Consider the following 115854-nt stretch of genomic DNA (forward strand, 5'->3'; position numbering starts at 1 on the left):
CCATAAAGCTGGAGATTAATAGGAGGGCACCCAGAAAAGCAAGGGCCACCAATTGGAGAATAAACAATGATCTCCTGCGACATGAATGGGTTAAGTTCCAGATCAGAGAGGATATCAGGAAATTTCTAGAAACTAATGAGAACGAGCATACAACATATCAAAACTTATGGGACACTGCAAAGGCAGTTATCAGAGGTAGCTTGATATCACTGAATGCATACATGAAAAAAGAAGAAAGGCGTATGACAGATATGTTAACACAAAACCTCCAACAACTAGAACAGAGTCAACAGAACTACCCCTCCAATAGCAAGAGAAAAGAAATAATAAAAATCAGGGCGGAGTTAAACCAGTGGGAAGACAAAAGAACAATGCAAAGGATTAACGCAACTAGAAGCTGGTTTTATGAACGAATTAATAAAATTGACACTCCCCTGGCAAAGCTTACCAGAGATAGAAAGGAGCAATCATCAATAGCCAGGATGAGGGATGAATCGGGGGCAATAACAACAGACCCCAATGAGATAAAAAGGAGAATCACAAAGTACTATGAAGGTTTGTATTCTAATGAATTCAGAAACCTGGAAGACATGGATAAATATTTAGAAAAACAATCTATCCCTAGATTATCTGAGACAGAGATCAAGAACCTCAACAAACCCATAGCGAAGGAAGAAATAGAGAGTGTCATCAAAAACCTACCAAGGAAAAAGGCCCCAGGGCCAGATGGCTACACAGCAGAATTTTACCAAACATTCAGGGAAGAGCTGACACCGATCCTCCACAAAGTATTCCATAACATAGAAAAGAACGGCAAGCTCCCAAACTCATTTTACGAAGCCAGCATTACTTTGATACCCAAACAGGGAAAAGACCCCACAGGTGTAGAGAATTATAGACCAATATCTCTAATGAACATAGATGCAAAAATCCTTAACAAAATATTGGCCAATAGAATACAAAGGAACATCAAACATATCATTCACCACGACCAAGTAGGATTCATCCCAGCGATGCAGGGATGGTTTAACATCCGAAAATCCATCAATATCATACACCACATCAAGAAGAAAAAGGATAAAAACCATATGATAATATCCATAGATGCAGAAAAAGCATTTGACAACATCCAGCATCCATTCCTAATCAAAACACTCATGAAGATAGGATTGGAAGGTAAGTTCCTCAAGCTCATACAAGCTATCTATGAAAGACCAACAGCCAACATCATAGTCAATGGAGAAAAGACAAGAACAATACCACTGAAAAAGGGTACAAGACAAGGATGCCCCCTGTCCCCTCTTCTATTCAATATCGTTTTGGAGGTTCTGGCTAACAACATAAGACAGCGGAAGGACATCAAAGGGATCCAGTTGGGAGAGGAGGAGGTGAAACTATCGTTATTTGCAGATGACATGATCCTATACATTGAAGACCCCCAAAACTCCACAGTTGGAATACTTACAGCAATAGAGGAATACGGAAGAGTAGCAGGATACAAGATCAATAAACAGAAGTCGGTAGGGTTTCTATACACATCGGACAGGGCCATGGAAGAGGCGATTAAGAGGGAAGTACCCTTCACAGTAGCCAAGAACAAACTGAAATACCTAGGAATATATTTAACAAAAAATACTAAAGACCTTTATAAGCATAATTATAAAACCCTATTACAGGAAACCAAAAGTGACCTTCACAAATGGATGAAGCTCCCCTGCTCATGGTTAGGTAGGCTGAACATAGTAAAGATGACAGTTCTTCCTAAAGCACTCTACAAGTTCAATGCTATACCAATCCAATTACCATCAACCTTCTTCAAAGAATTGGAAAAACTGACCACCAACTTCATATGGAGAGGGAAGAAACCCAGAATTAGCAGAGAACTCCTCAAGAAGAAGGACACAATTGGAGGACTCGCCCTACCTGATTTTAATGCCTACTACACAGCTACAGTGGTCAAAACAGCATGGTACTGGCACAATGATAGACACTCAGACCAGTGGAAAAGAATAGAAAGCCCAGGAGTAAAATCATCAGCATATAGACAACTGATCTTCGACAAGGGTCCCAAAAACGTCAAGTGGGAAGCAGATGCCCTCTTTAATAAGTGGTGCTGGAAACAATGGATATCCACATGTAGAAAGTTGAAACAAGACGTCTACCTCACCCCATGCACAAGAATACACTCAAGGTGGATCACAGATCTAGAAGTCAAACCCCAAACCATCAGGACCATTAAGGAGGGAATCGGGACTAATCTCAGAGCACTGGCCCAGGGAGCACATAGGCTCACTGCAACAGGGAAGGGGACACACACAGGTGATCTGGAAATCGACAAATGGGATCTAATAAGAATAAAACACCTGTGCACCTCGAAAGACTTTGCCAAGAGGGTGACAAGGCAACCCACAGACTGGGAGAAGATTTTTAGTAATGACACGTCAGACAAAGGGCTCATTACTAAAATCTACAACACCATCATGACCTGCAAAAAGAGGAAAACAGTTAACCCCCTAAGGAAGTGGGCAAAAGAAATGAGAAGAACTTTCACTAGAGAGGAGATCAATATGGCCAATAAATATATGAGAAAGTGCTCGAAGTCCCTTGCCATAAGAGAAATGCAAATCAAAAAAACCATGAGATACCACCTAACACCCCTCAGGCTAGCCCAGATCAGTAAATCAGAGAGCAACAAGTGTTGGAGGGGCTGTGGTGAAGTAGGAACCCTCCTCCACTGCTGGCGGTCATGCAGATTTGTACAGACACTGTGGAAAGCAATCTGGCGATACCTAAAGAAAATGGAAATTGATCTACCTTACGACCCAGCCATCCCTCTACTGGGCATATACCCGGTTGAAGCAGCAAATAAAACACGACCAGTCATATGCGCTCCAATGTTTATTGCGGCACAATTCACAATAGCAAAGACTTGGAAACAGCCTAAGTTTCCATCGATAGACGAGTGGATTAGCAAACTTTGGCACATACACACAATGGAGTATTATGCAGCACTGAAAAGCACCGATGAGCACATGAAACACGTTATTTCATGGGAAGAGCTGGAAGGAATTATGTTAAGCGAGGTAAGCCAGACCCAAAGGGACAGGTACAACATGAGTCCCTTGAGGTAAGTACAATTAGCATGACAGAAATGGGGCATTAATCCACCCAAGGGGAAGGTATGGTTTATATCTCCACAGGGAAAGTGGGACCAGACTTCAACCCAGTGTCGCAAGGTGTGAATGCAATATCCCGGCGTGGAGGAGGGAACCGGTGGAGAGGTCTGGGAGGCTGGCCCCAGCACCATAAATTAAGTGGATTCCTGCCCCTCCCCTGAAAAGAATTTGTTCCAAAGGACGACATTGACTCTGCAGCTATGGAAGATGGACATATTTGATCAGAGCACACGGGAGCAGATGAAGGGGCAGGAGGAGAGAGTGGAGCCCAGCCTGGCCCACCAGGCCGTGATGATGATGTTCCTGAGTAGAGCAGCCAGTCCACAGAGAGAACAACATGGCTGGCCCTACTATGAGACATGATGCCCCTCAGTGACTAAGGGTGATACAGGGGACAGCACCGGAGACACAGTGTGGGAATTGCACCGGACCTGATCCCACCACACCGAGGCAAATCACTGGGGGAGTGCAGCGGAACAGCAAGGGAATGGAGTGGCAAGGTCCCCAGGGAATGCTGAAAGTGGACTTTGGGGCCAGGGCGTGGTGCCCCAACAGACTGGACTGGAAAACGCTCCTAAGGGCCAGCAAACGATCCCTGAACTAACTACAAGTTTTCTCTCGTGAACTGTTTTGTTCTGTTCTTTTTCAGTGGTTTGTTTTGGTTGTTTTGTTGTCTGGTTGTATACTGTTGCTTTGTGTTCCTCTGTCTAGTTTTCGTGCATGTTAGTGACTCCACAGGTCTGTCTGAATAGGACAGGCTGGATGAACTATCTGGATGAAAAACAACGGGACCGACAGTTCCGGGGGGACTTGGGGTGGGGGGGTAGGGGAGATAAGGAAGTGGTGTTAACAAACCCAGGGACAAGGGAAAAACATGGGACCCCAAATGGTAGAGAAGGGGGAGTGGCAGGCCTGGTGGGAAATGATCAAGGGTAAGGTTGCTTAGAGAAGAGGTATACTCTAGCCCAGGTGGCAATGAAGCATGGTAGTAGGGCAGGAGGAAGGTCAAGGGAGATGGAGGAAAGAGCTAGGAGTCAAAGGGCATTCATGGAGGTCTAGACAAAGACATGCACATGCAAATATATATAGGAGGATGGGGAAATAGATCTATGTGTCTATATTTATAGGTCAAGTATTAAGGTGGCGGAAGGACCTTGGGCCTCTACTCAAACACTCCCTCAATGCATGAATACCTTCTTTTATTAAATTGGAACTCTATGATGCTCACTCTCCCGACACAACGGCTGGAGCCAAAGTGGGTGAACAAGTAAATGTGGTGAAGAAAGCTGATGGTGCCCGGCTATCAAAAGAGATAGTGACTGGGGTCTTAAAGGCTTGAAGATAAACAAGCGGCCATCTAGCTCAGAAGCAACAAAGTCCACATGGAAGAACACACCAGCCTGTGTGATCGAGTGGTCCCAAAGGGATCAGTTACCAGGCATCAAAGAACAAAAAATCATATCATTGACTGCACACCTCCATGATAGGATCGCTGAAGACAAATGGGTGCATAAGCAAATGTGGTGAAGAAAGCTGATGGTGCCCGGCTATCAAAAGAGATAGTGTCTGGGGTCTTAAAGGCTTGAAGGTGAACAAGCGGCCATCTAGCTCAGAAGCAAATAAGCCCACATGGAAGAAGCACACCGGCCAGTGCGATCACGAGGTGCCCAAGGGACCAGATATAAGGCATCATGCAAAAAAAAAAGATATGTGTGTGTCTGTATGTGTATATATGTGTATATGTATATATGTATGTGTATATATGTATATATATCATATTAAATAAAGGGGGAAGTGCAGAGTGGAGACCCAAGGCCCAAGTGTCGGCCAATGGAGATCCCCTCATAGAGGGGTTTAGGAGAGGAGATGGGTTAATTAAGTTGTGAGGTAGTATCGATGAAGAATACAGCTTTCCCCCAGATCCTGGATGCTTCCTCCCCCCAACTACCATGATCCGAATTCTACCTTGCAGGGTTGGATAGGACAGAGGCTGTACACTGGTACATATGAGGGTTGGAGGTACAGGGAATCCAGGGTGGATGATACCTTCAGGACCAAGGGTGTGAGGGACGATGCTGGGAGAGTGGAGGGTGAGTGGGTTGGAAAGGGGGAACTGATTACAAGGATCCACATGTGACCTCTTCCCTGGGAGAGGGACAGCAGAGAAGGGGGGAAGGGAGACTCCGGATAGGGCAAGATATGACAAAATAACGAGGTATAAATTACCAAGGGCATATGAGGGAGGGGGGAATGGGGAGGGAGGGGGGGGGGAAAGAGGACCTGATGCAAGGGGCTTAAGTGGAGAGCAAATGCCTTGAGAATGATTGGGGCAGGGAATGTATGGATGTGCTTTATACAATTGATGTATGTATATGTATGGATTGTGGTAAGAGTTGTTTGAGTCCCTAATAAAATGTAAAAGAAGAAAAGAGAAAAAAATGATTAGGGCAAAGACTGTATAGATGTGCTTTATACAATTGATGTATGTATATGTATGAACTGTGAAAAGAATTGTATCAGCCCCAATAAATTGTTAAAATAAAAAAATTAAAAAAAAAATTTAAGACCTTGAACAAAAAAAAAAAAAAAAGATTTGGGAACGTCATTTGTGAATGGGCATAAAATGGAAAGGAAAACCAAAAAGGAAAAACATGCTCAACATATCTGAAAATGAAAAACCGCTGCACGTGTTCATTATTAATCAGAACATGGACTGTATGAAGTATATATACGAATCTAGCAAAATAGGAAGCTGCCAAAAATGAAATGGAAACGGAAAAGATGAACTCATAGCGACTCTCTGTGCAAAAGAAGGAAACCCTGCCCAGTTCTGTGCCATCTCACAGTTGTCCTTGTGTTTGAGCCTACTGCTGCGGTCACTGTGCTCATCCCTCTTGTTGAGGGCCTTCGCCACCCTGCCATTTTACTCAACAACTGCAATCTTGGAGTTGAAATATTGAAGGATTCTATGGGCAAAATATTGAATGACGTAGGATGCATCAAAAGAAGATGGAAGGAATACATGATGTCTCTGTACCAAAGAGACCTAATAAAAACAGCAATGGTAATTCTGTTAGACTTTCTTGTTTCTTTTTGCAGTTTTATTGTCCCCTAAGTCACACGTCATATAATTCAATAGTTGAATCACATAAAGAACAGTGGTACAATCATAACCATACTCAGTTTCAGAACATTTTCTTCATTTTCATTATTATTAGCTCCCATGCCGCCCCCCCGCCCCACCTCCATCTCCCCTGCTCTACTTGCCAGAAAACCTTTAATTTAGTTACTGTCTCTATAGATTCACCTCCCCTGGATTTCATATACAGAAAACATTAAAAAATAAAACAAAAATAAGTAACAACAGTAAGCAGAACAGATAAAAACCCCAATAGGAAAGAAAGCAGAAAATGTTGAAAAATTAGAACAAATTCCAAATGGATCCATGTTTGACTTTCTGAGGAACCACCATACTGTATTTCACAGTGGCTGGAGATAGACTTTTTATGAAAATAAATATATAATTCAGTATTCATGCATTGATTTTGACCAATGGTTTTTTTTTTTTAGCTTGCAGCATAAACACAAGGGAAAATTAAAAATAAAACAAAAAACTTTAGGTTATTACTTGGCTAAATTTTTGGGGGGGCAAATTGATTTTTTGTTCAATTCTTACACATTCTGTTTCATGACATTGATTGCAATTCTCACAATGTACCAGCACTCTTTCCCATCTCATCCCTATATTTGTTGAGTCTACATGTCCTTTTTTTCCTAGCTCCTTCTGCTTTCTGATCTTTATCCATGAGAAAATACAAACTCTACACTTTTGGTCTCGTAGAGTTGTTTATGCTGAGTGTGTACCTACCTGGTGTTTTGTTCACCTTATAGACACATGTATCCTTTGGCTGAAGAAGTTGAGCCACAGGGGTTAATTCAATTCTAAGCTTGAAGATTACTAAGGGCCAAGTCTTAGGCATTTTGCCTATCTCTATCAGATATCTCTATACGTCAAGGCTGCCTGTTTTAGTTTTGTAATTTTTTTGCTTTTGTTTTAAGATTTTGAGTTTTGTTACACATCTATTCCACATTTGTTTCTAGAGAAAGAAAACCAGGACACTTTTGATTTCATATATGTTAAACAGCTAATTAGTCCACATAGCAGTACAGAGGGCTCAGTTCAACTCATTTCTGTGGAACAATTAATACTCTGGAAGTCCTTCAACTCACAAGGGCTGCCATGTCCAAGAGCAATGTGGTAGTTACATAATCTGTTGTCAATTTGAGACCATTAAGAGTGAAGGGGTGGAGTTTAGCCTGTCAATCAGGTTGCAGCTTGCTAGCCTCACTTGGAGGCGTTAAGGAGATAAATGGATTGCTTGAGGTGGGACACAGGCTCACTCACTGGGAGACATTCCTGCTGACAAGACACATGGAATGTGCTGGAGGAGCCATGTGGAGACCCACACCAGTGCTAAGATGCTTATACCACCACTTGATCCCCAAGACTTTTCACTCACTGACTTGAGATCTTCCTGCATTTGGCGTCATCGCATATGTTTTGTGAGTCTGAAGAGGGATTTATAGATTGGTATTGGATATATGGACTAATATCAGACTTAAGGACTTGAGCTGCACTGGGCTGGGATGTTTTCCCAATATTTATTGCTCTTGTATATAAAGCTCTTTTCTTATATACATATGAGTGTCTATGAACTTGTTTTTTTAGTCTACCTATACTAACACAGTCAAGGAAGCAGACAGCTGAGTCTTCCCTCGGGAAATGCAGGCACAGCAGGGTAGGTCACCAACTCAGGAGCTTAGTGAAGCTGGCTCAGATGAGATATTGTACTCAAGCAATGCAAGAAGATAGGATGCACCAGCCTCAAGCTCAAGCGGGGTACACACTAGCAGTGTGGCAAAGCAGGTCTTGAAGGAACCTCAAGCTCTAGTGACACAATCCATGGGCTGGCTTATCTCAGAGGTAGTGTAGCTCACAAGTTGAGGCAGAGAACTAGCTAAAGAAGCTGCATGCTGGTCCTGTCACCAGAGAGCAAGAGAGAGAGAGGTGGACCTTGCCGAGCCATTTATCTCTTTGCCCTCCAAACTGTGTTACTATTAACCAGGTTGGCACAATAAACCTATCACAGTCACCTTTGCCAACTTGGCACCTGTACACAATTCTTTAGCCATGCATAATTTCCAGACGTTAATGAAATCACACATCTAACATCATACATATAAATGAAAACACACTGAGTTTAATTGTATCTGGTACATCTTACATCAACAAATGAAAGATATTCAATAAGCATATATAAAGAAGATAAACTGACCATCACAAACCTCACTTTTGCAATTGATCACGTGACCGTAACTGATAGATAGAACGCCCTTCTGCTACTACCCATTCTATTTTACCTTTCCCTTTGACCAGCACCTCAGCTGGCCGTGGTTCTTTACCTGTGGGGTGACCCAGACCTTTATTCCTGAGGGGTTTGGGTCATTAGACATCCTGTTAGGATTTGGTTGCTGTAGTTTACCATTTACTTTAATCACTGGACATGGTAATACTAAGAGGCGAGCTACAGGGTGTCCTGGATTCCAGACATATTCTTCTTTACCTCCATTATATAGCACCAGTCCAATTTCTTTTTGGTAATCAGGATGAATCACACCACTCAGTACAGTGACACACTACCAGTTCAGTGGAATCCATGCTGTGTTTCCAGGTGGGAGAGTTCCTTCCTTCAGGACTAGGACCTCCAGGCTTGAAGTGTATAGGGTTGGTGGGACAGGAAGCAAAAATGCTGCAAATGCATCACTAGGAGTAATAGTGAGTGGTGCCACTCCAGCTTCCACCCCTTGGTTCCTGGACCCATGAATCCTGGCTATTGGAGACAGCACCATATATTGGCCGCTGGTTTCGTGTGTGTATAGTCTCCTGGAGAACTTTGCCCCAGCCTCACAAGTTGTTGTCACCTAGCTGGCCGTAATTGTGTCTTTAGGAGGCCATTCCATTGTTCTCTCAAGCCAGCTGCTTCAGGATGATGATGAACATGATATGACCAGTGAATTTCATGGGCATGGGCCCGTTGCCACATTCATTTGCTGTGAAGTGAGTTCCTTCATCTAAAGCAATGCTATGTGGGCTGTCATGCCAGTGGATACGGTATTCTGTAAAGAGCAGTGCATGCAAGGAAGGCAAATCCATATCCAGAGTAGGTGTCTATTCCATTAAGAACAAAACGCTGCCCCCTTCATGATGGAAGTGGTCCTACGGAATCAACCTGCTACCAAGTTGCTGGTTGATCTCCCCGAGGAATGGTCCCATATCTTGGACTCAATGGTGGCTTCTGCTGCTGGCAAATGGGACACTCAGCAGTGGCAGTGGCCAACTCAGCCTTGCTGAGTGGAAGTCCATGTTGCTGCACCCATGTATAACCTCCATCCCTGCCACCATGTCCACTTTGTTCATGTGCCCATTGGGCAATAACAGGAGTGGCAGAGGAAAGAGGAGGACCAGTCTCCACAGCGCGTGTCATCTTATCCACTTGATTATTAAAGTTCTCCTCTTTGAGGTAACCCTTTGGTGAGCGTTCACGTGAAATACAATTACCTTTAATTTCTTGGCCCATTCAGAGAGGTCTATCCTCATACCTCTTGTCACCAATTTTCCAATCACGGGCCTTCCAATTCCCTAACCATCCAGCCAAGCCATTAGCCACAGCCCATGAATCAGTATACAGTCTCACATCTGGCCATTTCTCCCTATATGCAAATTGATTGGCCAGGTGCTCTACTCGAAGTTCTGCCCATTGGGAAGATTTCCCTTCACCACTGTCCTTAAGGAAGATCTCAGAAAGGGGCTGCAGTGCTGCTGCTGTCCACTTACAAGTGGCACCTGCATATCATGCAGAGCCATCCGTAAACCAAGCATGACATTTTTGGTCTTCAGTTAAAGCATGGTAAGGAACTCCCCAGGAGGTCATAGGTGCAGACTGGGAGAAAGAAGGTAATGTGACAGGAGTGGAGACTGTGGGCATTTGGGCCAGTTCTTCATGCAGCTTACTTGTTCCTTCAGGTCCTGCTTTGGCCCGATCTCGTATATACCACTTCCATTTAACAATGGAGTGTTGCTGCGCACGTCCAACTTTATCATTCCGTGGGTCAGACAATACCCAGTTCATGATAGGTAGTTCAGGCCTCATGGTGACTTGGTGGCCCATGGTGAGGCGTTCAGTCTCCACCAAGGCCCAGTAACAGGCCAACAGCTGTTTTTCAAAGGGGGAGTAGTTGTCTGTAGAGGATGGCAAGACTTTACTCCAAAATCCGAAGGGTCTGTGCCATGATTCGTCGTTAATAGGGACTTGCCAAAGACCCCACAGTGCATCTCTATCTATGACTGGCACCTCTAGCACCATTGGTCAGCTGGGTCATAGGGTCCCAGTGGCAAAGCAACTTGCACGGCAGCTGAACTTGTTACACAGCCCTTTCCTGTTCTGGACCCCACTCAGAATGGGAGGCTTTTGGTGTCACTTAACAAATAGGTTGAAGTAGAACACCCACATGAGGTATATGTTGCCCACTAGGTGTTGTTCCTCCTGTTTAGTTGTTTGGGTGGGGTGGGGGTGGGCAGATGCAGTAGCTTATTCTTCACTTAAGTAAGAATGTCCCTACATGCCCCACACCACTAGACACCTAGACATTTTACTGAGGTGAAGGGTGCCTGAGTATCTGTTGGGTTGATTTCCCCAAATTTTGCTGGCAGATGTACCAATGAATCTAGAGCAGTGATTCTCAACTTGCTAATGTCCTGACCCTTTCATACAGTTCCTCATGTTGTGATGACACCCAACCATAAACTTATCTTCATTGCTACTTCATAACTGTAATTTTGCTACTGTTATGAATTGGGTAACCCCTGTAACAGGGTCATTCGACCCCCAAAGGGGTCACGATCCATAGGTTGAGAACCACTGTTCTAGAGTCTTTGCTATTTCCTCCTTAGTGGGTTCGATCAGCATAATGTTGTCAATATAATGAACTAATGTGACATTTTGTGGAAGAGATCAAGGTCCCTTCAAACTAAATTATGGCAAAGGGCATAAGAGTTGATGTACCTCTGGGAGAGAGTTGTGAAAATGTATTGTCCCTGCCAGCTGAAGGCAAACTGCTCTTGGTGGTCTTTCAAGACTGGTATTGAGAAGAGCGCATTGGCCAGACCAATAGTTGCAGACCAGGTACCAGAAGGAGTATTAATTTTCTCAAGCAATGAAATCACATCTGGAATGGCAGCTGCAATTGGAGTCACCACCTCGTTAAGTTTACGATAATCCACTGTCATTCTCTAGGATCCTTTTTTGTTTTTTGTACAGGCCAATAGGTGAGTTAAATGGGGATGTAGTAGGAATTACCACCCCTGTGTCCTTCAAGTCTTTGATGGTGGCACTAAACTCTGCAATCTCGCCAGGAATGCGGTATTGTTTTTGGTTTACTATTTTCCTTGGCAATGGCAGTTCTAATGGTGACCACTTGACCTTTCCTACCTCAATAGACCTTATTCCTCATAGGGCTATGTGGATCCACATTTCAGGGATCCAGTATGGGGGTTCTGCCTGTTACTAAGTATGTCTACTATTCCCATGATGCATTCTCCAACTGGGGAAATAAGGACAGGAGGGTTTCATGGGCTCACTGGACCCACGGTGAGGCACACCCTGAGCTAAAACTCCATCAATAACTTGACCCCACCTCTGACTGGTGGGCCTTTGAAACATTTTGGGTCACCTGGAATTAGTGTCAGTTCATAGCCAGTGTCTAGTAATCCCTGAAAAGTTTATTTTCTTTCTCCCAATGAACAGTCATTCATGTGAAAGGCTGTAAGTCCCTTTTGGGGAAGACTAGAAGAAAGACTAACAGTATAAACCTTTGGTGATGTAGCAGAGTCCTTCTTCAAAGGGACCTGGTCTTCCCCTCATTCAAGGGGTTGTGGGTCTTTAAACTGGCTCAGGTTTTGGAATTGATTGAGCTGGCAGGGGCATCAATGACTCTCCATTCTGCTGTTCACTTGATCTATCAATCTTCTGCCTGTATAGATCACAGAAATATGTAGTAGGTTTCCCATGTAGCCAATGCCATAAGCTCACAGGAGATAGGTTGTTTTGATTACTACAGAAACCTTGCTGTCCATTATGATAATAACCATGTCCACCCTGTCTTTGTTGATTCAGTGCTAACACCTGCCCCCTACCACCGCAGGGCCCAATCAGCCCCATTGTAGGCAAACGTGGGAGTTAACTTAGGACAGTTCACTTAGGGCAGTTAATCCTGGTGCACGTAAAATAGCAATCACAGGAGTCTTCAGAGATGCTGAGTCCCACTTCACAAGTTGTTCCTTACGATTGTGGTGAAAGGTATGTCCTCAGGGCACTCCTTTTTTTGCATCTGTGGGATTATTCTGATAGATCCATTTCAACATGCCAATTTCCCTACGCTCTTGGATGCCTTCTTCAACAGTGTACAGACTGATCTAATGTTACATAACAAGCACCAGTATCCCACACCCTTAGTAACCATTTCCAGGAATATTCCCCAGGCTTCTGCTTGTACATGTTTTAAAACTTGAGCAGATCTTTATGAGTATAGCACACTTCTTCCTGAGTCATTATCTGAACCTCATTTAGGAACTTTCTGAGACTTAATTTTAGTTACAGGTCTAGAGGAAATAATGGGTGGTAGGGGTATATCCTTGGGGCTCTCAGCAATATCTTGTAAGACATCTCCCCCAGGCAATGTTACAGATACAACCCCACCTGGAATTTCATTTTGAACATTGTGGTTAATCTGCTCAAGTGTGATTTGTTTTACTGATAGTGGATGAGTCCCCTTAGGTGCGAAGGGTGGATCTGTTGACTGGGGTGGCTCAATCATTTCCAGGGGCTCAATATCCTCCTCTTCTGGATCATCAGTCCGTATGTTCCCATCCCATGTGTCAGGTTCCCAATTCTTTCTGATTAAAGCCCTTACTTCAATATCAGACACTGTTCTAGACCTGCAATTTGACTGACGCTGTGATTCCGTTAGGTACTCGTATCATGAGACTCAATTTGTTTTTCAGCAATGTTAGCTCTATTACTAGAGGAGAAAAGGCTCTCCTTTGTAGCACATGCAGAAGCTTCTAGGTCTGTTATTCGGCACTTGAGACGTGCCTCCGAGGTTCTGAGATTAGAACCAGCTTCCCTATACTTCTCATCCTCACAAAAACTGCTGGAAAATATCAAACAAACAGTTACCTAGAGCCTCTCCTCTCACCAGCACTTCATCTATTGGTGGTGATACTGTGGACAATAGCTTCGCTGCTTCACACCATGGATTAACATCACCCTCTCTAGTAAGAGTGGTGGACTTATCCATGTCTTTAGGGGTAGAGACCACGTTATCAGTCCTGTTAAGCCTAATCAAGCTGGAGAACCAATTTGAGAAGCCCATATTTATGATCTTGTTACTCTAGACCCACTCCCAGTACCAATTGTGTTAGGCAGAACTCTCTAGAGAAACAAAACCAGTTCACTTATGATTATGTATATAATCATGTCCATATATATGGATAGATATATACAGCACGAAGGAATATAACAGCTAATTAGTCCACACAGCAGTACAGAGGGCTCAGTTCAACTAACTTCCATGGAACAGTTAATACACGGGAAGTCCTTCAACTCACTAGGGCTACAGGGTCCCAGGTCAAGGAAGCAGACAGCTGAGTTTTCCCTCGGGCAGTGCAGGCAGAGTCCACCCACAGGCAACAAACAGCAGGGCAGGTCACCAACCCAGGAGCTTAGCAAGCAGGTCCACATAGGTTATTGAACGCAAGCAATGTAAGAAGACAGGATCCAGCCTCAAGCTCAAGTGAATGTACACCCCAGCAGCGTGGCGAAGCAGGTTTCGAAGGAATCTCAAGTTCTAGTGACAGGATCCATGGGTTGGCTTGTCCCACAGGTAGTGTAGCTCATAAGTTGAGGCAGAGAACTAGCTAAAGTAGCTGCAAGCTGGTCCTATCACCAGAGAGCGCGAGAGAGAAAGAGAGAGGGGCGATGGGTGGGGAGACAAGCCTTGCCATGCCATTTATCCCTTTGCTCTTCAATCAAACTGTGACCTGATTAATCCCACATGTTCCTATTGGCCAGGTTGGCACAATGAACCTACCTATCACAACATCTTTGTCCAATACAAGACCTTCAGTTGTGGCACCTTTTAGAGGTTTGGTAGATGGAGCCGGACACCATCCAGCTCTTTGGGTCTCAGAGCCCAAAAGGCTGATATTATTTATCGTGATCCATGGAACTAATTTTATACATGCATCTTTAATTTTCATCACTTTCTTTCCTTCAGAAAGGGAAAGGCCTTAGATGGCTACTGGTGTGCATACAAGACCCCAGTCTATACTCACCAAGGTAGAATGTAGAACATTGCTTTGGACTATGTTATGATGGTTGACCTTGTCCCCTGACACTATGATCCTCAGGCTCATGGACTCATTCTGTCAGTGTTTGGTTAGATCTGAGAAGTTTTTGTATTTCATAACTTTGCCTTCTGGATACTCCACCATATTTATGGATATATTTGCAACAAAGGTAAATACCCATGCACAAACATATCTGTTAAACCTATGTATACATTTATAAGTATGTATGTATATGTGTGTATACATACACACACACACTCTCTCGGGTGTACCTTTACTCTCCCTCTTCTAACCATTCAGCCTTTGAGTTTATCCATGTGTCTATTTACAGAGCATATTTACTGCAGGATTGTGTCTGTTACATTGTTTGCCTCTGCTTCCTTTAACGCCTCTCAGTGACTTCGGGGTCTATCATTTATTTACTGACCTCCCCTTTAGTATACATTGCCTTCCTCTTTACCCAAATTAACAGGTGTCTACTCAGAAACTTCACTTCTCTTACTCTTCCACATTTGGAAACCATCAGAGAATGTTACTTTTGGCAACACAATCCTTTGGTGATTGACATTTTACTCAGCAGGATGCCCTCCAGGTTCATCCCTGTAATGAGGCATTTTGATGATGCATTCCTGATCTTCAATTATGCATACTATTCCACTGTGCGTATGTACCGTCGTTTTTTGTTCATTCTCTCTGGACGGACATTTAAGTTGTTCCCATCTCTTCTGCTATTGTGAATAGTGCTCTGATAAAGCCGGGCATGCACATATTCACTCATATCCTGGTTCTTCTTTCTGTAGGCTAGATACCAATGAGCAGGATTGCTGGGTCATGTGGCATTGCTTTTTCCAATTTTGGGAGGAAGTGTCATACTGTGTTTTTTCACAGTGATTTCACCATTTTACAGTTGCATCAAAGTATGAGGACTCCTGTCCCTCTACACCATTTCCAGCACTGTTTTTTTGTACTTTGCTTTTAATGCTGGAGTGAGATGATAGCTCATTGTTTGGATTTGCATCTCTCAAATGGCCAGTAATCATGAATATTGCTGCATACGTTTTCTTTATAAGTTAAGTATCTTCTTTGGTGAAGGGTCTGTTCACATCCTCTAGCCATTTAAAAATTAGTTGTCTTTTTCTTGTAGCAGTGTTAAGGTTTCCTTTTTAAAATCTAATTATAAATATTAGTTCCTTGTCTGATATGTTATTGTCAATCTCCTCCCCCCCCCCCCGCCGCCACCCCTGCCGCCACCCCTGCCACCAGCTAGTGGGTCCTCCTTTTACCTTCTTGGTCCACATAAGTGTTTTATTGTTAGAAGGCCTTAGTCATCTTGTTTTTCCTTTGCTGCTGATGTTTCCAGTTTTCTCTTGGTTCTAGGTTTTCCATTTAGGTCTTTGATCCATCTTGAGTTTGTTTTTTTCTTCCCCAGTGGTAATGTTTTTTTAATCCAACAGTCAAAAGGGTTAGAAATTAGTTAAACTAAACATGTAAAATATATAATTCTTACTATTTATCTTATTTCTAATGTTAAAGAATTCATTTGAATTAGGGGGAGGCCGGGTCGCTTGTAAGGAGGACCCTGCTACATCACTAAAGGTTTATACTGTTAGTCTTTCTTCTAGCCTTCCCCAAAGGGACCTGCGGCCTCTCACAAGAGTTCATTGGGGGAAAGGAAATCATCCAACTTTTCGGGAATTCCTAAACACTGGCTCTGAACTGACACTAACTCCAGGAGACCCAAAGTTTTTCAAAGGCCCACCTGTCAGAGTGGGGGCTTATGGAGGTCAAGTTATCAATGGAGTTTTAGCTCAGGTACGCCTCACTGTGGGTCCCGTGGGCCCCCGGACCCATCCTGTGGTTATTTCCCCAGTTCCAGAATGCATCATTGGAATAGACATACTTAGTAACTGGCAGAACACCCACATTGGATCCCTGAAATGTGGAATAAGGACTATCATGATCGGAAAGGCTAAGTGGACACCATTAGAACTGCTATTACCTAGGAAAATAGTAAGCCAAAAGCAGTACGGCATTCCTGGAGGGATTGCAGAGATTAGTGCCACCATCCAAGACTTGAAAGATGGTGGTGATTCCTACCACATCCCCATTTAACTCACCTATTTGACCTGTAAAGAAGACAGATAGATGCTGGAGAATGACAGTGGATTATCTTAAACTTAACCAGGTGGTGACTCCAATTGCTGCTGCCGTTCCAGATGTGATTACATTGCTTGAGAAAATACTTCTCCTGGTACTTGGCTAATTCCTTCATCTCAATACCAGTCTCAAAGGACCACCAGAAGCAGTTTGCCTTCACCTGGCAGGGGCAACAATATACTTTCACAACTCTCCCCCAGGGGTACATCAGCTCTTCTTCCCTGTGCCATAATTTAGTCCGAAGGGACCTTGACCATCTGTCTATTCCACAAAATGTCACACTAGTCCATTATATTGATGACATTATGGTGATTGGACCCACTAAGGAGGATGTATCAAAGACTCTAGATTCATTGGTGCAATATCTGCGTACAAGGGATTGGGAAATTAACCCAGCGAAGATTGAGGTACCCTCCACATCAGTAAAATTTCTAGGGATCAATGGTGTGGGGCATGTCAGGATATTCCTACTAAAGTGAAGGATAAGCTATTGCATTTAGCGCCCCCAATGACTAAAAAAGAGGCACAACGCCTAGTGGGCCTCTTCGGATTTTGGAGGCAACATATTCCTCACTTGGGTGTTCTACTTTGACCTATTTATCAAGTGACACGAAGAGCCTCCAATTTTGCGTGGGGCCCCGAACAAGAAAAGGCTCTTCAACAAGTTCAGGCTGCCGTGCAAGCTGCTTTGCCACTGGGACCATATGATCCAGCTGACCTGATGGTGCTAGAGGTGTCAGTTGTAGATAAAGATGCAGTGTGGAGTCTTTGGCAGACCACTATTGGTGAATCACAGCATAGACCATTGGAATTTTGGAGTAAAGTCTTGCCATCCTCTGCAGACAACTACTCCCCCTTTGAAAAACAGCTGTTGGCCTGTTACTGGGCCTTGGTGGAGACTGAACGCCTCACCATGGGCCACCAAGTCACCATGAGGCCTGAACTACCTATCATGAACTGGGTATTGTCTGACCCACGGAATGATAAAGTTGGACATGCGCAGCAACACTCCATTGTTAAATGGAAGTGGTATATACGAGATCGGGCCAAAGCAGGACCTGAAGGAACAAGTAAGCTGCATGAAGAACTGGCCCAAATGCCCACAGTCTCCACTCCTGTCACATTACCTTCTTTCTCCCAGTCTGCACCTATGACCTCCTGGGGAGTTCCTTACCATGCTTTAACTGAAGACCAAAAATGTCATGCTTGGTTTACGGATGGCTCTGCATGATATGCAGGTGCCACTTGTAAGTGGACAGCAGCAGCACTGCAGCCCCTTTCTGAGATCTTCCTTAAGGACAGTGGTGAAGGGAAATCTTCCCAATGGGCAGAACTTCGAGTAGAGCACCTGGCCAATCAATTTGCATATAGGGAGAAATGGCCAGATGTGAGACTGTATACTGATTCATGGGCTGTGGCTAATGGCTTGGCTGGATGGTTAGGGAATTGGAAGGCCCGTGATTGGATAATTGGTGACAAGAGGTATGAGGATAGACCTCTCTGAATGGGCCAAGAAATTAAAGGTAATTGTATTTCACGTGAACGCTCACCAAAGGGTTACCTCAAAGAGGAGAACTTTAATAATCAAGTGGATAAGATGACATGCGCTGTGGAGACTGGTCCTCCTCTTTCCTCTGCCACTCCTGTTATTGCCCAATGGGCACATGAACAAAGTGGACATGGTGGCAGGGATGGAGGTTATACATGGGTGCAGCAACATGGACTTCCACTCAGCAAGGCTGAGTTGGCCACTGCCACTGCTGAGTGTCCCATTTGCCAGCAGCAGAAGCCACCATTGAGTCCAAGATATGGGACCATTCCTCGGGGAGATCAACCAGCAACTTGGTAGCAGGTTGATTCCGTAGGACCACTTCCATCATGAAGGGGGCAGCGTTTTGTTCTTAATGGAATAGACACCTACTCTGGATATGGATTTGCCTTTCCTGCACGTGATACTTCTGCCAAAATTACCATTCGTGGACTTACAGAATGCCTCATCCACCGGCGTGGCATCGCGCATAGCATTGCTTCAGATCAAGGAACTCACTGTACAGCAAATACAGTGTGGCAATGGGCCCATTCCCATGGAATCCAGTGGGCATACCATGTTCATCATCACCCTGAAGCTGCCGGCTTGATAGAACGATGGAATGGGCTCCTAGAGACACAATTACAACACCAACTAGGTGGCAACAACTTGCGGGACTGGGGCAATGTTCTCCAGGAAGCTGTATATGCTCTAAACCAGCGGCTAATATATGGTGCTATGTCTCCAATAGCCAGAATTCATGGGTCCAGGAACCAAGGGGTGGGAGCTGGAGTGGCACCTCTCACTATTACTTCTAGTGATCCACTTGCAGCATTTTTGCTTCCTGTCCCAGCAACCCTGTGTTCCTCAGCCCTGGAGGTCCTGGTCCCAAAGGAAGGAACTCTCCCACCTGGAAACACAACATGGATTCTACTGAACTGGCAGCTGAGAATGCCCCCTGGGCAGTTTGGACTTCTCATGCTTTTGGATCAACAGGTTAGAAAGAGTGTCACTGTACTAAGTGGTGTGATTGATCCCGATTACCGAGGAGAAATTGGACTGGTACTACATAATGGAGGTAAAGAAGAATATGTCTGGAATCCAGGAGATCCCATAGGCCGACTCTTAGTGTTACCATGCCCTGTTATTAAAGTAAATGGTAAATTACAGAAACCCAATCCTGACAGGACTTATAATGACCCAGACCCCTCAGGAATGAAGATCTGGGTCACCCCACCAGGCAAAACCCACAGCCAGCTGAGGTGCTTGCTGAGGGCAAAGGTAATACAGAATGGGTAGTAGAAGAAGGTAGTTCTACTTATCAGTTACAACCATGTGATCAATTGCAAAAGCGAGGTTTGTAATTGTCAATGTATTTTATTTTTATGTGTTTATTGCATATCTTTCTTTTGTTCTGGTATGATATATCAGATACAATTGGACTCAGTGTTTTCATTTATATATATGATAGATGATTGATGATAAGTATGTGTGATTTAACAATGTCCAGAAATTATATAAGTATATATGGCTAAAGAATTGTGTACATTTGCCAGGTTGACAAGGGCTGGATTGTGATAGTTTATTGTGCCAGCCTGACCGTTAAACACAAGTGGGATTAATTGAAGTGCAGAGAGATAAGTGGCTCAGTGAGTCTCGCCTTTCTTGTCGCTCCCTCTTTAATCATTGGACTTGTGTGCAGCTGCCTTGCTTGTTCTGTACCTCAATTTAAAGGGCACGCTACCTGTGGGATGCTGTATTAGACAGGGTTCTCTAGAGAGACAAAACCAGATTGCTAGCAATTATATATTTATAAAGATATATAACCCAAGAAATGAACCATTAAATTATATACAGATAGATAATACAAGAAATTAACAGTTAAATTATAAATTACAAAGCAGTGAGACACTAGCAGTCCTTTAAGACTTGAGAGCCGCCAGTCCCTTTTCTGTAGAGCGATCTGGGCTATATATACCCAGGCAGCATACAGCTGCCACCAACTGTGGGTCCCCAGCTCCAGAGATGAACATTCCAATCATGTGGGCTTAAAGGGACCTTAACTTACAGCGACACAGTGCACAGGCTAGCCGTCCCACAGGTAGTGTACCCTTTAAATTGAGGCACAGAACTAGCAAGGCGAGGCTCACCAAGTCATTTATCTCTCCGCCCTTCAATTAATCCAACGTGTGTTTATTGGCCAGGCTGGCACAATAAACTATCGCAGACGTCTAGCCTGTGGACTGTGTCGCTGTAAGTTGAGGTCCCTGTAAGACCACAGGATTGAAATTTACAACTCTTGAGCTGACGACTGACATTTGGTGACCTGGCTGAAGGTTGGTGACCTGCGTTGCTGTTTGCTGCCTGTTCTGGGATAGCCTAGCTCTCTCTCTACAGAGGACTACCTGGCGGCCCTCAAGACTTAAAGGACTGCTAGTGTCTCACAACTCTCATGGGAGTGAGTCGCACTGAGCCATTTGTACTGCTTTATAACAACTGTTCATTTCTTGTATTATATATATATATCTGTTTATAGTTCGACTGTTCATTTCTTGTGATATATATATAAAATTATCAGCAACCCTGGTTTTATCTCTCTAGAGAACCCTGTCTAACACACTATATAATTAGGATAAATCTGATTTCCTCGTGTATCCAATATTACAGTAGAAGTAGTTAACCACTAGAAAGTCATTCAACTCTTGTACACCTGTACAGGACACTAGTTTTGCTTCCCACCTCCAACTTTTGCCACAAAATAAATCAACACAAAGTTAGACTTTTTATGATTTGATAAACAGTGGTTCTTTCATCGTGGTTCTTCAATATTGCTTAGCTTCCAGCGGTTGTGGTTCTTACTTGCTATCTAGTCAATTTGGACTGAAGGCAGCACCATGAGCACAGGGTAGAACTGCTCCAGAGAGTTTTCAAAGCTGTAACTTTCACAAGCACATTGCCAGGCCTCTGCTCCAAGGCAGTTCTGGGTGGTCTTGGCCACTACATTTTAGGCTACTAGTGGAGCATTTTAACTGTTATTGAACTTGTTTTTTAGATGGTACAAAATATGGATCCTACTTCTTTCTTCTGCAAATGTACATTCACTTTTGCCAGCATCATTTAAGAAGACTCTCCTTCTCGTTTAATGAATTTCAGTCCTTTGTCAAAGACCAACTGTCCATAAGTGGATGGATTTACTTCTGCTTTCTCAATTCTTATTTTTTTGGTCTATGTGTCTGTTACTATATCAGTAGCAGGTTGCTTTGACTGCTGTGGCTGTGTAAGAGGTTTTGAAACCGGAAAACGGGAGCCTCCTGCTTTGTCTTTCTTCTTTAGAAGTGTTTTCCTTATCTAGAATCTGTTTCCTTTTCTTTGGCGATTTGTTCTTCTATCACTTTAAAGAGTGATGCAGGAATCTGGATTAGGATTGTATTATATCTGTGGACCACTTTGAGTATGACTGACATTTTCACAATCTTAACTCTCTCTATCCATGAGCATAGTGTATGCCTCCATTTATGTTAGACTTTTTTGGTTTCTTATGGTAGTGTTTTGTAAATTTTTATAGGTCTTTTGTTTCTCTGGTTAGATCTTTTTCTAAGTTTTTCATTTTTGAGGTGATTGTTGAAAATAGTATTTTCTTGACTTGATTTTCAGCACTTTCATTGTTAGTGTAAAAAAATTCAGGCTGACTTTTGTATGATGATCTTGTACCCCAGCTACTTTGCTGATTCTTTTAAATACTTCCATTAGTTTTCGTGCTGAGTGTTTGGGACTTTTTAATGTATAGGATCATATAATCTCCAAAGAGAGTTTTACTTCTTCTTCTTTGCCCATTTGGATGCCTTTAATTTCTCCTTGTTGATGATAGTTCTGGCTGAAACTTCCCGCACGTTACTACATAGGATGATGACAGAGGGCAACCGTCTAACACATTTCTTCATTTACCCATAAAGCATGTCTTGGATATGAAGCTCAAGACCCCACCCATGGTATCATTATTTGCTGTGGAACATTTTTCCTTTATGAGCAGTAATTAAAGATGCTGTTTTGTAAAATTGCTGTAAAGAAAATTCACTCCACATATGAGTAGTAGCTGTTTGTGCAAGCTTTTAAAGACAGCCTGTCCCTTTTCTCTTTTACATTCCAAGTCAACCCAAGAAGGTCGTCATTAAATAAACCGCAATTATAAAAGACATACTAAAGCTTCGTGTGCTTGGCAGTCTCCACTCTGTAGCTGGCAGTCATAAAATAATGAATCCCAGCAGGATTCTACTCCAAATCTTATTCTGCTATTATTGTTTTGGCTCTTTTCTGTGATTATTCCAAACAAAGCCACACTGAACTTACAAACCCCAAGATGTCTGTTTGTTTCTACCACACTGAGAAAGCAATGCAGAAACTTTTGAGAACTGTTGTTGTTTTATTTCTTTAAAAAAATCATTTTATTAGGGGCTCGTACAACTCTTATCACAATCCATACATCAATTGTGTAAAGCACATTTGTACATTCTTACCCTCATCATTCTCAAAACATTTGCCCTCCACTTAAGCCGCTGGCATCAGCTTGTTGTTTTCTTATGACACACTTATGTCTTAAAGCTACATTACCTAATCCTTGTTGCATGTTGTAATTTCCACTTGCTTCTTTCAATGCCTTACTTAATGGATGTTAAGTCAACACAATTTTTGGTCAATTAAAATTTTTCACATTTACCCCCTCATACTTACTCATATTGTTTCACTATTTCACAGAAAACAAAGCAGTTCTTGGCAATTAATTCTAGGCCACTTCTTCAGAGGGGCTCTGTGACTGTTTAAGGATCAATTACTAAGTACTTGGTAAAATCCATAATCATCTTTCTGTTGTTCTGTTTGGACTGAATAAGTGTTTTTTGTTTTCCCACTTAGTCTGGGTGGTCAATTATATTTGTTACCCAGTGATAAAAATGAAATTCTTTTAAGTTCCTTCTGCTACTTGGGGAGATTGTTGTGTGAGCGCACAACCCACTCTGAATTTTTCAAGCAGAGATGTATTCTTCTCTATTTTTATTATGAACACTGGGACTGTGGATTGGGTGAATATTTGTAGAGAAGATTGATTTTGCATTCAACAATGTGTATACATTTTGCTTTTGTCCCATAGAAACAAGGTCCAGAAACAGTCATATAAGAGAAAAATGTTAAGGGCCTTTGATCATTAACCGATTAAAATATACTAGTTTTCTAGATTTTGTGAGGTTTTTAATGTTAGTTAACTTTTTGTTGGATGGCTTATTAATTTATTTTCTTATTCAAAATAACATTGTGTTTATAAAACTTTATTCTCTAAAGTTGTTCCCCAAATTGTATTAACATCAATCCTTATAAAATTTGGATCTGCTGATGCTTAAGGAAAGGTGAGAGGTTTGCTTCCAGAAGAAACTAGCTTTTGAAAATGAGTGTAAAAGGGTACTTAATGGTACTTAAGATACCCAAATCAAGAAATGATCACTGAAGTCTTAAACCTTTGAATTTTCTTTGCATTAAATTCCACCTGTACTGGTTTAATACATTTTTTAATTGGCAATGAAGCTATTTAAAGGCCGGATCTTTGTGTGAAATGTTTTTCTCTGATTGTCCTCTTAGTGATCAGGAAAGTGACTTGTATATAAATATATATTGATTTATTAATGATTTTCCCCAGTCCTATAATTCCCAGATAATCATACATTCTCTTTATTTGAGCATATGTGAAAGTACATGAATGAATCCAAGTTCCATGTCATCCATCTTCCCCAAATGTGCGTGGTTGCTTGCTACACCTGCTGCTTTATTTCACAAAAGGATTGACTTAAGATACCGCATAAAATAATGCGGTATCATTAACATAACAGAGTCATTTCTCTATGGGATTATAGTCATAGGTATAGGCAGTTAGGTTTAACACATTTACTGAGGGGACACAATTCAATCACAGCACGATTGCCACTGAAAAAGTAAATTAAATTTAAAAGAAAGATGGGTGTTCTCATCAGAGAAAAATTTAAATCAGTACGGAGAGATCCAAGAGAGAATGTGGATCAATGGAAAGGCATCCTCACCATGTTAGCTTTCCTTCTTGAAATTCAATCTTGGTAGAGTACTATCAAGAATATTTTAGACTGGGGCAGGGATGTATGGATGTGCTTTATACAATTGATGTATGTATATGTATGAACTGTGAAAAGAATTGTATCAGCCCCAATAAATTGTTAAAATAAATAAATTAAAAAAAAGAATATTTTAGACTAATTCAGATGATTCTCAAATTAATATGAAAAAACAAATGGATGAAAACCAGGGAAATTATAAGGGAAAGTAGAGAAACCAACCTGGGTATGAAACCATTTCATAAAACCAAAGTCCTGAAACAAACCCTCAAACTTGTTTATGACATTGTATATGATGCTTATGATTACCTAGAGAGGTTTATATCCAGGAACTGATTATCACTGTTAAAAAGGTGGGCAGGTTCAAGGCTCCTGGCTTCAGCGTTGAAGGAACCCAAGGTTGGCAGGCAAAACGGCAGGTTGCTGATGACACCCAGGATCAGCAGACAATAGAGCAGGCCACAGGCTCAAATCCAAAGAACTGGTGGCCAGATGACTAGCCAGACGCAGATCCGGTTCTAGCAAAGAGCAAGCAAGTCGTTTCACTTTGTTCAATTGAATTGGAAGCAGGCTATCCCTCTAAGGGGATTTCGTTATGGGGGAATTACTAAGTCTTACTGCCAAACCACTAAAAACCTAGCCTAGTCAAGCAGACCTAAACCTTAATGATCACAATTTTGATAAAGGTGCATTTCAAACTCATAAAATGAAAAAATGGATTACTCAATAAATAAAGCCAGCTAAAATGAGGCGATTGTCTAAAAGCAAAGTTGGATCCATATTTTATTTCTCATACAAAAGAAATTTCAGATGGGTCAAAGACACAAGAGAGCATCAAAAATGTTGTGGAAAATGGAATTTTTCCATGAACTTTTGGAAGGTCCCTCCTGTAAGTAGTGACAAAATAGAAGAAGGCTTGGAACATGCTTGATCTTGAAGTGGGAAAGGGACTTTAAAATATAGCATGAAACCCCAAAGCTTTAAAAGTGTGATAAATTGAACATATATAAAATTAATAAATTTCAGTGTGAAAAGGCTCACCCTGAGAAATTGTTTTTGCATATCTATCTAGGTAAGATAGGTGGGATAAACAATCCGGAGGAGAAAATAATTGTTCAGGGGTGGGAGTGGGAGGGCACAGGAAAGGGGGAGGCGGGGGAAAGGAAGTGGGGAGCCAACAAACTGAGGGCCAAGGGAACAACAAGGAATCTAAAATTGATGGTGAGGAGGGCATAGGATGCCTGGTGGGGTTTGATCAAGGGCAATGTATGTACCTTAGAGAAATTACTGAAACCTGAATGAAGGTTGAACATGATAGTGGGACAAGAGGAAAATAAAAGGAAATAAAGGAAAAATCTAGGAGGCAAAGGTCATTTATAGAGGTCTAAATACAGGCATGTACAGATGTAAATATATTTATATATAACAATAGGGGAATAGATCTATGTACATATATTTATATGTTAAGTATTAAGGTAGCAGACAGACATTGGACCTCCACTCAAGTACTCCCTCAATGCAAGAGCACTTTGTTCTATAACCCAGCATTCTGTGATGCTCAATTTCCCAACACAATCGCAAAAGACAAATGGGTGCCTAAGCAAATGTGGTGAAGCAAGCTGATGGTGTCCAGCTATCAAAAGATATAGCATTTGACGTCTTAAAGGCTTGAAGATAAACAAGAGGCCATCTAGCTGAGAAACAACAAAGCACACTAGCCTGTGTGATCATGCAGTGTCGATGGGATCAGGTATCAGGCATCAAAGACCCAGAACAAAAAATCATATCAAAATGAATGAGGGGGAGGGTGGAGTGGAGACCCAAAGCCCATCTGTAGACAACTGGATATCTCTTTACAGAAGGGTCACAAGGAAGAGATGAGCCAGTCAGTGTGCAGTGTAGTACCAATGGAACATACAACTTTCTTCTAGTTCTTTAATGTTCCCCCTCCCCATCATGATGACCTTAATTCTACTTTACAAATCCAGCTAGACCACAGCATGTGCACTAGGGCTCAGAACACAGGGAATCCAGGGCAGATAAACCCCTCAGGACCAACAATGGGAGTAGTGATGCCAGGAGGGTATGGCGAAGGTGTGGGAAGAAAGGAGAACTGATCACAATGATCAACATATAACACACACACCATGCCCTGCAGGGGATGAACAACCGAAAAGTGGGTGAAGGGAAACAGCGGTTGGTATGACATAAAAATACTAATAATTTATAAATTATCAAGGGTTCATGAGGGTGGGAGGGTAGAGGAGGTGAGGGAAAAAAAATGAGGAGCTGATACCAAGGGCTCAAATAGAAAAAAAAATGTTTTGAAAATGATGATGGCAACATATATACAAATGTGCTGGACACAATAGATGGATGTATGGATCATGATGAGCTGTATGATCCCCCAATGAAGTGATTAAAAAACAAATGACAAAACAAACTGAGGGGAAAGTATACAATTCTTATCACAGTCAAAAGTGTGATTTTCTTGATCTAGAAAGAGCTCCTACAAAGAGAAACAGCCGAGAGAAAAATGAGTGACATAAACTGTAGAAGAAAAATGCAAAAGGTTCTTCAAATACATGAAAAGACGCCCAACCTCACACCTAATTGTAATTAATACCAAAACCCAAACCAAACTCATTGCTATTGAGTCAATTCAGACTCAATATGAAAACTCATTGTCCTTTAGCCAGTTAGGGTTCCTGGCAACCCCTTGTGGTAGCATTTTACAGAGCCACATGGTTAATCTCAGAAAGTTTGCTAATGTACAGTGTGGGTGACAATGGGGAAGAAAGGCTATCATACATACTAAGTGGAGCACAAATTGGCAGAATAAGTATGACAAGTGATTTGGCAAAGTATCTCAAAAGGAGTGGGCTTTCATTCTAGGAATTCAGCCAGTGAACAGCTCACATATGTACAAATGACATATGTGTAAAGTTATTCTTTGAGGCATCATTTGTGATCACAAGAGACTGGAAACAATCTTTCAGCAATGGAAGTTTGGTGAGATGAGTTATTGTACCTCAATCCAATGGGAAAAAAATTGTGAGTCAATAAAAAAAGAAATGAGGCAGTTCTTCATGTACTGGCTTGAACTAATCTCCAAGCTAGAATTATAGAACGTTGCAGAACTATTTGTGTGGATAAGGGGTAAAACTATAAACATTTTTGTTCAACTTTTACAAAAATCATTGTGATAAAGTATGTCTCTCAACCACTAAAAAGCCATCGTAATCGTTTTCAAATGTACAATTCAATGACACTCATGACAGCCACTGTGTTATACATCCATTACCATTATTTAATTCCAAGATTGTTTCATCCCAAACAGAAGCTCAGCACCCCATTCCCCCTCTCCACCCTGACTGTCCTGTGTCGGAGATTGCCTTGCCAGATGAGCTGTGCCCTGTCTGTAGAGGAGCAATCAGACCTCTAGATTTCTCAGCAGTCCTGCACAGAGTTGCCTCTGGTACGTAGCACTGCGGAAGGGGAGCAGTTTGGGTAGCTTGAGCCTAGAACCTGGTAAGCCTGTGTTTACTGGTATGGAAACAAACAAACAAAAAAACCACACCCCCGAAAACAAAAAAAACCCCTCACTGTCATCAAGTCAATTCTGATTCCTAGGGACCCTACAGGACAGAGTAGACCCGCCCTTTGGGGTTTTGAGGCTGCGTACCTTTGTGAGAGTAAATATTCTCATCTTTCTCGCTCTGAGTAGCTGGTGGATTCAACCTACTGACCTTGGGGTTGGCAATCCAAGGCATACTTCACTACACTGCAAGGCCTCCTTTCTTGATCTGAGTTGGATTCCATTGGGTATGGAGTGGCCACTTTTAAGTTCTGTTGTTATTGATATGGCTGACAGTGGTGAGCAGAGCTTAGAAAAGCTATAAACATTTGGTTTTGCTTGTTTGTGCATTAAACATTTCTGAAAGGATAACCAGGTAGTTGACAATAGTCATTGCCTCTGAACCTGGACAGTCAAAATGGAAGCTGCGGAAAAAAGATTAGACAGGATATTGTTCACTGTTTGTCTTTTTGTACCTTTAAAACTTTGACCTATGTAAAAACACACACATGTATCAAAATACTGGAGATTGGGGAAGAACTCTTATAAAGATGAAGTGAGTTACTGGAGTTCATGGAATGCCCTGGTACTCTCACTGCCATCAAGTCAATTCCAACTCATAGCCCACCTATAGGACAGGACAGAATGGTCCCTGTGGGTATTCAAGGCTATAACTCTTTTTAAAAAATCAGTTTATTGGGCCTCATACGACTCTTATCACAATCCATACATACATCAATTGTGTAAAGCACACTTATACATTCATTGCCCTCATTATTCTCAACATTCGCTTTCTGCTTGGGTTCCTGGAATCAGTTCATTTTCCTTTTCCCCTCCCCCTTCCTTCTCGCTCCCCCTCCCTCATGAACCTTTAATAATTTATAAATTATTATTTTATCTTACACTGTCCAGGGTCTCCCTTCACCCACTTTTCTGTTGCCTATCCCCCAGAGAGGAGGTTAAATGTAGATCCTTGTGATCGGTTCCCCCTCTTTATCCCCCCTTCCCTCCCAGTATCGCCACTCTCCCCACTGGTCCTGAGGGGTTCATCTGTTCTGGATTCCCTGTGTTTCCAGTTATCATCTGTACCGCTGTTCATCCTCTGGTCTAACCAGGTTTGCAAGGTAGAATTGGGATCATGATAGTTGGGGTGAGGAAGCGTTTAAGAACAAGAACTAGAGGAAGGTTGTGAGTTTCATTATTGCTACACTGAACCCCAAGTGACTCATCTCCTCCCCACTACCCCTCTGCAAGGGATGTCCAGTTGTCTACAGATGGGCATTGGGTCCCCATCATGCTCTCCTCTCATTCATGATGATATGATTTCCCCCCCCCACACCCCCACCTTTGGTGCTTGAAACCTGGTCCCCTCGGCCCTTCAAGATCACACATGTTGGTGTGCTGCTTCCATGTAGGCTTTGTTGCTTCTGTGCTAATTGGCCGCTTGTTTGCTTTCAAGCCTTTAAGACCCCAGACGCTATATCTCTAGATAGCCGGGCACCATCAGCCTTCTCCACCACACTTACCTATGCACACATTTGTCTTCAGCATTTATGTGGGGATGGTGGTCACACAATGATGGTTTTTGTTCTTTGGTGTCTGCTACCTGATCCCTTAAAACACCTCGTGTTCACACAGGCTTGTGTGCTTGTTCTCTGTGTGCTTTGTTGCTTCTGAGCTAGATGGCCGCTTGTTTTGTCTTCAAGCAAGGCTATAACTCTTTACGGCCATAGAAAACCTCACTTTCTCCCTCATAGAGGCTAGTGATTTTGAAGTCCTGACCTTGCGGTTAGCAGTCCAGCATGTAGCCACTGGGCCACCAGGGCTCCTCAGGGTAAGAACTAGTCTCCAGATTTTCTCACATGTTTGTAGGTTCTTTTAACTTACCACAATCACCTTCTCATATTTTTGAAGATGTTTGTTCCTTTGTGACTTTGGTGGGTGAGCCTCCCAATTTTTGTAATTGAACATGGTAAATTCTCTGGATTTGGGGGAATAGGAAACTTGAAAGAGACCACCGAGGCTTTCTCAATTTTGATGTAGTCCTTTCCCAATCATCCACGTAAGGTATGGGACATACATAGGTAACTATTTATGTGCTGTGAATTGGGAAGGAATTGTAAATGAACCCTGCCCCAAAGGACCTTTTTACTAGTCTGCTCAAGGACCTGAAAGAAAATCCATTACTGTGGATATTTATTTTTAAAATGCAAATATCTCCAGGAGAGTACTCTCACTCTCTTAAAAACCATTATTTCTGGGAAAACATGAATTGGTCAGATTACTGGTTTCAGGTCAACTCCCATGAGCCGGCGCCTGTAAGAATGGAAGTGGGGACAGTAAACTGACATCAAATCAAAAGTGTTTGAAGGCCTAGATTTCACTAACTGTAAAATGAGTGAGTGGAACTAGTGTTTCCTCAAATTTCCTTCCTTGGGGGCTAACGGGTCTTCCAAATACCTTATTTCATATGCATCCCAAGATAAATTTGGGATGGAAGGTAGGGCTTTAGTTGTCAGATGAGGGCCCTGAGGCACCAAAAGTGGAGTAACTTGTCCAAGATCACCCAAGTCAAGGAGCCTGTTCATTTGGTTATCTAACTCCAAGTAAAGGGACATTTCACTCCATCCCACTCATTCTATTGAGTATCCACTGCTGGGTATATATAGTCTTAGGTGCTAGATGAGTCTTGGGGGTTGAGAGCGATTGGAGAAGATAAGTACTTGGCGAACCATACAGAGAGTTCCCTGCATAAGAGAGTCTTGGGTAGTGGGGATCAGGGCAATGGTCCCAGAAGTGAACCTGGGAAGGATGAGGAGTTTGGTACTAAGGAAGGGTGGGCCAGAATTCTCAGGAGCAATGACTTCATGCTTAAAGCAGGACACTAACAATGCTGTCTCAGTTGTCTGCAAAAGACTGCCAGAGAGAGAGAGAGTTTGTCCACAGTCTTTCTCTTGTCATAGGCCATTGAGTTGGTTCTGATTCACAGCAAATCAGCAGATCAAAACACTGCCCAGACCTGTGCCAGCCGCACATGCTTGTAGCCACGGTGTCAGTCCATCTCCTGGAGGCTCTCCTCTTTTTCACTGACCCTCCACTTTACCAAGCACGATGTCCTTTTCCAGGGACTGCTCTCTCTCCTGATACATACCCAAAGTCATGAGGTGAAGTCTCTCCTTCTCACTGCTAAGGGGCATTCTGTCTGTATTTCTGCCAAGATAGATTTGTTTGTTCTTCTGACAATCCATGGTACTGCCAATGTTCTGCCCCAAGACTACAATTCAAATGCCGGATCTTTGTAGATAATGTCATTTGTCACTGATCTTGTCTATCAGGCTGTAGGGATCCTTCACGGTTGTTTGTTGCTGAGGAGTTGGCTCCAACTAATGGCAGCCTTAGGTACTACACATTAACTGGTCCTGCAAGGTCTTGGTGATCCTTGCTGTGGTTGAGCCCGTGGCCCAGGAGATTGTGGTGTGAGTGAGCCCCGTCTCACTGAGTGTGCCCCCTGGTTTTCACTGATCCTCTACCAAACAGGATGCCCTTCTTTAGCAACTCGGCTTTCCCAATCACATGCCCCAAGTCAGCAAAACAAAGCCTCACCATCCCCATGTCCTGCGAGCAGTTCAGTTGCCTTTCTCCTAAGACTTGGGGTTCTCAGCACCTCCTAGCTTGCTTCCCTGCTGTACTCGGTGCGATCTTCATTCAAGAAGTTAAATTATGAAATAAGATAGGGAGCAGGCCCAAAGACCAAAATGTCTTTTTTAAAAATCGTTTTATTGGGGCTTGTACAATTCTTATCACGATCCATCCATCCATCCATCCATCCATCCATCCATCCATCCATCCATCCATCCATCCATCCATTATGTCAAGCACATTTGTACACTTGTTGCCATCATCATTCTCAAGACATTTGCCTTCTACTTGAGCCCTTAATATCGGCTCCTCATTTTTCCCTTTCCCTCCCCCCTCCCCCTCCCTCATGAACGCTTCATAATTCATAAATTATTATTATTTTGTCATATATTACACTGTCTGACGTCTCCCGCCGCCCACCTCCCTGCCGTCCATCCCCCAGGGAAGAGGCCATACGCAGACTCCTGCAATCGGGTCCCCTCCATCCCACACTCCCTCCACCCTCCAGGCACCACCACTCCCACCACTGGTCCCGAAGGGGTCTTCTGTCCTGGAGTCCGTGTGTTTCTAGTTGCTGTCATAACCAAAATGTCTTTGATTGTTGTATACTTGGTTTTACGTCTCAGATGATGGAGTGGGAGATGAATCTTTAGGTTGCCATCAGGCAGAAACATACTCCAGTTACACAGGTGATGTTACTGTGGTTGATTTTAACTGCTAGAAACCCCACATGGCAGAGTAGAAACTGTCCAGTCAGATTTTTGAAACAGTTGTATTGACATATGATTTTCATGGGATGTACTTCAATAGGTCATATCACAGTGAGTTGTAGAGTCATCACCACAGTCTATTCCAGAACATTTCCTTCCTTCCTGTATGCATTGCTACTAGCTCCCCATTTCCCTCCAACCTCCCCTCTTATACCCCAATAAGCCATTAATCTGTAGATTGACCTCCCATCAGATTCTATAGGCTGGGTTTTCACAGGAGCAGACCACCTGTTCTTTCCTCCCGGGAAGAGCCTCTAGGTGAGTCTGAATTGCCAACCTTTCAGCTAGTAGTAGAACACTGAACTGTTGGGCCCTAGTCCTTCTGTGCAGAGGTGAGAGGGCACTCTTCAGCCTGGGCAAGCTGGAGCTGTAGGGGAGGTCTCCCTGAACTAGAAACAGGTTGCTTCCAGATGGGTCTGGTGTGCCTCATTTTGCAGCTCCCCTCCTTGCCTCCCAGCCCCAGAAGAAACGCATGTGGAACCAGAATTGGGAAAATCTCTCTCTTCCCTTTCTCAGGCTCCTCAGGTTTTGACTACTTGAGTCAGTATCACTGTGACATGACAGTTTCTCATGTCAGCTGTTCTCCTTCAGCACCTCACAGACCCACATATACAAATAGAAACACAGACATCTCCCACCTCTATGGATGCCCGCCATCTCCATCTTCTCTGCTGCTGCACTTGTTACTGCTGTAGGCCTCCCTGCGTGGTACAGAGGGTTGGGACATTTGACTGCCAGCCATGAGGATGGAGGTCAGTGTTCTCCCAGAGTCCTTTGGGAGAAAGACCCGGCTCTCTGTGAAAAATCAGTCACTTACAGCCCGATGGAACACCCATGGGGCTGTCACCTGTCAGGGCCAACTCCATGGAAACTGGTTTTTAAATCAGTGTTTCTGGTTTTAAATTTTTTTGTGTTGCACTTTTAACATGTACATTTTGTAATGCTCAAGATTCTGAGCAAAAGTTCTGCCCAGTTCACAAGATGGTCCACAGCAATGGTCCCCACTCTTCGCTGGCCTTCTACAACCCATCTCACCTTTTGTGTTCTTTCATGGCCAGAGCGAACACATTCACGGCTGACTCCTTCGTGCACTGCATTTGCTTGGGAACCCAGACTCTTCTTGAAAAACCTTTTATTTTGAATTGGATGAAGGCTTACACATCATATCATCTTTTTGCAAACAACTTTTTTTAAACAACGTATCAAATCTCTCAGTAGCTTGCCCTGTTCCCACCTCTCCCCTGCCCCTCACTTCCCTCTTGTAGGATGTTAGCTTCTTCTTCATCCAAGGAACACCTGCCTACCCTCTAGCCTATTACATAGTTCTCCTACCCCTACCTTCCCCTGAGATATAATGCTTTTTTGTGATGTACTGGAAACCCCATTCTCTATGCCTGTGGTTATAATCCCATTTTGGAGGGAGTTTGCTGTAATGACAATGTACAGGAGTAAGGTGCGTTGTATTCTGAGGCTCTATTTTACTAGTGGGTGTGAACCAAGTCACTACACTTTGTTTCCTTTGGGATATGGTCTGCTGAAAGACAAAAACACCCCATCCCCCATTGAGGCCATTCTTCTGTGTATAGGAGAGCCATTTCAGAAACAGAAAGAGAATTCCTGGGGCCATTGGGAAGGAAAGCCACCGGTGGAGCACGTTCAAGATCCCTTCCTGCTTCAAGTGGGAGAGGCAGTAGAGGCTACAGCACAGGGAGACCAGAGGTTGAGGCAAGGGCACCATGGGACAGAGCAGAGAAGCAGTGCTGACCAGTGAGATGGTGAGGCAGAGCAGCGGGGCGCTTCCTGGCCGGTGGAGAGGAGAAGTCAAGAGACCACCTGGCTGAGAGGCTGAAGACAGTGAGAGAGAGAGAGAGAGAGAGAGAGAGAGAGAGAGAGAGAGAGAGAGAGAGAGAGAGAGAGAGAGAGAGAGAGAGAGAGAGAGAGTTTGCTCCTGGTCGAGGAGAGGCACTGCTGTGTCCCAATGACTGTATCCTTATTGTTTAGTGATCCGAACTGATAGTCACCTGCTCCCTTCCCTCATCAATCCCCATGCTTGTGAGTCTTGTTTTTGAGTTCTGTGTGGCCATGGGAATGGATGATGACACCATCAGAAGAAGAAGTGTGTTACAAAAGGAATGGTTAGTGTCAGAGTAGGTCCAGAAAACGGAGGGTGGAGGCAGGTCTGACTCCACTACCTTATGGCACTCGGCCTTCGACGGATGTTGAGATGGATTCTGCTCTTTTGTGAAGACAAAGGAGGTCAAATAGGGGCTCGGCTCTGCACTGGCTTGAACCCTCTGCCTCATTGTAATTATCAACTGTGTTTGTTTGTTTATTTGTTTGAGATGAACTTGTTTGTCACTCAAGACTCCAAGTTCCTTTTAGTTTCCCTTTGATTTTTCAGCCACTCGGAACACTAGTTTGATTTGAGGGATAAGGACTCTGGAGAGGTTTTTATTTTTTAAAGTAACTGCATGTATTTACACAGCCCATCTCAAAAAGTGAAATCAACAATATCCCGTGAGCCCCTTCATCTATGTGGTTCTCCTTTCCCTCCCGCATGCTTTCTCCCTCCTTCCTCTATGTTCTACTCTCCCCCATATCTGTTTCTTTTGGCATGAAAACTTTCGTCCTGATTTTTAAAATAACAATGGTTTCCTACACGGTTTGTCCTTTTGTGATTGACTGACTTCACTCAGCATAACGGCCTCCAGACCCATCGTGTGGTGCTTCACTGTTCATCCTTATTCTATAGTGATGTGTGTATGCACCAAGGTTTGCTTATCCATTCTTCTGCTGATGGGCATTTAGGTGGCCTCTCCTTTTTGCTCGTGTGAATAGCACAGTGATGAACGTGGGTGTGCCTCTCCCTGCTAGTGCTGTGCTCTTTGTTTTTTAGGGTGTGGACCAAGTAGAGCGGGATTACGGAGCCACAGGGTTTTTCTAGTCCCATTTCTTTGAGGGAGCCACACCACTTTCCCCAGTGGTTGTTCTGTTTTATAGTCCCGCCAGCAGTCCATGAGGGTTCCAATCTCTCTGCCCAACATTTGTGATTTTCTGTTATTGTTTTTATAAAACTTTTTTTAAAAAACAATGCTGGGAGGAAGGTGGCATCTCATCATTGTTTTCATTTCCATTTCCGTGGCTAGTGATAGAGCACATTTCTTCATAGGCTTGCTGGTACCAAGACTGTACAAACTGCTCCAGCAGAGTCCCTCGATGGGTATGTAAGTGCCAGGTGCCAAAGAAACACTGCTGCCCAGGAAGAGAGAGAAGCATGCATCATCTGCCTAAACGAGAAGGAGGCAGGGAGAAGATAAAGAGGGAGGAGGGAAAAGAGGAGCCTGAGTGTGCCAGCCAGCTATCATCTGTTCCATTTCCCAAGTGTGTAGCCAGAGGAACCACCACTTCCTCATGTTTGCTTACCCTCCCAGGCAGTGAGCTGCCCAAGCCAGCCCTCTTCCTCCTCTTCTTCTGGGGTTGAAACCTATACAGAAAAGCTCAGAAGACTCCAGATAAAGAGAAATGGAGATCTAAAAAGGCACGGTTTCTTTCTTTCTTTTTTTTTTCCTGTTTTTTTTTAAAATTTATAAGTTTTTCTTTTTAAACATTTTATTAGGGACTCATACAACTCTTATCACAATCCATACATACATCAATTGTATAAAGCACATCTGTACATTCTTTGCCCTCATCAATTTCAAAGCATTTGCTCTCCACTTAAGGCCCTTTGCATCAGGTCCTCTTTTTTCCCCTCCCTCCCTGCTCCCCCCTCCCCCCTCCCTCATGAGCTCTTGATAATTTATAAATTATCATTTTGTCATATCTTGCCCTGTCCGGCGTCTCCCTTCACCCCCTTTTCTGTTGTCTTTCCCCCAGGGAGGAGGTCACATGTAGATCCTTGTAATCGGTTCCCTCTTTCCAACCCACTCTCCCTCTACCCTCCCCGTATCGCCCCTCACAACACTGGCCCTGAAGGCATCATCCACCCTGGATTCCCTGGGCCTCCAGCTCCTATCTGCACCAGTGTACATCCCCTGCTCTATCCAGATTTACAAGGTAGAATTCGGGTCACGATAGTTGGGGGGTAGGAAGCATTTAGGAACTGGAGGAAAGCAGTATTCTTCATCGGTGCTACATTGCACCCTGACTGACTCATCTCCTCCCCTAGACCCCTCTGCAAAGGGATGTCCAGCGGCTGACAAATAGGCTTTGGGTCTCCACTCTGCACTTCCCCTTCATTCACTATGGTAATATTTTTTTTCTTTTGATGATGCCTTATACCTGATCCCTTCGACACCTCGTGATTACACAGGCTGGTGTGCTTCTTCCATGTGGACTTTGTTGCTTCTGAGCTAGATGGCCACTTGTTTACCTTCAAGTCTTTAAGACCCCAGACACTATCTCTTTTAATAGCCGGGCACCATCAGCTTTCTTCATCACATTCGCTTATGCACCTGTTTGTCCTTGGCGATTGTATTATAGAGGTGTGCACTCAATGATATGATTTTTTATTCTTTGATGATGCCTGATAACTGATCCCTTTGGAACCACGTGATCACACAGGCTGGTGTGTTCTTCCATGTGGGCTTTGTTGCTTCTGAGCTAGATGGCCACTTGTTTATCTTCAAGTCTTTAAGACCCCAGACGCTATCTCTTTTGATAGCTGGGCACCATCAGCTTTCTTCACTACGTTTGCTATTCACCCACTTTGGCTTCAGCGGTTGTGTTGGGACTGTGAGCATCATAGAATGCCAATTTAATAGAAGAAAGTATTCATGCATTGAGGGGGTGCTTGAGTAGAGGCCCAAGGTCCTTCCGCCACCTTAATACTAAATCTATAAATATAGGCACATAGATCTATTTCCCCATCCTCATATATATATTTGCATATGGACATGTCTTTTTCTAGACCTCTATAAATGCCCTTTGCCTCCTAGCTCGTTCCTCCATTTCCCTTGACTGCCCTCCTGTCCCACTATCATGCTCCGTCCCCTCCTGGGTTACAGCTATACCACTTTGTTACCTTACCCTTGATAATTCCCTACCAGGCCTTCCACTCCCACCTCACCACCAATTTGGATCCCTTGTTGTTCCCTTGTCCCTGGGTTTGTTAACACCACTTCGTTACTCCCCACCTCCCCCTATCCCATGTCCCCCCGGAACTGTCGGTCCCATTGTTTTTCCTCCAGATAGTTCATCCAGCCTGTCTTATTTAGACAGACCTGTGGAGATAATAACATGCACAAAAACAAGACAGAGGAAAACAAAGCAACAGTATACAACGAAGAAACAACAAACCACTGACAAAGAACAAAACAAAACAGAACAAGAAAGAAAAGCTTGTAGTTAGTTCAAGGATCGTTTGTTGACCTTTAGGAGTGTTTTCCAGTCCAGTCTGTTGGGGCACCACGCCCTAAAGGCACTGTTTCTTCCCCTCAACCTCACATGTACATAGCTAACCCTACCCCTGGACATTTCCCATATGGAATGCCCCAAAGAACCATTCTTACTTAAGTTAGTTTGCATTAGATCTGCTGGCCTGCAACTAACATGATTCCAGTGAATTGAGCAATCTCCAAGGCTTACTTAATGTCCATCACCACCTCATGGACAGAAACATCGAGAACAAAACAAAGAACGCGCCCAGTGGGTTCCAACTCACGGTGCTCAGAGTGGAACCGTGCGCCATCGGGTTTCCAATGCCCATCTTCCAGGAGGAGATTACTAAGCTCTTCTTCTGAAGCATGTCTGGGGGAACGCAAACTCACTGCCATTGAGTCCATTCTGACTCATATTGACCCTATGGACAGAGAAGAACTGTTCCTAGAGGTTGTTGAAAAGGCTGTAAATCTTTCTGGGAAAAGAAAGTCCCATGTTGCTCCCTCAGGGAAGCTGAGAGGTTTTGGACAGCTGACCGTGTGGTTAGCAGCCCAATGTGTAGCCCACTACACTGTGAGGGCTCCTCTCTGGGTGAAGTAGAATGACCGACACTTTTGTGAGCAACTAAAGGTGTGTGTCAATGGCACAGGGGTCGTATCTGACCTCCCCTGGCTTCTCTGGTACCACGAGGCAGAGGTCAGGCATGCCCCCACTCTCAGCCCTCCGTTACCGACTCTAACATTGACCGTCCCTCCTGGGGCACTCTACTTCTATGCTGCACTGAGAATGCATTGCAATGGCCACACAGAACTCACAGCCAACACTCCCAATCAAGGGGTTTCTTAGAGAAGTTAACAAGTTACCACAAGTCAGGATCAGAAAACATTAAGAATACAGTCATTAGTCCACACCAACATCTCTCCTCCACCAATAACCAAGTCACTTTCTCGTCCGCACACTCTCAGCCACGTGTTCCTTCAGCTCTGCCTCGGGGGGCCAGGAAGCTAGCCCACTGCTCTGCCTCACAGTCTCAGTCTTGGTGCTGCTGCTCTGTTCTGCCTCATAGTCTTGTCTCAGCCTCTGGTGTTTCTAGTCTTGTCCTTCGCCACTTCAGACAGAGATCTAGAGCATGCTGGCCTGGGGGCTCTTCTTCCAATGGTTCTGGGATTTCTCTCTGTTTCATCTTCTAAATTGGCTTATCCTTATAGCCATGGGAGTCCCAAGTAAAGTGACAAATCCTCTCTATTAGTGTTAAACACAGGTGTTCTGGTGGGCTAGTGTTGATGTGTTAGACTGCTAACCACAAGATCAGCAGCTTCTCTGGAGGAGAAAGATGAGGCTTTCTAGTCCAGTAGAGAGGTACAGCCTAGTAGCAGCCACTGCCTTGAGTGGAAGACAAGTCAAAACATGTCCTGTGGTGCTAAGTCTGGTGTCTAATGCGCTGGAGAACTAACATCAGCCCACCAAGGTCCAGAGGTTCACCCATGCCCCAGCATCTACCAGCCATTGTATTATAAAATGTATTTTATGCAATAGTCTGTCAACCTGAATGTTGGCAAATAGTCAATGCCAATTAAAGAATCTATCCTTTAAAAAAAAAAGAATCTATCCTTCAAAGAAAAAGGAATTCAGAAAATAGTTGCAGTCTCGGTTACTTACAGGGACAGTTATATCCTGTCCTATAGGGTTGTTAGGAGTCCGAATTGACATGGTGGCAGCGAGTTTGGTTTTTTAGTTTAGGGTTACACATGCTCTATTTGCCTGATCCTGTCCAATCATTTGGTGGGAGTTACAGCGACATGGGTGGAAGAGTCTTATTAAGAAATTTCACCACCACCACCCCCCCACCTGTGTTAAGTGTTTGCATAACCCAGGAGATCTCCTCTCTTTACATCTCACAGTTTTTAGATTGTTGAAGACAAAATTTAGAACCAGGCCATCAGATTCCAAAGCCCACATTCTTAATCTTACTCCAAAACAGTCCGGGAAAACATAGCCAATATCCCATGTGTTGGGCACCAGGTTAAGCAAACCCACACCTCTTTGCACTTCATCTAATGCTGCTTCCCTCCGCTTTGCAGACTACAGCTTCACCCGGGCCCAGGATTTTCCCACATCTGCATCTTTACTCAGGCTACTTTCTCTCCTTGGCCCAACTCTGAATGGCAATATTTACTGTTCCTTCAAAGTCTGGTCCAATGTCAACTTTTCCTGGAAGCCTTCAAAATTCTTTGAGGCCCAAGTCAACATTTTTTTTTCAAGTTCCACGTTTTAATGTACAGTGATATAGTTTTCAATATAAAATACAATTTACATACAGAAATTTCTATCAAGTAAACCTAACGAAACACTTGATTTTTTACATTTGGATATTTCAATTAGAAAATTTGAGTTTTACATGTTAAAAAAACCTTCACGGCGTGCTAGATGTTAGGGACCTACTTCAACCTGCCAACACTTGGGACAGACGCCAACCACGGTTTCCTCACTGAGAACTGTGTGCTGCGAGGGGCACCTCCGTAGTCAGACTCCAAAGAACAAAAGGGACCGCTAGTCTTATACTAGCAAAAGTTGCAGTTTATGAAAACACAAAAGTTATCAAAGTATCAACATTTCTTTCTTTGAAACCAAAAGACTTTGATTTGAACACCAGGCTAGGTGAGTGAGTTTGTGGGCTTATAACACAATAGTTTGTAGGCATTTCTTTGGGAGATTAGATGACCAATGGCATTGAGTCATTAGATTTAGTCATTTCAATGTTATCTGCAGAACACCACATCTTTAATAGCAAGTCGTGACAGTATTATGATTACAAGTCATAACTTTGGAGTGAGAAATGCAGAGTTTGAAGTTGATTCTGCAGCTATTGAGTTTAGGTCACCTCGAACAGGTGACACATTCTCTCTTGAGTCTCATCTGAATATGAGGATGTGAATAATATTGCTTATAGAGAGTTGTGAGAAGTCAACAGGGCAATGAATGTAAAGGGCTGGTGTGTTAGTCCGGGTGGACTAGAGAAACAAATACAGAAACACTCATATGTGTGTAAGAGAGAACTTCATATCAAAGAGTAATTGTATATTAAGAAAACATCCCAACCCAGTTCAGATCAAGTTCATAAGTCTGATATTAGCCCATATGTCCGATATTAGTCTGTAAATTACTCTTCAGACTCACACAACACATGCAATGATGCTGAATGCAGGCAGATCACAGGCCAGTGGGTAGAAAGTGTGGTCAAACCATCTCAGCACTGGTGTGGGTCTCCACATGGCTCCTCCAGCTTCAGGGTTCTGGATCTATCAGTGTAGCTCTATGTGGCTTGTCAGCAGGAAGACAAAGCAGAGATAGAATGCGGGTCTTAGCTCTGTAGCGCCTCCAAATGAGGTGATCAAGCTGCAACCTGATTGACAAGCTAAACTTCACCCCTTCACTCTTAATAGTCTCAAGTTGATACCAGGTTGTAACTACCACAGACCACCCTTTGTCAGCTTGACACTTTCGCATAACTCTTCAGACATATAATTTTCAAACAAACAATAATAATATCACATCTGTTCCTAACAGGATAAAACTAAAATACATACAATTCAGTATGTGCCAAACCCTCATTTAAATATGATATTCTGTAAGTGAACAATACAATATTCTATGCCTAACAATTGCATTTAAGTAACATCTACACCATAATCCTATGAATCTATTCCCCCACCTATGAAAGTTTGTAAGTCAGCCACTTCATGCTTTTATCCTCCCCATTTTGGGTATCCAATTTCTATACTGCCCACTTACATCAACCCAGCACTCTGAGAAGACAATCATATTATTTGATGTGAAGAATCTTCTTTCCAGTTGGAACCTTGTGAAGTCTGTATCCATAAGCAAAGTCAAATCAGGACTGGCCATCCATAAAGTCAGCAGCAATATGCACCAGTTCACAGGCTCAAAAATCTTCTCTTTATCTGGTCGAGTTCTGGTCAGCTTAATGTGGGCCGCCTCATTTAGCCTCACCAGGGCTCATTGGCTGCCTTGCCTTTTGATCCATGGGCCCATCACAAATTCTCAACAACCCCAGTCCCCTTGTGCTAGGTCATGAACTTCAGACCAGTCTACCTCCTCTCTTTTTCTCCTCTAGTTACTGTGAAGCAGGTCCACAGTGTCAGTGGCCAGATTTAACCCATCTCTTTATTGCTGCATTTCTCTCACTTCCACTCAAGCATTTCAGCCTGCCCACAGGCTCCCTTTAACGTTCAGACCCAGAGCAGAGAGTTCTTCCATGTTGCTGCTACTCTGGGGTCACAGCTGTCTTCTGGATCCAGGAGGTTCACCACATAGGTAGCTTGGGTCCAGAGGATGTGCTCCACTCCTGGCTATTGCCAGTACTGAGAACCTTCCTCCTGCTTCTCCGAGGGCTCATTTTATAGGCAGCAGGATGTTATTGAGTTACTCACAGGAGAATTCTATCAGTATCTTCCCCCACCTTCTCAGCAGACCCATGCAGGGCAAAGCCATTTGGTGAGAGTTTGGTGAGACTTTGGCTGGAAAGGGCCACATCAAATAACTTGCCGCCGCTGCAGGCGCAGTTGTTATCCTCACGAGAACACTTGTTGCTGGTTTTGTCGGGCGCCCTCGAGTTGATTCTGACGTGTAGTGACCCTGTGTACGATAGGACGGAACACTGCTGGGGCCTGTCCCATCCTCACAATTGTTGTTATGTTTGAGAGATAACTGCTTGAGGTTAAATGACTTGCGCAGGGTCACAGAGGCAGTTTGTGGCGATTCTGACTCATTACCTGAAGGAAAGGAGTCAGAACTTCTTTTGAAACCCAAGGCCAGCTCGAACCCAGACTGGTCCTGAGGGATGAGCAGTAGGAGTGAGTTAGTAAGTGAGCAGGGAGGAGGACTTCCAGGCTGAGGGGACAGTGCCGGCAGAGGTGGGTGGTCTGAGTGAGCACTAGTGCGGGAACCAGACACATGCCTCAGAGATATTGCAAGTTTTATTCCACTGCAGTAAAGCAAATATGGAAATCAAGCGAGTCACGCAATGTTTTTGGTCTCCCGATGCTAGGTAGGAGTGCTAGTGGAGTTTGGAGTTATGCTTTGGGTTGTTAATCCCAAGGTCAGTAGATTGAACCCACCAGCTGCTTCTAGGGAGAAAGATGAGACCTTCTGCCTCCATTAAGATACTTTAGACTTAATGTCAGGAGAGACCAGTCAGTCCCTGGAGATGGACATGATGCTTGATTAAGTAGAGGAAAGTGAAGGAGAGGCAGGTCCTCAGTGACATGGATTGACACTGTGGCGGCGACAATGAGCTCAGACATGGGAAGAATTGTAAGGGCGGTGCAGGTCTATGTACTATGTCGTTGTGTTGTGCACAGGCTCACTGTGGGTCATAGCCAACTCAATGGCACCTGACAACAACAGCAGCTTTAGCGTTGGTGTGTAAGTTTGAGTAATATTGTGTTAATTTTATTTCCCTTTATGTGGATAAACATTACACTATCACAGATAAAACATTATACTTCTCTTGAAGTATCCTTTTTGACAGTAAATGCAACGCCATTTCTCTTGGGTGTCATTCCCAGCATATGATTTTCACATTCAAATGAAGATGGACAGTCTCAGAAACCCTATCTAGGGTCACTGTGAGTCAGAATTGACTTGGTGGCAGTGAGGGTTTTAAAAAAATTTTTAACACTGTTGTCTATTAAGTGCATTATGAAAAAGTTTGAAATATTGTGAGAGTTACCAAAATGGGCCCCAGTGACACAAATGAAGCACATATTGTTGGGAACATGACCCCAGTAGGCTTGCTGTACACAGGGAGACCACAAACTTTCAGTGGATAAAACACAGTATCACAAAGCACCATGAAGTGATGTGCACTAACACAGGCATGACTTTAATTCAGGAACACAGGAATTGCAGGGGAATGTGACTGCAGATAAAGCCAGAGAGGTAAACAGAGATTTAGTCCTGGTCATGGGATGTTACGTATCAGATCCATATTGGACATATGATGCTTAATCTTCAGGTTGTCTTTTCATTTTTTAAAATAAAATCCTTTCATGAACATAAGTATTTCATTTCCATGGGCTTCTAATGATCTATTTTGCCTTTTGCTCCTTGTGCAATTGTATCATTGAAAACAAAAAGACTGATTCTTAAGTTTTTACTCTTTCAAGTTCTTCTAAGAACTTTATGGCTTTAGAGGTATTTCATCCATTTTGAACTAGTTTTAGTGTATGGTTGTGAAGTATGGATCATACTTTGTTATTATTTTGCATGTGGAAATATAATTTTGCTAACACCACTTGTTGAAGAGACTGTTCCTTCCACATTGAATGGATTTGTTGAAGAGCAGTTGATCATAGATGTATGAATTTATTTCTGATTTTTGAATTCTATTCCATTGTTCTACCATTAAACCAGAATGGGGCTGTTTTGAATACTGTGACTGTAGAGTAACACACAGAAATTTTAGACAGGTTACTCTGGCAGCCGGAGGCATGACCTGGAAACATTGCACAGTAACGAGCTGGAGATAGGAGTCTAGAACTCATGAGAGAGGACTGAGCTGGAGGCGTCTGCTCAGGACCCTTTAGGCATGTAGCTGAGCGACAAGACTGGAAGCCATCTTCACAATTGACCCTCTACGTTGACATGTCTACAGTTGACTGCTACTATTTCACTGTCTGCATTAAAGGGAGTGTTCTATTTTAGGAAACTTTTTGATCAGGAAGAGAAAAGTTATAAATACCTTGTTGTTTATTTCATGCAATTCTCAAACTCATTGAGATGATCATCAAGTTCATCAACTTTTCAATAGAAAGCCTACTATGACTCTTAACTTTCCACGATCTTCCAACCGTTTGCTCCCACATGGTCAGCAAGTCTTAAATCATGATCCTCATCACACTCTGATCAAGTTCCTCCATTGGAAACAGCAATGCCATGATCACCAGTGAAGAGCTGTGCTCCATAGGATTTTCTGTGGCTGATTTTTGGGAAGCTGATAGCTAGGCCTTTAATCAAAGATGCCGCTGGTAGACTTGAACCTCCATCTTTTTGGTTAGCAGCTGAGTGTGCTAACCCCGTTTACACCACTCAAGGACTCCCCTCCATGGAAGGACCTGCTTTAAACCCAATTCCAAAGTCTTACCTGTTTTTGCTCTCCTCCTTTTGACTCCATCAAGGTGCAAAGGTGAGAGAAAGATGAAGCTTCTACTCCTGTAAAAATTTAGAGTCTTGGAAACCCACAAGGGCAGTTCTACTCTGTCCTATAGGGTCACTAAGAGTCAGCATCGACTCGATGGCAGTGAGCAAAGACTCAGCGTGTTTGAGTACTGCTCTCCCTTACCATGACTAACAGAAAGTTGTCTTCATTTTTATCACGTTGTTTTGGGCTTATTTTTAGGAGTTTTAGCATCATAGAATCTGATCACCCAAGGGAAGGGATGCAGTCAGAAGACGAGAAGGTCAAGGTTAAGAAACACTTAGGAATATCATCATTCAAAGGCAGTAGAAATGCCCAGGTGTATTTTTTTCCTACCGAGATGCCAACATGACCCCATTAAATTCCATCTAGTTTGAGCATCCCTGAGGAGGAGGATTTAAGAAAGAGAGTGGGATAGTGTGGGGCCTGGAGCCCTCAGGAGAGTAGGCTATAGTGATGGAGAGGGAGGGAGCAGTAATTAGAGACCAGGCTAGAGTACTTGGACACAGGCGAGGAGCACCCAAAATTGGAAAGAAGGGCAACAGGCAGGGATAATGGGGGTGTCTTGGTGGTTACCAGCTGAGTGCATAGACCCTAACACCACTGGGGCTCCTCAGTGGGAGTTTCTAAGGCAAATTTCACACTGGAATTTTCCCTCCAGCAGGCTCTGGCAGGGCTCTCCTGAGGAAGGTCTGCCGGCCTCTTCTGACAGGACAATCCTGGGCTGCTCACCAAGGTCCCCACCTTCCATCCCATATACCAAATCCCCTTTATGCTTTGTTGGCGATTTTCTAGTCAGATGAACAGTTTCCAGTACATTTATAGCTAACCGAACATGCTGATATGTACTTGCCATTTTATAAGTATAGCTCTGGGCCCATCTCTGCCCACCAATTAACTTAAGCCTCGTGATGACTCTCTGATTTCTCTACACTTTGTGGACACTTTGCAGGGACTTAGATGCATTTCCACAGAGCCCTTGAGAACTGAAAGGCCAGGCTGGCTGAGGGCTGGGATGTAGACATAGGGGGCTATGAAACTTCTGAATTTCATTCACATGCCAGGCATTTTAAGTCACCTAATCTAACAACGACTCCCTTTAGATTTAGAAGCATGCTCAAACGTTGCTTTCTCTTAAGCCTTTGTCTTGTTCCTCTCTCCAGTTCTTTCCACCTCCCAACCACTGGCAGAAAGACATCTGCCCAGTATCTGTCCACATGCTATGGAAACTAAAACAAGAGAGTCTGGTAAGGGGCCAGAGAGTGCTCTTCTTAGCTAGGGGGAGTAGAGAAGGCCTTTTGGAAGAAACAACTTTCAATAACGACCTGACTTAAACGAAGAAGTGAAGCACATGGCTCTCTGGAGGAAGCAGTGTTAGGCAGAGGGAATGCCAAGTGTAAGGGTTCGAGAAGAAGGTGTGCATGTGTGTGAAGATGAGGAAGTTGGCCAACGAAGCTCAAGTGGAGTCGTGACACAGGGAGAGTGGTAGGGTGTGTGTCAGAGAGGCAGCCAGGGGGCTGCAAAGAGCTTTGAATGTTTTTCTAAGAATGATAGGAAGCTACTGAGAGAAAGGGAGAGTGGACCTGGCTTATGTTTCTAAAGGAGCACTTGCCTGCGGTGTGGGCAATGGAGGAAGCGGGAGGATCCATTAGGAGGATATTGCATAATCCAGACATGACACAATAGTGGTTTGAGTTATGGACTAGAGAGAAATGCTGGGAATGAGGCTTTACTATAAAGGACGGAAGGAACCGTTGGTGGTGTAGTGGTTACATATTGGGCTGCTAACTGGGAGATCAGCAGTTCAAAACCACCAACTGCTCCTCAGGAGAAAGATAGGGCTTTCTACTTTCTAAACTCACAGGGGCAGTTCTATCCTGCCCTTCAGGGTCGCTATGAGTCATCATTGACTCAGTAGCAGTGAGTTTGACTTTTTTGTTAAGACAGAACAACTGGAACTTTCTGATGGTAGAGGTTGTGTTGGCATAGTGGTTTCACGTTGGGTTGTTAACTACAAGGTCATCAGTTAAAAACCATCAGCTGCTGGCAGGGCTTTCCAATCTTGGAAACTCACAGCTACAGTTTAACCCTGTTCTGTAGGGTCATTGTGAATTGATATCAACTCGATGGCAGTGGGTTTTCTTATTCTTTTTCTTCTTCTTCTTTTTTAGAGGTTGTAGGGTGCAAGAGAAGAGAAAATATTGATGTTTTGTTCTAAGCAACCAGGAGAAGTGGTCCCATGTGCGAAGCTAAGAAGTGCAGGATGGAGGGCGGCTTGTAGGAATGCTGTGGAAGCATGGAAAAGGCACTGGTATTAGTGAGCTTAGAGTGTTCAGGTGAGGTCAGCCTGGACGCATAAACCCAAGAGTCATCAGTGTGTAGAGTGCTTCTAAAAATGCGAGGCTAGACTAGATCAGGCACCAGCAAACTTCTGTAAAGGGCCAGTTACGGTAATATAAGTAAGTCTAGTGAAAGCCTCACTATCTTTGAGCTATTTTACAACAGACAGACAGACTCACTCCCTTCTACTCATGTCAGTAGTTACAGTCGCAGACACTCTTGGGTCAGCCATGTCCTACAGGTCACTCTGACTTGCCATCGATTCAACGACAGTGAGTTTTAGTTTGTTTTTTTTAAGAGTTGTAGTCTCAGACAGATGGCTGTGAATCAGAATCAACTTGATGGTAGTGAGTTTGTTTGGGTGGGTGCAAGAGTTATTTGAGAGTGGTAGGAATGAGAATTTGATTGGCGCAGATTGCAGACAACTGTAATAATGAAGAGAATGTGTGATTATAGGGACAATCACAAGTAAGGTGGCCAGAGAAACAGATTTAGAACACTCAGAACAAACTGAGACATGAATAGCAGTTAATATACGACGGCGATGGCAATGCAGGGAGAGAACACAGTATTCAGTAAATGATGTGGGGATAAGGTGTCCTCCATATAGAGAAAACAACAACGTCGATGCTCTACCTTAAACAACAGATAAAGAATCAGTTTCTTTTGTGCTTTTGGAGGCTGTAATTTTTTTTGTTATACATCATTTTATTGGGGGCTCTCTCAGCTCCTATAACAATCCATACATCAATTGCATTCAGCACATTTGTACATATGTTGCCATCATCCTTTTCAGAATATTTTCTTTCTGTTTGAGCCTTTGGTATCAGCTCCTCTTTTCCTCCTCTCCCTCCCAGCCCCCCCATCCTCGTGACCCCTTGATAAATTATAAATGATTATTATTTTCATATCCTACACCATCTGCTGTCTCCCTCCACCCATGTTTTTGTTGTTTGTCCCTCCTGGGTGGGCGGGGTTATACATTGATCATGGTGATCAGTTCTCTCTTTCTCCCTCTTCTCCCCCCACTTTCCCCCTACCCTCATGGTATCACTACTTCCATTATTGTTCTTGAGGGCTTTATATCTGTCCTAGATTCTGTGTGTCTAGAGCTTTTATATGTACCGGTGTACATGTTCCAGTCTAGCCGGATTTGTAAGGTCAAACTGGGGTCATGAGAGGTGGGGGAGGAAGGATTAAAGAACTAGAGGAATGTTGTGTGTTTCCTCAGTGTTATACCGCACCCTGGTTGGCTTGTCCCTTCCTTGTGACCCTTCTGTGAGGGGATGTCCAATTGTCTACATTTGGGCTTGGGGGTCTCCGCTCTGACCCACCTGGATATGATTGTTTGTTTTGGATCTTCTGATGCCTGATACTTGATCCCATGGACCCCTTGAGATCACACAGTCTGGTGTGCTTCTTCCATATGGACTTTGTTGCTTCTCTGCTAGTTGGATGCTTGTTTATCTTCAAGCCTTTAAGACCCCAGACGCTGTATCTTCTAATAGTCAGGCATCATCAGCTTTCTTCACCACATTTGCTTATGCACCCATTTTGACTTCAGCAATCATGTTGGGAAGGTGAGAATCACTGAATGCCGGCTTATTAGAACAAAGTGTTCTTGCACCTCATGAGGGGAGACTTGAGTAGAGGCCCAATGTTCATCTGTTACCTTAATACTTAACCTATAAATATATGTACATAGAACTATATTCCCATCATAATGTATTAATAAATTTACATATACACATGCCTATATTTATATCTCTATAAATGTTTTTTGCCTCCTAGTTCTTTCCTCTACTTCCTTTTACTTTCCTCCTGTCCCACTATCATGCTTGATTTTCATTTGGCACTCAGTAATTCTTCTTTGTTACATTGGACTTGATCAAACCCCATCAGGTGTTTTACACCTTCCTGGCCATCAATTTTAGATCTCTTGTTGTTTCCTGTGTCTGGGTTTGTTGGCTCCCCATCCCTTTTCCCTATCTCCCCTTCTTCCCTGTTTCCCTGGAAACATAGGTCCCATTGCTTTATCCTCGGGTTTGTTTATCTTGCCTATCTTATATACATAGACATGAAAAAAACGGATGGAAAAAAACCCCCAAATAGACATAAATAGCTCCAGGTCTGTCTGCTGACCTTTACGTATGTTTTCCGATGGATTCTGATGAGGTGCCAAGCCCTGACCTCTGAGTCTGAAGTCTATTTTTGGAATTCCTTGGGGACTTCATTGCTTTGTTTCCCTTGCTGCTGTGTTGCCCTCCGTTAGTGGTTCACCCTGGTGGGAGTGGAGGGGAGGGGATGGTTCAGACTGGGCACAATTACCACACTGTGTCTCCAGTGCTGTCCCTTGCAGTGCTATGGATCAGTAAGAGGATATCGTGTCTCATGTTAGGGCTGGCCCTATGGTGCTCTTTGTGCGTTGGCTGCTCTGAGCAGGAGTGTCGTCCTCGAGGTTTGCTGGGCCAGGATGCGGTTCTCTTTCTCTCTCTGTCCTTCTTAGTTTGCTCCCTTCTGGTATGGGCAGACCCACCACTCTCTCCAGGCTGTATCTTTTCATTAAAAAAAATAATTTTATTGGGGGCTCCTACAGCTCTTAGAATAATCCATACATCGATTGTATCAAGCATATTTGTACATATGTTGCCATCATCATGTCTAAAACATTTTCTACTTGAGCCTTTGTATAAGCTCCTCTTTCCCCCCTCCCTCCTCTACCCTTCCACCCTCGTGAATCCTTGATCAATTATATATTGTCATTATTATTTCCTGTCTTCCACTGTCCTTTGTCTCCTTTTCACCCACATTTCTGTTATTCATCTCCTTGAGGGGGCACTATATATCCAACCTTGTGATGGAGTCCCCCTTTCTCCTCCCCTCTCCCTGATCATCCCCCTCCCCTTATGATATTTCTACTCCCACTACTGTGCCTGAGGGGTTTCTCTGTCTTGAATTCCATGTGTCTAGAGCTCTTACCAATGTGTGTTCTCTGGTCTAGTGGTCTAGTGGATTTGTAAGGTACGTTCATTATTCTTCTCCAGCACCACAATGCAGACGCATCGATTCTTCCTCGTCTTCCTCGTTCAGTATCTAGCTTCCCCATGCGTATGCCAGTGCCTACCGTGCACTGGCGAGTACTCGATGAAGGACTCGGCTCCTCCCTTCAGGGGAAGAAACCGCTGGAAACCTTATGCATCGCTTCGAATCACACAAACAAAATAACCAGGGGAAAAGCCACTTGCAAAATACGTAATTATGATTATATCCACAGTGTTAGGTGCTGTGCAGTCACTTCTCTCTCGATTGTTGTAACAGAATAGGAACTGTTAGGTAGCAAGATGAGGGCTGTTCCTCTCCATGCCTAGGGGGCCACTACAGGAAGTTGGAAACTGAGACATGCTAAAGGGCATGTGCCAATTCAGGCCTGAGTCAGGGGGGTACGGTATCCCTAAGTGGACAATACACCTGGATTGGCCAATCTAGGACAGGTGGGCTTAATTCAGCCAATGGGGTCAAGCAGTACCTTCAACCATGCCTTGCAGTGGAAGACCCTAAAAAGTTGGAACCTGGAGACCACCACACCCTCTCCCTCCACGCTGTTCCTCTGCCTTCCACTCGGCCATGCTTCTCTCTCTCTCTCTCTCTCTGGGCTTCAGGCTGCCCTCTGTGTGTGTGAGGGGTGGTAGTCTCAGGGATGTGGGGTGGGTACAGTCCTTTGTTCAATCAGCTGTAAAACCTGAAACTTCTATCTTTCATAAAACCCAACTTGGATCACAAACTAAGCTTCGGCTTGAATTCTTTCTCGTGAAATCCCAAGAACCGAGGTATTCTCCACCCAAGAAACCTAGCAGAACTGCCCCATAGGGTTTTCTGGGCCATCAGCTTTAGGGAAGCAGATCGCAGGCCCTTCTTCCATGGAGCAAGGAATTGGCTTGAACTGCCCATCTTTCGGTTAGCAGATGAGCAGGGTTCCTTCTGATCACATTTAAATAAAATAATTTAATAAATTTAAAACATACATCATATTCATATACAGAAAATGCATAAAGAGATGAAATACAGTGGCCATTATAAACAGGAAATGGAAGTGATAGTTGCTTTGGTGGCTAGGAGGAGGGGGTGCAATCAGGAAGTCCTGGGAGCTTCACTCTATTGAGAATGTTTGATTTCTTAAGCAGCAGGGTAAACATATCATATGAATTAACAATATTAAGCAATTTTTCTTATTTAATTTCCTGTATATGAAATTGTTAGGGGAACATAAAGAAGAGGAATTGGGAGGAAAGGAGACAAGGTTAGTCAACTTAACTGAAAAACTGAGAAACGAGTTAGAGGAAGAATTTCCACTGTAGATCCCTTTCTACATTTCTAATTTTTAGCTATATGGAAGTGGTTTCTGCTGAAGAGGAGTAAAAATTTAAATGAAAATGAAAGTAAATCATCCCGGACACAGTCAAGCTGAGACCCACGTTGGCAGGACATGTTCACGAGGGTAAGGAAATGACAGGGGAATGGGAGAATGGGGTAGGATCAGAGAATTGGGAAGGACTAAATTTTTTAGAGGCCCCAATAACTTGACAAAACCATCTTTCTCCCTCCTCCATTTGTAATCCAGAATGAAAGACCATTCTAAACTTTAAAAATTCAAAATCATATGAATATTGAAGTGAAAATGGCATCAGGAGAGAATCCCCAAGAGGTCCTTTGAACTGGAACATCGCCTCTTTTTTGATGTCCTGGCCTTGGGGTGGGGCCAGAGCATGGAACCAGAAATATCTCATAAAGTCACTCAGCAGTAGTGGAGGCTCCAGGACAGAGCCTCACATCCTGGCAGCTCCCCTGTCTGCTGCAGGGTGTGGCTTCTGCCAGCTCACAATGCAAACCACTCTTTAGTGGTAACAGAAAACCGACTCTAATCTTCACTGCTCCATTTGCAAGAAGTGCTTTTAGCGAGGGGCTGAAACATTTTGATACGGAACTGAGCCAGTCCTAAGAGAAAATAAAAATAGTCAGAAAAGGAATCAAACTCCACCAGCAACTTCAGACCAAATGCTGGGCACCACTGAGAACTCCTCATTGCTCTGAAATAGAAGTCAATTCTAAAGGCAGTTCCCGCACAGTGACCCTGGCTCCTAGATTCCTCCAGAGCATGGCGACATGTACTCAGCACCCCCCTGCCCTGCCCCCCAAGCAGCTCACACCCCACCCACCTTGCACTTCTCTTAGCAGAGTCTATTCCGATGGCCGCCTGTTGAGTCCTATTGCCCCTCTGAGGCACATTTCAAATGCTAGTCTTTGTGAGCCCTTTTTGAGATCCCCTTTTTGGGTATCTTGTCTTTGTTCAGTTAACTGAAAACCATATCGAGTCTTCTCATCCAGAAGTAGTGTTCCTTTCTGTGTACACTATTTAGGCTTTATCTCATTAATGTTTAGTTCTTCATGCACAGGTCTTTAATATCTTTTACTAGATATATCCCTGCATTATTTTTCTGCTACTGAAAATAGTATTTTTTAAAGTATAATCATTTTATTGGGGGCTTGTACATCTCTTATCACAATCCATACATAGATCCACTATATGTCAAGCACATTTGTACATTTGTTACCCTCATCATTCAAAATAGTATTTTAGAATAAATTTAAGGGTCCTAGACAGAATAGAAAAAATTGTAGAACACAATTCAAGGTCACAAAACAATACACTAGATTTATGATCTCATAGGGACTGGTGGAACCCCTGAGACTATGGCCCTGACACATCTGCCACACTTGCCAACTGAACCACCCAGGGCTGTCATCTTTCAGTCCAATGATAGGTCTCTAAGTGAGAAATGTACTCCTCAAACAATCAGTCATACAAAACCAGAAGGGCAGAATGTGGCAAACAACAAAGTTCGGAAGGCAGAAAGAGGCGGGAAAGAGGGACAAACAGAAACATAGAACCCAGGGAGGAGGAGGCAAGAGTGGTGTGACACTGAATTTACATTGATTGTAAGGAACTGTCCTGAAACAAAATGTGTCTAAAGTGTTGATTGTGAAACTAATGTGCTCCGTCAACTTTCACTCAGTTCACAACACGATGTTTTTAAACAAATCTCAATTCTGATGATCCTTTGTTCGTATACAGAAATGTAACAGACTATTACATATTAATCTGTATCCTGAAACGTTGCTAAATTCACTTACCTTATCCTTGTTGTTTCTTTATAGACGCTGTTAGATTTTCTGCATCGTTAGTCATCTGTAAAGAAATAGTTGGCTTTTCCCTTCCTAATCTGCATACCTGTTATCTGCTTTTCTTGCCTTATGACACTGGTCACAACCTCCCATACAAATTTGAGTACATAAGCAAGAAAGCATATTCTTGTTTCTGATCATACCATTAAGAATATTGTTAGTTGCTGGTTTCTCACAGATGATCTTTATTAGATTGAGAAAATTTTCTTCTATTCCTAGTGTGTTAAGGACATTTATATATTTTCTTCATGTAAGGGTTTTGGATTTTGCCAATTTGTTTTCCTGAATCTGTTGATGATTATATAATTTTTCTTTTTGTCTCTTACCCTAGCACTGAATTTGTTTTTCTTTGGGTGTGTAACCAACCTTGTGTTTTTTGTCCCCCACCCTTTAAAAAAAATCATTTTATTGGGGGCTCTTACAGCTCTTATAACAATCCATACATCAATTGTATCAAGCACATTTGTACATATGTTGCCATCATTGTTTTCCTTTTTATGTTCAGATAGGTTCAACTTGCTTAAATCGTAGGAAAAAATTTGCATCTATGGTCATGAGCCATTGGTCTGTAGGTTTCTTTTTTTTTTTTTAAGATCTCTTCATTGTGAATTGAGTGAAGGTTTACAGAGCAGATTGTCAGTTTCACATTCAACAGTTCATACGCAGTTTCATGTCATTCATGGCAATCCCACAATGCACCATCACCCTTTGTCTCTTCTCTGGTTGCCTTCCTCCTTTTCTCAGCCTTCTGAACTCTGTTCTTGAGTCAATGTTTCCCCCTTGATCCCAAATGGTCAATTATTCTAAGGTATGAATGTATCAATAGCATTATTCTCTCCCACCCCCGCCTCCTTAGAGACCTGTTTATTGTTTGGCTGAAAACAGCCCTGGTGGAGAATTCTGTTCCAGACCTGAAGAGTGATGGAGGCCTATAGTTTCAGGGACTCTGAACTCCAGTCTATCTGACCAGCAAGCCTGGCTTCTTTCATGATTTTGACCCTTGTTTTCCTGATCTCTTCAGAACTCTGTAAAGGGATCCCTTTCACAGCCCATGGTGGTGGTAGCCAGGCACCTTCCGGTTCTTCGGGTCTTAGGGCTCTGAGCTTTTCTTATAATGTCTTTCCCTGATTTTAGTATCAAGACCATGCTGGTCTCTACCAATGAATTGAGAGTTGTTTTTTCCTCTCCGAATTTCTCAGACTTTGTGTTGCATTTGCAGTATTTCTACTCAAATGTGTGTGAGCCTGAGTTTTTCTTTGTGAGAAGACTTTTATGTACAGATTGTTCTAGGGCAGTGGTACTCAACCTTCCTAATGCCATGACCCTTTAATACAGTTCCTCATGTTGTGGTGACCCCCAACCATCAAATTATTTTTGTTGCTACTTCATAACTGTAATTTTGCTACTGTCATGAATTGTAATGTAAATATTTGATATGCAGGATGTATTTTCATTGTTATGAGTTGAACGTAATTAAAACAGTGATTCATCACAAAACAATATGAAATTATATATTGTGAAATATTTATTTCTATTGACAACTAAATGTAATTTTGTCTTGAAGCATGGTGTAGCATGTGTAACAATCTTCACACCGGGTACCGTCTGTGGGCATATCTGCATGTGGGCGGACCCGCCTAGAGCCGGATAGAGGAGTGGTGTCTGGGTTCCTAAGACCATCGGAAATAAGTGTTTTATGATGGTCTTAGGCGATTCCTGTGAAAGGATCATTCGACCCCCAAAGGAGTCATGACTTACAGGCTGGAAACCGCTGTTCTAGGGAAATCATCAAGAAGTTAAAATAGTGAGGAAAAACAAAATCTTCTTTGGCATCCGTGGTAAAAACAGAAGAGGCGAGAAGAGAGCTACCGCCACCACAGCTGTCCAAGGAGCAGCGGAGGATTGCCTGTACCAAGTTGGTACAGGTTTGGTTCTTTTAATATGTGAGACCAACATAAGCAGTAACTAGACGGAGCCTTGGTGGCATACTGGTTACACAACGGCTGCTAACTGCAAGTTTGAAACCACCAGCTGTTCCTTGGGAGAAAGACGGGGCTTTCTACTCCCATAAAGACGAAGTCTCCAAAACTTTAGCTTACAGGGTCACTATGAGCTGTCATGGACAGGAGACAGTGAGTTTGGTTTGGTTTCTGCAAAGATCTTTGTCGAAAGCTTTGTAATAAAGACAGCCAGGAGTTCTTCATTGATCCATCAGGCTAGACTTGGGGAGGACAAAGGAGATAGCCCACTTCTATTTGCATATCTTGGTCTTCAGGGGGCAGGGTACTCTCTTATGTCTACCCATTTCTTTTTGCACAACACTCCTTTATCTGCCCCGCTCTCTTAAACAGCTTGCTCCTCTAGACAAAGCCCAGCCCAGACCAGTCTGTCAGCTCAGAGCACCAGTCATCATGCCTGCCTTGCCAGTTCTTCACCAGCTAGGATTCCAGTGGAGGGCACCCCTCAGCTGTGCTGGGTGCATGCCAACCTGCCAACATGCCCATTTTAGAGTGTTGTCCATTGAATGATCTGCTCTGCGTATTAAAATTCAGAGTCCTGGGCCCCACTGTAGGCACTTAGAATTACTAGAAATAAAGTCCAGAAACGTACGTTTTAAAAGCAAGTACTCTGGTAGCTTCCTAGGTAGGAAAGTTGTGTTGTTGTGGTTGTGCTTGGGGGTGGGGGAGGCTCGCTCAACTCTTATCACAATCCTTACATGGATGGAATCAGGGATGTTTGTTCATATGTTGCCTTCATTCTCCTCTAAGTGCTTACTTTCTATTGAGCCCTGGTGCCAGCTCTTTCCCCCTCCCCCCCCACCCTCATAACCTCCCTTAGTTTGTACATTGTTCTTATCTTCATCTCTCACACCAACCGCTGTCTCCCTGCCCCATGGTTTCCATTGTTCTTCCCCCTCCAGTGGGGTGGGTGTCTGTCAGTAGGAAAGTTTGTTTTAATTAAATCATTTCCTTGGGGGCTCATACAACTCTTATCACAATCCACACATCCATCCATGTGTCCAGCACGTTTGTACATTTGTTGCCATCGTCATTCTCAAAACATTTGTTTTCTACTTGAGCCCTTAGTATCAGCTCCTCGTTTTCCACTCCCTCCCCGCTCCCTCTCCCCCATGAACCCTTGATAATTTATAAGTTATTATTATTTTGTCATGTCTTACACTGTCTGACATCTCCCTTCACCCACTTCTCTGCTGTCTGTCTCCCAGGGAGGGGGTTGTGTGTAGATCCTTGTAATCTGTTCCCCCTTTCTCCACCACCTTCCCTCCACCCTCCCGGATCTCGCTGGGAGGAGACAGCCAGTCAGGGTGCAGTGGAACAACGATGAAACTTACAACTTTCCTCTAGTTCTCAAATGCTTCCTCCCCGCCACTGTCATGATTCCAATTCTACCTTACAAATCTGGCTAGACCAGAGCATGACACGGGCACAGATAAGAGATGGAAACACAGGGACTCTCGGACAGATGACCCCCTCAGGACCAGTAGGAACGTTTTTTAAGGAGTGTTATGATGGCTCCCAAATGGAGTCCGCACTCGCCATTCCTGCCCTCGGGTGTAAGGGTGGCCACCAAGCGGACGGAGGGACGGACGCAGTGAGCACTCATGCTCGCACGGTGGGGCCGGGGGCCGGCGGGGCGGGCAGTGGCAGAGCTGCGGCGGCGGGGGCATGGGTGTGACTCTGACTCCGGGGACCAGAGCACGCTGGAGTAGACAGACAGCAGGGGACGTGGACAAGCAGGGCAGAGGCGAGGCTGCAGAGTCCGTCCCCCAGCGCAGCCCGAGACCTTGGACGCGCGAGGGACCCCGGGGTCCTTGGTGTCCGGGCAGGCGCCCCTGGGTGCTTCTGGGCGGCCCGTCCCCTGCGCGCGGGGCGGGGCGGGGCCAGGCAGGGCGGGTGGCGGTGCCCGCGTCTGGGGCGCGGGGGGCGCTGGACGGGGGCCGGCTCGCAGTGGCATGGCGGCAGCAGCATGGGGCCCAGCAACTTGGAGCGGGTTTTTGACCGCGTGGGCCACTTTGGCAGGTAGGGAGTTGCGGGGCGCGGGTGCCACGTGGCTAGAGGCGGCGGCGGGGTGTTCCGCACCACGTTGCTTCCCCCCACAGCGGGGCTTTTCGCGTGGCGCGCGGAAACCTCCCACACCTGCACCCCTTCCCTTTCCCGGGGAGCTGGACATCAACGCCCAAAGTCCCGGGCGCGAGCCGGGCTGGGCTGCGCAGCCGGTGGGTGCTCCCGGCTAGAAAGGCGGGCGCTCCCCGTGGGGCGTACGGGTGCAGGGCCAGCCGGGGCGAGCCTGCTGCCCGCAGGGGGTCCCCTCGCCCGAGCCCTGGAGGGAGCTGGAGTCAGAGAGACCCGCGGAGGGGCCAGGCCACACCTGGCTTTCCCTTGTCCCGGAAACGACTTGTCAAAGTTCGTTACTGGTCCTAGAGGCTTAGTATGTGCCAGTGACACTTTGGTGGGTGATGACAGGCCGTGTTCCTGAGTGAAAACCCACAAGAACTCAGCCGCGAGAGGTGGCTCACCCCACCACAGCCTCGAGTGTTCCTTTTCACCCAAGGGCACCTGGCACCCCCTCCCCATTTTTCTGTTTACGAAAAAGATTTTTTAATTTAAAAATCATTTATTCCTCCACCTGTCCATTCATTCATTTACGGAATCCCTCTCTCTGACGTTGGGGTGCTAACTGCAGGGCCACCAGCCACTCCTCCAGAGAAAAGTTAGGTCTTGGAAACTCATAGGGGCAGTTCTACCCAGGCCTAGAGGTGGCTCTGAGCTGACTTGATATTTTTCTTTTCTTTTTTCTTCTTTCTTCTGTCTGTCAGAGTGTTGGGGGGGGGGGGGGGAAGAGGCAGCTGGGCGAGGGACATAGATGTTACCCCCAGAGATGGGGTGCTAAGTTTGCTGACCTGCCTCTTACATTCTATGGTACTCTGGAACTAGAATTCCTGCCCTGCTTCCCTCCGAGGCTGTGGTGAAGAAAGGACAGGGTATGCACATACGTGCACATGCACAAATGTTGGTTATGATTCCTAGCGTCTGCGAAACAGGCCATTTGAGCGGGTGGAGGTGAGGTGAGAGGCCCCACTCGCCTGGTTCTCCCCATTCCTGCTTTAGGGAACACTAGCGAAGTTGGGCTGGGCTCCAGTGAGCTCTTTGTACACACTGCCTCCTTCAGCCTTCCCCGCAGCCCTAGGCGATTCTCCATGTGCAGAGGAGAAACCGAGCCTTCTGCCCAAGCCATGGCATGGCAGGTCAAGATGGGCGGGCAGGTGCACCGCGGTCCTGTGTTAGCACACTTTGTACCAGCCGCGACTCTGTGGCCTTGGATACACGGTTTCAATCTACCCTTCTGGAAGCAGAATAGTATGTGTATTAAAATATCATCTTGGGTTGGATGGCCACGTTCCAATCCTGATTCTGCCGTTTATTAGCTTCAGGCGGTTACTTAACCCTTTCCTCATCTGCCCTATGGGAGCAGTGTTTTTATTCTAAGGATGTCTCTTGCCTTCTTTCATGCCAACTTCACAATAACCCTATGAGGTAGGAGGTAAAATACCATCCTTTCCCCATGTACAAGCTAAAATGGTTTACCAGTTGGTGCTTGGCTAAGGTGCTGTAACAACAAAAATCGCTCACTTGGGAATTTGTCCAACCCAGTCACCATCCAGGTTAAGTGGACAGGTTCAGCTCCACAGGATCACTGGGGGACCCAGGCAGGCGAGGCAGCTCTATTGTCCTCATCACCTCTTTCTGTTCCCATGTCGCTGTCCACAGGGCAAATAGCTCACCAAGGTGGAAAAAGGGAGAGAATGAATTGGGAGGACGGCTTTGAGTGGACCACAGAAATGCATGTGAAAAAGTCTCATCATTCAATAAGTTCATGACTGTTTTTGCCTCCTGGGTTTCCATGTGGGCAGGATGGGTTTGCTTTGCTCATGAAACCAGCTTGCAAGAGCAGATAGGATTAACAAGACAATGCTAGCAACAGAAATTAGAAACAGCATGGCCAGACCAGAACGTGTTATTGCGTGTGGTTAGTCAATTTTGACCCAGAGCAGCCCTGCAGGACAAAGTAAAAGGCTCCAGAGGGTTTCCTAGACTATAATATTTTATTTTTTATTTTTAGACTATAATCTTGAGGCATCTTTGCTTCCACCAAGTGGCTGGTAAATTTGAAGTCACAGGCCTTTTTGTTTACCTTTAGGCAGCCAGGGTTACTTGGTCAGAACATGACACCTCATTTTTGGGGGGATCCAGGATTTGTTCTAATTGGTCTCTTTACTGCTTATTGACAGAAATGGAGGTTATTGTGTGTTATAGTTTAGTCTTTTTAAAGGAAATCCTATGAACTTTTTCAGCAGGGAATCATGATGATTGCTCATTTTGAATCAGTCATTTGTAGGGCAAGGATGTGCTATCTTAAGCAGGATGTCTGAGAGGCATTAGAAAGCCACTCCAGGGCAGCTGAAGACACTGGGGGTTTTTCAGTTGTTGAGGGCAACCAAGGAAAATACTGTTATACACACAGCCCTGCAGTAGTGGTCATCCATGAGTAGATGCTTGGATAGACACCCACGCTGAACAGGTACAGGAGGGAGGATGGGAGTATATCCATGAGTGTATGCAGCTTTGTCAGAGGATGTTCGTAAGTATCTTTTTGACTTTTGTCACAAACAGATCCATGAATGTGCTGGAGCATAGAGAGGGAAAAGCCATGGAGAGTTTTTAGACAACCAAACACCTTGAGGGAATGAGTTGCTGGGCTTGGGGCCTCGGGACCGTAGTCTCAGGGGACCCTGAGGTCAATTGGCATAACCAAGTCCACAAAGGTGATGTCTTTAAAGCTTGTGAGCAGCCATGTAAGGTGGTCTCTCCATGTCCAGAGAGGAAAGAAGAGCGATGAACGTCAAAGGACCCATAGAAACAGTTAGTCCAATGGTCTGATGGGCCATGCAGACATCACAGTCTCCAGTCATGAGGCCAGAAGAACTCGAGGGCGTCTGGCTGCCACTACCAACTGCTCTGGAACAGATCGCATGAGGAGGTCGTGAATAGAGGATGGGCAAAATGTGGGGGAAAGCCCTCCACATCATAAAAGAGACCAAGCTTATTGGCCAGCTAGAGACTGCCGGGACCTCCAAGACTGTGGCCCTTAGTCACACTCAGGGCTCAAACTGAACTCACCAGTGTGGTAGAATGATCCACCATGTAAGATCCAAAGGGCAGCATTTCCCCAAGGACAACGCTTAGAGGGTTAGGAAAGAAGGAGAAATGGAAACAGGAAGCAGGAAGGAAGTGGGATAAACGATGGTGAAGGGATTATAACAGATGAGTTGAAACATAATGTGTGTGAATTGTTGAATGTAAAACTGATGATCTGCTCTGTAAACCTTCACCCCATTCACGATGAAATAAAGAGCTACTCCAGGACTTGTCCTGAAGCCATATTGAAGTTCCATAAATATGGGATTCAGGCGTCTGCATTGTGAGGCTCTTAAGAACCTGGATCCATGGGTGTCTAGGGAGAAGGGCTTTAAAATTCTGAATTGGAATGTGGAGCTTGTGACTGACCCATATTTATGGATTTCGGTAGTTCTTCCCTCTCTGTGCCCTGGTGCTGTAGTGGTTGTGCATTGGGCTGTAAACCATAAGGTCAGAAGTTCAAAACCACCAGCCAATTCCAAGACAGGGTTTTCTATCCCAGTAAAGAATTACAATTTTAAAAACCCACAGGGCAGTTCTGTCCTATCCTTTAAGGTCACTGGGTCAGTATCAATTCAATGACAGTGAATTTTTTGTTTGTGAACTTTATAAAAAATATGAGTATGCACGTAGTAATAGTTAACTCTTACATGTGGGTAGTTATATAATTTCGTGTCAATTTGATCAATAAAGCGCAGGGGTGGAGTTTAGCCTGCCATTCAGGTTGCAGGTTGATAACCTAATTTGGGGTGTGACCAAGATAAATGGGTTGTTGGAGCCCGGCTCCCCTCTCTCTTTATCTGCACCTTCGTGCCGGGTGAACCACACTGAGACCTACATGAGTCTAGAGATACATCCACCACCATTGGATCCACAGCTGCTACCCTCTGGCCTGTGATCTTCCTGTGATTTTGCATCATTGCATGTGGCTTCATGGTCTGAAGAGGGGTTTATGGACTAGAATCACACTTATGGACTAGTATTGGACTTATAGACTTGATTTGTACTGGGCTGGGATATTTCCTGATCAATAACTACTTCTTGATATCAAGCTCTTACACACGTGAGTGTCACTGGATTTGTTTCTCTAGTCAATGCAGTCTAACGCTCTGTGCTGACAGTGCCATGATCATCGGCAAGTACTAATACCTTTCATCCTCACCCTAGTCCATTTGTCAGATGACTTGTTCAAGGGCATATGTGGCAAGTGGCTGAACCCAGATTCAAAGCTTGACCTTCTGAGCAGGCATCCCTGATAACAATAACCTTCTGATCAGAATCTCTGTAGTTACTATACCTTCTATATACAGAATGATGCAGACTGCTATCTGAATGCATTCAAAGCCCCATCCCCCACCTCCCGGGCATCCACATGGCATGGGACTGTTTCCTGTGAGTTTTGGCCATTTTTGCTTTTCCTCACTTCTGGGTTTTCTACTGATTGTATTTGTGATTTTGTTGTTTTTGTTGTTGTTCACATTAGCATGTCTCTTCATCTGCAGGTACAGTGTGGGGTGTCTATTGGTCTGTTGTCCTTGTGAAGTCTTTGATTGCAGACACGGATGACCTGTCTGAAGGGAAACATGGGAGAGAGTGATGTCTTACAGCGCTAGACCTAAAGATTTGTGGTTCAAATCCACATATCAGCTCCGAGGAAGGAAAGACCTGGTGATTAGTTTTTGTAAAAGAGACAGCCAAGAAAACTTCATGAACACAGGCATAGTCTGTAACATGGGGTCATCAGGAGTCAGAAGCTACATATATGTATACCTATTGAGACCTAGCATGGCACGTTTAAGCACAACTACAAGGATGAATATATCTGGTGTATAAAACCCGAGAGAAGGAAACTAGAGGTGAACTTGCAGTAACCCGAAGGAGTCTGTTTGCATGCCATTCTAAGGAGTGTGGTTATGAGCAAGGTCACTTTGGCAGAGGGGAGGGTGCCTCGGAGGGACGGGTGATTGGGAGAGCCCAGATGAAAGAAGATGGGATCCTAGACAGAGGAGGTGGGATGGGGCCTGGGGAGTATGGGGCAGTTTTGCTAGGCTTGAAGGAAGACTGGGAGGAACCAAGCCGGCCGGCCTCTATGGTGGGAGGTGTGAAGGATGGTGTCCTCAGCTCAGTGATGGTTGCATGCCAGCAGAGGCTTTGCTACAGAGTTCCACATGAGACCTGTCTCACCTGCATTCCTTTGAGGGTTACAGGTTGCAACATAGGCAATTGGGTAAACAACTGCTCGGGGAAAGAGGCCTCCTTGTCACTGTGGCCTGACTGGCCACGTGGGACACCAACCGCTCTTTATCAGAGATCTTACTGCATACCTTTAATGCAGATTTGAAGAAAAATCTTTCGATGAAAATGTAACACCTACTCAGAATGGTATACACTGGGATGTACGACTTGGTGAATTCTCAGAGCATGGACACCCTGTGTGGCCACCTCCTGGTCCCCCCCGCCACCAAGCCTTCCCCCAGCTCACTTCTCTCCTCCCATCTAACGTCACCAGTCAGGGTCGCCTGATTCTAAATTTACAGCAGCATTTTAAAATGCCCTCATTGTGTCAGCAGTGTGTTTGTGAGGTTGGTCCATGTGGTGCACTCTGTCCACTGCCATCGCTATTTCAGTTTAGTCTTCTGAATGTTCCTAGGTTAGTCTTACCATGAGGTCTTTCTGTGAGCATTCTCTGGCATGCCTCTTGAGGCACTCGGGTTTGCATTTCTCTGAACATACACCCAGGAAAGGGATTGCTGGGCCTCAGGGTGACACAAAGGAGCCTGGTGGCCCTGTGGGTTATGCACTGGGCTGCTTGCCACCAGTCAGCAGTTGGAGACCACCTGCTGCTCTGAGGGAGAAAGATTAGGCTTTCAACTTCCATAAAGAGTCTGTCTCCATCTCACTCGGTGGGGAGGGGTGGCTGGGTGGGGGGGCAGCGCTTGGCACCCCATCTTAACTGGTTGGGGGATAGTCACAAGGGGCCGCACTGAAAGTTAAAGGTGTAACGGGGTGGGGGTAGAGCACTAGACCTCTCCAGCCCTGACTGCAGGAAGAGCAACTGGGTCTTGTAGATGGTGCACCCCTTGGAGGGAATGCTGAGGACTAAAAGGGAGGTAAGTGCTGTGGGGTTAGCAGGCCCTGGGTCAAGGATCCTCAAAGAAAAGGGAATGGGCCAGTACATTTTATCAGGGCCTGCTCACTATTTAGCAGAGGGATATCAGCTACTCAGGACCAGGACAGTCGTTAGATATGGAACTTTCTTTTTCTTTCTTTTTTGGTGCATGTCAATATAAGATAGGCAGGATAACCAATCCCAAGGAGATGGCAATGGGACCGAAGGTTGGGTGGGGGCATGGGAGAGGAGAAGGTGAGGGGAAGGGAGCAATAAGCCAATAACCACAGGGACAGGGGAATAGCAAGGGATCTAAAAGTGATGGTGAGGAGGGGGTAGCATCCTGGTTGTGTTTGATCAATTGAAGTGTATCCAAGAGGAATTACTGAGAGGTGAATGATGGGTAAATATGATAGTGGGGCAGGAAGAAAGAAAAAAGAAATAGAGGACAGAACAAGCTAGTTAAAATATATATACATACACATATCAAGGAAGCAGATGGACTTTGGGCCTCTACTTTAATCTTACCTCAGTACAAGAATAATTTGTTCTAATAATGTGGCAATGCATGATACTGACCTTCCTGACATGATTGCTGAAGACAAATGGATACATAAGCAAGTGTGGTAAAGAAAGCTGATGGTGCCCAGATATTAAAAGATATAGCGTCTGGGATCTTAAAAGCTTGAAGGTAAACAAGCAGCCAACAGGGAAGCAACAAAGCCCACATGGGAGAAGCACACCAGCCTGTGTGATCATGAGGTGTTGATGGGATCAGGTATCAGAAGTTCAAAATCAAGCTGTCAAATTGATGCCAAGGAGCATGGACAAAGTAGAGACTCAACACCCACCTGCAAGATACTGGGACAGTCCCTCACAGAAGGGCCACACAGAAGGAATGGCATTCAGAGTACAGTATAGCACTGTTGAAACACATAACTTTCCACTTGTTCTCTAATATTTCCTCCCCCAATTATTATGGTCTTTGTTTTTACCTCATTAATCCTATTAGACCTGCATATGTTCATGTGTATAATTAAGGTCATTTGATTCATGAAAGACAAGCTAGATAAACCCTCTGTGAATTGTAACAAGTAATGAATGATTCCTTGAGGGTTCAGAAAGAAAGGGGCAGGGGTGTGAGGGGAGAGGAAGGGAGAAGTGACAGCAATGATGACTATGTAACCTCACTCGAGGGGAGTGAATTACAGAATGACAGGTGAACAGATAAATTGTATGGGGTAAGATACGGGGCTGCGGGTGGAAACAATAATACTATTTAATATGATAACAAGGATTCTTGGAGGGAGGAGGTGGGGATAAAGGGGAGCAGATACCAGATTACAAGAAGAAAGAACATGTTTTTAGGTGATGGTGACAGTTGTATAATCACACTTGGTCTCATTGAACTGTGGATTGTTAAAATATCTGAAAGAGTGCCCAATAAAATGGGGTGGGGGGGGGGGAGAGTTACCATCCTGGAAACCCACAGGGGAATCAACTCTGCCCGTTGGAATCTACCTAGTGACAGTTTGAGTTTTGAGGGTTTGGGTTTTTTTGCAGGGGTGGGGGTGGGGGGCTATGCATGAGAAGCCGTGGTGGCAGAGGGGTTAAAGTGCCCGACTGCTAAGGGGCCACTGGTTTAAACCCAGGAGCTCTTCCATGGAAGAAAGAGGTGGCAACTGCTTCTGTCAAGATTTGCAGCCGTGGAAATGCTATGAGGCAGTTCAACATGGTCCAGGAGGGCTGCTACAGGCTCGAGGGTCACCACAGGCCAGAATCAAGTTGATGGTTGTAGGTGCTTTGTTGGGTGTGAGTGTGCATGTGTGTGTGTCGGGGGGGCGGGGTATACAGTTAACTGCCTAACTGCTTTCCAAAGTGGTTGTAACAGGTGGCAAGTGCACAAGCTGGTACATGTTTTGCATGTTAGACTTTGTGGCAGCATAGAGTTTCACCAGAGCTGTAGATCTTTCTCTTCTACTTTAGAATCTCCTGGGGAGCTTTTGGGTTTGGGAGTCATGGACTCACCTGAGGCCTCCTGAATCACAGCTTTTTCTAGAGGTGAGAGCAAGGAAAGACAATCCTCTGGGGCCTACCAGGGTGGGTCCGGAGTCCATGTGAGGGGAGAGGGGGGTTGGGGAGAGGAGAGTGCCCCCTGAAGAGTCTAGGCTGGTGGGGGAGATGGCACACAGGAAGACAGGGACATGGCTGTAAACCAGAGATGCTGCAGGGTGGGCTGGGATCCAAAGATTAGATATGAGGATAAAGATGGAAATGGGGCAGTGGAATACGGGGGCTACTGATAGGGCGGGAGACCATGATCTGAGAGAGAGATTGCATGACGTAGTTAGGGTGGCCATATACTTTCAGGACCAGGCTGGTAAGCTTTAAACTAACCAAACAAGCCTGCTGATTTTGGTTTGCTGAGGTACAATTGCAGATGGGAGATGGTGGTGGGGGCGTGTCAGAATTATAAACATGTGTGTAATACATGATCTATGGTACATTTTCAGTCATGTGGGACTGTTATTATAGGCTGCCTCTTTGAGCTCAAAAGGATTCAGTTTCAGGAGGTCAGACCTGACAGCTAAACCTTGCATTGCCGTGTCTGGCAGTGAGACACTGGTCTACCACGAGCTCCATGCAGAATCATCTGGACGGACCCTTCTCATGTTCAAGACCCCAGCAGCCCTCTTCCCGTGGCACCTCCTCGCTGCCCTGTCCTTTGGGGATCTTCCAGGCAACCTTTCCTTTTGTTTATTTAACCAAGTCCCAGCTGATGGGGGGGGGGACTTCTAGTCAATTTTCAACTTCTAGCGACCTTTCATGACAGGGTAGAACTGTCCCTTCGGGATTCCAAGGTTGGGATTTTTATGGGAGGGGCCCTGGAGGGGCAGTTGGTACACGCTTGGCAGCCAACAGGAATGCAATGGTTGGGGCACCCAGTTCTTGGGAGGAAGATGTGGCAGTCTGCATTTTCCACACTGAAAACTGCCAGTTTCACTAAAAAAAAAAAAAAAGTCTTTAATAAAGCAGTAAATCAAATCATTGATTTAATGAAAGCTTGACCCACGTGTCTGGTCTGTTTAGTATTCCATCTGAGGAAGTGGGAAGCCCTCAGCAGGTGGTCTGGTGTAGACATGGGAGTAGAATGGTTTTGTCTGAGGAAAAGCACATTTGTGGTGAGCTGTGAGTGGAACCCACCTGCCTTTTCATGCAACATGACTTTTTACTTGAAAGGACAACTGATGAACTATAATGATTCACACCAGGTATCTGGCAGACATATTCTTAAAGATGAATGAAGCAAGACTTAATTTATTTTAAGCTACTTTAAAGTGTTACTTCAAAGAAAACAATTGACAATATTTCTTGCCAATGATAATATTTACACTTTCAAGAAGATCAGGGAGGTTGGGCAACTTATATCTGCACCTGGACCTTGTTTATTTTACTATATGTATATGTGTGTGTATATATAATTAATCACTTTGCTTTTACAATATTTAAGTACATTCCTAATGAGATGGATTTTTGAGTTGTGCTACAGGTGGCTCAAAATGAGAAGAAGCAGCTGCAGATATCCGTTAATAATCAGAAGGTGGAATGTATAAAGAATGAGTCTAGGAAAATTGGAGTTCATAAAAAATGAAGTGGAATGTATAAAGATCTCTATCTTAAGGACTGGTGAGTTGCAATGAATTGGTATTAGTCATTTTGAATGGGACAATCATCTGGCTTACTATGCTGGAGGTGACAAATTCAAGAGAAAAAGGGTTTCATTCTTTGTCAAAAGAACATTTCAAGATCTACTTTACAGTACAGTGCTTTCTGTGGTATGATAATATTTATATACTTATCAGGAAGTCTAGTTAACACAACTATGATTCAAATTTGCTAATCCACTACTCTGCCAATGATGAAGAAATTGAAGAATTTTACCTATGTCTTTTGTCTGAATTGATCAAATATGCAATCAAGATGTATTGATAATTATGGTTGATTGGAATGCATAAAATGGAAACAACATTGGAGGCAAAGGACCAGTAGTTGTAAAATGTAGCCTTAGTGATAAACATCAAACTAGAGACACCATGGTATAATTTTACAAGACCAACGACTTTTTCATCACAACCCCCCCCCACTGTGCCTCACATGAACAGTGAGTATGCATGTGGATCTTGTCTGATGGACTCAAACTGACTATATCTATGGGAAAAGATGATGGAGAAGTGCAATCTCATTAGCTCAAACAAAGCCAGGGGCTGCTGGTGGAACAGACCATCAAAGACATTGGTAGTTATCAACATCAGCAGGGAACTGCCAGAAATTCAAGTTGGATTCAGAAGAGGACATGGCATGAGGGATATCATTGCTGAGTTTAAAGTAGAGAATATCAGAAAGATATTTACTTGTGTTTTATCAACTGTGCAAAGGCATTAGATGAGGTGAATCATAACAAACTATGGGTAACTATGTTAGGCCAGATTGACCAGAGAAACAAATTCAGTGATACCCATATAGGTGTAAGAGAGAGCTTGATATCAAGAAGTAGCTATGTGTCAGGAAAACAACCCAGCCCAGTCCCACTCAAGTCCATAAGTCTGATACTAATTCATAAATAAGTCAATTCTTATCGAACAACCCCTCTTCAGACTAACGAAGCCACATGCAGTGATGCAGAAAGATCACAGGCAGGCGGTGCAGTCTTGTGGATCCAGTGGCAGTGAATGTATCTCCAGGGCTCGTGCAGGGCTCGACGTGGCTCTTCAGCATGAAGGTGAAGTCAGAGAGAGGGGAGAGTGCCCCACCACCAAGGAGCCATTTGTCTTGGTGGCACCTCTAAATGAGATCATCAAGCTGCAACTTGATTGACGCAAAAAAACCTATCACAGTCCACCCCTTGCCAACTTGGCACTTGTAAACAATTCTTTCTTCATATATAATTTAAAAAATAAGGACAGTAGTAAAATCCTATTTGAGCCTAGCAGGATAAAACTAAATGGCATACAACTAAAAATGTACCAGCCCCATTTAAATCTAATATTCTATAAGTGAACAAAACAAAAATATTGTAGGCCTAACAATTGGAGTTATGTGAACACCCAGACCAGGGGTGCTCAATATGTCGATAGCGATCTACTAGTCGATTGCGAATGTAGTGTGGGTAGATCGTATGGCATTAAAAAAATAGACATAAGCCTATCATCAATCCTGTCACTTAATTGATATACAGCACAGCCAATCAGATGCAATCTTAGGTGTCAAACGCATGCACAAACAACTGCACCAAGTGCAGCAAAACTGACAAGCTAAGTTATTGCCAATTTTTAGGCTTTGTTTTTTTTCTCTTAAATGTAACAAAGGGTATTAAAATGAGTGGGGGATCTGGACCAATAAGAAGACAAAAACATATCACTTTCATATGAAATGGGAGATTGTGACACTATAAGCCGACATTCAGCTGAAGTCCAGAGCACTCAAACAGTTCTGGAATGTACTTGCAGAGGGAAAGTACCCAAACATGAGAAAATATGCTACTTCCTTGACTGCATTATTCGGCTCTACTTATTTATGTGAGTCAGCCTTTTCCCACATAAAAATCATTAAGTCCAAGTACCATTCCATCATGACTGATGCTCATTTGGAAGTGTGCTTGAGGCTGGCTGTCAGCAGCTACTGTCTGGACTATGCATCCCTGGCTCATTCCGTTCAGTGCAAGTCATCAGAGTAAACACAGGTAATGACAAAAAATGTACATAGTTCATTGTATTGTGTTGTGCAATAAGGACTCGTGGTTATAAACATACATTGGGCATATAAAGAATTCTCAATGCATATATGAATAGATGTAATAAATAAAATAAATATATGTTTTGCATTTTTGTAGTTAGTAGATCATTTTGACTTGATCATTTTATAAGAAGCTCGCATGCTGAGAAAGTGTGAGCACTTCTGACCTAGACCATACTCCTGTCAAAATATTCCCTCATGCATGAAAATTTGTAAGCTGGCCCCTTTAGGCCTTTATCCCTCCCCCCATTTTGGGTATCCAATTTCTATGCTGCCCACTTATATCAACCCAGTGCTCTGAGGAGACAAGAATGTTCTTTGATGTGAAGAATTTTCATTCCAGTTGGAACATTGTGAGTCTCCCTCCATAAACAAAGTCAAATCTAGACAGACCATCCATAAACTCAACAACAATATACACCAGTTCACAGGTTGAAAATCTTATTTTCATCTGGTTGGGTTCTGGTCAACTCAACGTGGGCTGCCTCACTTAGCCTCACCAGGGTGCCCATTGGCCTCCTCACCAATCAACCATGGGTCCCTTCACAGATTATCAACAAACCTAGCCCCTGGGGCTAGATCATGCCATATGCTCAGGTTCCACTGAACTCTAAACTTCAGATGAGACAACAGACAACAAACTAGTTTCTCCTCTCATCTCTCTGTCTTGTTGCTGTGAATCAGGTCCACTGGTGTCACTGGCCAGATTCAACATGCCTCTGTATTGCTTATTTTCTCACACTTCCACTCAACAAGTGGATCCAGGTGGCCACTTTGCGAGCTTTTCAGGCTACCTGCAGGCTCTCTTTAACTTTCAATCCTAGAAAGGAGTGTTTCTTCATGACTAATTTTTTTTCCAGCATCAAACACAAACCACTAGTTCAAAATTCAAAAAGCCAAAGGACTCCTTTTTCTTTCTTCAGTCTGTTGACAGCTTTTTCAGCAAGTCTTTTAAAATGCAGATGTACTGAGCACTCAAGGCACTGGGCGGGGCTTATATTTTCAGAGACTTCTGTGCAGGCATATCCTATACCCAATCAAAGATCCAACTAATGTCTGAAGGCAGTGGGGTTATAGACTCTATTTTCAGACTTCCCAATAATAATTTCTATCAGACATTATATCAATGACAATATGCAAAAAAATCAATATAAACCTGGGAGAGTCAGATACTAAGCACATTTTAAAAAGTCAAATTTAATCTTATCTAAACTATCCCATTCATATGCAATGTTGCCTTAGGCCTCTGGCTGTGTCAAGCCAGAGTGGGTCTTCTGTCAGCTATTTTGACTATGCAGCAAGGTCATTGATACTCATATATGTGTAAGAAAGAACTTTGTATCAAGAAGTAGTTTATATATCAGGAAAACATCCAAGTTAAGTCCGTAAGTCTGACACTAGTCCATAAGACCAAGTCTAGTCCATAAATCCCTCTTTAGACTCACAAAGCTACATGCAGTGGTGCAGGAAGATCACAGGCTGGTGGATGCAAAGTCTGTGGATCCAGTGGTGGGGATGCATCTCCAGGGCTTGGGCAGGTCTCAGCATGACTCAATAGTGAAGGTGAATGCAGAGAGAGAGAGAGAGGCCCGCCTCCAGAGAGCCATTTAACTCAGCTCCTCCAAATGAAGTTGTCAAGCTCAACCTGATTGACAGGCTAAACTCCACCCATATCTTCTTACAGGTGCCACATTGGCACAAAAATCCTAACTATTGCAAATAATAGGAATTCCAGAACCCTTTATTGTTTGCATGTGGAATCTGTACATGGACCACGAGGCAGCTGTTTGACTAGAGCTAGGAAATTCTGAGTGTGTTAGGGTTGTGATTTTTTACCATAGTTATTCCATATGTGTGTTGAGAAAAGAGTCTGAGAAGCTGGACTATATGGCAGTAGGATTGGAGAAAGACTCATTAGCACCCTATGATGTGCAGGTGACACAACGTTGCTTGCTGAAAATGAAGAGGATTTGGAACATTAGTGATGAAGATCAAAGACAGTTCTTTAGTATGGATTGCAACTCAATGTAAAGAAAACAAATCCTCACAAATGGACCAATCGACAACATCATGATAAATAGAAAACAGTTTGAAGTTGTCAAATACTTCATTTGACTTGGATCATGATCAATGCTCATGGAAGAGGCAGTCAATAAATCAAATACAGTAGTACTGCATTGGAAAAATCTGTTGCAAAAGACCTCTTTAAACTGCTAAGGAGCAAAGATGCCTCTTTGAGGCCTACAGTATGCTTAACCCAAGCCTTGGTATTGTCAATAGCCTCATTTGCATGTGAGAGCTGGACAACGAACTAAGGAGACTGGAGGAAAATTAGTGTATTTGAAGTAAAGTGTTAACAAAGATTCTTGAAAGTGCCATGGACTTCTGGAAGAACACACACATCTGCCTGGGAAAAGCCCAGCGACAGTGCTGCTCAGACGTGAAGATGGTGAGACTTCTCAAGGACGTTAGGCATGTTATCAGGAGTGACCTGTCCCTGGAAAAGGACATCATGTTTCATAAAGTAGAAAGTTCGTGAAAAAAGGAAGATTGCCAAGGAGATGGATTGATGGACAGTGGCTGCATTACTGTAATAATTTAATAATAACAGCAGTAGTTGTGAGGGCGGTGCATGACCTTGCGGTATTTTGTCCTGTAGTACACAGAGTAGGAACTGACTCACAGGTACCTAACAACACTGTGAGGTTGCTGGTTATGGTAACAAATGTGAACTTTTGATCTTGTTTCATGACATGGGTCAACATTTGAAGTAGCTACATAGCTCAGTGAACCCATATTTTCTCAATGAGCAATGCATGCTGCTAAAAATCATGTAAGAAAAAGATCTCGGCAAAGTTTAAGATTGACAGTAGGATTTAAACATGAGATTTTATTGATACCTTTTCAGATTCCATGTCATAATTAGCCTAAGAAACCTTTATTGGTTTCTAATGATTACTTTGCCCTGTACCATCTATAGAGCTGTGTAAGGACAGATGTTTTTTTCATTTATAATTGGACCCAAACAACATCAAACCAGACTGAATATGTCAATAGCTATAAGAATACCTTGTATTAAGCTAGACATTAAAGTGTTTTGTAAATAAGATAATGTCACTTTACTCACTAATTAAAAAATAGTTGCTTTTAATAAAAATGTTATTTGTAGTAAAAATTTATAGTGGGTTTATTTTTTAAGTAAATAGTTAACTAGTTAAAAAGTAAAATTTAGTTTACATTTTCACTACTCAATACAATTACAAATATTGATCATGTAATTCAAAATGTTTATTCTTTTTGTGGCATTTTAAGGGAACATTTCTCATGTTTCAATATAAAAGAGAAATATTGATAAATATAATCCTATGAACAAAAGAAAAGGAGGCTCAACGGGGTCCTCAATAATTTTTAAAAATGTGAAGGGGCTCTGGCACCAAAAAATTTGAGAACAATGGTTTATTTTATGATTTCAATTTTCAAATAACAATACCTGCTCTAGAAACAGACTACAATGGTAACCAGGCATGGAAGAGCATGCGAGGGAGGAGGAAATCACCACAGAGCGGTGGACAGGTGTGACATTGTTTGAGGAGGAAGGCAATGGCCAATAAGACAGGGAGGGTCAAAAAATGATGGCAGTAGGGCAAGATAGTGGGAGGCTTGATGAGCTGTTGCCTCCAAAACTGATGATCTTCTCTGTAAACATTCAGCTACTTCACAATAAAAAGTTGTAAAAAACACTTTAATTCGTCTGGGAATTATTTCCCATTACCTTTCTTCAATGTGAAAAGGTGCCCTGGTGGTATAATGGCTACACTTTGGGCTTCAATCTGCAAAGCCGCAGTTGAAACCACCAAGTGCTCCATGGGAGAAAGAGGAAGCCCGGTGCTCCTGTAAAGAGTAACAGGAGTACAGAATACCACAGGGGCAGCTCCACCCTGTCCTGCAGGGTTGCCAGGGGTTGGAAGACTCGACGGTCAGGAGTTTGGTTTTGGGTTTAATCTTTGTTACTTTTCCACATACATTTGGTTTATTTCTATTCCGTTCACCTGTCTGTGTGTTTGCCCATGCTACCATGCTTTAGTTATTGTGGTTTCATTATTTATTTCTTACCTGCTAAGATTAGTTCCCCTCCCACAGTTCTTTTTCAAAATTCTACAGCTGTGCTTTGGTTTATTTTTATTTATAAAATAAATCATTTTATTGGGGGCTCTTACAGCTCTTATCATAATCCAGACATATATCCATTGTGTCAAGCACATTTGTATATATGTTGCCATCATCCTTTTCAAAACAATTTCTTCCAACTTGAGCCCTTGCTATCAGCTAATTTCCCCCCTTTCCCATCCTCCCTCCTTCATGAACCCTTGATAATATTTTTAAATGAAATTTTTGAATCAGTTTACCTGCCCACTCTTGACTTTTCCCTGGTTCCATATCAACAAAACAAACAAACAAATTATTGACATTTTCATTAGGGTTGGATGTTAAATTCCTAAACCAGCTTTGGGAGGACTGACATACGGTATTGGATAAGGAGCCCAGGTGGAACAATGGGTAAGTGCTCACCTACAAACTGAGGAAGCTCAGCCGTTGGACCCGCAGGAGAAAAGCCTGGTCATCTGCCCTGTAGATTAGAGCCTAGGAAACCTTGTGGGGAAGTTCTCCTCTGTCCCGTCAACTCAATTGCACTAAAGGAAAGCCCAGGCAACAGACAGGAGCAAGCGAGAGAAGGAGAAAGGCTGCCTCTACTCGATGAGCTGAAGTCCACCCAGGACCTGCCCCAAAGAAGCAGAACAGCTTGGATGGAGTAGTAGGGTCAAAGATTCTCTAACAAAGATGTTCATTTTTAAAAGTTTGTCTTTAAACCTTTGTGCTTTAGGTGAACATGTACACAGGAAATTAGCTTTCCAATCAGTAGTCCATGCACAAATTGCATTATGTTTGCCACCCTTCCTCTGTGTCAACAATCCCTGCCACCTCTATGAACCCCCCATTTCTGTGCATGTGGGTTTCTTGTTCCTCCCTGATTTCTGGTCTTTGGTTTTGGGTGTGTGCTGCCTTTTGGGTGTCACCCTGTCAGTTGTCCTAGGGATCACATTCTTCAGCGCTGTTAGTATTTGCTTTGCAGTCCCATTGATGATTTGGCTGGCAGGCGATCTTTTAGGGTGTCCTTGGTTTCAAGGTGGAAGGCTGTCTCAGGCAATAGTCTTGCAGGCTCCTCTGGTCTCTTGACAACGAGGAGGTCTGCTGCTTATTTCTTTTCATTTTGTTCTTCATTTAAAATAAAAAACATTCTAACCAAGACCTTCCTATTGTGGTCTTGGTCAGAGCAGTCAGCTGTGAGAGCCAACTACCCTCTAATCTAGTCTCAGGTTAGAGGAGGCTGGGGGATTCCTTGGGACAAATTGCTTCCTTGACTTTAGTGTTTCTTTGTTCTCCTTTGCACCGTCCAGGCGGGGGTGGGGTGGGGGTGGGGAATAGATTAATAGCTGCTTCACAGGTGACTGCTCATAAGTTTCTAAGACCTCAAATGTAGACCATTATCTTTGGAAACTGTGCTCTGCCAATTTACCTAGATGTTCCAAGACTATGGCCTCTGGCTGTTAAAATCAGTATGGGAGTCACATATTCTGGCATCAGTTTGAGGATTCAGAGTGAAGGGGTGGAGTCTAGTGTGTCAATCAGGTCATATCCAACTAGGCCTCTGTGAGGGCATGGCCTTCTCCTGAGGATTCTAGGAACACCTGTATTCTCCCTTGGAGGCGAGAGACACTCTCTCTGCTCACTGCCTGTGAGACATCCCTGTGGAGAAGACACGTGGAGAAAGGCTGATGGAGCCAGACCTCTGGAACCAGAGAAGCCACATGGAGACCCATGCCAGCACTGAGATGTTTACAATGTGTGTTAGTCTTGTTAGAATGAAGAAACAAAAATCATAGACACTCATATTTTATATAAGAGTTTTATATAAAGGGTAAATGTACATTAAGAAATCATTCCAATCCATTCCAGTCCAAGCCCATAAGTCCAACATTAGCTCTTATGTCCGACATTGATCTGCAATGCAAGAGGAAAGCCAAAGTAGAGAGTGTGTAAGTATCTCAGTGCTGGTAGGGGTCTCCTCAGTTGCAGCTCCCTTAGTTAGTTCTCTGCCTCAGCTGGCAAGACTCACTTCTTGCAAGATATCCCTGAGGAGAAACCACATGGACCTACCCTGATGTAGCCCTAGGTGCTGGAGAAACCCCGTGGGTACCCCTGCCAGTGCTGAGATGCTTGCACGCTCACTGATTCAACTTTCCTCCTGCATTCTGGGTCATTGCATGTGTTGTGTGAGTTGAAGAGGACTTTGTAGATCGATGTCAGACATATGGGCTAATGTCAGACTTATGGTCTTGGACTGGACTGGGTTTGGATGCTTAATGTACAATTACCTTTATATAAAACTCTCTCATGAACTATGAGTGTTTATGAATTTTGTTTCTCTAGTCTACCGAGACTTTAACACACAATGCCACTGAATCCACAAGACTTCCCACCCACTGGCTTGTGATCTTCCTGCATTCAACATCATTGCATGTGTTTCGTGAGTCTCAAGAGGACTTCATAGATTGGTATCAGACATATGGGCTAATATTGGACTTATGGACTTGATCTGGACTGAGCTGGGATGTTTTCTCAATATTCAATTGCTTTTGTATATAAAGCTCTTTCTCATACACATACGAGTCTCCCTGGATTTGTTTCTCTAGTCTACCCAGACTAACATAATCAGCTATTTTATCTTGATATTTAGTTCATTTCTATTACTGGGCCCCATTGAGTTCTATTATCTATATAAGTATATATACAGGAGTTACAAATATGTGTATAGGAATATCCATCACTATCCCTGTATATTTATGTGACTGTACTCATGTGTGACCTTCCTCTCCTATTTAGTGTTTGTATTTACTCCAAGAAGCCCTGTGGTGCAGTGCTCAAAGCTCTTGGATGCTACCTGTAAGGAGAAACTCTGCAGGAGAAAGAAGGGAAGGTCTCCTTTAGGAAGGGTTTTCAACCTCAGAAGGCCTATGGGGCTGACTTTTTTAGCTTTGGAAAGTCTATGTGGTTTGACTCTCCTCTTGGGTCACTATGAGTCAGAATTGATGAGAAAGCAGCAGGTTTGGTTCTGATGTATCTACTGCTAAGGCCTTATGTAACCAAGACCTTTCAGCTAGTGATTCCTCCAGACTGAGATTTGCTCCCTTAAAGATGCCAGGGAAGGAGAAACACCTCCACAGGTTCCCTGGTGGCAGGAGATCCTGCTGCCTGGTGCACTCATCACTCATGCCAGGTGTACGCTCCCATGAGGCCATAGGCAGTACAGCGTGTGGGAATAGGCTAGGGCCTGCCCCAGCATTCAGAGCAGTGGGGGATGAAGGGGCCAAGCACCAGACTCAGATTGTTACCCTAGCAAGTCCCTGGGTCTGTTGAGCCATAGCAGCTAAGGCCCATCTTCTCTGCCTATTCCTGCCCAACTTCTCTGTATGAAACAGCCCAAGGACTGATTTCTGCCATCTTCCTTCTGGTGCCATTGACTGCTAAAAGGACTAACAAATCGGTCTTGGAAGAAGTCCTGCCAGAGATCTCTTTAGAGGCAAGGATGGGGAGACTTGTCTCACCTATATTAGACATGTAGTCAGGAGAGACCACTCCCTGAGCATCATGCCTGGTAAAGTTGAGGGGCCGTGCAAGAGGGAAAGGTCCTCGACAAGATGGACCGACACAGTGGCTGCAATAAGCAGCTGAAGCAGAAGAGCAATTGTGAGGATGGCATGGGACCGGGCAGTGTGTCCTTCTGCTGTGCAGAGGGTTTCGGCGGATCAGGAGGGACTCATTGGCACCTGACAACAGTTCCAAGGAGCTGGAGATTAAAGATGTCAGAAATACCCAACCCTTCCAAGGTGCTCTTTGGCTGCATTTCCCCGCACCCCTTCCCTGAGTATACTCCCTCCCACCCCTGGGTCTGGGACTCCCTTCAAGCTGGGGGAAACGTCTCACCTGGTGCTGGTGTTCTTCAGCCCCAAATCCAAAGGTTAGGCAAAGGTGAGCCAAATTCAGGGTCCAGAGCCAGAGGCCCAGAGTGTTCCAAAGTCACAGTGGATCATCTTAGGACACAGAGGTATGGCTTTCCAATGGATGTGATGTGTGTTGGGACAGCACAATGGAAGCAGAATATATCCCCATCGAAGGAAAACAAAGGATGGTGTCTTAAGTCACACCCTCTACTAAGTCAGAATCTTAAAGATATCCCTAAGGGATCAGACTATGTGGCTTGGCTCGAACCTTCTACTAAAGTAGCTCCTTTAAGATAACCCTCAGAAAACAAAGGCTTGGTTCACAACCACTAGTAAGGTAGAGTCTAAAGACACTCCCCTCCCCAGGAAAAGGGCTTGAATTGTTGACAGCCGCTACTAAAGCCAGGTTTTAATCACCCCGATCCTGTCCATCCTCCAAACTGAGATTATAGACACTTTACATACAGGAGTAACTAAAATGCTACTATGCGTGTAAAGTCCAGAATTATAATATCCTACGTCAAGCCATATTAATTGACTACAACTCACCCATCATGGCTATCAAGTCAACAGTGACCCAAGAGGACAGGACGGAACTGCCCTACAGGGGGTCTGAGGCCATAAACCTTTATGGAAGCAGCGGTCACGTCTTTCTCCCAGGTGCTTCTCCCGCCTTCTACTGTGAGAAGAAAGCCACTTACTTTCTGCTCTTTGTTTCTTCTCTAAACTGGCACCAGCACCGTTGCCAGAAACAGTGGCCAATATGATCAGCCTGTGGTGTCCTGATAGCTGCAACACTGTACATTGATTATGTTTTACTTCTTTATCGACACCAGGTTCCAGGAGAAGCGAGTAGCCACCTGCGGGTTTGGCAGCCATCCCTGCGCACTTGGGGAACTCACCAAGTTGATCACTCCATGGCCACTTTGGTGGCTTTGCCCAGCATGACCACTTGCAAGACTATCCAAGTGGGGTGTGTTCACCTATGTGGTGGGAAAAGATGGTGCTTTTGGGAGCCATAAAAAACACTCATTTTCTATATGAATGTATAAGTACATATGTAAATTCATATGTTAATCAGTAACATTAATTCAATACTACATTAATAAGCTAATATGATCATTTTAAGTATATATGTAAATGTATATATTTACACACACACATATATTCTTTTATTTTGACCAATGGGAGCTCTGTTACATGTTTTTAGGTACACTGGCTGCTGGAATACTCAGAGGTACTAGGGTCAGAGTCACCCGAGTTTAGCCTATGGGACCCTATGACATTCCATAGGCACTGTCACCTCCGTGAACTTGGACACAGATGAGTGACGAAAATGTAATCCATAAACATGCCCTCTGCACACAGGTGCTACAAAAGACACTGTGGTCACTGTGCCACAGCTTCGACTGGTGCGGGGATGGAGTTCTGCCGTTATGGGACTTTGGGGTTATTTAAGGTGCCCTGGGGTGCAGTTGGGTGAGCAGTTGGCTATTAACTGCAGACTCTGGTTCAAATACACCAGCCCTGCACTCGGCGAGATACAGATAGGACTGTGTCCTCCCATAAGGTGAAGGATCTTTGGAGGATTCCCATGGAGCAGTTCTCCTGCGTCCCATGGGGTCGCTGTGAGTCAGGATCGACTCCACCACAGTGGGTTGGAGTAGTTAATTTGTTTGGGAGACAAATGCAGAAAAACATCACCTCATGTGCTTTAAAAGCCAACCTAAGTAACCTAACTTTAGCTGTATATTTTGGTCATAGAAGAGGAAGAAAGAAATGGGGTGAAGGGACACGAGGATAAGAGTGGAAATGAAGGCAGGAAGTAGAAATGTGGAATCAGTACTGGGAGAAGCAGGCAGTGAGGGGGAAGGGGGACAGAATGGAGGGCTTTGTGTTAGGGAAACGTGGGGTGTGAGAGAAGGGGGGGAAACAAGCTAGAGAGGTAGTTCTCAAAGGGCCCCACAGGTCTCAAACACCCAAGACCCATTGGGGCCTGCCAGCTCTAACTGATCGTCACTTCCATGCCGGGGTGTTAGTCGCCTTTCTCCTTCTCCTCTCCTGGCAGCCCAGAGGTGCTTTCTGGAGACGGCCCGGTCTGTGGCGATGCAGCACATTAATGCAGAAGCAGCTATCCGGGAAATACATGGAAGACAAGGCCTTCTCAACTGCGTTGTTGTTAGTGCTCTGGCTCATGACAACCCCATGTATTATGCCTGGTCCTGCGCCATGTTCTTAACACTTCCATGTTAGCATGTTTCCATTGGTATTTTTAAAGCTAATTTAAAAGTCTCCATTTTAATTTCTGAGACGTAAATACCTTCTACATATCTTTGTGCTGCATTTACCTAACATGTAAATGGATTCCACCTGAAGGGAGGCCCTTTGGGGTTTTCACTGACTTTGAACGGAATTCTGTTGGGGCAACAGTGAAGCGTGCTGCTGCAGTCGATACGTTTGCAGTTCAAACCTACCTCCGAGCTCTGCAGCTTCACCAAGGTCACCGCCAAGACAGCTCTTGGAGGCAGTTCTGTCTGCACATGGAGTTGCTATGAGCACGAATGAGCTCTGCAGCCCCGACAAGGACAGCGATTCTTTCTTTCTTTCTTTAAAAATCATTTTATTGGGGGCTCATACAACTCTTATCACAGTCCACACATACATCAATTGTGTAAAAAAGATTTGTACATTCATTGCCCTCATCATTCTCAAAACATTTGCTCTCCACTTAAGCCCCCAGCATCAGCTCCTCATTTTTTCCCCTCCTTCCCCTCTCCCTGCTCTGCCATGAACCAAGGACAGCGATTCTTAACAAGGAAAACAGTGTGAGCATCGTTGAGCTGAAAGGTCCTTCCAAGGAGAGCAAGCATTCGGGTTGGGCAGTGTGGGCAGGTCTGAAAACTGGTGTCTTAGGCTGACTTCTCTGGAGAAGTAGAACAAGGAAGTTTCTACACGTATATATAGAAAGAAATTTGTATCAAGTAAATGGCTCTCATCGTTGTAGAATCAGGCAAGTCCAAGTCTGGGAAGGGTCCAAGTCCCTGTGGGCAAGTACGATGCTAGGTTGGAGGCTTCTCCTGATTGACTCATGTAGCTCTGTGGATTTGGGGGCCGATGAAGCCAAAGTTGGTGGGAAGGAGACAGGCTGGTAACTTCAGAGGCAAATGAATCCCAGGTCAACAGGTCAGGCTTGTGGCAGCAGAGATGAATGAATCCAAGTTTGGTGTTGGACAGCAGCCAACGATTGACACAGGATTGGCAGCAATATAGTAGGCTGTTGGCTCACATCCCAAATGAGCGATCAATAAGCCAGATGCAGAATCCAGACGCAGCACGAAGCAAAGCAAACTTCTCCACAGCACCCACTTATATTGAAAACAGGCCATGCCCCCGAGGAAACATCATCAGGGCTGTTACCTGAGTAAGGGTGCTGTATTGCACCCTAATCTTATAATTGACTGGTTGCATTAAGTCAGGTCATGGAAAAATCCTAGGTCTGAACTGTCAAACTACTGAGAATCCTGGCTGAGCCAAGTTGACACAACCCATAAATATCACAACTGAGAAAGGTGATAGAGGTAATATTATTTGTCAACTACAATTTCCCCTGAGTTTGGTTCTGATAGGATCCATTCTCTATTTCATGTTATAATTTTACAGTAATGTTCTTTTTTTTCCCTGTCTGAATGGATTCTACTTTTAATATAAACATTCAAATCATCTGTCCAGAGGAGCTGTTTTGGCTCTTAAGTCCAGAGGAGTGAATCTTACGGGCCAACTCACATTATGTTATGTTCCTCTGTCCTGTAAGTACAAACTATCCTTGTGAAACAGTTTTTATTACAGAAAATACATCACCATTGGTTTGCGTGTATGAATTGGAGATCCTGCATATACCTAGGTAGTTTAAGATAATAATTTAGTGTGTTTTTGATGAAAGTTTACATTGCAAACCAGGTTTCCATTTGATAATTTCTATACCAATTATTCAATGATGTGAGTTATATTTTTTTACAATTTAATTGTGATTTGTGTGTTCTGGTGGTGTAGTTGTTACATATTGGGCTGGGAACTGCAAGATTAGCAGTTTGAAACCATCAGGCAATCCATGGGATAAAGATGGGGCTTTCTACTCTTGTAAAGAGCTACTGTCGCAGAAGCTCACAGTTCTGCCTTGTGCTATAGGATCACTATGAGTAAGCATCAACTAGATGCCATGGAGTTGGTTTTGGATATCTACATCTAGATTTTTAACTTAGAAAAACATGAATGACATATATTCATAAATTTCTTTCATGGAAATGTCTCATGCAGTTGTGCAAATGTGTAGGTCAGGCATTAGGCTAGAGGCTTCTCCTGAGTCCCGTGGGTGCAGGGGCTGACAAACCCCAGATTGTCAGCCCGCTGGCTCGTGGGTCCGCAGGAACTGACAAAGCCCCAAATCTGCAGGTCAGGCAGCACGCTCCTCAAGAACCACAACTCAAAGGATGACAAATTGGATGCAGGCTTGAGAGAGGGCAAGTTGTACAGACTATCCATTATACTGGATGTGGACCACAGGCGCTGAATTGTTTACTTTAAGCTACTTTGACTTTCAAGCAATTATAGAGTTACAGAAAACTTGCAAAAATAGTACTGTCTGTTCATCATCCAATTCCACCCCCATTGCTAACATCTTACATTACCAAGAGCCATCTGTTAAAACTAAGAAACCAACTGGGACATTATTATTAACTAAACTCTAGACTTCCCTTAGTGTCACCAATTTTTTAATGAATATCCTTCTCTTGTTCTGGGAGCCCTGGTGGCCCGTGGGGTCAGTCCTGGACAGCTAACTGAAGAGCCAGCAGTTTGAACCTCCGTAGTTGCTCTGCACGCCATGACAGTAAAGAGTGACAGATGCGGAGCCCCTGGGCCGCTCTGAGTTGATTTAGCATGGCCAGTGACCAAATCCAGCCCTTTCCCCAGTGAGCACTGGTTCCTTTTATTGGGGAATAGCGTTTGTAAATCAAGCTCCGGGCACTGGGTGTACTAGCTGTGACTGGAATGCCGTCGTTTCTAGGTCCTCTAGAGCCAGGCAACACATGATAGTCAGTCCTGTATATAAACGTATATATTATCCTTATTTCTGTATCTATCCATCTGTGTGTGTGTATTAAGCCACACACCATGGAACACCTGTGTGTTTGTTTATGTTGCCAGGTATAGTAATTAGCTTTCCATCTCTTCTTCAGATTCCAGATATTCCTCTATTTCGTATGTGCCTTCCAGAACATCTCCTGTGGCATCCACTACTTGGCTTCTGTGTTCATGGCGGTGACGCCTCAGCATGCCTGCAGGCCCCCAGGCAATGTGAGCCGGGTTCTTTTCCACAATCACTCTGCTTGGAAGGTGGAAGACATCTGGGCTCTGGTGTCACCACGCCAGGAAGACCACATTGCGGTGCAGCTGCAGAACGGTACCATCTGGGAGCTCAGTAGCTGTCGCAGGTCCAGGAGAGAGGATGCCCTGCACCTGGAGTATGAGTACGGTGGCAGTAAGCTCGACTTCCCTTGCTCAGATGGCTACATCTATGACCAGGGCAAGTGGGAGAGCACTGTGGTGACCGAGTGGGATCTGGTCTGTCATCGCCGATGGCTCGCAAAGCTGATCCAGCCTGTGTTTATGTTTGGAGTTCTGCTGGGAGCGGTGATTTTTGGCTACCTTTCTGACAGGTAAAATGGGATGTTCAGTATTGTTGGTGATCAATATTTAGCTTTACCATCAGTCTGGGGTTCGTTTTCCTCCCGGTTCTTAAGATAGGGAGAATTATGTCTAAAACTTGAGTCAATTTCATAGTCATACTCTTCTCTGAATACCTATCTCTTTGCTTGTCCATCAACTAACCAATTGCTGTTGAGTCAATTCTGACCCCTGGTGTCCCCACGTGTGGCAGAGTAGACTTGTCATCCATACAGCTTTCAATGGCTGACTTTATGCAAGGAGATCACCAGGCCTTTCTCTTTTTTTAAATTTATTTTTTTCTATGTATCTCTCTATTTATTTATTTATTTTAATGGGGGAAAGTTTAGTTTAATTTTTTTAGCATTTTATTAGGGGCTCATACAACTCTTTTTATGTGAAATTATTTTTTTAAAACTTTTTATTAGGGGCTCATACAACTCTTATCACAAACCATACATATACATACATCAATTGTATAAAGCACATCTGTACATTCCCTGCCCTAATCATTTTCGAAGCATTTGCTCTCCTCTTAAGCCCTTTGCATCAGGTCCTCTTTTTTCCCCTCCCTCCCTGCTCCCCCCTCCCCCCTCCCTCATGAGCCCTTGATAATTTATAAATTATTATTTTGTCATATCTTGCCCTATCCGGCGTCTCCCTTCACCCCCTTTTCTGTTTTCTGTCCCCCAGGGAGGAGGTCACATGTAGATCCTTGTAATCGATTCCCCCTTTCCAACCCACTCACCTTCTACTCTCCCAGTATCGCCCCTCACACCCCTGGTCCTGAAGGTATCATCCGCCCTGGAGTCCCTGTGCCTCCAGCTCCTATCTGCACCAGTGTACAACCTCTACTCTATCCAGACTTGCAAGGTAGAATTTGGATCATGGTAGTGGGGTGGGGAGGAAGCATTTAGGAACTAGAGGAAAGCGGTGTTCTTCATCGGTGCTACGTCACACCCTGACTGACTCATCTCCTCCCCTAGACCCCTCTGTGAGGGGATTTCCAGTGGCCGATAAATGGGCTTTGGCTCTCCACTCTGCACTTTCCCCTTCATTCATTATGGTAAGATTTTTTTTTGATGATGCCTTATACCTGATCCCTTCAACACCTCGTGATCACATAGGCTGGTGTGCTTCTTCCATGTGGGCTTTGTTGCTTCTCAGTAGATAGCCGCTTGTTCACCTTCAAGCCTTTAAGACCCCAGACACTATCTCTTTTGATAGCTGGGCACCATCAGCTTTCTTCACCACATTTGTTTATGCACCCGTTTGTCCTCCACGATCGTATCATGGAGGTGTGCACCCAATGATTGGATTTTTTTGTTCTTTGATGCCTGATAACTGATCCCTTTGGAACCACGTGATCACACAGGTTGGTGTGTTCTTCTATGTGGAATTTGTTGCTTCTCAGCTAGATGGCCGCTTGTTTATCTTCAAGCCTTTAAGACCCCAGACACTATCTCTTTTGATAGCCGGGCACCATCAGCTTTCTTCACCACATTTACTTGTTCACCCGCTTTGGTTTCAACAGTTGTGTCAGGAGGGTGAGCATCATAGAATGCCAATTTAATAGAAGAAAGTATTCATGCATTGAGGGGGTGCTTGAGTAGAGGCACAAGGTCCTTCCGCCACCTTAATAGTAAACCTATAAATATAGGCACACAGATCTATTTCCCCATCCTCATATGTATATTTGCATATGGACATGTCTTTTTCTAGGCCTCTATAAATGCCCGTTGCCTCCTAGCTCTTTCCTCTATTTCCCTTGACTTTCCTCCTGCCCCACTATCATGCTCCGGCCCCACCTGGGTTATAGCTATACCTCTTCGTTACATTACCCTTGATCATTCTCTACCAGGCCTTCCACTCCTACCTCACCACCAATTTGGATCCCATGTTGTTCCCTTGTCCCTGGGTTAGTTAACACCACTTCCTTACCCCCCACCTCCCTCTATTCCAAGTCCCCCCGAACTGTTGGTCCCATTGTTTTTCCTCCAGATAGTTCATCCAGCCTATCTTATTTAGACAGACCTGTGGAGATAATAACATGCACAAAAACAAGACAGAGGAAAACAAAGCAACAGTATACAACAAAACAACAACAAAAAAACACTGACAAAGAACAAAACAAAACACATCAAGAAAGAAAAGCTTGTAGTTAGTTCAAGGATCATTTGTTGGTCTTTAGGAGTGTTTTCCAGTCCAGTTGGTTGGGGCACCACGCCCTGGCCCCAAAGTCCACTTTCAGCATTTCCTGGGGACCTTGCCGCTCCATTCCCTTGCTGTTCCGCTGCACTCCCCCAGTGCTTTGCCTCGGTGTGTTGGGATCAGGTCAGGTGCAATTCCCACACTGTGTCTCCGGTGCTGTCCCCTGTAGCGCCATGGGTCAGTGAGGGACATCATGTCTCATACTGGGTCCAGCCATGTTGTCCTCTCTGTGGACTGGCTGCTCTACTCAGGAACATCGTCCTCACGGCCTGGTGGGCCAGGCTGTGCTCCACTGTCTCCTCCTCCCCCTTCATCTGCTCCCGTGTGCTCTGATCAGATATGTCCCTCTCCCGGAGCTGCAGAATCAATGTCGTCCTTTGAAACAAATTCTTCTCGGGGGAGGGGCAGGAATCCACTTAATTTTTGGTGCTGGGGCACCAGGCCTTTCTTCTGGGGATCCTCTAGGTGGATTTGAACCTCCATCCTTTTGGTTAGCAGTCGAGTGTATGAACTGTTTACGTAGCCCATCATCTTGTCCTTTTGTTGGTGAAGCAGAACAGTATGCTGAAAGGATGGGTTCTGAAGCCAGTTGGACTAGGTTTCAGCCCTCATTCGACCACATATTGACTGTAGGCCCAGGGAAAACCAAACTATGTGTGTTTCCCAAGGTACTCTAGTGGTGCGGTGGCCAAGCTCTCGGCTATTCACCAAAAGGTTGGCAGTTCAAACGTATCAGCTGCTCCACAGTAGAAAGATGTGGCAGAGTAGTGCCACTCCCCCCACGACAAAGATTATAGTTAGGAAACCCGATCTTACAGGGTCACGATGGATTTGAGTCATCCCAACAGGGATGAGGTCTGTGCTTCAGTATCTTTCCTGTAAGCCGCTGATGAAAACAATAGCACTCACCTCAAAGGATTGTTACAAGGTTAACACTGAAAAGTGTACTCTGGACATACTGGTTATTACTTTAAATATTTTTCTTTACGAAGCAGTGGTTTTACTAAAGGGTATCCTTGCAAGGCGTGTGGACTGCCCCAGGAGACACTGTCAGAGGAGGTGACAACAAAATAACCATCTATAAAGTGTTTGTGCAGTGTTTTGGCAGAAACCTTCTCTTTTAAATAAAATATCCCTGTAGTTAGTTATAATAGCAAAACATTTTGTAAGCCCAGCCTACATGTATCAATATACATGTAAGTCTAAATCTCTTTCCCTGGTTTAACTTTCGAACCTTCCCATGCACTCGTGTCAGGGCGGCCCTTGTTACCCAGTTACAGCCGCACTTGCTGCAGGCACACTGCCGGTGCTTTCAGTCACTGACTTGGTCAAACTTGCTGGTGCTTTAGCTAGAACATTGTGATAAGTAGTGTTTGTGACCTTATATTTATAAGCTTGTTGAAAATAAAATAGTAACTCAAGAAGACAGATATGAAAAATGAAAGGCTTTTGTTCAGTTACTAATAATATTGTAACATTACAATTCAATACAGCAAAACAATCTTGTAAGTGTTAGGTGTTGTTGGGTCAACTCTGACTCATAGCACGCTGTGTACACTAGAAGGAGACTCAGCCCCGTCCTGTGCGGCCGTCGCAGGTGTATTCTGTTTGAGCTGTTGTTGCAGCCCCGTGTCCATCCATCTCCTGATAGCCCTCTTTTTTGCTGTCCTTCTACTTTACCAGGCATGATGTCCTTCTTTGGGATTGGTCTCTCCTGACAATATTCCTGTGTTAATCAGGGTTGACTAGGGAAACAAATTCATAGACACATAGTATATAAGAAAGAGCTTTATATATAAGAGCAATTGTATATTGAGAAAACATCCCAGCCCAGTCCAGATCAAGTCCATAAGTCCATATGTCCAATACCAACCTATAAATTCCTCTTCAGACTCATGCAAAACATGCAATGACACTGAATTCAGGAAGATCACAGCCAGTAGGTGGAAAGGCTTGTAGATCCAGTGGCAGTGGAAGCATCTCAGCGCTAGCAGGGGTCTCTACATGGCTCTCTCAGCTCCAGGGCTCTAGCGTAGCTCCATGTGTCTTGTCAGCAGGAAGATGAAGCAGAGAGTGTGTGTATCTGGCCTCCCGTCCATGGTATTTCCAGTATTCTTCACCAGCACCACAATTCAAACATATATTCTTCAGTCTTCCTCATTCAGTGTCAACTTTCACATGCATAGGAGGCAATTGAAAATACCATGACTTGGGTCAAGTGCACCTTAGTCCTCAAAAGTGACTTCCCTGATTTTCAATACTCTGAAGAGGTCAGAAACTCATAAGTAGACACATCCCAAATCTGTAGAATATCAAAGCAAAGAGATCATGTTAAGTACAGCCAGAGGAAAGGACAGATCATCCTCAAGGTGCAGCTGTTAAAACAGTATCTGCTTAATGGCAGCTGTCCAAAGCAGAAGACAGTGCAAGGATGTCTTCACATTTGAAGATTAAAAGCAAACTTCTCTTTGGAGATAAACAAACACCAAAGAAACCCCCAAACACAAAACAAAACAAAAATCCCAACAAAAAGAAAACCTCGCCTGTTGCTGTTCGGTGCTGAGTCTGTTCCGGTTCGCAGCGACCCGACACATCAGCACCATGGAACAAAACATGCTCGGTCCTGCCCCTCCGCCCAAGTGTTCTTATGTTTGAGCCTCTCCATGTAGCCGCTATGTCAATCCATCTTGTAGAAGGGACTTCTCTTTTTCGCTGTCGCTCAATGTCACAAAGCATGAAGTCTCTCTCCAGGGACTGGTCTCTCCTGACAACATGACCAAAGTACTTCAGACCAATTCTCACCATCATTGCCTTTAAGGAGCATTCTGGGTGTACTTCTTCCAAGAAGGACAAACCCACACTGCCAACTTCAAATTCTGTACATAGTGAAAACAAAACTTCTTTCAAGAAGAAGTACGAAATAGAGCTATCTTTATTCCAATGGGAAGTAAGCCAGTTTGCCACCAACAGACCCTTCTCTAAAAGAAATGTATCTGTGCACACGACCTCATTTGGGTAAAGGCTTTCTTTGAAAAATGTTATCAGGTATATTAATGAGGCCATGCTGAAGTAATAAGATTTAAAAATTTCACTGCCATCCAACTGATGCCGAATCATTACCACCCTGTATATGCCAGGGAAGAATTGCCCCTGTGGGACTGGGAGATTGTGAATCCTTATGAGAGCAGAAAGCCTCATCCTTCTCCCCCAGAGGGGCTGGTGCTTTCAAACAGGTGACCAGTACCTTGCACCTGTGTTGAGGCTCGCCTCCATTCTGAGAGGTGTCTTAGGGAAGGGGAGAACAGGATTCTCAGAAATATAGGCAATAGTCATCTTTTCTGAATTGGAATGGCTACTTAAACTGCTAAAGCTCTTCCTTCCTTTTGCCACAGTGTGATTATTATGTTTCAGGGTAGGACGACGACTTATCCTGTGGTCCACAAGCATCGGCAAGTTTTTGTTCGGCATAGCAGTGGCGTTCACCTTTGACTATTACAGCTTCATGGCCACGCGCTTTCTTCTTGCCATGGTGAGTTTGGAATTTTCATCTTTCAGTTCTGCAGCATTTCTATGTGAAACCATTGATTTGCTCCTTTAGGATCTAGTGAAAGCGAGCCAGGGGAACCTCTGTTCATTCCACTGTAGGAGCCTTTCTGTGGGGTATTAAGGCCTCAAGTTTAGAATGGAGTACACAAACACAAGAAGTGTTTCTTATGAGGCAGAAGGGTTTTGTTTGATGCAATTCCTGGCACATGACCTACTTCCTATTATTACTAAGGCATTATTTTACTTCTTGGTCAAGTCAGACCCCATATATATGAGCCAAACAGGGGGTTAAGTTTGCTAAAGTAATTTGTGTAATGCACAGTAATAATGAAAATAAGAGGGCATTAGAGCTTTATTTTATGAGGAAGCAAGTGTGGTGGAAAGAACATGAGTTTGAATACCAGCTTTGTCATTGATTGACATGTTACCTGTATGACCTCAGACTAACACATTATCCTCCCTGTATCTTAGTGTCTCATGCATAAACTGTAGAGAATAATACCTGATTCATTAGATTGTTATCAAGATTCGATGAGATTAAATATAAACACCCACGGTATAGCCCCTGGCATAGAGTAGACACTCATCGCAATGGTAACAATTACTGAGAACAAGCCAGTGCAACAGGAAGGCATCTGTACTTGGTGAGGCAGTCAGAGAGGCCTCAGACTTCCAAACAACAGCAGTGATTCTGTTTGGAGACTCCTCATCAACAACAGTGGAGTGAAGTTTTCATCTAAAGAGAAAAGCTAATGACTGTGCGGTCAACACAGAGGCAGGCATGCGATCTAAGAGTCTAGCGAGAAGCCGAGGAGTTAAGTCTAAGAAGTCATGAGCCCCTTCTCAGAGAACAAGGTGTGGTGTGTTCAGTTTGGGAGTCTTCATTTATGGAGGGAAAGGACTTATAGGCAGCCACACCAGGTGTCCATGGATAGGGAATTAGTTATGCATTGAAAAAATAACTGAGATCTACATATAACCCTTTCTCACGGGGACAAACAACAGAAAAATGGGTGAAGGGAGACAGTGGTTGGTGTAAGACATGACATTTTAAAAATAAATTATCAAGGGTTTATGAGGGAGGAAGAGTGGGAGAGGGAGGGGGGAAATGAGGAGCTGATACCAAGGGCTCAAGTAGAAAGAAAATGTTTTGAAAATGATGATGGCAACATATGTACAAATATGCTTGATACAATGGATGGATGGATGGATGGATTGTGATAAGAGCTGTAAGAGGCCCCAATGAAATGATTTAAAAAGAAACAAGATAGGAGAGGACTGTCTCCACCATCGAGGCCAGGGTAAGAGGGGAAAGGACTCTGTAACTGCAGACTCAGCTCTGACAAAGGGACACCTGCAGTCCTGACGACACTGCAACAGGCCACGGGCACCAAGAGAGATTGAGGGCCCTCAGCTGGAAGGGTTGCGAGGATAATTCTGGAGATCTCCATGCCAGTCTTGCACAATACCACGTGTTGGTTTCCAGTGCCGAGAACACGAGGCAGCATCCCAGAATAGAGCTCTGAAATGTGGCCTTGATTTTTGGTGGCTCTTTCCTTTGATTTTTTTTTTTTTGTGCGCTATGCGCTCGTGGAAGAATCTTGAGTCTGATCGAGGCCAAGAGAGTCATTTGTCCAACACATTATTGATTGGCCTACAGAATGCAATGCTAAGTAAGCCAGACCCAGGCTCTATTTTCAGAGCCCTGCCTTCCAATGAGAAAGCAAGACACCAGCTGTCTTAAAAAGTAAAACAATTAAGACAATGAGACTGTCACAGTGTGTATGGTGTCCCCACTGGGTCTAGAGGGTCATGGTTTTTGTTCTAGTTTCCAGCGGTCAGTGAGGGGAGCATGCCAGGCAGCAGGAACAGCAGGCGGGAAGGCTCTGAGATGAGAAGGCTAAAGGTCAGACTGTCCAGAGACTAGAGAAGGCATGGGAGGAGGAGAGTTTATGAGCAGAGCTGATAGGCGGGAATCGATCCGAGGTGTATGGAGGTTTTCATATGTTCAGGGAGCAGTGCCTGCCTGGGGTGTGGACTGAAGAGCTATCACTACTGTACACATGGAGAGGGACTGATAGGACACTTTAACTTGATGGGGAACATAAACAAGGAGCCTTCAACAAGTCAGTGGGGAAATGGCAGGAAAAGATCCTGGTGTTTTCCCACGAGGCTTGAAAGCCCCTCACGGTATTTGAAGAATGCAGCACACATTTACGGAGCGATGCCCGGTTCTCAGATGTGGAAACCCCAATCATCTGTCAGATTTCTTGGCTGTTGGGGCTCTTGGGTATTGGTGTTGCCATGGTCAGAGTTCATCATCCGGGTCCTGAGTGACAATCTGGCGAGGGGAAGTGAAGACTGTTGTCCCCCATTCAGGAAGCTAGCATGGGTTCGGTAGTCCGAAATGAGTACTTCCCTGCTTATTCCTCCTCCCAGTTCCCGCTCATGGCGGGGCCCCTGTGTGGGCCACCGCTTTAGGCAAGGGGAGATTGCTGCTCGAACACAGAGGCATGACGCTGAACTCCCACCCTTGACAAGTAGGATCCGACTGGAAATTTCCATCACCAGGGTGATGAGACGAGTACAGTGTGAATATATTTAAAATAAAATGAAGCACGGACGTTGGGGGAACCAGTGGTGCCCTAGAATAGCTTTCTCATGGATGCTGCACTACTCAGTGTGAAATACTTTTGTCATGAAAGTTTTAACTCTTCACTCCCCTCCCTCCTCTTTTATTTCCAAACCCCAAACCAAACTCACTGCCATCAAGGCAATGCTGGCTCACAGCGAACCCCCCACGCCCCCTCCGCCTCGCCCCTGTGGGTTTCCCAGATGCCAACTGTTGATGAGAGTAGCAAACCCAGTTTTTCTCCCGAGGAGCTACTGGTGCTTTTGGATTGTTGACCATATGGATCACACCAGAATGGCTCTTTAATATAAATTCTGTTAATTAAAAGCAGACCTTTTCAAAATAAAGTTTTCATCAATGATGTCTTTCTTCCTATTAGTTACTATACAATTTATGACCCCATATTCAGTGACTTCAGCAATAGGAACGTCTTGTATGTGGATAAACTGCCCTGGTGGCACAGTGGCTGAGCACTCAGCTGCGGAGAGCTTAGCCCTTTGGGCCCATCAGACACTCTGAGGGAGAAAGACGCACCAGTCTAGTTCCATAAAGATGGCCGCTTTGGAGACTTCTGGAGCAATCCTCCTCTGTGGAGAGGGTATCCAGAAGTCAGAATCCACGGGACAGCAGTAGGGTGGGTACCCATACAGATGATTGCATTGGGGTTCAAGACCAAGAAAGGGAGGGGCTCCCTATAGGTAGAGACCGAGAGATGGAAAAACCGAACTGGCGCCAATTAGAGAGACTTGAGTGTGTTGGCATGAGGGGCTTACAGACCGGGCCAACAGTGCTGTATGCAGTGGCAGCTGGCCTCACAGGAGAGGAGCCACAAGGGAGGTTGTTGTGTAGGCTCTTTGTATGCCAGTTGACAAAGGACTTTGAGTGAGGTAGGTTACACACCAGACTGTACGATAGATATGCCCGGGTGTGGTATGCCTGTCTATGGCAACGGGGGAGGGGAGGTATCTGGGTGAGCTGGGGGACAAACTGGGACTGCTGCTGAGCTGAAGTGTGGTCATTTTGGACCATTAGCCATGACCCCTGCAGGAGAATTGAGATGTGCATTTACAAGGAACTGAGAAATAAACCCACTGTCGAATGGAGCAGTATCTAAATGCATCTGACATTTATAACAGAAACGATCTCTCATAGTTTACCATTAGGGATTGAGAGGGTGGGAGAAGATGGGAGGGCCTATTTAAGGAAGAAAGATGATCAAATTGAACGCCCTTTTACAATTGTGATAAGGTTTGTGGAAAGCAACTCTCAGTCATTTGCTTTTTTGGCCTATGTGTGATTTGCAGGGCAATCAGCCCCTCAGTGGTTAGAAATGTGACCTTAAATCTGGACCACTCCCCTTGCTTTTCAGGCTGCAAGTGGCTACCTCGTGGTGGTGTTTGTCTATGTGACGGAATTCATTGGCATGAAGTCTCGGACATGGGCATCTATCCACTTGCATTCCTTCTTTGCAGTAGGAATAATGGTAGTGGCTTTGACGGGCTACTTGGTCAGGACCTGGTGGCACTACCAGATAGTCCTGTCCACAGTGACCCTTCCCTTTGTCCTATGCTGCTGGATGCTCCCAGAGACACCCTTCTGGCTTCTCTCTGAGAAAAGATATGAAGAAGCACAGAAGGTGGTTGGTACGATGGCCAAGTGGAATAGAACACGCTCCTGTAAACTGTCCGAATTTCTATCCCTGGATCCAAACAGTCCAGCTGGCGGCAACCCCTCTGATGCAAAGAAGCATAATGTCTCGGATCTGTTTTGTGACTGGAATATTGCACTAAGAACCCTTACTCTTTGGCTCGTCTGGTTCACGGGGAGCTTGGGATTCTACTCGTTCTCCTTGAATTCTGTTAATTTGGGAGGCAGCGAATATTTAAACCTCTTCCTCATGGGTAAGTATTAAAATATATTTACATGTGCCAATGAAGTTGAATCACCTCCTTATCTTTTTGTGTGTTTTCTTGTCTTGTTCTACCAGGGACAGATGGCCAGCTGTCTTATGATGGAGTCTCTTAGTAGTCGTATGCTGTAACCCATGTGTGCATTTCCTTGTAGCACAATGCAACGGCCCAGAGAAGCTTGTCTCCCCATGCCCTCTTGCCTGCTCTCCTTGCTTGCTTTCCACCTTCCCAGCCACCCCCACCCCGGAACGCCCTCCCACTGAGGTGACTTCTCGAACGCTTTTCCTATAACCTCTTGGGGCTCTTTGTACACCTTTCCACGCATTTTTACATAGATAGTCTGATGTCTTAACATAAGTCAGATCATTCATTCCATATCAGCCTTGGAAAATTTCTTTCTTTAAAAATTGTACTATTGCTTGAAGGCTTTCTTCTATCTTTTCACTTTCAATAGGCTTAATTTAGAAGTTGCAGTCCGTGAAATAGCATTAAAATACATGCAACATGTAATTTGAGTCAAACCGACCCAACCGCACCTAACAACAACAATAACAACAACAACATGCAGTCTATCTGGTTACGCTGCTCTCGTTTTAGTAGAGGGTTAAAATGGCTTCAGATCTTGCTATCTCTTGAGACTTGAAGTCTCTACGCCACACCAAACATTGGAGAAGTATTAGAAATGTCCATTTGTCCATCAGTTTAGATCAGTGGTTCTCAACCTTCCTAATGTCGACCCTTTAATATAGTTCCTCGTGTGGTGGTGACCCCAACCATAACATTATTTTCATCACTACCTCATAACTGCAATTTTGCTACTGTTATGAATCTGCGAAAGAGTCATTCGAACCCCAAAGGGGTCGTGACTCACAGGTCGAGAATCACTGGTTTAGATAGATGTCACGTATGATCCCATGTAGTCTGCCTACATTTGATACTCCCCTCAGAAAACTTGGCACTTACATATCTAAAATGGATGTCATTCCTTCTCATTCGGGGGCTGTGTTGACATGTGTCTTTTTTTAGTAAGAATTATGGAAGAAGCTGTCATTTTAAGGAAAAAAACAACTTTACTCTCTCTTTGGAAGGAGTGGATGGGGCGGGGAGAGGAAGACATATTGGCAAGATTGTAGAGAACTGTGTTGACCTCAGACCCTTCTCGGTGTCAGCTTCAGAATAGAACAGAGAAACAAGTGGCAGCTGGTGCATGGTCAGGTGTGGCATGGAGAAACTCAGAAACACTGGGCTTTGGGGTCTTTACGACACGCTTTGAAGCTTTGAAGGCGATTTACATTTTTGAGAACCCAGGCAACCTCATAATTATCAACGTGCTGTCAAAGACAAATAGGCACATCGTTTTATATCCCCTACTGATTTTATTTTTCACCTCATTATCCTTCCCCACGAGTGCCTGGCAGATGCATCTAGTCAATCCTTGTATGCTATGGCACGTTTCTGGAGCCCGGGTGGTGTAGAGGGTACATGTTGAGAATCACCAGCAGCTGCCTGGAGAAAGGCTGGGCTTTCTGCCCCCGCGAACAGTTACCGTCTCAGAAACTCACAGAGTTGTACTCTGCCAGCACTGACTCGGCGGAAGTGAGTTTGTTTGCGTTATGACCTGTTTGAACAAGTTGTCATCTGAGATGGTTAGGTGGCACTTTCAGTTATATTTTTGTGCCACCTGCAACTGATAAACACTGCAGTGGCTTTAAGAGAGAGCCCCGGTGTTCATGTGGCTGTGGGGGCAGGTTGGTGGTCCAAGTGATTAGAGGGAGCATGCCATATAAAAGAAAGACAGGGATGGTGTGCTGACCGAATTCCCAAAGGGTGGGCCCTTCTGCTTACGCTATTTAGATCAGAGTCATAAACCACATTCACTGCCATTGAGGGACGCTGACTCATAGCGACTCTACAGGACAGGGTAGAACTGTCCCTATGAGTTTCTGATACTCAGTGTTTACAGGAGCAAAAAGCCTCATCTTTCTCCTTAGGAGTGGCTGGTGGTTTCGAACTGCTGACCTGTGGTTAGTAACCACTTCACTACCAGGGCTCATACGTAGGTAGATAGTAGCATCCTTAAACATGAACTCGAATAAAACCCATGTGTTGTACTCTACACCTCTTCCGGCTGTTTTATAGATGCTGCCCAGCTTTGCAAGAGCCAGGATGTGCATGCAGTCCTGAGTCAGACACAGGGCTGGGCTCGGGGGCTGCATGCAGAAAGGGAGTGGGACTTACACTGGGACCTTACTTGCAGCCCCCAATCTTTCACTTGACTCCAATAACTTACTCTTAGTTTAAAAATCATTATCCAGCTTTGCACTTGTTTATTGCTGGAAAGTTCTCTGTTCTTCTGAGGAAGGACAGGCCTGGTCACCCGCTTCTGTAAAGATGACAGCCAAGGGAACTCTATGGGAGTGTTGTCCTCTGTAATACTTGCAGATCAACCCAAGGACATAAGACAGCAATAACCGCCCCCCTACCCTCACTGCACACATATGTACAAGGCTCTTTGGAGAATCCTTGTTTATTTGGTCCCCAAAAGTGCTTGATTAGCTAAAAACGAAGAAAAAGAGAGTGGAATACAGTAATAGATGTATGAAAACAAAAACCAAAAACTGACTGCCATCAAGTCAATGACAACTCATAACGGTCTTGTAGGACAGGGCAGAACCGCCCCTGTGGGTCTCCAAAACCGCCACTTTTCAGGAGTAGGAAGCCTCATCTTTCTCCCAGGGAGTGGCTAGTGGTTCCAAACTGCTGACCTTGCAGATTGTAGCCCCACATATCACCACTACACCACCAGGGCTCTGGGTAGAGGTCCAAGGGGCGTCACCAAGTGTGTGAGAAAATTCCAGCATCTTTTCGTTCTGTTCTCCCGTACACTTGTTGCAACGCCCTCCTCGTACATATTCTGCACCTTCCGGGGGGGTCTGTCCTACCTTGGGAACAGTGGCAGCCTCTTCTTCTGGAGCTGTTTGTGCTCCACTTCATGGAGGGGCCCAACATCTCGCAAAGGGTTGCCTTTACCTGAGTCTGTTCGTTTCTGAGCAACTACAACCGATGCACAGTAGGTCATGTTCACCCGGACAGAGGCCTCCACTACTATCATGGGCTACAGAACTGCAGAGGCATAATGGCCCCCACCCTACCCCACATCATGCACACAGGCACACCACCCCTGAAGGGGGCCGGGCGGTGGCCTGCGGCCAGACCAGCTGTAGGAGGAGGGACAGCTAAGCACTGTGGCTTGTGTGGAGCTCTGAGCTGGTGACATGTGGACATTGGTTGAGTTGAAAGAGATTTCTGCTTGGTTCTGGCTGGTAGCTATAAAGCCTTGTTTTTCTGGAACAAATCTTCAAACAGTGGTTTACAGGAAGGGTTTTGAATCAGTGACGATGGACTTAGGGACCTGGTGCCTACCTTTTTTTGCAAGAGAGTACAATCCCTTGTCCTCTAGAAGTCACGTTCGACTTTAAAATGCTTACCGTTAGGCCCAACATCTACTAAGCGGTCTCCAGTCGTTCAGGAGCTTTCGCGGATACTCTGCCTCAGTTTTGCCACTGGGGTGGCTCTGAGCTGACTCTGACTCACCGTGACCCCACTTCACAGAGGATGGCTGCCCCGTAGGGTTTCCTTGGCTGTCGTCTTTAAGGAGGCAGATGCATACAGACCCCACATCAAAAGTAAGCAGTGTGGTCCTAGTTAATTCATTCCACAGGCTTGCCCTTCAGACACAGAGGTGTATCCTTGGGAAGCTGACAGTACATCTCATTTCACTGCCACCGAGCCCATTCCCAGTCATAGTTACCCTACAGGACAGGTTTGAACTGCCGCCATGGGTTTCTGAAAAGGTAACTCATTCCAGAAGTAGAAAGCCTCAACTTTCTCTTGCAGAACAGCTGGTATGTTTGAACTGCTAGCCTCTTGGTTAACAGTTCAACGCAGTGGCCAGTGCCTGGCTGTTATGTGAGCATTAGTGCCTTTCAGAGGGGATGTTGCCCCTTTGGGTGAATTTACTGGAGCGTGTTTTGCTGCCGTGCAGGCAGGCCTTTGGGGAGTGCTCTGAGGCCCCTGGGGGGAGGAGAGAGCTGGTCCTTGCTTTTGAGTGATGGGTAAAAAGACGGGGCCTCCTGTGCAGCTGGGTGCCACAGGTGAGAGGCCCCGTTAGTGGACAGTTCCTATGTGGTGCCAACAGTTTGCTCTGGGCTACGAATGGGAAGGTTATAGTTGTGCTACAGAAGAAAGGCCTGGAGCTCTGCTTCCACCAAGATTCCAGCCTAACTTTCCTCTAGTTCTTAAATGCTCCTTCCCTCTCCCCCCACTATCATGATCCCAGGCTAGACCAGAGATGTACACTGGTACAGATAGGAACTGGAAACACAGGGAATCCAGGACAGATGATCCCTCAGGACCAGTGGTGAGAGTGGCGATACTGGGAGGGTGGAGGGAAGGTGGGGTAGAAAGGGGGAACCCATTACAAGGATCTACATATAACCTCCTCCCTGGGGGATGGACAACAGAAAAGTGGGTGAAGGGTGACATCGGACAGTGTAAGACATGACAAAACAATAATAATTTATAATTACCAAGGGTTCATGAGGGGGGAAATGGGGAGGGAAGGGGGGAATGAGGAGCTGATATCAAGGGCTCAAGTAGAAAGGAAATGTTTTGAGAATGATGATGGCAGCAAATGTACAAATGTGTTTGACACAATGGATGGATAGATGGATTGTGTTAAGCATTGTACGAGTCCCCAGTAAAATGATTTAATAATGATAAAAAAAATATTTCAGCCTAGAAAGCCCTACAGAGCAGGTCTATGCCATAATGCCCCTCCCTGTTTTGACAGGTGCAGTGGAAATTCCTGCCTACGTCTGCATATGCATTGGGATGGACAAGGTGGGGAGAAGGAACGTCCTGGTCTTCTCCCTTATCTCAAGTGCGCTGATCTGCGGTGTAATGATGTTGATCCCCCAGGTGAGACACAGTGATATTATGGCTCATTCTCTTTGGGAATGGTTAGTTACACTCAATCACGGCAGCTGGATGGGTGGATTTCATCACTATCAAAATAAGCATAAAGACCAAGTGAAGTACATGGAAAGAAGCACATAGGAAATATTTTATAATGTGTGTGTGTGTGTGTGTGTGTGTGTGTGTTTAGCAATGTTGTTTGGCTCCATTGTATTGGCAAGAGGAGCCCTGGTGGCAGTGAGCTTGAAATGCTTGGCTGCTAACCCGAAGATCACTGGTGTGAATTCTCCAGCTGCACTGGAGGATGTGGCAGTCTGCGTCCATCAAGGTTACAGCCTTGGGAATCCTGTGACATGTCCCACCCTGTCCTATGGGGCTACTAGGCATTGGACTTGATTGGAAGGCAGTAGGTGTACATAAGCACTGTGTGTTCCTTGTAGAAAATGTGCTTTTAAATAATGAAAATACCTAATCCTGCGTCTAGGAATGAGCAGTATTGCATGCTGAGAAGAAAAATAACCTTGAGAGAGAAAAGGAGATTGTACTTTGCAGTGATTCTGGCTGCGGACAGCTGACTGTGTACAAAGAGGGCGGAAGAGACCTTAAAGGGCAGGACCAAATTGTTTCTGTGTTAAGGAGAAAGGAATTTCCTTTTCTATTTTATGTTTTAAAAAGTCACAAGTTTACTGACATATAATTCATACCACACAATTAAATGGTTTAAATATACGAAAGAGTTGCACAATCATCACCACAAACAATTTTAGAACATTTTCTTCTTCTGTCTTGTATTTATTGTTGCCAGTTCCCCATTTGTCCCAAACTCCCTGCTATAACCCTAAGAAAGTATTAATCCATTAACTGTCTCTGTAGATAAACTGGTCCCAGGTTTCACGTAAAGAAAAAGATTAAAAACCTAGCAACAGTAATAAAATAAAACAGAGGAAAACCTCAATCAAAAAGAGCAGAATGGAAACTAGAACAAATTTAAAGTGGTTCAAAAGGGAGAGCAAATGCGAAGGTGTTAAATTGTAACTGAACGACGCTTTCTAATAGCCCCGGCTTGCTCGCGAAGCTCTTCACATCCCTGGCCCGCGGTCAGAGGGCGTTCACCAGAGGCTTACTCCTCATGGGACCCTTCAAGTGGATTTTGGATGCCATCCTCGGTCTTCTGCAAACTGGCTGCTCAGGATTTCCTCTTAATGAGTTAACTAATTAAAATATTGTTTTCTCTAATTAATTTTGTTCCCTTGGTATTGTTCTTAAAGCACCCGGAAGTATTACTAGTAAGAAAATAATACATTCCTGCCTTTAAAAAGTTAGCCGAGACAAGCAGGAGTGCTGTTCTTCTTTCTGTTCTTCAAACTATCTATAGACGTTTGCAATGTGAATGAAGACGGTGCTGTTTGTGCTCACAGATACACCCCCACCTCTCAGGGACGTAACATACTAGAGGTTCATTTCTCACTCATAGGAGGGTGAAGATGGACGTACTTGGCTCAGTGGGAGCAGGGAAGATTTCTCAACTCCAGGCAGTCACTCAGGGACTCAGGCTGACAGAAGTGCTGCCATTTCTCAACCCAGGAATGCAGAAGGCGAGGAGGAGGAGGTGGGGGAGGGGAGAAGATGGAAAGTGAGTGGTGTTTGTGGGCCAGGCTTAGAGCGAAGCAGCAGAAACTGAGTTAGAGAGACAGAGGTTCTGAGAAGGCTTGCGGTTGAGAGCTTCCCGCGTGCTGCTGCCCACCCTCCCAAGGTTGTACTAATGGTCCGCGCTCACTGTCTGATGCCTGCAGCAAGCAGAACAATGTGTGTTTAGGGCTCCTTGGTGCAAACCGCCCAGGCTGTTTGGTTCTCTTTTTCTTCCTTTTCCTCCCTCCTTCCCTCCCTCTGTCCTTCACACCTTCCTTTTTGAAGTTGTTTTTTTCTTAACTGTGGCAAAATGCATCTAATACGAGGTTTATTATTTAGAGGACTTCAAGTGTCCAGTGGTAGGAATGATAACCACATTGCTGTACAATCATCGGCCTCTTTATCTTAGAACCTCTTCATCACCCCAAACAGAAGCTCCACACAAACTAAGCCACCACCCCCCACCTCCCTTCCCCAGCCCCACAGACCACTAATTTACTTGCTGTCCGGACACTTCATAGCGGTGGGATCACAATAGATAGCCTTTTGTGTCCGGCTTATTTCATTTGACAGTGCTTTTCAGACTCATCCCTGTCATAGCTGCTATCAGAACTTCACTTCTCTTGATCAAAGCTAGCCATGGTATTCCATCGTAGGCATCCACAGTCTTCTTTGGTGGGCATTTGGATCGTTTCTACTGTGTTAGTCTGGGTTGACTAGAGAAATTCAGAGTCATTCATATGTGTACAAGAAAAAGTTTATATAAAGAGTAACTGTATATCGAGAAAACATCCCAGCCCAGTCCAGATCAAGTCCATAAGTCCGATATTAGCCCAGATGTTCAATACCAGTCTGTAAAGTCCTCTTCAGACTCACGAAACATATGCAATGATGCTGAATGCAGGATGAGCGCAGGCCAGTGGGCGGGAAGTCTTGTGGATCCAGTGGTGATAGAACCATCTTAGCGCTGGTGTGGGTCTCCATGTGGCTCCTCCAGCTCCAGGGCTCCAGCGCCGTGGCTCCATGTGTCTTGTCAACAGCAATGTCTCCCAGGGAGGTGAAGCAGAGAGAGTGTGTGTCCTGCCTCCAGCAAGCTATTTATTGCCATGGTGCCTCCAAATGAGGTCATCAAGCTGCGACCTGATTGACAAGCTAAACTCCACCCCTTCACTCCTAATAGTCTCATATTGGCACCAGATTATGTAACTGCCACACTAAGGCCGCTATAACACAAGTACTACCGGTGGATGGCTTTCACCTTCTCGATATTGCGGGTAAGACTACAAGGAACATTGGTGAACCGGTCTGGTCTGTGTGAGTCCAGCTTTCAGTGGTTTTGTGGTATCCAATTGGTGTGATCTGAGTTTCTCCGGTTACTTTATGTTCAGAGTTTTAAAAAATCTTAGCCTTTTTTACCCTTCTTATTTTACAAATCAAGTCTTCCAAGATTAGGGGCAGGCATTCCTCAAATCTCCCCCTCACCCCCATCTAATTTGATAAAGAAGGAAAGCTTTTTACAAACCATGATTGGGTTACAAAATAAATTTCAGTGGAAAAAATGAAACTCTCATTGGTTCTAAAAAAATACTGGAGGACTTAGAAGAAATTTTAAAGTTTTAATTTTAAGGATTTTATATTTTTAAAAACCATATCAGAACGTTCTATTTTCTACTCTCCCCCTCTCCCCGCTGCACCCCAGGATTATCATATTTGGTGCGTGGTGGCAGCTATGGCTGGCAAGTTTGCCGTCGGGGCAGCGTTTGGCTTGATTTACCTTTACACAGCAGAGTTGTACCCAACCGTCGTAAGGTAAGTTTTGGTTGTTTTCCGGTGATCCTTCCTTCACTGATGTGTCCTTCATGTGGCCCAGGAATGCAAATGTTTCCTTCCCATCAAAGTCACTGAGTGCTGAGGTAGGGTGCGTTTGAGTATGATGCCCACTCGAAGGCTATTACGGTGACGTAGTGGTTACGAGTGGGGCTGCTAACCACAAGGTTCAAAAGTTCAAAACCACCAGCAAGAGAAAGATGAGGATTTCTATTCCCATCGAGTTACCGTCTGGAGAACTCACAGGGTGGTTAGGCCAGGTTATCTAGAGAAACAAATCCAGTGACATTCATCTTTTTATAAGAAATAACTTTTATATAAAGAAGTGATTAAATATCAAGAAAGGTCCAACTCCATAAATCCGATCCTAGTCCATCAGTCCCTCTTCAGACTCATGCAGGCACATGCAATGATGCCGAGAGCAGGAAGATCACAGGCCGTGGGCGTAGACTTGGCTGGATCCAAGGTCAGAGGAAACACGGCAGGACTCCAGCAGCTCTCAGGGTCAATGGCACAGCCCAAGCAGGCAGGAATGCAAAGTGAGAGAGTTGCAGAGAGACAGAGACGACAGTTCCCGGGGTTTTCCTGATAAGAAGATCACACTCCCAAGGAGACAGCATCAGGCTGTGACCTGATGGACAGGTGGGATTCCACCCCTAGACATCTTCAAGTTGACATAAAATAACTACCTGCCACACAGGGCAGTTCTACCGTGTCCCATAAGGTCGCCGTGAGGAGGCATAGATTCAGTGGCAGTGAGTGAGTTTTATGTGTCATTAGTAAAGACATTACAAAACCATTTTGCAATAGAACTCTGTTATCCTAAAGCTAGGAGCCCTGGTGTCCTATTGAGGCTGCTCACTGCAAAGTCAGCAGTTCGAATCCACTGTCTTTCCCTGACGAGAAACACAGTCTCGGAAATCCACAGGGCAGTTTTCCCGACCCTACAGGGTCTGTATGAGTTGGTATTGACTCAATGGCAGTGAGATATGGTTGCTTTGAGTTGGAATCATAGCAAGTGAGTGGAATCCTAAAACTGCTTAAAACCTCAAATACTTCCACCAGCTTCCCATTTGACACAAAGCTAAATTTCTCAGGATATGTAATTTATGTTCTAGATGTCAGTAGTCCACCCAAAGGAAGCAAGGCCTTCTGGACAATCAGCCATTGCAAATCCTACCGAACACAGTTCCCCTCTGGCGCCCAAGGGACTGCCCTGACTCAGCATCCACTCCATGATGACCGGCAGTGTTTGTTGTTTGCAGGTCGCTGGCTGTGGGCAGTGGTAGCATGATGTGCCGTGTGGGGAGCATCGTGGCTCCGTTCTGCGTGTACCTCACGAGCGTTTGGATCTTCATGCCGCAGGTGGACCTCCCTCCCCCCATTCACAAGCCTCAATCATAGTCTGTGTTTATTGTTTGCATTTATGTGTTTGTCTTGAACATGAACTCTTAACAGTGAAGGGAGTTTGAGATTCCCACAGCAGCCTAGTCCAGCAAACCATTTCTCTAACCTTGTGTACCAACGGGTTGCTATTTATTCATGTTTTTCATCACATAGACAGATGAATAACAGTATCCATGATATTGTGGGCGTTTGTTATCTAAGGCTGCTATAACACAAATACTACCAGTGGATGGCTTTCACCTACAGAAATATATTCCCTCCCAGTGCAAGAGTTTGAAGTTCTAATCCAGGGCACTACTCTAGGGGACAGTTTTTCTCTGACAATTCTGGAGGAAGGTCCTTGTCCCCTTGCAACACCTCTGAGCCTTGTATCCTTGGCTATCTCCATGTGGATGGATCGGCATCAATATCCCCCCCTGGATTTCCAGCCCAGGGACCCTCGGTCCAAAGGATGTGATCAGCCTAGCCCTCTTTTCTAGGCTGTACTGAGACCCTCCTCTCTTTCTCCATCTCTGTCTGGTAAGGTAAAAAGTGGGGCAGCTCCCACCCAAGAGTGATACCCCTTACATCAGGACTGGGACCTGAGTGAAGGCCTTTGAACTACCTGGCTGACTGGAGCACACCACAGGGGACGGCTGCCTTCTCACAGAGCTGCCGAACCACTGACAGCCACGGCCCGGCTGCGTGGACTTACTTTTTGTTGGGACAGTTTCCTCTATGACTATGTCATACTAGTGATATGTTTTTCTAAGATCCAGTAAAACAAGCTCACGAGTCATAAAACACAATATTTGGCACCACCTTAAGTCACCCTGGGAATTCCTGCAAAACCTGCACACGGATCAAGGGGCAGTTGTGGGGAGGGGTGGAGAGAGAATGCCAGAGATCACAGCTCTCCTATAGCGCCTTTGCTGCCGCCGTCCCCGTTGTACAGACGCGGATTCTGATGCGCCGGCAAGAACTCCGGCCTGGAGGGCTAGACAGCCAGAAGTGACCACAAATACGGCTGCCTCTGCCACAAGTGAAAACAAAGCAAAACCCAACCCAATGGACGGACAAAGGGAATGCATGGAAGGAGCCCCTCCTCACCCGACTCCCCTTCCCAAGATGTCCCCTGTCATCAGGGGCTTGGGTGTTCTTGCAGGCATATTCTGTGACTGTGCTGCCACCTTTGGGTGCAGCCGATGTTGCTTGTTTTTACTGGGTAAAACATAAAATTTAAAAGTTCTCATTACGTTTGTTTATGAGAGTCCAACAGCTAGAGAGCAAGCGCTTTCATTGTGGGGAACAGAAACACCAACCTAGAAGACAAGATCAGCTCACATTTTCTCTTTGGAAGAGGAGCGCGTGCTCTGATGCGGTTACTACCAACCGCTATTTTACAGCAATCTTAAAGAACTGGGCACCAAAGCCATATCCGTTTTTGTTCATAGAGCCATTTGCTGTTGTCGTTAGGTGCCATCGAGCCAGCTCCCACTGACAGTGACCTTGTATGTGACAGTGCCTGCAACACCGTGCCGTCCTCACGGTCCATGCTGCTTGAGCCCTCTGCTGCCACCATTGTGTCCATCCGTCTCACTTCAGGCCTTCTTCTTCATTGGCCTCTACTTTATCAAGAGACTGCTCCCCCTGATACCATGCCCCCCGTAGGCCGGGGGAAGTCTCGCCAGGCTCGTGTCTAAGAAGTGCCGTGGCTGCCCTTCCACGAGAGATGTGCTCACCTTCTGGCGGTGCAGGGCGTGGCCGACATTCTCTGCCCAGCCCCAGTCCACAGGCATCCACTCCCCTTCAGTCTTCCTCAGTCACGGCTCAGCTAGCTTGCTTGCTTGCTTGCTTGCTTGCTTGCTTGCTTGCTTTGCTTGCTTTGCTTGCTTGCTTGCTTGCTTGCTTGCTTGCTTGCTTGCTTGCTTGCTTGCTTGCTTGGCTTGCTTGCTTGGCTTGCTTGCTTGGCTTGCTTGGCTTGCTTGCTTGCTTGCTTGCTTGCTTGCTTGCTTGCTTGCTTGCTTGCTTGCTTGCTTTCCAGTTTTAGGACATTTTATTCACTCCTGTACTTATTGTTATCAGCTGCCCACTTGCCCTGCAACCATTCCAACCACTCCCCGACCCCCCCCCCAGCCCCCCGCCAAGGTATGTTGTTGTTCTTTTGTTCTTTAATGATTTCAGTCAATGACATTCAGGAGAGTAAACCTGTCAAGACAGCAATTGGATAAACCTGACTTAAATGGTTAGAACCTTGTCAATGGATCTGCCCTCTAATACACGCTGGGCTTGATCTGGATTTTAAGATTTTCTGTTTCATTTCTTTTTCTTTCTTTTTAAAAAAATCGTTTTATTGGGGACTCATACAGCTCTTATCACAATCCATACATCCATACATCGTGTCAATCACATTTGTACATTTGTTGTCATCATCCTCAAAACATTTGCTCTATACTTGAGCCCTTGGGATCAGCTCCTCATTTTCCTTCCCTCCCCACCCTCCTTCTTCATGAACCCTTGATAATTTATAAATTATTATTTTGTCATATCTTACACTGTCCGACATCTCCCCTCACCCACTTTTCTGTTGTCCGTCCCCCAAGGCGGGGGATATATGTAGCTCCTTGCAATCGGCTCTTCCTTTCTACCCCACCTTCCCTCCACCCTCCCGGTATCCCCACTCTCATCACTGGTTCTGGGGGCTTCATCCTCCCTGGATTCCCTGTGTTTCCAGTTCCTATCTGCACCAGTGTACATCCTCTGGTCTAGCTGGATTTGTAAGGGAGAATTGGGATCATGATAGTGGGGTGGGGTGGTGGTGGTGAGGAAGCATTTAGGAACTAGAGGAAAGTTGTATGTGTCATTGTTGCTACATTGCACCCTGACTGGCTCATCTCCTCCCCTCTACCCTTCTGTAAGAGGATGTCTAGTTGCCTACACATGGGTGTTGGGTCCCCACTCCACACTCCCCCTCATTCACGATGATATATTGGTGTTTTTTTCTCGGATGTATGGCTCAGCTTTCACACGCAAACGATGCCGTGGCTTAGGTCGAGCCTATGTTGGACATCTTTCTTTGTCACACTTAAAAAAAAGTCTTCTGCAGTAGATTTTCCTGATGCAATGTGTTAATTGTTTTCTTGACTGCTACTTCCATGGGTTTTGATAGTGGATCCAAGTAAAATGACATCCTCGACAGCTTTAATCTTTTCTCCAGTTCTCACAGTCTTGTTTAGTGGTTCAGCTGTGAGGGTTTTTGTTTTCTTTATGTTGGAGTGTATGTAATGCACACTGAAGGCTGGCTTTGAGCTACATCAGTAAGTGCCTCAAGTCCTCTTCACTTTCAGCAGGCTAGATTGTGTCATGTGCTTATCTCAGGTTGTTCATTAATCCTCCTCCCATTTTTCTTCATGTTCTTCTTCTCCTTCCTTCAAATTAATCTCCCTCCAATTTATTCTTCTACATGTCATTCAACTTCCTAGATTACTTACTCAGAGAAAAGATTGAATAAGTATGGTAAAACTATGCGAGCCTCATGCACACCTTTGCTGATTTTAAACCATGTATTTCCTTGTCTTCTTGAACCACACCTCCTGGGCTATGAACAGGTTCCATTTGAGCACAATGAACTGCTTTCAAATTCTCATTCTTTGTTATTCATAGTTTGTTATGATCCACACAGTTGAATGCCTTTGTATAGTCAGTAAACCACAAGTAAACATCTTCCTGGCATTCTCTGCTTTCAGCCAGGATCCACCTGACGTCAGCAATAATATCTCTTGTTTCACAGCCGCTTCTGTATCTGACTTGAATTTTTGACAAACACTGCTGATGTATTGCCACAGCTATTTCTGAGTTGGTTTCAGCAGACTTTTACTTCTGTGTGGTATTCATGATATTAATTGATAATTGCTGCATGCCATCAGAGCACCTTTCTCTGGGAGGGCAGGCACAGGGATCCCTTCCAGGCAGTGGGCCGTGGCATATAGGAGTGGGTGCTTCCCATGGAGGACCTGTTGGTTGGACCGCCTCAATTGGTATTTTATCAGTTCCTGGAGCTTTTAATGCCTCCGGCGCAGCTTGAGGTTCTTCCTTCAATTCCGTTGGTTCTCAGCCATAGGCTACTTCTGAAGTGAGTGAACGCGGCCCTGTTCCTTTTGGTCCAGGGACTCTGTGTTCTTTCCTTCTTCTTTGGACACTTTCTGGGTTGTTCAATATTTTGCTATAGAATCCTTAATATTGTAACTCAGGGCTTGAATTTTTTTGTCAGCTCTTTCAGCTTGAAGAATGTTGAATGAGTTCTTATCTTTGGGTTTTCTTATTCCCAGTCTTTGTACATTTCATGATAATGCTTTACTTTGTCGTCGTCTTTTTTTTTTTTACTTTGTCACGTTGAGCTACCCTTTGAAATCTTTTGTTCGTCACTTCTTCCTTTTAATATGGCCACTACATTCAAAAGCAAGTTTCAGAGTCTTTTTGTTTGTTTCCACTTCAGTCTTTTCTTCCTTTCCTGTCTTTTTCGTGTCACTTTGCTTTCTTCATGTAAGATGTCAATGAGATTATCACACTACTTACCTGGTTTTCAATCATCATTATTCAATGGGTCAAATTTATTCTTGAGATTAGGCCTTGCTAAATTCAGGTAAGATAGACTCCAAGTCATGCTTTAGTTCTCATGAACTTGGTTTTTCATTTTCTTCAGCTTCAGTTTGAGCTTTCATATGGGCAATTGATGGTCTGTTCCATACTTGGCCCCTGACCTTGTTCTGATGGATAATTTTGAGTTTCTCCCTAGTCTCTTTACATAGTTTCATGTTTGTTCCACGTAGGGAGAACCACGTGTATACTCACTGTTTATGTTGATGGGAAGAGGTATTTCCAATGAATAGGTTTGTGGTCTTCTAAAACTTGTATTATTCTGTCTCTGATATTGTTTAAATCACCAAGGCCATATTTTCCAACTACTGATCCTTCTTTGTTTTCTGATTTTACATTATATTCACCATTAATTATCAGTGCATCTTAATTGCAAATTGTGGGGAGTTGGGAGATAAGTCTGGAAAGATGGGCCCGGATTGCAAAGGAGGCCAGGATGTAAGAGCACTAGAGTTCAAGCGAACAGGACAGGAAAGTTGTATCCACAGCTGGATCTGGAGACCAGTTCGTAGTGATGGAGAGGAGGACTGGATGTACCAGAGCTCTTCTGGGAGGGAGTGAGAGAACTCAGAGAAGTCCCAGACAACATGGGGAAGGACAGAGCCCTAACTGTTATGTGTGCTGAGGGTGACGTGGCTGAAGCTAAGGCCAGGGGAAGCCTGCAGGAGGCAGGTACCCGACAGGTGTGGCGCCTCAGCAATAGCCCTTTTGGAGGGATAGATTTGGGAAGCAACTCATGAAGAGGTTTGGGAGAAGAGGACAGATAATGCCGTGGAAAGTAGAAGGAAGATTTCATGACCATTGTTGGGGTAGGCTCAGACTGAAAATCTGAAAACCAGACTCACTGCCGGGGAGTTGATTCTGACTCACAGCAATGCTACAGGACAGGACAGAACTGCCCCTGGGAGAGGGGGTGGGTTCAAGACTGTAACTCTTTACAGGAATAGAAAGTGTCATCTTTCTTCCATGTAGAGCAGCTGGTGGCTTAGAACTGCTGACCTCGAGGTTAGCAGTCCAGCTCAGAACCACTACACCACCAGGTTCCTACAAGCAGAAGACAGTGGCCAGAAAAGAGTACAGCAAGAAAATGTTTTTTGGGTCAAGCTGCCGGGGATCTGTGGCTTAGGAAGGGCCCTCCTGTGGGTGGGAGAGTGGGCCAGGTGGCAGATGGCCAGGACTGAGAGGGATTGCTGAGAGAAGGGAAGGGGAGAAGGAGAAGGGGCCAGAGTGGGTGTGGACAAGGGCTAGGCCTTCTTTTGCTTATTTAAAAAATATAACAGGAGTAACAATAACTCACATTTATTGAGTGTTTGGAGTGTCTGGCTCTGTGACCCAGAATGTGTCATGGTCCCCAAAGCTTCCCAAAGACCCGCAGTCCCCCCCCTGGCAGTGTAAAAGGTTAACATTCTGAGTGGTTAACTGAAATGTTGGTGGTTTGAGTCTACCCAGAGGTGCCTGGGAAGAAAGGCCTGGTGATCGAAAGATGACAGCCAGTGAAAACCCCAGGAAGCATAGTTCGACTCTGACTGCGGCTGCCATGAGTCAGAATCCACTCGACTGCCACTACCCTGGTTCCTTGACTGCTTACCATGGCCACACACTGTTATAAGCAGGGCTTTGAACCAATTCGAACCACTTCAGCCTGGGCAAGTGTAGTGAAATTGGAACAGGGTATACCAGATTAATGAAGAGTGGGAGGTTGAGGGGCGGGGGTAGGGGGGTGAGACTTGCAAGAGGCACCGTGCGCTCTTGTTTTCTAAGTGGGAGATGAGGTGTTTAGCAAGGTGTCAACCTATAACTTTTCTCATCTGGAGGATCATTCCAGCATATCTGTGTTTTACAAGTTCCCCTCTGTGCCAGTTTCTCTTAATCCTCATGACCGAGGTGGTCCGGAGCCCTGGTCTAAAGTGCCTTACACATAATTTAGAATTCAGTTTCTTGAATAATCCTTTGAGGCAGGTGCTGCTATTATTTCTGTTGCACACACAGGGAAATGAGCGTAACTTTCCCAAGGTGGCATGAGTCTCCAATGGCAGAACCCAGGCTGAGTGGGAATGGGCTTGTAAGAGGGTTGGGCCTTCACCTTAGTGAGAAACACTTTGGGTTTCTCAGGAAAATAAATGAATTAATTAAAGGTAGACGTGGGAAAGGGTTTTTGTTTTTTTAAGAGCTGAAACACACAAAAAGAAAGTAGACAAAACTAACTGATATGCAATGACTAAAACCAAATGAACAGATTTCTAAACAAATGGCCAGCAGTGAGGGAAGAGTGAAAAAAATAATCGGGGTCAGATTACCCATTAAGTAAGATTGAGATGAACTAATTTACTAATTGGTTGAGCAACATGGTTCATGACTGATGTGGAAGTAAGCACAAATGAAGGTAAATGTTGACTGCTAACCTAAAGGTTGGCAGTTCAAACACACCAGCCATCCCAGGGGAGAAAGTGGAGGCCAACTTACCGCCCTAAAGATTATGGCATCAGAAGCCTTATTTAGTTAGGGCCATTGAGAATCCACCTACCTACTGTGGGTTTGGCTTAGTTTTTGTTGTTGTTGAACTTGCTTATTGGATACTGATACTGGAACATGAGAGAGTCAGCAAGGAAAAAGAGAGAGAGAGAGCCTTTTAGGAGGAGGTAAGAGGGGTGGAGAGGAGGGATCTATCTGGCTAGGAAGGAGGAGAGGGGAGGGGGGGGAAAGCTTGTTGGGATGTTCCTCTGGGTTTTGTAGGGTGTGGGGAGCTGGCCACACAGGTCGGGGATCAGACTCTCTTCTTAGAATGGGGAAGATGGAGAGTTATGGGTTTATCTAAACAGCCTGATTGATTTTACTGCCAGCCTGAAAAGGCAAATTCAACCCCACCTTGGAGCATCTATTATTTTCCAGTTTGCTTTCACCCTTACTCAGTGCTTTTCAGCCCCAGTCAGAGGTCTTTTCTCCGGGGATTTCTGGGCCTGCATCCTGAGACCCAGCCTCTGCAGCAGTGCTGTCACTTCTCCTCCTGCCTCGGGGCTCTGCTTCCTCGTGGATTTCTCAGAATGGGGCTATCAGCATTTTACTAAAGGAAGGCATGGGCACTCTTCCCAGGTCTCATGGCTGGACGGCGGTGGCCTTGACTTCCTTACATTCTGCATTCCCTGCTTGTCGTCCTCCGGGGCAGTTGCAGCAGCAAGTGTGTGTGGACTGGTCCGTGAAATCGGGCCCTTGCTTATCGTTATGGGATTCCCCAGGCAGTACATTTCAACCTAAACTTACTTGCAGTTAAAAACTTGCAGTCCAGCCTAAGTAACCCAGGGGCTCACCCAAGAAGGAAAACAACTGTTTGCTAAATTCTGTTCTCTCGCCCTCTCCAAAGGGTCCAGACATGATGATTTTCTGAAAAGCATATTTGTTTCTTGATGTATCATTTTCTTTTTATGATGGAATCTTTCCCTTTTCTAGCTGGTTGTTGGAATTGTGGCCTGTGTGAGTGGGGTGCTGACTCTGAAGCTTCCAGAAACCCTCGGGAAGCCCCTGGTGACAACTTGGGAAGAGGCTGGGAGTCTGGAGTCCGGAAAAGATAGCAGTACTGGAAAATTAAGCTCCACAACCAATAGCGTTGCGCTGGAAAAAATAGACATGATTGGCGCAGGGGATTCTGGTCTCTGAAGAAAGGTGCCGTCTGTACCTTCCAGCACCGCAGATACTGTGTACAGATGAACGCCTTTTGTGTTAGAGGAGTGTCACTCTCCTCTCCAGCATGCTGTTTCTGTATCTTTTCTTGTAAGAAAAAAACATTCAAAATTGTTTTGCACAAGTAAAAGAAATAAAAACCAAGCTGAGAGTTCTCATTTTTAAAACACTTTGTACTTACTGCCATGAAGTCTTTTCCGAGTTTGCTCCTCTGCGTTATGGACTCCAACACTTGACCTTCCACCAGGACCAAGGAGTCCTTCTCTCCTGGGGGCCTGCCCTTGAGGAAGGGGGTGGGAGAACGGGTTTCTTCTGACACAGCCCCTTGAAGATGCTGTTTGTCCTTCCTTCTCTTCCTGGGAGAATCCGAGCCCTACATTCACACCTGACTCAGAAACACCCTGCCAGCAAATGCTTGTCTTCACCACGGACCTTAGGAACTGCTGTGGTCGGGTGCCAAGGAGTCAGTTCCGACCCATAGTGACCTTAAGCCCCACAGACAGAAACACTGCCCGGTTCTCCGCCACCCTCACAATGGTTCCTCTGCCTGAGCCCATTGTTGCAGCCATGGCGCCAGTCTCCCGAGGGCCTCCCTCCCTTTCACTGCCCCGCGACTTGACCAGGGATGCTGTCCTCCAGGGACTGGTCTCTCCTGAGAACACATCCAAAGTTCATCCTTGCCTCCAAGGAACACTCCAGCCGTACTTCTTCCAAGTTTCTCCTTTTAGAGCTACAGAATATGGTGCATTGTTTTCCAACACCCCGAGTGCAAGTTTGAATAAGCAGACAAATATGCTTCTGTGAGGTGAGGTTTCTAGTCTTGATATTCACATGCCCCCCGCACACACACCCTGCCCCATGGATCAGGTCCCCCCATTGGTCTTCACAGTACAGAACAGCGGTGGCATTTTTGTGGGTCGCACACTTGCAAACTGTGCCGAATCTTGCAGGGACTTTAGCTTCCAATGCTATCTGGAATTGTTGCCAATGTGAAAAAAAGAAAAGGAAAAAGGATTGTTGCAGCTTTTAAAAAATATGTGAAAATTTTACAGTCTTTTTTTGGCCTTAGATCCCCGCCACCACCCCAACTGTGCTTGCAACCATGGTCTTACAAGAACAGTTTAATATCTTGGACATTTCAATAATCTTTTAAAAATTATTTTATTGGGGTCTTGTACAACTCTTATCACAGTTCATCCATACATCCATTGTGTCCAGCACAGTTGTACATTTGTTGCCCTCATCATTCTCAAAACACTTGCTTTCTACTTGAGCCCTTGGTATCAGTTCCTCATTCCCCACCCCCACCTCCCATCACACTCTCTCAACAACAGTCTTATGTCATAATCGTACCTATTAGAGGAAGGTTATGTCAGATTTCAGGGGTTCTCAAACTACAGCCCATGGGCCACATGCGGCCCTCCGAGGATGTTTATCCGGCCCGCCGGGTGTTTTTGCCCTGTTTGGTTTTTTTACTTCAAAATAAGATATTTGCATAGGAATTTATTCATAGTTTTTTTTAAAACTGTAGTCTGTTCCTCCAATGGGTTTGAGGGACAGTGAACTGGCCCCCTGTTTAAAAAGTTTGAGGACCCCTGGTTGCCCATAAGGCTTTGTGTTTTACTTTACAATGGTTTCGTCATAAGTTCCTTAAATCTTTTCTTTGTGCTTGAAACTAGCTGCTGCAGATGTCTTATTTCCGCCCTCCGCACCCCACCACCGTGTATTAGAACTGGTGAACCAGAAGCGTCTTCAGAGGCAAGTCAAGGAGGGAGAGAAATAATTATACAGATACTATGGGTTAAAAAACCAACAACACCACTTTGCAAAGGGCAGGCGAAAGGAGAAATCCGACTTGAATTATTTAGACCTTTTATATTAACTTAGTTCCCTGGGTAATTGCTTCGTTGTTTACTTGGCCATCCGCTTGTGAAGTGCAAAAAAATAAAGCTAAAAACTTTTCTGCCTTTGTAAGAGGAAAAGAGCAGCAACAAGGTAAATGGGGGAGGAGATGAGAACAGGAGGAGGCGCTTCTTTATCCTCTCTCATTTCTTACTTTGTCTTTTCCTCCTGGCCACCCCCATCCTTAGTATTTCCCTAAATTATGTCTTTCAACTCTCAGTCAAATTGTTTCTTGACATTAAGGACATGTTCTTTGTGTAAATGCCTAGATACAACCCAAACAAGCAAATTCCCCCACGTTAGCCCATAAGCGGAATCCCTAATTTTGGGGTGTGTGTGTATCTATATGTGGGTGTCAGTTCATCAGATTACATACTTGAGAGAACAAAGAACAAGCAAGGGTTTGTCTACTGGCCACGCCATATCAAAGCACACTGTACAGCTGTAGCAATCAAACATGTGCTGTTCTGGACAATTGAATAGGACAGAGCCCTGAAACAGACTCAGGCCTTTTTAGAGATCTAGAATATGGTCAAATTGGCATTTCCAACCAAGATATTTGATACTAATGTAAAATACAAAAGGCTACCCACTTGGAAATAAAATGAAATCTTAACTGTAATCTATAAACAAAAATGAGTCCCTGATAGATTCTAAATTTAAGTGTTAAAAATAAAAGCCACAAAATACCAGAAGAATATGGAGTAAAGTATTGTAATTCTGAGGTGGAAAAACCCTTTGTGAAATGGATTACAGAATCTGAAATCATAAAAAAATGATTGATACATTGATTTCATAAGCACAAACTTCTTAATAAAAACATAATGTTTTAAGAACAGATAAACTCAGCAAAAACGAAAAGATAAACTGGGAAATTATATATGCATTTAAACTATTGGGTATGTAGTCTTGATGTACAAAATAAAACAGGTGATGAAACACCTGGTAATGATGGAGCTCATCTTGGTTGGCTCCCTCATCAGCAGACACGGAAGCAGCAGTCTGGAAATTCAATGTCACATTACACTGGGCAGTCTGCACCAGATCTCTTTACAGTGTTGAAAGACAAGGATGCTACTTTGAGGGCTAAGGAGCACCTGACTCAGCTGTGGTTGTGTTTTCAGTCTCTTCATATGTGTGTGGAAGTTGGATATTGACTAAGAAAAAACAAAGAAGAATCAGTGCATTTAATTATGATGCTAGTCGAGAATATTGAAGGTACCATGGACAGTCAAAAGGACAGACAGACCTGTCTGGAAGGAAGTACATTCAGAATGATGTACTTTATTAGAAGCACGGATGGTGAGATTCCATCTCAGCTATTTGGACCCGTTGTTAAGAGAGCCCAGTCTCTGGAGCAGGACATTATGCTTGTTAAAGGCAAGCCACGGAAAAGAGAAAGACGCTTGACAAGACGGATTGACACAACGGCTGCACCAATGGGCTCAACTGTAACAATAACCGTAACAGTGGCACAGGACAGAGTCGGGTGGGGTTTTGTTCTGTTGTTTGTGGGACACTAGGAGTTGGAACCCATTTGATGGCACCTCACAAGGATGGAGCATTTAAAACATACAAACACCCGTGTACATAATATTAGCTCATGGAACTAAAACCTATACTATTGAAGGCTTTCTGACGGTTCCCAGAGAGTGTTGCTCTACAAAGCTATTAGTTTCTGTTCTTATGCATTCCTTTATAATTCTTATTGCTGTGTATGTATCTGTGCATCAGTCAGGGTAGAATCAGAAAAACAACAATCATCTGACATATTTCAGCAGATTACTAAAGTGTGGAAAGAACTGGTAGACCAAAGGGATTCTTCAGTAGTGTAGGAAATTTACTTTGTCTTTCTAGTATGGATTCATCTGTGCATTATGATGATTTATCTCTATTTGAGCCTTATTTAGTGTCTTTCAATGAAGTCATAGAAAGGTCATGGATTTATTTGTTGTATATGTCCCTAGATTTCTACTTGGGTGT

The 115854-nt window shown here is 44.5% G+C and overlaps 1 protein-coding gene across 1 annotated transcript; it reads left to right on the forward strand.

Annotated features, from left to right (window-relative positions):
• Positions 1-57545: 57545 nt before the first annotated feature.
• On the forward strand, positions 57546-112101 carry SLC22A16 (solute carrier family 22 member 16). The gene is made up of 8 exons (XM_075553987.1): positions 57546-57660; positions 83034-83513; positions 89143-89260; positions 93279-93810; positions 98672-98799; positions 102125-102234; positions 103518-103617; positions 111739-112101. Exons 1-8 carry the CDS (start codon positions 57608-57610, stop codon positions 111943-111945), a joined length of 1728 nt encoding a protein of 575 aa, XP_075410102.1. The 5' UTR covers positions 57546-57607; the 3' UTR covers positions 111946-112101.
• The last annotated feature ends 3753 nt before the right edge of the window (positions 112102-115854 follow it).

The sequence above is a fragment of the Tenrec ecaudatus genome, chromosome 7, assembly GCF_050624435.1.
Source record: "Tenrec ecaudatus isolate mTenEca1 chromosome 7, mTenEca1.hap1, whole genome shotgun sequence".
In the NCBI taxonomy this organism is placed as follows: Eukaryota; Metazoa; Chordata; class Mammalia; order Afrosoricida; family Tenrecidae; genus Tenrec; species Tenrec ecaudatus.

What these genes read in the sequence shown, in the direction of transcription:
- SLC22A16 (XM_075553987.1), top strand. Translation starts at nt 57,608, where the DNA reads ATGGGGCCCAGCAACTTGGAGCGGGTTTTTGACCGCGTGGGCCACTTT. An exon ending in CGCGCTTTCTTCTTGCCATG is followed by an intron (nt 89,261 to 93,278) that starts GTGAGTTTGGAA and finishes CTTGCTTTTCAG; the next exon opens with GCTGCAAGTGGCTACCTCGT. An exon ending in TTTGGATCTTCATGCCGCAG is followed by an intron (nt 103,618 to 111,738) that starts GTGGACCTCCCT and finishes TCCCTTTTCTAG; the next exon opens with CTGGTTGTTGGAATTGTGGC.